The sequence below is a fragment of the Hippopotamus amphibius genome, chromosome 1, assembly GCF_030028045.1.
Source record: "Hippopotamus amphibius kiboko isolate mHipAmp2 chromosome 1, mHipAmp2.hap2, whole genome shotgun sequence".
NCBI classification, from domain to species: domain Eukaryota; kingdom Metazoa; phylum Chordata; class Mammalia; order Artiodactyla; family Hippopotamidae; genus Hippopotamus; species Hippopotamus amphibius.
Window position 1 is genome coordinate 82,814,793 of NC_080186.1, and position 118,062 is coordinate 82,932,854.

Here is a 118,062-nt window from a genome sequence, read left to right on the forward strand (position 1 = left end):
ACATATTGACATGCACAACATATCAATACAAACATAAGGTTAAAAGTTTAGTATTCCTTCTTGACAAGCTTCCCACATAATTCTGCATATAAAATAGTATTGATTAGTTTAACATTTTAATGGGTGAGAGACAAGTTCTTTAAGATTTTTGGCCCTCTGGATGAACCCAAAGTTAGTTCAAGGTCAAGAAGATTTCGTTTAGAACCGAACTTTGGGAAATTTGTCAAAAATATCAAAAAGTTTTGAACACTTGACCAAACAGGACCACAGATCACTATGAAATGGTACTTAATATACCAATTTGACCAAAGTAACAATAAAAGATTTCAAAGGCAAACACAAGTAGATTACACAGTTATAGTGAAACTTAACTCTTTCAATATTGACAAGATTCTGTTTTCTTTAGTAATTAAAGACTTGATTCAGACCACATGAAGGGTGGGAATTCCCTGGTGGTCCAGTGGTTAGGACTCTGTGTTTTCACTACTGAGGGCCAGGGTTCCATCCCTGATTGGGGAACTAAGATCCCACAAGCCGCGAAGTACAGCAGGGAAAAAAAAGCATGAAGGGCAAGAAATTATTTTCATAAAACACAAATCCTTGTTTTCTAAACAGATCACTTAATAGCTAAAGAAAAATCCTTCACAATCTCTCATCATGAGCAGACCAATATAAAGGTGTACTTCCCTTATAACAAATTTTCCAATGTGGCACAAAAAATGTTTACCAATAAACCCAAATATCTTTAGTTCCTTTGTAAAGAAAGCCAAAAGCTGATGAATCTATTTTTAGTAATGTTTTGGTATTTTATTTTATTTGAAAATGATCTAGATACTTCTATACATATAGATTTAGACTACTCATCATTTAATTTAATCTTAGCAAAACTCCAAAATTTCAGGTTACCAAAAAGTTTTCAGGAATTTACTTTTCAAGCTTATATACATCAAAACATAATTATTACACCAAAAACTCTTATTCCATTTTCCTCTACCTAAATCATTTGTTTCCAGCAATTATGTTTAGATTATTCACAAAAACTTCCATATGACATTGAAATAGCCATCTTAAGTTATTTTTCTTGCTGAAAAATTTTGTAAAAAAGATAACAAACTTCTCTGGTCAATACATCCAGGTAGAATTAAAATTGTATGCCTGCATTACTTTCAGAGTTGATAACGCCAAAGACATACTTATTTTAAGTCAACCAACAAGCTTAATGTAGCTTTTATTTACTATAATTTAATTCTAGATCATGTGAACTTGAAAAGCATTTGGGATTAGTTTCTATAACATTTCTTTAATTCATATAAGTGATTGTTTTTAAGTCAATTAGAGTTCTTTAAAAATTTTTTTTAGAAGTACCATCCAGAGATAAAGAATACCACACATCTACAATACACACGTGTGTGTATACAGACACGCATGAGCATACAGACAGATGCAAGCAGGGACCTTATAGTTTCATTTTAAATTTTAGCCATATCTCAGATACAAACTCAAAAGACTAGATGGATCCAAGTTTCTGGTAGATGGACAAAGTTAAGTTTACTTGCCCAGGTGGTAAAAGTTATTTGTTTGTTTATTTTTTGTTTTTATTTTTGCATGCTGTAAGGATCTTTCTGGAGCTGTTTTTGGAGTCAATTTGTCTTTCAGAAGCTTCTGCATAAAAATTTAAAAATGGATTCCATTGTCTCCTCTCTTTTAAGGGTGTCCCTCAAGGGGACTTATTTAAAACATAGTTTCCCCCTTTTGAACAGAATGGGTGACATACCAAAAGCCTTCAACAGACAAATTGACAGAAACAGAAAGCAAGTTTTCTCCTAGGAATTTTGGAATATATTCATCTATTATGAAAAACCAAGGGTAATTCCTATTTTAATCTTTCCTTCTAATTGCTTATTTGCTCCAGTTAACTTAGAAACAGAACTAGGGGTTTTGCATTTGGATTCTCAGAGGATCCAATTTTAAGGCATCAAGCTTTCACAGAGGAGGAGAGAGGAAGCTGGCACAGGGGACAGAGTTTGAGCAGAAGATGCCTTCTAGGGAAGACACACAAACGTCACCTGAGGTTGGGGAAGGGGACCACAAGGAACATGAGGCTTTGAATGCCATTTTGTTCTTCTCTAATTTCTTTAGTTGTTTTAGCCAGTTTAGAAACAGTATCTTGCCAGCAGGTGTGAAAGCAGCAAACCTCTTCCAGATACCACTCTGTCATGGTGAAAGAGTTCCCAGTCACTATCCAATCAGCTTCGACTCTGCCAAGTTCAAGGCCTTCACAGGATGGAGCCAGATGGACGATTAGCCCTGGAAAAAGAGAAAAACTGCTTCTGTGGGTGTGTGTGGTTACATTTAGTGGCTCCAATTCCATTTCCTCTGTGAGGCTAAGATTTGTATGTGTGTGTGTGGCTGGGGTGGGCTTGGGGGGTGCAGAGTGGAGAGAGAGAAAGCAAGCACTTCTACGTCTCTAGGTCCACTGCCATCACCTTGTTTGTGCCAATGTTGGGTCTTAAACCTGGAAAATCCAGCAGCCATCAGTAGTGAATCTCAGGTATTTGAGGCAAATGCTAAACTCTCGCATTATTCCCTCCTGGCCTTTCTTTCTGTTCTTGGTTCCTGGGTCTGCTTAGCTATTGACTCTTTTGTGTTGTGGTTAAGAGCTCAAACCCTGAGGGCACATAAACCTCGGTTCCAATTCTGGCTTCCTCAGTTACTGCGTGACCTTGGGCAAGTTCCTTAATGTCCCTAAGCTTTAGTTTCCCTAAAAATAAAATGAGATATGCTCCTATAAGTGGAGGCTCTAGTAATTACTTAGTCGTTCCCTTTTCACCCCTTAGACCTGACAACAAAATCTTGATAGTGAAATTATTTTTTTCAGTAAATTTATTTATTTTATTTTTGGCTGTGTTGGGTTTTCGTTGCTGCGTGTGGGCTTCATCTGGTTGTGGCAAGTGGGGGCTACTCTTTGTTGCAGTGTGCAGGCTTCTCACTGCGGTGGCTTCTCTAGTTGCAGAGCACAGGCTTTAGGTGCGCAGGCTTCAGTAGTTGTGGCACACGGGCTCTAGAGTGCAGGCTCAGTAGTTGTGGTGCACAGTCTTAGCTGCTCCATGGCTTGTGGGATCTTCCCAGACCAGGGCTCGAACCCACGTCCCCTGCATTGGCAGGCGGATTCTTAACCGCTGCACCACCAGGGAAGCCCTTGATAGTGAACTTTAACACTCTTCCTTTACCAGTTCACCAACTGCAGTTACTCTCGGGCTGCTCAACATACACACCTCATCCAACCTCATTCTCTAGGGCAGAGGTCCCCACTCCCCACCCCCCCGGGCTGCAGACTGATAACAATGCATGGCTTATTAGGAACCAGGCTGCGCAGCAGGAGGTGATTTGTGGGCGAGTGAGCAAAGCTTCATCTGCTGCTCCCCATTGCTCCCCACTGCTCTCATTATGGCCTGAACCATACCCACCCCACCCCCCGCCCCATGGAAAAATGGTCTTCCATGAAATGGTCCCTGGTGCCGAAAAAGGCTGAGGACCACTGCTCTAGGTCACCATGAGTTTAGCCATGAAGTCAGCGCCCACCTTGGGGTAGCAGGCAGCTCCTACTCATCTCCCTTCCTCTCTCCTTTCCTTCTCACTCCATACAAAGTTCCTAGTTTGGATAAAAGTTTGTTTGTTTTGTCTTTTTTTCTACATTTATGAAATAATTTTATGTAAACTCTTCTTAATTTTAGATGCATATGAATATAATGTTACACATTTCTATCTTTGGGAAAAAGAAAAAACAACAACTAACAACTGAAATGATATTAAATTGCTTTGTGCTAATGCTTATATTCTTCTGTGGGTCTATGGGCCTGGATAGGAATGAACGATTCCCCAGTCTGGGACTTCATGATCTCCTGAAGTTCTTTTAGAGATATGAAAAGCAAGCTAATGACAAAACAATGAGTTCTAGCCTTATATGATATGCAAGGTATGTGCCCAGGCTTTGTTGATAAGTGCAAGATATTGCTGGCTGGTATTCCGAGAAAAAAGCGTGTAGTGGTCTATATTTCTTTACATTTAACATTTTTTAGGAGTTTTTTTATGCTAGTTTCTTTCTTGATTTCTAATTCAACAATAAGATTCTGATTAGACACATATATTTTGTATATCAACATTTTTTAATTAATTAATTAATTGGTTGCATTGGGTCTTCGTTGTTACACACGGGCTTTCTCTAGTTGCAGAGAGTGGGGGCTACTCTTCATTGTGGTGTGTGGGCTCCTCATTGCAGTGTGGCTTCTCTTGTTGCAGAGCACGGGCTCTAGGTGCATGGGCTTCAGTAGTTGCGGCACATGGGCTCAATAGTTGTGGCTCACGGGGTCTAGAGAGCAGGCTCAAAAGTTGTGGCACACGGGCTTAGTTGCTACGAGACATGTGGGATCCTCCTGGAGCAGGGATTGAACCTGTGTCCCCTGCATTGGCAAGTGGATTCTTAACCATTGCGCCACCTAGGAAGTCCCTGAATGCATTTTATCATGACATTTTTCTGAACTTTTAATTTTGAAACAGTTTAGATTTACAAATGTTACAAAGATAGTACAAAGATAAGTTACATAGTGCAGAGATAAGTTACAAATATAGTACAGAGAATTCTTGCATGTTTCCCCCAGCTTCCCCTAATGTTATTACGTTGTGTATTCTATTTATCGAAGCCTAATAAATCAACTTGGATACAGCATTATTGACAAAATCACAGACTTCAGTTGAATTTCACCAGTTTCCCCACTTATGGTTTTTCTGCTCCAGGATTCAGTGGGATCCCACACTGCATTTAGTCACCATATCGCGTTAGTCTCCTCTAATCGGTGACGGGTTCTCAGTCTTGCCTTGTGTTTCATGAACTTGACACTTTTGAAGAGCACTGACCAGATATTTTGTAGAATGTCCCTCAATTTGAGTTTGTCTAATGTTTTCTCATGATTAGACTGGGGTTATGGATTTTTTAGAATCCCACAGAGATGAAGTTCCCTTCTCATTGTATCATATCAAAGATACATGATTTCAACATGTACTAATCAACTTATTACTGGTGATCACTTGGTTACAGTGGTGTCTGCCAGGTTTCTACACTGTAAAGTTACTATTTTTTTTTCCCATTTCCATACTGTATTCATTAGAAGTGACTTTCTAAGTCCAGTTAACACTCAAGATCTGGGGAAATAAATGACACCTTCTGGAGGGAGAAGTATTAAAGAATTCACAGACATATGTTAAAACCACTAAAGCATTTAATAAATGTCTGGGGGGAGAGGCTATGCAACTATTCTGTTTCTCCTTCAAGTTTCAGCCACTAGTTTTAGCATACATCCTTGAATGTTGCCCACAGTAATTATTACTGTGGTGTTCAAATAGTGATTTTTTCTGTCACCCTCATTCCTTCTACATTTATTATTTGGAATTTTGGAATTTTTCTGTAAGGAAAACTTTTCCCTTCTCCATTTATTTATTCAATTATTTATTTATATCAATATAGACTAACAGATACTTATTTTATTCTTTGCGCTATAACCCAATACTATTGTTATTAACTTTATTGCTCAAATTTTTCCCAGTTTGGTCAATGAAGCTCTTTTTATTTCTGTATCATTTCTATGTATCTATGTATCTATCTGTCTCTCTCTCTATCTAACTATGTGAGTTTATGCTGATATCTTTGACTCATCCAACTCCACAGGGTTCATTCTAGACTTCCCGCCTTTGCTTATTTATAATTTACTTTCTCTGACAATGAGAAACATGATTTCTATTATTTACAATTTACTCACTTTTGTTCAACCCTAGTATACGTGTAATGCAGTATCAGAATTGCTAAACTGTACTCTTGTGTGATGCACATTTACCAAGTAAAATACATCAGTGTTTTCATCAGTTCCTTTTGTCTTTAGTCTTACAGTTTCCAGGAAAAACACTCTTTTCCCAAATTACTTAGGTCAGCTCTTCTCCCCATCCCCATGCAGTTGTGCCATATATTTTTCGTACATTCTTTCCCCTGCTCTAACATCTTCTGGTAAAATAATAAACATTTTTAAGCAATAGAGAATATTAGGAATCAACCTGTCCAAAACTTTTCTATTTTATAATTTTTTTGTATTTTTAAAATTTATAAAATACACACACATTTTTCTTCAGTGGTAGAGAAAGGTATAATGTGAAAACAATTCTCCCTCAGTTGTTTACATGTGTGAACATGTAAGGGCTTATCTACTTCTGTAGCTCATTTTATCTCTATTGGTATGTCCTTATCTGGCCCAGTAGCTAATGGTTCCAAGCCCCATTCTCAGAGTTAACCTATATTGACTCTTTTATTTCATGTATCAGAGATTAAGGTCACACAAGTTTTGTTATGATAAAACTTGAGGTGGAACTCAGACTGAAGACTCCCAGATCATTTTTCTTTCTACTTACTGGTGTTTTTGTTCCAAGGCATGTACTCAGATCAATCTGCAACCCAAATATAGGTGAGTGTGAAATGGACAACTGGTAAAACACCCATGAGGTGGTAAGTAGACCATTTTGATCTCAGCTGCTCTAGCTGTAGGTAAAGGGGCAGTCATATGTTTGGGGGAGAGTGATTTTTATTTTCTGTGTTATGCCATGGAAGACTATAAAAAAATCTTTCTACTCTGGCTGCAGCAGGGGTTTAGTAGGGATTCACAGAGAAGCTCACATACAGAAGGCACCAGCAAGGATTTTCTCATGGAAGTCTCTGTTTTGCAAAGATTGGAGCAGTAGTAATTAGAAAAACAATATTCTAGAAAAACAAAAGAACCATTGATAAAATCTGTGCCTTTGAAACTGAACTTTGATAAACTGAAGAGACTGAGAAACTTCAGAATTTGTATCCTAGCTGTAATAACAGGAAATGACCCCCCAACTGGACCAATGTGGCACTCTGGAACAAAAGAGGTCGAGGAGGGAACTCTCAGAGCCAGCCTGACCAAAGATGCAGAGTGCCACAGGACTGGAATAGAGCATCACCCTAGTGCCTCTTGGATGAAGCCCTCACCAGCATCTAGAGGAGAGCAGCTGCTGCAACTCTAAAACTATGCTGTGGTTATAGCTGTAAGTACTTGGAATATGGCACAGATATTGAAACTAACATTATTTCTATTGTGCAATTTAGTTTTTGTGAACTAATCCTTTTGTCATTTGAATAAAATGAACTCCTTCATGTACTGCTAAAGAATGATGCCTGAACTGGGTGGAACTCAGGTAACATATGCAGTTGCAGCCCTGGTTCGTACCAACAAGGAGAACACATCCAGTACAGAATGTTGCCCAAACAGGTCCCAATTCTGTGAAGATATGCCACTCCTTATACGTATGAAAAAAAAAAAAAAAGAACCCAAGCAGCAAAATCTGGACATCCTCCCAAGTGTAGCAATATATGCATCTTTTGGGGTTAACAAACCAGTTAGCTGTGTTTTGAAATTAACCATACATCCCACAGGGCATTCTTAATTATTCTAAACAAATATTTAATAGTTTGAGGGAAGGTTAAGATAAATTATTTCCCTTTCATGTTTTCAGATACCCTAGGCCTACTTAATATAAATTATTTCCCTTTCCTATTTTTAGAAACTCCAAGTCTTTCTCAGGACATAATGGTCTTAACACTGGAACAAATTCCAGGGATGTTTAACTTCTCTTTCAACCTGAATTTACCTTATCTCCCTTAAAAACAAATTAGCGGTTCTAGAAAATCAAGATGGCAGAGTAGGACGACGTGCGCTCACTCCCTCTAGCAAGAGCACCAGAATTACAACTAACTGCTGAACAACCATCAACAGAAAGACCCTGGAACTCACCAAAAAAAACCACCCCACATCCAGAGACTAAGGAGAAGCCGCAATGAGATGGTAGGAGGGGCGCGATCACGTTAAAATCAAATCCCATAAATTCTGGGTGGGTGACTCACAACTTGGAGAACCCGCAAAAGTCCTGAGGGTTCTGAGTCCCATGTCAGGCTTCCTAACCTGGGGGTCCAGCAACAGGGGGAGGAATCCCCAGAGAATCAGACTTTGAAAGCCAGTGGGATTGATTGCAGGACCTCCACAGGACTGGGGGAAATGGAGACTCCACTCTTGGAGGGCACACACAAAAAAATGTGCTTGCCAGGACCCAGGGGGAAGGAGCAGTGACCTCATAGGAGACTGAACCAGACCTGCCTGCTGGTGTTGGAGGGTTGCCTGCAGAGGTGGGGGGCAGCTGTGGCTCACCAAGGAGACAGGGACACTGGCAGCAGGGGTTCTGAGAAGTGCTCATTGGCGTGAGCCCTTCCAGAGTCCACCATTAGCTCCATCAAAGAGCCTGGAAGCTCCAGTGCTGGGTTGCCTCAGGCCAAAGGACCACCAGGGTGGGAACACAGCCCCATCCATTGGCAGACAAGCAGATTAAAGTGTCACTGAGCTCCACCCACCAAATCAGATTAAAGTTTTACTGAGCTCCACCCACCCAGCCCAACCCACCATCAGTCCCTCCCATCAGGAAGCACCCACGAGCCTCCTAGACAGCTTCCTCCACAAGAGGGCAGACAGCAGAATCAAGCAGTATCAGCACTATTTCAACTTGTGGAACTGAAAATCACAGCCACAGAAAGACAGAGAAAATGAAAAGGCAAAAGACTTTGTACCAGATGAAGGAACAAGATAAAACCCCAGAAAAACAACTAAATGAAGAGGAGATAGGCACTCTTCCGGAAAAAGAATTCAGAATAATGATGGTGAAGATGATCCAGGACTTTGAAAAAAGGTTGGAGGCAAAGATCGAAAAGTTGCAAGAAAAGTTTACCAAAGACCTAGAAGAATTAAAGAACAAACAAACAGAGATATGCAACACAATAACTGAAATAAAAAATACACTAGAAGGAACCCATAGCAGATTAACTGAGGTAGAAGGGCAAATAAGTGACCTGGAAGACAGAATGGTGATAGTCACTGATGCAGAAAAGAATAAAGAAAAAAGAATGGAAAGAACTGAAGACAGCCTAAGATACCTCTGGGACAACGTCAAACACACCAACATTCACATTATAGGGGTCCCAGAAGGAGAAGAGAGAGAGAAAGGACCTGAGAAAATACTGGAAGAGATTATAGTTGAAAACTTCCCTAACATGGGAAAGGAAATAGCTACCCAAGTGCAGGAAGCACAGAGAGTCCCAGGCAGGATCAACCCAAGGAGGAAGCACGCTAAGACATATAGTAGTCAAACTGACAAAAATTAAAGACAGAGAAAAGTTATTAAAAGCAACAAGGGAAAAATGAAAAATAACATACAAGAGAGCTCCCATCAGGTTAACAGCTGATTTCTCAGCAGAAACTCTACAAGCCAGAAGGGAGTGGCACAATATATTTAAAGTGATGACAGGGAATAATCTACAACCTAGAATACTCTACCCAGCAAGGATCTCGTTCAGATTCGATGGAGAAATCAAAAGCTTTACAAACAAGCAACAGCTAAGAGAATTCAGCACCACCAAACCAGCCTTACAACAAATGCTAAAAGAACTTCTTGAGTGGGAAACATAAGAGAAGAAAAGGACCTACAGAAAAAAACACAAAACAATTAAGAAAATGGTAATAGGAACATACATATCAATAATAACCTTGAATGTAAATGGACTAAATGCCCCAACCAAAAGACACAAACTGGCTGACTGGATACAAAAACAAGACCCATATACATGCTGTCTCCAAGAGACTCACTTCAGACCTAGGGACACAAACAGACTGAAAGTGAGGGGATGGAAAAAGATATTCCATGCAAATGGAAATCCAAAGAAAGCTGGAGTAGCGATACTCATATCAGATAAAATAGACTTTAAAATAAAAAATGTTACAAGAGACAAGAAAGGACACTACATAAAGATTGAGGGATCAATCCAAGAAGAAGAGATAACAATTATAAATCTATGTGCACCCAGTATAGGAGCACCTCCATACATAAGGCAAATGCTAACAACTATGAAAGAGGAAATCGACAGTAACACAATCATAGTGGGGGACTTTAATGCCCCATTGACACCAATGGACAGATTATCCACACAGAAAATGAATAAGGAAACACAAGCTTTAAATGACGCAATAAATCAGCTTGATTTAATAGATATCTACAGGACATTACATCCAAAAACAGCAGATTACACATTCTTCTCAAGTGCACATGGAACATTCTCCAGGATAGATCACATTTTGGGTCATAAATCAAGCCTTGGTAAATTCAAGAAAATTGAAATCATATCAAGCATCTTTTCTGACCACAATGCTATGAGATTGGAAATCAATTACAGGAAAAAAACTGTAAAAAACACAAACATATGGAGGCTAAACAATATGCTACTGAATAACCAAGAGATCACTGAAGAAATCAAAGAGAAAATCAAAAAATACCTAGAGACAAATGACAATGAAAACACAACCATCCAAAACCTATGGGATGCAGTAAAGGCAGTTCTAAGAGGGAAGTTTATGGCAATACAATCCTACCTCAAGAAACAAGAAAAATCCCAAATCAACAATCTAACCTTACACCTAAAGAAACCAGAGAAAGAAGAGCAAACAAAACCCCAAGTTAGTAGACAGAGAGAAATCATAAAGATCAGAGCAGAAATAAATGAAATAGAGACAAAGAAAACAATAGCAGAAATCAATAAAACTAAAAGCTGGTTCTTTGAGAAGATAAATAAAAACGATAAACCTCTAGCAAGATGCATCAAGGAAAAGAGGGAGAAGACTCAAATCAATAAAATTAGAAAGGAAACAGGAGAAGTTACAACAGACACCGCAGAAATAAAAAGCACCATAAGAGATTACTACAAGCAACTATATGCCAATAAAATGGACAACCTGGATGAAATGGACAGATCCTTACAAAGGTATACCCTTCCAAGACTGAATCAGGAAGAAATAGAAAATATGAACAGATCAATCACAAGGAATGAAATTGAAACTGTGATTAAAAATCTCCCAACAAACAAAAGTCCAGGACCAGATGGATTCACAGGTGAATTTTATCAAACATTTAGAGAAGAGCTAACACCCATCCTTCTCAAACTCTTCCAAAACATTGCAGAGGAAGGAACACTCCCAAACTCATTTTCTGAAGCCACCATCACCCTGATACCAAAACCAGACAAAGATACTACAAAAAAAGAAAACTACAGACCAATATCACTGATGAATTTAGATGCAAAAATCCTCAACAAAATACTAGCCAACAGAATCCAACAACACATTAAAAGGATCATACACCATGATCAAGTGGGGTTTATCCCTGGAATGCAAGGATTCTTCAATACACGCAAATCAATCAATGTGATACACCATATTAACAAAATGAAGGATAAAAACCATATGATCATCTCAATAGATGCAGGAAAAGCTTTTTACAAAATTCAACACCCATTCATGATAAAAACTCTCCAGAAGGTGGGCATAGAGGGAACCTACCTCAACATAAAAAGGCCATATATGACAAACCCACAGCAAACATCATTCTCAATGGTGAAAAACTGGAAGCATTCCCTCTAAGATCAGGAACAAGACAAGGATGTCCACTCTCACCACTCCTATTCAACAAAGTTTTGGAAGTCCTTGCCACAGCAATCAGAGAAGAAAAAGAAAGAAAAGGAATCCAAATTGGAAAAGAAGAGGTAAAACTGTCACTGTTTGCAGATGACATGATACTATACATAGAAAATCCTAAAGATGCCACCAGAAAACTACTTGAGCTAATCAATGAATTTGGTAAAGTTGCAGGATACAAAATTAACACACAGAAATCTCTTGCATTTCTATACACTAACAATGAAAGATCAGAAAGAGAAATTAAGGAAACAATCCCTTTCACCATTGCAACAAAGAGAATAAAATACCTAGGAATAAACCTAACCAAAGAGGTAAAAGACCTGTACTCAGAAAACTATGAAACACTAATGAAAGAAATCAAAGATGATAGAAACAGATGGAGGGACATACCATGTTCCTGGATTGGAAGAATCAACATTGTGAAAATGACTATATTACTGAAAGCAATTTACAGATTCAATGCAATCCCCATCAAATTACCAATGGCATTTTTCACAGAACTAGAACAAGAAATTTTACAATTTGTATGGAAACACAAAAGACCCTGAATAGCCAAAGCAATCTTGAGAAGGAATGATGGAGTTGGTGGAATCAGGCTTCCCGACTTCAGGCTATACTACAAGGCTACAGTGATCAAGACAGTACGGTACTGGCACAAAAACAGAAATATAGATCAATGGAACAGGAGAGAAAGCCCAAAGATAAACTATGGTCAATTAATCTATGACAAAGGAGGCAAGGATAAACAATGGAGAAAAGGCAGCCTCTTCAATAAGTGGTGCTGGGAAAACTGGACAGCTACATGTAAAAGAATGAAAGTAGAACACTCCCTAAAACCATACACAAAAATAAACTCCAAATGGATAAAAGACCTAAATGTAAGTCCAGACACTATAAAACTCCTGGAGGAAAACATAGGAAGAACACTCTTTTACATAAATAGCAGCAAGATCTTTTTTGATCCACCCCCTAGAATAATGGAAATAAAAACAAAAATAAATAAGTGGGACCTAGTGAAACTTCAAAGCTTCTGCACAGCAAAGGAAACTATAAGCAAGACGAAAAGACAACCCTCAGAATGGGAGAAAATATTTGCAAACAAATCAACAGACAAAGGATTAATCTCCAAAATGTGTAAACAGTTTATTCAGCTCAATATCAAAAAAACAAACAACCCCATCAAAATATGGGCAGAAGACCTAAACAGGTATTTCTCCAAAGAAGACATACGGATGGCCAAGAGGCACATGAAAAGCTGCTCAACATCACTAATTATTAGAGAAATGCAAGTCAAAACAACAATGAGGTATCCCCTCACACCGGTTAGAATGGGCATCATCAGAAAATCTACAAACAGTAAATGCTGGAGAGGGTGTGGAGAAAAAGGAACGCTCTTGCACTGCTGGTGGGAATGTAAACTGATACAGCCACTATGGAGAACAGTATGGAGGGTCCTTGCAAAACTAAAAATAGAACTACCATATGACCCAGCAATCCCACTACTGGGCGTATACCCAGAGAACACCATAATTCAAAAAGACGCATGCACTCTAATGTTCATTGCAACACTATTTACAATAGCCAGGCCATGGAAGCAACCTAAATGTCCATCAACAGATGAATGGATAAAGAAGATGTGGTACATACATACAATGGAATATTACTCAGCTGTAAAAGACAATGAAACTGGGACATTTTTAGAGACATGAATGGACCTAGAGACTGTCATACAGAGTGAAGTGAGTCAGAAAGAGAAAAAGAAATATTGTATATTAACACATATATGTGGACTATAGAAAAATGGTACAAATCAACCGGTTTGCAAGGCAGAAATAGAGACACAGATGTAGAGAACAAACACATGGACACCAAGTGGGGAAAGTGGGGAGGGTTGGGGGGGAATGAATTGGGAGATTGGGATACCAAATTGTATACTCTAAATATATGCAGTTTATTGTAAAAAATAAAAAAACAAAAAAGTTTAAAAAAAATTAGCTTGTTTGTTTGCTTATTCATTCATTCATTCAGTTTGAGTTATAATTTACAGACCATAAAAGACACATCTTAAGTGTTCAGTTTGATGTTTTGACATTTGTAAACACCCATGAAAACATGACCCCAAACAAAATATAGAACACTTTCATCACCTGGGAAAGTTCTAGTTGATTTTACCCCACTTCCAAATGCAACCATTTTCTGACTTCTGTGACACATTTACAGTATTATGCCTGTTCTTGCACTTCTTAGTCATTGAATCAAGTAGTGTGTGTGTGTGTGTGTATGCATGCGTGCGTGCATGTACCTTCTTTCACCCAATGTTTCTGAGATTTATCCATGTTGCTGCACTCATCGGGAGTTCTTCTTTTTTGTTGCTGAATAGTATTCCATTGTATGGATCTATCACAGTCTGTTTACTCATTCTCTTGTTGATGGACACTGGGGATTTCCAGTTTTAGGCTGTTATGAATAAGGCTGCTATGAATAAGGCTGCCTTGGACGTTCTCAAATTAGTCTTTAGATTTTCTCTTTTTAAATAACATCATTTTTAAAAAATAATTTCATACTTACCAAAAGTAGCAAAAAATGAAAGTTTCACAAAACAGTCATATACCTTTTATCCAGATTTATCTATTGTAACTATTTAAACTTTGCTTTATCGTGTGTGTGTGTGTGTGTGTGTGTGTGTGTGTGTGTGTGTGTGTGTGTGTGTGTGTGTGTTTCCCTGAACCACTTGAAGGTCCTTTGCTCCAAAATTATGGCCTTTTAGTCCTAAAAAGTTGTGTATACTTCCTTAGAATGTGGATATTCTCTTATAGTCACAGTATAGTTACCAATTTCAGTGACTTTAACATCAATGTAATACTCTAATGTATCAATTGTATTCCAACTTTGTCAATTATTGACCCAGTAATGTCCTTAACAAAGTCCCCTATTCCGCCAATAAAAAATCCGGTTTAGGGTCAGTTCTGACTTTTAATTGTCACCTCTCTTTAGCCTCCTTTAATCTAGAATATTTCTAAAGCCTTTTTTTGTCTTTATGACATTACATTTTTGACAAATTTGTACCCCCTCTCTTTTAAAATAAAGTGTTCCTTATTTCAGGTTGTTCTGAATTTCTTCACAATTAGATTCATATTATGCAGTTTAGACTAGAATTCTGCATGGGAGATGATATACCTTTCTCAGAGGTATGAACTGTCCATCTGTCCCACCTTAGTGATGCTAATTTGGATTGCCCAGTCAAGACGCTGTCTAATTTATTTACTGTAAAATTACTATTTTTCTTTGTTGTAACTAATAGGTGGTCTGTGGGGAGATAATTTGGAACTGAGAAAATGTCCTATTCCTTATGAAAATTTCCTCCTAGATTTAGCATCATTGGTAATTCTTACCTGATACAATCTTTACTGTGATTATTGCAAAATGATCATTTTCCAACTTGCTTACTCCTCCACATTTACCAGTTGGCTCTCAACATTCAACTGTAATCAAGAGCTCTTTGCTCTGCACTATTATTTATTTATTTATTATAGGTACAAACTCATTCATTTCATTTTTTCAGTGGCTTATAATTCATTACTCTACTTATTTTGACACACAAATTATCCCACATTTAGCCAAGAGGAGTCTCTTCAAGAGACTGTTGTGACATTTTTGACATTCTTTCCCCCATGATTTTTTTTTATCATTTCCTTATTTTCTGGAATAGCTTGATCTTTCAGGTTCATCTAATACCTACTTTGCTCCATCCCTGGTATTAGCCATTTCTTTGAGGAGCCTGGTTTGTCTTAGTGAAGAATGGTATTAAAGACCAAGGTCTAGGTACTAGGTATGATCATTGCTACCAGTATCTTTACTTCTTGGCCCTTTCAGTGGACAGAATTAAATACATATACATACATACTTATACACATGCACTTACATATGCACACACACCCCATATGCATATTTTAGAAATCATAAATTCATACCTGAGATGTCTCGTTCCAATCCATCCCCCCAGGGTTCTTTCTTGTGAGATCTCTAGCTCCCAAGAATATCGATACATTTGTTCAATCTTATAATATATTCTAAAATAGCTTCAGTATTTTCCCATACTACTACAATAAACAAATCTCTAAAATGAGCTCAGGATTCACTTGTAATACTTTCCTCATCCCCACCCTGTCTAAGACTCAGAGTATGTAGTCAAATATTTGTTCATAAGTTTCTAGGCTTTCTTCTTCCCTTGGCTCTTTCCTTCTTTTTCTTTCCCCCAGTGTGGTTATGGTATTTATTCGAAGTACAATTAGATTCATTTGTTTTGTTTTGCTTTAAGTTTTTCACCACACCCCCTCCATTCTTAGTGGTTGAATTGAATTTTTGAATATGTAGGACATAAATATGCTTTCAAGAATCAAAATTATGCAAAAGATATCCTCAGAGAATAGAAACTCTCTTCCCATTTCTTGCACCCTATTTCCCTCCCATCCTTGTATGCCACCACTTTCACTGTTATCTAGTTTCTCCTTCAGTGTTTCTTTTTGTAAAGATAAGCGAAAATATGTATGTGTCCTTATTTTCTTTGCTTTTGTGCATAAAAGGTAATATCCTACATAAGCCCTTCTGCTTTTTTAAAACTTAGTCTTACCTGTTAAAATTATTGCATTTCAATTCACAGAGATCTTCTCTATTATCTTTTTTACAGCTGCATAGAATTCATTGAGTGCCTGTACCAAAGATTTTTCAATGTCCTGTGCTTGAATCTTTGGTAGGTTTCTATTATTTTGCAATTTCAAATAATGCTGAAAGAATTTTGTGCATATGCATTTTTGTATTTCTGGAAGTGGATCTACTTCCTTGGGCATTTAAATTCCTAAAAGTAGGATTTCTGGGCAAGGGGTGAATGCATGTGTAATTTTGTATTTCTGTTTGTATTTGTATTGCCAAACTTCCTTCATTTTTTTCCCCATTCACACGGTGATGTATGAGGGTGTCTATTTTCTCCATGTCATTGTCACAGGGTAACATTGCTAAGCTTTTGAATTCTTACCAAAGTTATTTGGTAAGAAATGTACTTCAGTTAGGTTAATTTCTCTTTTTAAACATCTTGCAATATGTTTAAAGGCTATTTTCTATATCTCTTTTTGTAAATTACCTGGTTTTTGTCATTTGTCCATTTTTTCTATAGGCTTTTTTCTTTCAAGTTTTACATGTTATTTATAAATTAGGGATATTATCCTATTTACTGGAATGTAGGTTGCAAATATTTTCTTCTAGTTTATTATTTGTCATTTGACTTTGCTTATGTTGTTTTTCAGACATATCAAAGTTTTCAAATTTTTATTCCTTATATTTATCAATCTTTTTTTCTTTTACTGAATCTGGATTTTTAGTTACTGTTAGAAAGACTTTTCTGATATTTAGATTATGGAGGAATTCACCCATGTTTTCTTGCAGTACTTGTGTAATTTATTTTTTACATTTAGACACCTGATCCATTTGGAGTTTATTCTGGTGTATGGTGGAAGAAATGGATTTAAATTTATCTTTTTTCAAATGGTTATCCAGTTGTCTCAACACCACTTATTTAAAAAAATTATATTTGCCCAGTGATGAGAGATACTACTTTTATCATATGCTAGATTGTTAAATATAGTTGGCTCCATTTCTGGATTTTCTATTCTGTTCCATTGGTCTATCTATTCATGTGTCAGTACCACACTTCTAATTATAGAGGCATTATAGTATGTTTTAATATCTAAAAAGGTTAAACCCTTTCTTGTTAGCTATTATTTCATGTTTATTTTCCCATATGAATTTTAGGATTAACTTATCTACTACCATACAAAGCTCATTGGAATTTTTCTTGAAACTGGACTGTTTACTAAGGGAGAAATGACATTTTGATGATGATGAAACATCCTAACGAAGACCTGGGATGTCTTTCTGTTTGTTCAAGACTACTTTTGTGTCTTTTGGGAATGTTATATAATTTTCTTCATATAGGTTTTGAACATTTATTACTAAGTTTATTCTTAAAAATTTTTTATTTTTTTGCTATTGTAAATGAGCTTTTCTCATCCATTTTATCTTCTAACTGGTTGTTATTTGTGTATATGAATGTTATTGATTTGTGCATGATAAGTTTATATCTTGCTACCTTTTATAATTCTATTATTATTTGAGATAATTTTATCACTGATTCTCTAGGGCAGAAGTCAGCAAACATTTTATGTAAAGGACCAGAGAGTAAATATGTTAGACCTGAAGGTCTAAAGCTCTCTTATGCAACTACTCAACCCTGCCATTATAGTGCAAAAACAGCCCTAGACAAGTCACAAATGAGTAGACACAGCTGTGTTAGACTAAAACTTTATTTAACAAACAGATGAAGGGCTGATCCGTATTCTAGGGTTTTCGCAATATATCATCATCTTATCTGCAAATAGATAGATATACTTCTTATTTTCGGATTCTTCTGCCTCTGATTGTTTCCAGTAGTCTAATTACACTGGGTAGTACCTCCAGAGAATGTTAAATAATAGTGGAGACAGCAGGCATCTATTGTTCCTGACTTTAGTGAGCATGCTGCTAGACTTTCCTCGTCAAGAAGCTGACTTAAGGGGACTTCCCTGGCGGCGCAGTGGTTAAGAATCTGCCTGCCAATGCAGGGCACACGGGTTCGATCCCTGGTATGGGAAGATCCAACGTGCCGTGGAGCCACTAAGCCCATGCGCCACAATACTGAGCCTGTGCTCTAGAGTCCATGAGCCACAACCACTGAGCTCATGAGCCACAACTACTGAAGCCCGTGTGCCTAGAGCCCGTGCTCCACAACAAGAGAAGCCACTGCAATGAGAAGCCCATGCACCACAACAAAGGGTAGCCCTCACTCACCACAACTAGAGAAAGCAAAGCCTGCATGCAGCAATGAAGACACAACGCGGCCAATAAATTAATTACCTAATATTAAAAAAAAAGAAGCTGAGTTTAGGAGTAAGATTCATATATTCCGTCATGTTGAAAAAATATTCATCATTCTTGTAGCACAAATGAAGCTCTGAACAAAGCTGCTCCAAGATGCTATCAGGGATATTAGGAAAAAATTAAAGACCAAGAAAATAGAATAAATATACCAAAAGATGACTGCAACCCTCCAAGCAGAAAATAAACAAAAATTTTAAACAAAACGATCAAAACCTTCTTAATGATCAGGGATTGGTAATCAAGTAAATTTTCCTATGTATAGCTTTCCTTAAAAAGATATATTTAATTAACAATTTCTTAACTTGTTTAATGAATCTATTTTCTAATAATCCTACTTTGATTATTAAAACCTCAAGTTAATAACTTTAAACAGAAATACCTGAATTCAAGTGGGTACCAACGTCAATACGTTACTCTGAATGGGTCTGTCTTCCTGTAACTATATTACAGAGGAAGGAAGTGGGAAGAGTACAGAAACAAAAAATAGAATAGGGAAGATTATACTCATTCTGTCACTAATTAGTCACAGATCATTGGCCAAGTCACTTCACCTCTCCTTAACTCAGTTTCTTCATTTGTAAATAAGGCCACGGGTCTAGACATTTAGTTTGCTTGCATGTCTTGCTATTGTAAATAGCAATGCAGTGAACATTGGGGTGCTTTTTGAATTATGGTTGTTCTCCAGATATATGCCCAGGAGTGGTATTGCAGGATCATATGGTAGCTCTACTTTTAGTTTTTTTGAAAACTAAATGCCCATTAACAGATGAACAGATAAAGAAGATGTGGTATATATATATATATATATATATATATATATATATATATATATAATAGAATATTATTCGGCCATAAAAAAGAATGAAATTATACCATTTGCAGCAAAATGGGTGGATCTAGAGATTATCATACTAGGTGAAGTAAGCTAGACAGAGAAAGATAAATATCATATGATATCACATATGTGGAGTCTTAAAAAAAAAGATACAAATGAACTTACATACAAAAGAAATAGACCCACAGACATGGAAAACAAACTATGGTTACCAAAGGTGAAAGAAGGGGAAGAGATAAATTAGGAGTTTGGGATTAACATATATATACTACTATATATAAAATAGATAATCAACAAGGACCTACTGTATAGCACAGGGAACTCTAATCAATATTCTGTAATAACCTATAAGGGAAATGAATCTGAAAAAAAATAGAGATATACGTATAACTGAATCACTTGCTATACATCTGAAAATAACACAACATTGTAAATCAACTATCCTTCAATTTAAAAAAAGCATCAGCATCAAAAAAAGAAAATGTTTATTGTAGCTTTAGAATCTTCTGCTCATGCTTACCTTTTTATAGCTTTCCCCTTCACAGTTTTCATTATAATTTAAATAATCACCTACTTATTTTACAAAGTAGGACCAAGTAAATATAAGAATAGATACTAATGCGTAAAGTAAATAAACTAAGTCAGCTGAGTAAAGTAAAATACCTACTTGTTGGTGGCTTTTTTCTTTTTAATCAGTGCTAATTTTTAAGCTTCAAAATTATTCCACACAATTAAGGATCATGAACACACAATCAAGGATTATCAGACATCCAAGGAAAACCCTTTATGTAGAAGATAAAGTCATGATAGAAATAACAACTTGGAGAAAAAAGAGCGTGCAGAGAGAAGACAACTTAAAAATAAAGAACTGTCACTCACAGTCTCAGAGAGATGAGATGATACTACAACTATCATGTAAGAATAAGAGTCTATAAAAAGAACATTCAGAGAACAGAGAATTTTTCACCATACTAATTCCATTCATATTATTCTGCTCCTTTTTGTAACTTCTAAGGCACTTTTGCCTATGCTTATTTTTACGTTAAATCGTAAGCCACCTTATAGCTTTAAATGTTTTATGTTTCAGTCCTTTTCCCCTAAAGATCACTGATAGATCTTTGAAACTTTATGAATAGGCAATTGAGACAATATAGGATGAATTAATTTAGATCTGCAATTTTATTATAAGCCAATTTACATTTTTCTTATCTCACAATTTATCACTACAATATACAGCTACACAGTTGACACTTGAACAACGTGGGGGTGAGGGGCACTGACCCCCTCACCCAATTGAAAATCTGAGTACTGCTTTCTCTGCCTCAAAACAAAGGAATTGATAAATGACTCACCCAAGATGAAAGGTGAGACAGTTTGGATATGATCAGGACTCAAATACTAGTTCTTTTGATTCCACATACTGTGATCCCTTATCAAAGACAAATTTTCCCACACACTTGTTAATTTAAAGACCTGTAAAATGAAAATACAGGTACTACATTTACTGAGAAAAATTTGCATGAAAGTGGACCCATTCAGTTCAAACCCATGCTGCTCAAGGGTCAACTGTATTGGTAAAGCAGTATGCATTTTCAGTTTTTAAAAAATTATATAAATGAAAATAATAAAGACTTCATTGGCCTTTTTATGTTTTTTTTATTTCAAAACTTTCTGACTTTATTAAGATTTTTTTTTTTTGGCTGCATCAGGTCTTAGTTGCAGCAAGTAGGATCTTTGTTGAGGCATGTGGGATCTTCCGTTGCGGTGCGTAGGATTCTCTCTAGTTGCGATGTGTGGGTTTTTTCTTCTCTAGTCGTGGCACGCAGGTTCCAGGGTGCGTGGGCTCTGTAGTTTGGGGCAGGTGGGCTCTCTAGTTGAGGCATGCGGGCTTAGTTGCCCCGCAGCATGTGGGATCTTAGTTCCCCAACCAGGGATCGAACCTGAATCTCCTTCATTGGAAGGTGGATTCTTTACCACTGGACCACCAAGGAAGTCCCTATTACGGTTTCTCTTACACACCAAATATTAGCAGCCTTTTAAGTTTCCATTCTGGTGAGTAGCACACAGTAGTAGAGAATCCAGAAATCAGACAATGGCCGATAGTCATACAACGGGACTGGGGAGCAGGATCCTAGGCAGGCCAAGTAATTGTGCAAAGTTCTGTTTCTGCAAAGGAGGCCTGAGAAAGCTCAGCCCAGTGTCCAGTCCCAGCCAGGGTCAGGGCAGCACATTTGTCCTGAAAGAGAGATGGTGGTATTCAGCTGAATAATGAGTCAAAGTTTGCTTTACTGAGTCTCAGGGGCTGTATCTGGTTCACTGGATCCCATGTGCAAGTGGATGACAGAATTTAGATTGTCAGATAGGGCATCAATACCGTAACTACTATTTGAGTCAGGATTTGCTTAAAAATGGTTGGAACTGGGAATGCAAGTGTGGAGCCCAGTGGACCAGACGGAGACCTGAAGTGAGTGTAAATGTAAAAGTAAATGTAGAAATAATTATTGTGAGAAACTTGGCTCCTTATAATTCCCTAGCCTGTATCTGTCCTTACATTGTTAATTTCAAGAGGGTGGGGACTGTCTTATTGACTTCTGAATTTCTTGTAAGTAGGTTTCTAATATCTGTATAGCAGGATAATTTCTTAAGATATCAGTTTATGTTTTCTTGCTATCATTTCCCCTTTCCCTTTCCCATTCACGGAGCAAGCTCTATGCTTCATTACTTCAGCTGGGCTCGGTAGGATGGCTTTATGACTTTTGATTGTCAAAGCTTAAACTGAGCCTCGGGTTTGAAGAGAACAAAAAGATCCTGCCCGAGATTGGAGCAGAGAGGGGTTCTTTAGTGTACCAGGTCAGCTAAGTGCTCGGTCAGAAGACCCCGGCCTCATCCAATATCCCCTGCTATAGAAGGAACTATGCAGACTGAGACAATGACGCTTCAGTCACAGCTAGTGCAGACAGAGGACTGAAAACTGAAGGGGCCCTTACAATTCCTTAGTGATGTATGAGGCCTCAAAACTTTTACACCCCCAAAAGGAGGAAAGACTGAAAAGACTAAGTTTATCTATTTGTTCCATACTTAAATTTCATTTAAAAAATATAATGGGTTTGAAAAAAAGAAAAAAAAATACAATGGGTTCAAAAGTAGTTCTGGGGTTACTGGTTATCCACACACAATAGAACAAAATTAGACAACTTCACACCATATGCAAAAACTAGCTCAAAATGGATCAAAGGTCTAAATATAAGAGCTAAAACTACAAAACACTTAGAAGAAGTTACAACAGAAAAATCTTTATGACCTTGAATTTGGCAATAGATTCTTAGATATGTCACCAAAAGCATAAGCAACAAAAGATAGATAAACAGGAGTTGATCAAAATTAAAAACTAATGTGCCTTAAGGGACATTATCAAGAAAGAGAGAAACTATTTGCAAATTATATATCTGATAAAGATCTAGTATCCAGAATATATAAAGAACTCTTACAACTCAACAACAAAAAGACAACCCAATTTTAAAAACAACAAAGGACTCGAACAGACATTTCTCCAAAGAAGATACACAAGGGGCCAACAAGAACATGAAAAGGTATTCACTATCATCAGCCACTAGGAAAATGCAAATCATTACCACAATGAGTATTCTCACTCACTAGGATGGCTATAATCAAAAAAACAAAAAATAGCAGGTGTTAGTGAGAATGTCCAGGAATTGGAACCCTCATTCATTGCTGGTGGAAACATAAAATGGCTTAGTTGCTATGAAAAACAGTTTGATGGCTCCTCAAAAAATTTAAACATAGAATTACTATATGTCTAGCAATTCTACTCCTAGGTATACACCCAAAGGAGCTGAAAACAGGTACTCAAGCAAATACTTGAACATGCATGTTTATGGCAGCACTATTCACAATAGCTCAAAGGTGGAAACAAACCAAATGCCCCTTAGCTGATGATTGAAGAAATAAAATGTGGTCTATCCATACAATGTAACATTATTCAGTCATAAAAAGGAATGCTACAATGTGGACCAACCTGAAAAACAATACAAAGAAGCCAGACACAAAATGTCACAAACTGTATGATTTCATTTACATGAAATATCCAGAATAGATAAGTCCATAGAGACAGAAGATTGGTGGTTGCTAGGGGCTGAGAGGAGGGGATGGTGGAGAGTAACTGCTTAATGGGTACGGAGTTTTCTTTTGAGGTGACGAAAATGTTTTAGATCTAGATAGAGGTGGCAGTTGTATAACATTGTAAATGTACTAAATGCCACTGAATTGTTGACTTTAAAATAGTTAATTTTATGTTATGTGAATTTCACTTCATTAAATTTTTTTTCTGAAATGTAATAGATGATATATTCACATGGTTAAAAATATAAAAGGTACAAATTTATTCAGTGCAAGTATTTCTTCCTGCCTCTCACACCTATTCTACCCTTCCTGCAACTAGTCAATACGATCAATTTCATGAGTATCCTTCCAAAGATATTCATCTATAAGCAAGTAAGTATATATTACTCACCTCTCCACTCCTTTTGTGAATGGTAACACATTTCACATATTATTCTGCTCCTGACTTTTTTTTCTGCATAACATTATATTTTGACATCATTCCATAGTAGTACATACAGAATTGCTTCATTATTTTAATGGGTGTGTGATATTCCATTACATTTATTTAACCAGTCTTTCACTGGTAGGAATTAAAGAATATCCCCAATTCCTTTCTTTTACAAACAAAGATGCATTATATCTATGACATTTCATTTATATAAGAATACATTTGCAGAATCAATTCCCTGAAGTGAATTACTAGGTCATAGGGTATGTGCATTCGTGACTATTTTAAAACTTTTGATCAATTATTTTACAGTTTGCTCTAATTTACCTGCCCCTCAGAAACATTAATTAAAAAATTTCACAGTGTGTTTTAAAAATTTGGGATCTTTGCCAATCTGGTAGGTGAAAATTGTATTTTAGTGTAGTTTTATTTTGTATCACTTATGTGTGATGAATGCATCTTTTCATATTTTAATATTTTATTCTATGAACTATGTTTTATATTACTTATCCAGTTTTCTATTTAGCTATGGTCTTTTTCTTACTGATTTGATATACTTTTAGGAAAATGAACCACTAGTCTATGAAATAAAGTGCAATTTTTTCCTACAGTTTTCTTTCTGCTCAGTTAATGGTATTTTTTGTCATGAAGAAATTATTTTTAGTAGCCAAGCATCAAATATTTTCTTCTACAGTTTGAGGATTTTAATACTTGTAAAAGTCTTTCTTAAGCAAAGATGATAATTATTTCATGAAGAATTATTTTATGTTTTCTTCCAATAGTTTTATAGTTTCTTTAAATTTCTTTTTTTCTTTCCATTCATTCTGTGAGCAATTTAGAAATTATTCTTTTTATTTTGTTTGGAGTATGAGGTATGGATCCAATTCTTTTTATTGAGATGATGCAGGGTTAAAGAAAAATAAGACTTGGTTTCTTCCCTTGAAATGGTTACTGCCATTTAAGTAAATAGCATTACAGGAGCTGTGAGAGAAATCAGAGCAGTGTGCATTGGGGACACCAAAGAGAGGAAAAGAGAGTCCAGAAAAGGCTTCACGAAAGAATATATCTCCAATACTTACTGATAATCTGAATTAACACTCCTATACCCTTCTGGAACTCCTTTTTTATCTTGACTTCTGTAATCCTCATGCCTCTGCATTCACATACTACCTTTTAAATTATTCTCACTGTTCTGGCTCCTTTTCCTTCCTTTATCCCTAAAATGTAGGTGTTTCATAGGATTACACTCCACCTCTCAACTACCCATTCTTATTCATTCTTATTCAGTTCCAAGCATTCATCTGTTTCATACCTGGAAGACCTCTAAATCCATATATATTCTTTCTAAACATACATTTGAAACTCATTACATTTGGAATTTTATATTTATTTGATTATTTGCTTAATATCTGTTCACCTACTAGACTGTTCTGGGTGAGGACTCTTCTGTTTTTCTCACCACTGTCCTCAGTTCCTGGCATGTAATAAGTCATTAATAAATATTTTCATATGAATAGATGTTTAGTACTGATCTTTTTTTCTTATGAATTAGATCTTAATTTTCTGATTACCCACTGGGCATTTCCACTGGGTATTCCTCTTAACACCCCAACATAAATATGTTCAGGTTAAACATTTGCTGTGTGCCTGCTATGCGCCAACAGTATACAGAGCACCTAAGGATATCCCTATTCTAGAGAAACAAAAAGCACAATTTTGTGTGTATGTGCTTTTAATCAGTATGACCTGCTGCATCAGTTTGCGGTAATAGTCACATATCACTTCATATCATTTATTTTTCCAATTAATTGCCCAATTAAGGTCCTTCTTAGGAAAACAAGTGTCTTACCCTTGAGGCTGCCTTTCTCACCTAATTCACCAAAAACCACAGGCACTAATTCAGCCCAGAAAAGTTATCTGTCTGCAGGTAAGAGAGGGAACTACTACTAAAAATCTTTGGCTACTAGCTGGTATTGCCAGTGAGAGTTGGCTCTCCTCAGCATCCTTGCTCCCCTGTCATGATGTCCCAGGTGCACAGCTTGTAGAGTGGCTGAAGCATGGACCCCACCCCCCTCAAATTTTTTCTATGCTTGGATACTGTTCCCAATGGGGCTCTGTTTTTGAACTAGTTCACCAGCCCAGACTTCCCATTTCCCCTGGGTGTTTCTCTTTAAGATCCTGAGCTTGTGAGACAGGACTATCTCTGTCTATCAGAAGGTTCTAAGAATGTTGAACCTCAAAAGGAAAGAGGTTGACATCTCCGTCTTTCCTCTGAGGAGGCAATCCTAGGCAACCTGTCCCATTACCAATTTGGGCTAAATAGGGTTATTTGGAGGAATGGTTTTGTCCAGATGTCCTGTTACATACTTTCCCCAATCCAATGGTTACCAAACTCTCCTATAAATGTGTCAGTAAGAAGGGCTTTTCAAGTGTTTTCTTCTAAGCAAAGATGAACTGTTCCTTGTGACTTGAGGTGTTTACCTTGTCAGAGAAATGACTGGCAGTTTCTTTTAAAAAAAGTTCTAAGATCTGCCTCTCTGACACCCTACTATACATTAATAGAATTATATAATATGAAACATAAATAGTAAAAAGGAGGGAGTGATTAACTTTGCAGGGAGTGGGGGTAGGGGTGGGGATGGTGGTCAGAAAACAGTTTGGGGTAGGAGACCATCAAAGCTTCATTGTAAAGGATGTTAGGACAGAAAGGAATTGGTAGTTCAGGTAGAAGGAATAGCATACTCAAGGAAAAACCACAGAGGGGAATAGAAGTGTGCATTTGCCTCCTGAGGCAAGGGTAGAATATACCTGCTGGAGGGGAAAAGTGCCAAATTAGGAATTCAGAGACATAGGCAGAGCTTATATCATAACTGCCTCTGTGAAGATGCTAAGGATCTTGGGGTTTATCTTGGTGATGATGAACTAGTGAGGAATTTATTCACCTGCATCTCATTATCTTTCCTGAGAGCATGTGCCATTTCCACGCCCCTGCCCTCTGGTAAATATTATTATCCTCTCAGGCAACCAGGAAATTTCAGAGTTAATAAATTTTCTTCCTACTAAATAATGATCTCACCCATCTCCATCCAATCTGAATCCACAAAGTCCTTTCCTTCTTGTTTGCTCTGTGCTGCTCTCACTCAGATGCCCACAACCTTTTACTTAGATTATTTCAAGAGTGTTCAAACTGGTTTCTCTACTTGATGTTTCCCTTCTTCAATCTGTCGGACACACTGCCGCTAGTATGGTCTTCCTTATATGATAGCTGAGGTCACTACCCTTCCCCCAAACCTGCAATACTCCCTCTTACCTGCAGAATAAAAGCCCACCTGGTTAGCTTAGTGTTTTAGATCTTGCATTTAAGCATTTCATTCTTTTCTCTCATTTCACGCCCCTTCTTGAACCTCCATCCACACCAGATTTAATCACCTTCCTGAATCTGCTTTGTACCTTCTTGTCTCTGTATCTTTGCTCCTATTATATTGTCTCCTAAAGCCCTTTCTTCCATCAGTTTTTCAAGGCTTGGTCCAAATCACATCAGCTGCATATTACTCTAAAATTTAGTAGTTTAAAGCAACAATCAGCATTTATTATCTCCCACAGTTTGTGTGAGTCAGGAATTTAGGAGCATTGCAGTTGAATGTTCTGGCTTGGGATGACTCATGAGGCTTCAGGCATTTGAGGTTTGACTGGGGATGGCAGATCTGCTTCCAAGGCTTGCAACCTGCTGCTGACTCTTGGTAGGAGTTCTCAATTTTTCCCTAAGGCTGTTTGTTCTCTATGGCAGCTGGCTTCCCCAGCAGCAGCAATCTGAGAGACCAAGGCGGGAACCATAATACCTTGTATGATCTGGTCTCAGAAGTCACATACCATCACTTTTGCCATACTCTTTCGTTCACACAGACCAGCCCTAGTGTAAGGGAGATTACATGAAGGCATGAATACCAGGAAATAAGGATCACCTGGGGACAGTGTTGGAGGCTGGCTGTCACAACATCTCTTCAAGAGGCTTTCTAGATTCCCTAGCTCCTTATGTCCCTCTCCTCTTTGTTCTCAATAGTTTAAATTCTTTAAAAATCAGAGCTCCTGGAGATCTCCCAATAAAATCACATTTAAAAAAATTTAGTATTATAAAGTATGAATCTGAAAAACTGCTTTGGTTAATTATCAAAGGACACAGTGCTAAGGAACCTTCTCTAAAAGCCTAGGTTGACAGAAACTTCATTGTTTGGAACTCATATTAGTGAGAACAGAACATCCTTTCTTACCTGGGGGATGTATAGCATGCAAGTCTCTTTGAGGATTAGCCTCGATTTTCAGTGCAGGGGTTAAGATAAGGGCAGTTTGGACACAATATTCTACACTTAAATTTATTGTTCAAGAAAATAGGACCCTTAGTCTGCTTCTCAATCCAGGTCTGATATTAATCCCTTTACATACAGATCTGATTTGCTCTGAGCCTATTAAGTACAATTTCATTTAGAGTCTACCTAAACTCTTCCCTTCCCCTAATACCATAATGATCCTCATTTCTTCCCTTTTTTTTGAGCCATACCCACAATTCCTCTGCTTCCTCTGCTGTGTGGTTTCCTTTGCTGCAGCAAGTTAATAAACCTAACTTTACTGAGTTACAGGTTTGTCCCTGATGGTCTTTTTATGATGGGCTTTATGAACAGCTAAAATTATTTGAGCTCATATTAACTAATTTCATTTTTTAAGAATCACTCATGCTTCTTTTTAAAATAATATTTATTTAGTTATTTAATGATTTATTTATTTCTTGGCTACATTGGGTCTTCATTGCTGCGTGGGCTTTTCTCTAATTGTGGCAAGTGGGAGCTACTCTTCGTTGTGGAGCTCAGGCTTCTCATTGTGGTGGCTTCTCTTGTTCCAAAGCACCGGCTCTAGCCTCGCGGGCTTCAGTAGTCGTGGCTTGAGGGCTCTAGAGCGCAGGCTCAGTAGTTGTGGTGCATAGGTTTAGTTGCTCCTTGGCATGTGGGATCTTCCCTGCCCAGGGATGGAAACTGTGTCCCCTGCATTGGCAGGCGGATTCTTAACCACTGTGCCACCAGGGAAGTCCCCACTCGTGCTTCTTGAACAAGGGTACCTTTTAGAATATCTTGCCCAATGAATCATTCTTATATTTCCTCTGAACTACAGTCTACTTCCTAAGTGTATCTTTTCTTTGAAATATAATCTATTTACTAATTAGACATATTTTGGACTAATCTTGCATGCCCTTCCTTCACTGCTACAAACTCCAAGATGATAGTCACTTTCTCCCAAGATCCCTAACACTTTCACAATACTATACAATTTATTAGTGAATTAGTAATTTTCCCTCTTGTCTTGCTGAGTGACTCTTGTACTCTGTGTTAGGCGGCTACCAATTTATATTGAGAAAACACGTAGGAAACCACTGTTTTGTGGGCTACTTTAATATGTGTATTATGCAAGGTTTTATGTACTTACTTTCTGACTGACACACTTGTTTTTTTCTCGTTTCCTGAACTAAAGACAGGGACTCACCAGTCACTGTACATACCCCAGTCTAAATGCTAAGGATAAGAAATCTTTATCATAGGGCCTGACAGAAGAATGTTGTAATCTGTAATGCCCTTCTGATTCTGGGAGTAAGGCCAGCATTAACACAATGCACTCTTGTTAGCCTGAATGTCCCTCGGCAAAGAACAGTGTTTCTCAAACTTTTTGTTTGATGAGAGCCACAGTAAGAAATACATTTTGTATCACTCCTCAGGACACAGATACAAAAGACTGGTGTAAAAATTTCTCAAAACAACTCCTTTACACGTAATGCACGTTGAAATTGTTCTATTGTGTTCTATTCTTCTAGGTTTTTCAAAAAAAAAAAAAAAAAGTGGTCTCCATCTACCAAACCGATATCACAATCCCCTAGCGATCATAAACTATGATTTAGAAACCACTGGCTTGGAGAAAGCTTTTTGATTCGTAGTCATTCTTTCCACATTTCCATACACCACTGAGAGTCCCCGACGGTCGTTTTCTCTAAAGGATTACTGTGCCCTCAGTTTTGTGTAAATGCTCTGGGACGGGGCCGTTCCCCCTCCTCCTGGCTCCTTTAAGAGGGTGGTAACGGCCTATCACGGGAGGTGGAGGGGCAGGTCCCACCAAGCCCCCGGCACAGGCCCGGCCTGCTTTTCCAGTTCTTGTGAAAGCCCGCGTGTGTGTGAGCGCGGAGGTGGGATAGGGGCGAGGCAGGGGCGACCCGGAGGCCTCGCGGCAACGGAGGGAGGGTCAGCGGCTCCCCTGGGCCCGCGTTCCCCTGGGCCCGCGTTCCCCGCGACCCCGCGAGGGCCCGCGCGTGCGCAGAGCGCGTCCCGGGAATCTTTCCGGCCTCCGTGGTGCCCGCGCGCGCTCCCGCCGAGCCAAAGTCAGGGGTGGGCTCCTGCGCGAGGCAGGCGCGGCGGCGCGCGCCGGGGGGCGGTCCCGCGCGGCCGGCCCCGCCCTCCCTCCGCGCGCTCTTCTCCTCCCAGTCTCCCCCGCGCTTCCTGCGCTACGGTAGTCGCCGCCGCGTCCCCGTCCCGGTCTCGCTAGCGCTGGCTGTACCATGGCGGCCTTCAGCAAGTACCTGACCGTGCGAAACTCCTCACTGGCCGGGGCCGCGTTCCTGCTGCTTTGCCTGCTCCACAGACGTCGCCGCGCCCTCGGCCTGCACGGGTAAGAAGGCCCGTGGCCGCGCCGCCGCCCCGGGCCCGAGCGGGAGCTCCCGGCGCGCTCTCCTTCGCCCGGCGGACCAGTCCCTTGGCCCCGCGGGGTCAGGCGGAGAGGGGGCCGGCCGCAGCCGCTGCCAGGCTCCAATGTCAGGATGTCAGGGTGTCTCTGCGGCACGGGCGCTGCCTGCGCTCTGCCCGCCTGTCCGGCTGCCTACTCTGCCCCAGGGGTGCGAATCTTTTTCCTGCGCCCGCTGGCAAACCTGTGCCTCTGCCCCGAGGCCATCGCCCCTCGTGTCCTCCCCTTTATTGCATCCACTCCACTACCTCCTTTTTGCATCAACTTTCTGGGTGTGTTCTTGTTTTGCCATCTCATCTCCTGACAGACCGTGGATTTGCTTTGTGGACGTGTATATGTGATTTGAGGATGGGGATTGGACTCACCAGGTTGGAGGCTGTTGTTTAAGTCATTGGAAGAGGTTTGGCACGATCCTTAGTAGTTGCTGTTGAAAGTCGCGAGGATGGTTCGTGTGAGTTATCCTGGGTCCACTTGGCAAAGTTGCTTTCTAAAGCGGTGTCCCCTTGGGGTTGGTCAGTGAACGCCCTAGCATTTCATCCAGAAAGGCTGAATCGGTTCCGAGGTATTTGGAGGGCAAGTTTCGCTTTCCTGACTCGCAGGTGGACCGTGAAAGTGTTTTAGGTAAGGGTTAAAATCCCTTTTGATTATATTCCGCTGCTTCTCCCTCAAGGATTTTAATGTTTAAATTTAACTTTGGGAGAGTGTAAGATTAGAGATGGAAGAGAGAATTGAGTTACTGTTGTGGGGTTACAGACATAATTTTTTATTTGCTGGGAGTCACTTTTCCTTCAGCAAATGAATGCGAAAAGGCTACTTCTTGCCATTATTGGATATTTCATATTAAATCTTGGCGTAGTGCTTTCATGCATTTTATTTCATTTCTTTGGGCAAGGTGTTGCCTTCTGTTTTTATTTACCTAATATATCTGATTAGTAGTAGACTTTGGACTAAAACACAGATGAGTGGCCTTCCTTCCCATGAAGTTCTTACAAACCTTCCCCTGGCTTCTTTATCTTATTAAAGTTTGAAGCAGTGGTCTTTCTTTTCCTTCCTAAATCTGCTTAACAAAGTTGAAAATGATTTTCATCTTTGTCAGGACAGTACAGTACCTAGTCGCTTTTCTTCTATTCTCTTTGCTTTTAAAATGATTTATTCTGGAAAATATAAACGAAATTTTCTATTAGCTTGTATGCTTTCTGATCTCCCAGTTGCAAATGGAAGTTATTTGTTATCAGGGAATATGCCAGTAGGAAATGTTGAATGCTCTAAAATAACTTTGAATTACATTTTTGCAGAGAAGTGTTTCAGTGCACAGAATGGGTGTTTTAGTATGGTGGAGGGGGATTTGAGGAGAGCCCTAACAGCCCTGGCTTGCTTTCATGATTATTTTAAATAAAAACTTTGTTTTATTGGAGTATTACATACTTGTACACAGAAGTATAGAGCTTGAAGAATTTTCACAGATGGAACTTGCTCAAGTAATCATCACCCTGATCTGCACCCAGATAAGAACATTATCAGCATCCCAGAAATTCTCAAGTCCCCTCCAATCACAGCTAAAGTAGTTACTGATTAATAAGGCCATAGATTATTGAGTGAGGGAAATTTTAAACATAATCTGATGGGAAATAGTAGCAGTAATAGCAAAACTATAATATAATATGTTTTATTAAATAATTTTAGGTGTTTATTCATTATCCTATAAAATGGTTTACAAATCTCTTTTTGAGATTTTTGTGAACTTTTTGGGGGATTAAATTATGCACACTGAACAAAAGATTGTTGTTAATCTGCATTGGCAGTAGTAAGGAAAATCTGTCTTTGTAGATAATATACTTCCAGAATCATTTGGCTGTGTTTCAGTTGCTATCTTTGGCATCATAGTTTGAAGATTAGAAAATTCTAACTTTATATTTTACTGGCTTTTTGGGTATCTTTGATAACATAATTTTACTTTCTAGTGCCTAATTAAGGAATCTGTGACTGCGTGACCTTTTTTTGTCAATGCTATTGACAGTAGATTTGTCTTAGAAGATATTCCTTAGAACCAGATAGGTAATAAAGATAATAAAATCACTTTAAAAGTTACAGTGTCCAGACATTGGGATTATAAGTAATTTAATGTTCTGAGTAGTTTTTTAGTTATATGTGATTTGACTGGGTGAAATATACTTTTTATTGTGGAAAATTTCACACATATTACAAAGTAAGCAGAATAATGGACCCCCTTACTCTTTACACAAGAGGTACCATCAACATTCTACCATTCTTGTTTCATCTATAGCTCCTTCCTCCCCACTCCTAATTTTTACTGATTTTTAGGTAAAATTTATATATATTGAACTGTATACACATTGTACAGTTTTTAGATAACACATCCCTTTCATAAATTAGAACATTTTCATCTCCCCAGAAAGTTCCCTTGTATTCATTCTACAGGACCATTGTACTAACCTTTTTCACCCTAGTTTTTGCTTAATCATACATCTTATTTTATTATTTATATGGGGAATAATGGAATCTTTTTACTCATGGATAAAGGAGACCATGTATTCAGTTCAAAAGAAGTATCTGTTTCAGAATGTTGTATTACTGTGCTAGGTGCTATGGGATGGAGAGGGTTGTGTGTGTGTGTGTGTGTGTGTGTGTGTGTGTGTGTTATACATACATTCAAAAAATAATGACATCTTTAAGTGTGAATTAGTTAAAAATGTAAGATGATAACAATACAGTGTATAGACAGTAATGCCTTAAAAATTCTGAGAAAGAAGAGATTAATGTGTTTGGGAAGAATTAGGGAAGGCTTTATGAGGGATGTGAGCTAAGCCTAGAAAGAGGGTAGGAATGAATAACTGGAGATAAATTGAATGTTAAAAGCAGCCTTTATCAGATTTTTGTTGCATTTTATGAGAGGAAGAAACTTGGTGGTACTCTTTCAGTCCATCTTCCACTGCCACCAGAGTTCTTTTTAAGAAACACAAATATGATCATGTTATTTCCTCATTAAAATCTTTCAGCTCTTCTAAAATACAAAATTCTTAGCATGAGAGAATGGTGTTCGTGGTCTTTTCCTTTACTACTTCTACTCAGCCAGCCTTGTGGAGTTCGCACACTTTGAGGAGGACAGGCTCTGCCCAGCCGTTGCAGTCGAATTGTAAGCACTGTCATCCCCACCACTTCTCCCCACCCTTTGATGTTTATTTTCCTTCAAGACTCCGTTCAGTCAGCACTTTCTCTTAAATATTGTCTCTTTTCCTCATCTCCAAACTGATACTGTTGTCCTTTGCTCTCATGCTGCTCTAAGCATTCCTCTACTCTAGTTACCACTCTGTGTTTTACTAGTTTATTTTCTTGGCTTCTGCCTGCATCAGACTTTGATTTCTGGAGGGCATGGACTGAGTCATCTTTAAATTTCTAGTTTGCACATATCATGGGATAGACATTCATTAAGTATTTATAGGATGCATAGACAAGAATTTTTAAGGGTAATTGTCTGACAGGCAGTTGGAGATGGGGTACTGGTACAAACAGAGAAGTGATAGTTGTGTACCTGAGATTATATAATAGGAACTGAGGGTAGGGAAGGGTAGTACATCAGTGGGCCAATTTTAGAAGGCAGGGAAGGGACCAATCTACGTCGCCAAACTATTTTATAATCTTAAAACACACAAAGAACAAAAACAGAACAAAGCAGTTTTCTTTCTCTTCCTATGAATGCTTGTCAAAGTTCAGATTTCTCATCCTGGATTTCAGAACCTTCCTTTATCTGGTCTCACCTTACCTGGCTAATCTTTTATTCCATTGCCTGCCAGTGACTACTCTCTGTTCCAAATAGGGCAGTTTCTGCACTGCTTTCTGAACAGGCCACACTCATTCCTGACTTTGGAGCCTTATTCATGATATTAGGCATACCTGGAATATCTCTTCCTGTATCCTCTGTTCTTCAACTCTTATCCTTTAAGGGTTAGGTCAAGGTCACCTTTCCCATGCAATATTTTTTAAACAACTCTTTATCTAAATGATGAGCATCCCCTTTTTACTCTTATGAGCTGTGTATTTAGGTACTTTTCTTGTTCATCTATTAATTGCTTGACTGGGTGTGATCTAGTTGTTAGCCATCAGAGTATAACCATGTCCACCAGCTTATGGGTGGTCCTCCGTCCTTTTCAAAGCCCCAATGTATAGATGGTAGGAATAACCAAATATTTCTGAAGAGTTTCAGGGAGCTTGTGTTTCTCTTAGTGATGCCTTCACGTCTGTGCTTCTACTTTATTTTAGATCCCACTTGTATCTTGTCTCTTGATCCTGTCATTTTGGTGTCTGCCTTGACTCCTCTAAAGCATCAGTCACAAAGCAGGTATTTGTAGTAGAAGTTTATTGAAAATTTGGGAGTAGTGGCGGGGATTACATCGCAACATAGGGAACAGCTTAAAATGGAGAAGTTCTTTTATTTACAAGTTTCTTGGACATTCCCTCTGTTGGAAATTTGTTGACTATTTTTCCCTAAGCCTCAGCCCTGTGGCCTGTTGCTGGGTCTTTTCTGTACTCCTTAGATGTTTTCATACCTCTAGCTTCTACTCCCTGTTCTCTCTCCCCACTAACCTCTCTACAGTTTTCCTGCATACTGAATTCAGCTTTCCTTCCTGAGATCTGTTCCTTTCAAATCAAGCTTTAGAAGGGGCTGGCTTCACTTTTCTCAATTTCATAGGCTCAGTGAATGTTCTGCAAAGTACAGTCATGTGTCAGGGGCTGAAGTTGCATGAGACCCTTAGGATGAACCATGAGTGGATGTTGTAGGGGCTGGCGCCATATGGATCCTCAGAATAAAAAGGAGATGTTTAAGCAGCTATAGGTAAAGAAGGCCTTAAAGGATTTGCCAGGAAAAGCAGGTCTGTACGGAAACCAGCTGATGCAAATCATGTACTCAGAACTGTGTAGCTGTCTGTGGTATGCTGGGGTAACTGGGTACAGACTGAGAAGTCATACACTTCTCAGTTTTGGACACCATTAACCAGGCATTCTGGTTTAGGGCTTCTGCAGTTGCTCTTCCCCTGCCTGGAATTCTCTTTCCCTATATATCCCCACTGTTTTCCCTCCCATTTTTCAATCTTTTAGCAGATAGATGTCTTCTTAGTGAGACCCTCCACTGCCACTCAGTGTAAAATCACATGTCCCACATGTATACACACTGCCCTCTTTCTTGGCTTTACTTTTCTCCTTAGCACTTATCACCATCAATTGCACGATTTAATTTACATATTAATTTGTTTATTGTATGTCTCTGCTGCTAGGTGTAAGTTCCATGAGGGCAGGAATTTTTTGCCTATTTTGTTTATTGTTGTAACTCCAGTGGCTAGAGCTTTTGCTGGCATATAGCAGGCACTCAAAAAATGTTTGTTGAATGACTGACTCTGAGATGCTCATTTCTTAGAGCTGTGGTTACTGTTGTTTTAAATAACTATATATATATATTTTGCTACAAATGTAAATGTTGTCTGCTTAAGTATATTATGAACTCTTTAGGAGCTGGGCCCTTTCTATATGCATTGGTAAAGCAAGTCTTAGAAATTTATAACAATAGTATCATTATTTTATAATCTGCTTTTGATAGTTAACAATAGAGTGGAAACATTAAAGACAATTTAAAAAAATTAAAAATCATGCATAATATCATCACCATAGCACACATATTCTTTTATTTGTGTTACCTTTAATTATTTATATGCATATATTTTACATAGTTATACATGTTTTGCTACTTTCATTTAAAGCATAGATATCATTCCTGTGTTTCTGTGTGAACCTCATTACTGTATTTTAAAAGAGATATATAAATCCTCCTTTGTGTGACTGGATCATAATTTATTTTACCCTTAAATATTGGGTATCTAGGTTGCTTCTGTAATTTTTATAGATAATATTATATGTATTTGTGAGTGAACATTTCTGTCTCTGCTGAATTATTTCCTTGGAATAAATTGCTAGAAATAGGATTAATGAAGGAAGGTTATAAGCTTTCTTTAGTGTTTGTGGGAAAGGTATAAACATTCTGGAGCTACACAAATTCCACATATTACTTTTTAAGAATTGTGCCACAGAATAGTATAAGAATTTAAATAGTATGAGAATTTAAATATGTAATCATTATTAAGGGATGTTTGAATTTTTTTGGAGGGGGGACTACTGTAGAGGTGTAAAGTAATGTTGCAGGATTATTTTAATTTGCAAGAATGCATATTTTATATGCAGAAACTTGTCTATTATCGAGGCACTTGGCATGGTATAAAACATGGTCTTTGGTGTTAAATATGGGTTCAGGTTTTTATTCAGCTGTCTGCTAAACCTGTGATCTTGGTCAGTGTACTCAACCTCTTTGAGCCTCTGTTTTTTCATGCGTAGAATAGGGATAATAGTATTTACTCAGTAGTTGTGAGGATTAAATTTATCAACTCAGTAGCTGGAACAAAGCTCAGTAAATAAAAGGTAGCTTTAGCTTTCCCTTTGCTTGCTAAAGGACAGCAAAGCATCCCGTTGTTAGGTTCTTAGTAACTGTTGAGACTTTCTAAAAATTTCCTCAAATATGCCCATGAAAATCTCCCTAAAGAAACCTTTTGAATTGATAGAATTATTCAGAGTTGGAAAGTATTTAAGTTACTTTTATGTGACATGGTTTCAGTCCTCTGTATACTTTCATGCGACATGGTTTCAGTCCTCTGTATACTTTCATGCGACGTGGCTTCAGTCCTCTGTATACTTTCATGCGACGTGGCTTCAGTCCTCTGTATACTTGCATGCAACGTGGCTTCAGTCCTCTGTATACTTTCATGCGATGTGTTTCAGTCCTCTGTATACTTTTATGTGACGTGGTTTCAGTCCTCTGTATTTTTTCAGTTGTTGCTTCCCGAATATGATACTCTATTTCTCCACCCCTTAAAGAGAAGGTCTGAAACTGAATTCATTATTCTAAGTGTGTTTTGACCGACAGAGTGGAGTGGGCTGTTAACTGCTTGTAAATCCAAAGCTTTTGTTAAAATAGGTGAGGTTACAGTCATTTTTATGACAGTCAGTATTCTTAACTCATATTTTAGCTTGCACAGTGGTTTTCCCTTCCTTTCCCCTTCTCAACTTGCTGCGATTGATTGATTGATTGATTGATTGATTGATTGATTTTAAACTGGGTGTGGATATTTACAACTTATTTTTGCTTTGGCACATCACTTCCTCCTCAATTTTTTTCCATCCTGTACATTTAAAAAAAAAATTTTATTGGAGTATAGTCGCTTTACAAATGTTGTGCTAGTTTCTACTGTACAGCAAAGTGAATCAGCTATACGTATACATATATCCCCTCTTTTTTGGATTTCCTTCCCATTTAGGTCACTGCAGAGCATTGAGTAGAGTTCCCTGTGGTATACAGTAGATCCTGCACATTTAATTAGTATTCCTTCTGTATGTTTTGTCAATAAATTAAGTTATTGGACAGGACGAAGTATAGAACAATATATTTATATTACTATAACCTTTCTTTTAAATGATACCCTTTGGGTGTTGGATTGGTTCTCATCTTTAACTTACCTGGTACCTTTTCACATCTTTGCTTCTGATAACGATTTGGCGCTCTGACAATAGGGCTAGGCATCTGATCCATGCTGGGCCAGTCAGAGTCCTTCCTCCTCTGTGCTGTTTCTACTGGAGTCAGTGCAGAAGGGTCTTTCTTTTTCCGCCATGGATGATGAATATCACCACCTTCTAATCTGTTGCAATAAAATGTAAACTGAAATTATTATTATTATTATTGGCCACACTGTGGAGCTTGCAGGATCTTAGTTCCCTGACCAGGGATGGAACCTGTGCCCCTTGCAGGGGAAGCGCAGAATCCTAACCACTGGACCGCCAGGGAATTCCCTAAACTGGAATTATAAAGAAGAAAGATAAGCACTCTTTGTGATTTTCTTTAGAGTTATATATGGCAAATTAAATTTTATGCAAAATGGGTACTGTATTTCCCTAGTGTTAATTTTTGGAATGATTTTGTACAGAATGTTAGAGTTGTATATAAATGACACTTGTAGTCATTACTACAAAAAAATTAGATATAGGGCCCTTGCTTAAGAATATGGTTTTATCATAACATCCTTTTTATGAGGAAATGACTTTTGTTTTAGGCCTCTCTGTCGAGAATATAGCCTTCCATAAGCATTAGGGTAAAGTGCTCTGGGTAACTGATGGCTGTGTTCTTCAGTGGGACTGTTAATGCGTATTAAGATAGTTTAAAGCCTTGTTAGATAAAACTAGTGAGTGTGCCAAAGGTGTTTCTTTTTTAAAAAACATGCATTTGTTGTCTTTTGGCTAATTAGCAGTCCTGCATGAATGCAGTTAAATTAATAAAGTGTAAAATTGAAAATAAAGCTCGTCAAAGCATTCAGCTAATTTGATATCTGTGAATAGATGTAACATTCTCACATACCACTATAATGGTGCCATAATAATAGACATAAATGTGGGTTATATGACCTACTCTTTATTTAAGAAGTTATCTGTTGGCATTAAAAATAAATGTACAATGTGGAAAGAGGCAGCTTCTCTAGGTAAATAATAATTTAGTCATTTGATCAGCTTACTGTGTCTGTATGTCACTGCATGTCGCTATTTAAAACATTTGTACACTTTCATGAATGTGTGAAGTAAGCAACATGAGACATGGTGTCTCCTCAGAAGGAAAAATTATGGTCCTATGAATTTATCATACTTTAGTGAGTAGTACTTTTCCATATTTCAACTTACCTGAAATTAGGATGCAATTTACAGTAGGTGCATCTCAGCTTTGATTACTGTGGTATTGGCATATTTTTGCGTTTCCTTTTTGCTGTGCATGTTTTTAACTTGGATGTAAAAATGCTTCATGGTAATTTGCATCAGATCACCCTCTGACTCCAAATTCAGTGTTACTGTCATTCTTCATTATATTTTAGAAGTGAAGTTATAGCAAAATAAGAAATTCAGGTAGAATCAAATCTTTTCCTCATTCCAGAACAAAGACTGGAGTAAGTAGGTTGGCGTGGGACTCAATGAACCACTCAAAGAAAGGAACCCAAAGATCATGCCCTAACTCAGAAAACGTTGCATGCCTGCTACGTGTCAGATGCTGGATTTATAGAGAAGAAAAAAAGGTCCTATTGTCAAGAGTTGGGGGGTATGATACAAGTCTGTACCTTCATTCAACATTTAGTGCTAGGTGCTGAGGACACACAATAGTGAAAGAGATAGGTCTGTTTCCTAGATGGATCCTGTAGTGAGAGAAGACAGAACCTATTTCATTTTAGTTTTGTATTGGGCACTTGGGAAGATTAAAAATTAAGTTAGACAAGATTTTTGCTGTTAAGAAACTCACAGACTGTTGAGAGAATCCTGTGTCTTAACATTTCACATCAAATTTCTAGTTAAAAAAAAATCTCCTGGTATATTTTATTTAAAATATTGATCCCCATTTACCTGTGGTACAATTTTGTTGCATCAGGAAATTAGGCTTAAGGTGTTTTCAACTATAGTATTCATTTGCTTTGCCCTACAGTAATGCCCAAGATGTGGTGTTTAGTAAAGTAGTGGGGGGGGGGGGGGAGGGAGGGGGGAAGCAAGTATGGGACAGAATCAATGAAATGATCCCACTTTTAATGTAAATATCAGATAATTTAGATAATTTCCAATTTAACTATTGATGGGTGAATACATTTCTTTCTGTATTTTATCACTGGCTCAAGAAAATAGCTACTTCCCCTTATTACTTCACTGAAGAAAATTTCAGTGTGGGAGGAAATACAACATTTATCCAGTACATTCTGTTGAATGCTTGTTGTATGTCACTAGGCTAGGCATTGAGATACCAAATTGAGAAACGTTATTTCTAACCCCAGTCTTGTGGAAATAGAAATACATAGAAAAGTTGTACAAGTCGGTATGACTAGACCCTGTGGTCTAATAATAATTCTGTGGGAGGGAGCCCTGAGTTGGGAACGTTTGATTGTTTTGGTTGTTACCTGGGGAGGTTTCACTTTTGTGCCTGATGTTAAGAGATAAGGGGTAAAAGGCATTCTAGGTAGAGAAAATAGCATGAACAAAGGCATGGTGTTAGTGGAGCTGATTTGAGACAAAGGGACTGCAGAGACATGAAACTGGTAACATTACTATTAAATAGTTACTGAGCACTTGCCATATTATAGGTTCTAAGTAATTTGCATTTATTCCTCACAACAGTCTTTTGAGATAGTTGTTTTATTATCTTTATTTTATTGGTGAGTAATCAGAAAGGTAAAAATGGTACCTCTTTATAAGAGTTCTTATGTTTGAATTAGCCATGTGGAGGGTAAAAGACAGAATAAAACATTTTTATCCGATCCTTTAGATGGACTTACTAGATTTGTAACCAAGCAAACCGTCACGTGCCCATGGCACAGAAAGCCAAACTCTTGACAAGCCGGTGTTTTCAGCAAAGTAAGGGTTTACTGCTGGGCGCCAAGCAAGGAAGTGGGAGACAAGCCTCAGATCCACTCCATCTTGGTCTTTGAGTTAGGGATATTTTAAAGGGGAAGAACAAAGGCTGGTACTAATCACCATCTTGTGATGTTTCTTAATCATAGCTTCGGGAGTCAGGATGTTCTGGTTTATGAGGCTCAGGCCAGGTGGTCCGTGATTCAGGGGTCTGTTAGGTCATCTTGCCCTGGAGAAACAACCTGGGTTTGTATGTTAATGATGATGTCTGTAATAGCAATTTTAGTACATTAATGATGTTATCGACAGCAGCAGTTTTAGTCATCTGACTCTGGTTGATTAGTGTTCAGTTAGCACAGGATTGAGGTCAGAGGGGACAGAAAAGGGAATAAAGAATTGGATAGCGAGAGTAATCATAAACTCAGTAAGGGAACTCAGTTTCAGATTCAAAAGAACAGTCAAGAATCATTCAGGGGTTAAAAAAAAGCCTTATGTTAAATTCTGTGATGTTAATCATTAAATTAACAATTTTATTGTAGTATATTAATATTAAAATATTATAGTCATGGTGAAATACTCAAGATTTTTAAAAACTTTTTATTGTATATTCTACAACAAATATGGAAAAGTGCATAAAACACGTGTATAAATTAATGACTTTTTTTGTAACTACCATCCAGGTTAGGAAATATCTTTGCTATCTGCCCAGAAGCCACATGCCCCTTCCTAGTTGCAGCCCCTTCCCTGTACTATCCTGACTTCTACAGAAACTGCACTTTTGCATTTCTTTATAATTTTATCACCCAAAGGGGCACTTCTGAGCACTATAATTCAGTGGTGTTTGTGGGGTTTTTTGTTCAGGTCTCTCTCAGTCTACATGTCCCCATGCCGTTTCTCTTTCCCCTTTCTATGTATAGTTTATTTGTTGAAGCAACCAGGTATTTTCACCTAGACATATTCTGTAATCTGGATTATGCCAGTTGTATGATTTTTCTTCATTCTCTGTATTTCCTGTAAATTGGTAGTTGGATCTGAAAGCTTGATCAAGTTTAGATTTTATTTTTTATTTTTTGGACAAGAATGCTTCCTAGGTGTTGATGTGGTATACTCTCTGTCACGAGATACATAATGTCTGGTTGTTTCTGTTTTTGTGATTTGAGCAGCCCCTGATATTTGATGCCTAGAACAGTGAGTTTATTAGGGCTTACAAAGTGGTGATATTTGAATTCTGTTATTACTTCATTTATAAGGTGGAATGCTTCCATAAAAAGAAATTTTTCTTCATCTGTTTGGTTCCCCAGTGGTACAGTTCAGTTTGGAAAGGCAGGATAGATATTTGCTTTATTAGTTTTTAAAATAATACATTAGTTTCTTGTTATTATCTGAAGGTTACCAATGAGTTCTTCTTAAGTGTCATTGTGAACCTATTGATTCACTACTTGTAAATAAGTATTGAATGCTCTCTTATAGATGCTTCAGAGGAACCTTTATGAATGCAGTGAATCTTATAAAAATATGAAATGTGCCTCAGTTCTCAACTCTTGCATTGGTATTATTTCTGTTTAAATTTTAGAATCAGTTTGTTGGGATTTTGATGCAGATTTCATCTAATTTATAGATTAATTTCTAATATTGGGTATATTGCCCCCTCCTTTTTTTTTTGATCAATCTTGCCATGAGTTTGTAAAATGTGTCAATTTTTTCAACAGTCTGACTTTTGGTTTTGCCTTACCTCTATTGAGTGTTTTTTATTTCATTTTTTTCCTTTTATCTGAATTCTTTTATTCTTTATACTTTCTTCAGTTAGTTTTGGTCTTTTTCTAACGTTCACATAGATAATGAATTTTCAGTCTTCTTTTCTAATGTATTCATTTAAGGTTATAAAGTTCTCTAAGCAATGTTTAGTTGCATCCCACAGTTTTTTGGATATGTAAACTATTATTTTGTAAACATATCATTTGATATGTTTATCATTCATTTCAAATATTTTAAAAATTTCTTTGACCCCTGACTTTTCATGAGGGAAAGCGAATCTATTTATGTCAGTTACCTATTGTTGTATAACAAACCACCCCAACTGTTATTTCTTCCCCCTTATTTCCATGGGCAGCTGGGTAGTTCCTTTGCTTGTTTTGTCTGGGTTCCCTTATGAGGAACCCAGTAGAGGATTGGCTGCGTTGGAAGGTTTATATCTGATAGTTGGTGCTGGCTGGTGGCTGGGATGCCTTGGTTTTTCATCTAAGTGACTTTATATCATTCAGTAGTCTATACCAGTTCCTCACATGGTAGTCGCAGGTCAGCATTCCAGGAAACCAAGGTGAAAGCAGAAAAAAGGCTTCTACCCATTCTGTTGGCTAGGGCAAGTCACAAGCTTGGCCCAGATTCAAGGATCGGAAAAGAAGATTCCTCCTTTTTTGGAATTTGTCTCAGTACTTAATATACCACAATTTCCAAACATTTGGGAATTTTTCTTGTATTTTTCTTTTTGCTGTTAATTTCCAGCATAATTGCTTTGTGGTTAAGATAGTGATTTCTTTTTTTCATCATTTTGTTTTTACTTCTTTTAGTCTTTTGGAAGTTATTCTCTATCTTAATTTTCTTTTTTTTTCAGTTTTACTGGTTACCCTAGAAATTTTGACATCCGTTTACTTTTTCAAGTCTAAATATTGGTCAATAAGAAATACTTCGTCATTCTCCCAGGCAGTAAAAGGACTTCAGAACAGTGACCCCATTAACTTTACTCCTGATTTAAGTGCATTGTGTAAGATGTTCTTATTATTGTTTTATATAATATTCACTTAGAGTTAATTATATATTTACCACATTCTTTGCTTTCCATTCCTTCTTGCAATCTAACCTTCCAATTAAGATCAGCTTCCTTTCCCCCATAATATGTCCTTTAGAAATTTCTTTAGTACAAGTCTGTTGATGATGAACCCTCTCTATGTTGTAAGGTAATGTCTTTATTTGCCTTCATTCATGTAAGTGCCTTTTTTTCCTGAATATTTACTTCTACATTGGCAGTAATTTTCTTTCCATACTTTGAAGATTTGATTCCACTATATTCTGGTTTCCATTATTAATGTTGAGAAATCAACTGTCAGTCTGTAACTGTTGCTCCTTTGAAGGTAATCATTCTTTTTTTCTCCTGTAGCTGCTTTTAGGGATTATGTTTGTCAATGATTTTCTGAAGCTCACTGTGATTTGGTTAGGTGTGGATTTATTTTTTCATCTATCTTGCTTAGAATTCACTGGGCCTTTTGGTTTTTGTGGATTGGTGCCTTCTTCCATTTTGGAATATTCTCAGCCGTTACCTATGCCATGTTTTCTTTCTTTATTCTTCCTGGACACCAGCTAAGATAGTTTTGTTGTAACCACTGTCTCTTATTTCTTTGTTGCTATCTTTTTGTTTTCTCTTTGCTACATTCTGTATAGTCAGTTGTGAGTTAGTTGCTAGATTATTAATTTTCTCATCAGCTTTGTGAAATCTATTAAACCTAATGATCAAATATTTAATTTTAATTGTATTTTTTATTTTTAAGAATTCCATTTGGTTTTCTTAAATCTGTGTAGCTTTTTATTATTTCCTTGTCTTGGTAGATATCTTTGTTTTATTTTATCTATTTATTTCTTTAAATACTGTCTGCATGGTTTTTATAGGGTATGTTTGGGAAGTCCGACATCTGAAATCTTTCTGGGTCTGCTTCTGTTTTCTGTAATTTCTGCTGGTTCTTGGTCATGGAGTCTAGTTTCCTGTGCTTCGTTATTTTTTGTTATGGTCTAGACATTTTATTTGAAATTACTTGTAGGAATAATTTTGAGGCTTATAGTAAACATACTTTCATTTTAAGAGGTAAGTTTGCTTCTTAAAGTGCCTGGGAGCAGTATCAGTCAGGGAACAACTTATACCAAATTTCTTAAGAGCACATACTAAAACTTTAGTACAGTATCTTAATTAAGAGATGCAAGACTCACATTTCAGATTTCATATTTTTGTTTCCCAAAGGAGTTATATCACTGTATATTTACATTATTGTCATGTTAATTCCTTTCAAATCAACATCTCTAACCTTGAACCTCAAACTAAACTTAAAAAAAATTATTTTCTGAACAATTTCATATAGTTATCTTATTGGAACCTGAAATTTAACACATTTACAATGAGTCCAATTATTATTTCCCTGAATGCTTCTACATTATTTTTTATTATGATAGATGAAATCACTGTCCTTGGGTTGCTCAGGGTACAAACCGTTTGTGAAACCTGAGGAAAAATGATCTTTGCCTTTTAGGGCATAAGTTTGGAGCCGAAGGTTTCTAATACCTCCTGTATCCTTACATAGTTCTTTAAGACTTTGCTGTCTTCTCTTCCATTTGCATATTCAGTTAGGGCTTAGCTCTTATCTGTTCCCTCACCCTGTTATTTCTAGCAGTTTTCTTGCGTCTTTCTTTCCATTTCCATAGCCACCACTTTTGTTCAGGCCTTCATCATTTCTGGGCCCTGATTGACCTTGGTTGTGTGCATGTGCACATATGTTCCCCCCCCCCCCCACTACATTTTACATGGCTATGGAAGTGACTTGGGAATATAAATGCTAAGGAAACTACCTAGAAAGCCGGTGAGAAATTTTGTTAGTTGAGGAAGTTCTCAAAATTTTGAGTTTTGATAGCCTGAATTGAAGTCATGGCAATAGAGGAAAAGGAGAGCATGGATAGGAAGAATATGAGAAAGGGCTTGGGCGATTGGATAGAAGAAGGTACATTCACTGAGTTAGGCCCCAGTTCAGTATGAGAAGGTGGAAGGGTAGATTTGGAGTAGAAAGATAAGTTCGAACATAGAAATGCATGTTGAGTTTAAAATGGTTTCATAGATCCAGGTACAGATACTTTATTTTAAAAAAATGGATATTCAAGTCAGGAGCTCAGGAAAGATGAGGGAGCTAGAGATTTGGGGAGTCATTAGAGAACAAGTGATAGTTGATATGGTTTTGACCCAGGTGTTCTAGAGCAGTATCTCTAGGGCTTAGAGATAATGGATCTAGTGATTTATTTTTCAGGGTCCAAAAGTTCTATGAGAATTTTCTAACTTTGTGTTGTCAGTTTGGTGATAAATTAGAAATAAATTAGTATAAGCACATTCTGGGTCATCTGAATCACTACCATACTGTTGTAGATTTTTGTGCCTGTGTTTGTTTGAATTGTTGCTTAAGTGGTCACCCGAAGAGACCACATGTATGATAAACAAATCTGCTGCATTAGAACCTACATTAAGTTCAAGCATAGTAATATAAAACTAAGAAAATCATGTTCAACTTTTATATTCATACTGAATTATTTTGCTATTAAAATTTTCTTTTGTAGTGATAATTACAGGTGAAAGGTGTTTTCATAGAATTTCTAAGTAACTGAAATCTTATACTGAAGCTTTGGTTTGAAACCATGAAAAAGACATAGAGCAGTTGAGTAGTGTATTACTTTAACTGTCACAAACTGATAAAAGAACATAGAGCTGACATGTAGATTATGTATTTAGGCCAAGTGAAGGTCTCATAAGATGTCATGGTACACTGTGAATAAGGTATTTCATGGTAGCTTGAAGAGAGAAAAGTGATGGGAGAGCTAACTGATCATGTGGCCCATTGTGGGTGTGTGTATGTATTGTGTGTGTATATATGTTTTTTATATATGCAAAATTGTATTTTTGTGAGCAGTTACATTGCATGGATCTCCATTTGTCTCTATAAATACCAATTTGTAACATTTATTAGCAGTAACTCCTATGACATTTTCACTGAGTAATTTTTATTTTTTTAATTTTTATTTTATTTTTAAATATATTTATTTATTTATGTACTTATTTATTTATTGCCTGCATTGGGTCTTCGTTGCTGCACATGGGCTTTCTCTAGTTGAGGTGAGCTGGGGCTACTCTTCATTGTGGTGTGCAGGCTCCTCACCATGGCGGCTTCTCTTGTGGAGCATGGGCTCTAGGCAGGTGGGCTTCAGTAGTTGCAGCACACGGGCTGCAATAGTTGTGGCTTACGGGCTTAGTTGCTCTTCAGCATGTGGTATCTTCCTGGGGCAGAGATGGAACTCGTGTCCCCTGCATTGGCAGGCAGATTCTTAACCATTGTACTACCTAGAAAGTCCAGCACTGAGTAATTTTTAGAATTTTGTTTTGGGATATACTAATACATGGATTATTCCATCAACATCAATGAAGCAGTGATTTAAGGCCAGTTCATTGTTTACAAAAGAAAAATAATGAAGATTATTAAAAAATCTTGGCTATTAACTGGGACATATAACACATAAATAATTTCTTCTACTCTTTTACCCCAGCACTGGAGATTAGTTGTAGCAGTGTTATCTCACTTACCATTTTAAATGAATGTTGATTTCTTTTTTTTTTGGCTTTAAAATTCTTGCTTGTTTTTAAGTGATGGATTTTATTTTGTGGTTGTAGAAGAGCTGTAAACAAAAGGAATGTATACAGTTGACCCTTGAACAACATGTTTTTGAACTGTGAGAGTCCACTTATGTGTGGATTTTTTTCGCTAAATACATACTCTGTACTACTCGATCCATGGGTGGTTGAATCCAAGGATCTGGAACCTCAGATACTGAGGGCCTGCTGTATAGTTATAGGTGAATTTTCAACTGCATGGAGGGTCAGCACTCCTGACCCTCATGTTAAGGGTCAGTTACACTTAATTTTGTGCTTATATATATTTAAGAAAGCACCAATTTAAGTCAACACTGGGGTCTGTTACAATTTTTTTTTCCTTTGGGAGAGGTTCATACATTATCCAAAGTCTAGGAAACACTGGCCTAGAAAAATGAACTAAGCGAGAAATTTTAGGGTCAGAATTACTGTTCTGGATAACTAAACTCATTAAAGTTTTCAGAACTGTTTCCTTTTTTTTTTTTTTTTTTTACACTTAATCTGAAAGTTATCTGAAAACTTCTCTTTTGATTTTTGTCACTTTCTTTTCCCTAGTCTCATAGTTTGTTGGCGAAGTTCCTGCTTATTAATTTTACATATTTTGTTGGCATTATTAAGGAACACTTAGCTCCATCTCGTTCTGCCTCACCCCTCCAACAATAAAGAACAAAATGTACTTTTCTATTGTGTTCTTAGGAAAAAGTCTCCCATAGGTTTTGGTCATCTTTTTCTTTTATAGTTTTATTGAAGCTTTATTGATGTACAATAAACTGCTTTTATTTAAAATATACAACTTGAGTTTTGACACGTAAGCACCTGTGAAACCATCACTAGAATCAAGATAACAAACATTTCTGTCACCCCAACGATCCCTCATGCCCCTTCGTAGTCAGTCCTCTCCCCTCCACCAGCCTGAAACGACCACTGACCTGCTGTCTGTAACTGTAGATTAGATTTGGCTGCTTTAGAATTTCATATAAGTGGGGTCTATACTGTACGTGTTTTTGTCTAGGTACTTTCAGTCAGCATAATGATTTTGAGATTCATCCATGTTGCATGCATCAATAGTTTTTTTTTTTAATTGTTGAGCATGTTTTATGGAAATACTACAATTTTTAAAATCCATTCACTTGTTGATGAACATTTGGATGTTTCCAGGTTTTAGCTGTTAAAAATAAAGCTGCTGGGGCTTCCCTGGTGGCACAGTGGTTAAGAATCCACCTGCCAGTGCAGGGGACACGAGTTCGATCCCTGGGCCCGGAAGATCCCACATGCCGTGGAGCAACTAAGCCCGTGCGCCAGAAGTACTGAGCCTGTGCTCTAGACCCCGAGAGCCACAACTACTATGCCTCTGTGTCGCAACTGCTGAAGCCTGTACACCTAGAGCCCGTGGTCCACAACAAGAGAAGCCAGCACACTGCAACGAAGGGTAGCCCCTACTCGCGCAACTAGAGAAAGCCCTCACACAGAAACGAAGACCCAGTGCAGCCAAAATATAAAAAAAATAAAAAATAAAAAAATAAAAAAAGTTATTTTCCTTGAGCAGATACTTAGTGGTGGAATGGCTGGGTTGTATGGTGGGTGTTTGTTTAACTTTTTAAGAAACTGTTATGATTGTACCATTTTATATTCCCATCACCAGTATAAGAAAACTCCAGTTGCTCCACATCCTTGATAATACTTGCTATGATCACTCTTTTTAATCCTTGGGATTCTAGTGGATGTGTGTAGTGGTTTCTCATTGTGATTTTAATTTGAATTTCCATAAGAACTAACGATTTGGAGCATATTTCCTGAGTTTATTTTCCATCCATACATTTTCTTTGTCAAAGTGCCTGTTTAAATCTTTAAATGAATTGTCTTCTTATTTGATTGTAAGAGTCTTACGTATTCTGAATACAAGTTTTTTTCTTGGGTATGTATTTTGCATATATGCATATTTTCTCCCAGTTGGTGGCTTGTCTTTTAATTTTCTTAGTAGTATCTTTTGAGAAACAAACATTAGAATTTTGATGAGTTCTAATTTATTGATTTTTTTTTTTCCTGTGTGTAGTTTGTACTTTGCCCTATTTAACAAGTTTTTAACTCAAGATTACTCAGATCTTCTGCTTTCTTATAGAAATTTTATAGTTTTAACTTTTACATTTAGGTCTCTGTTTCACTGCAGGTTAATTTTTGTATATGGCATGCAATAATGTCAGGTTCTTCTTTTGTTTGTTTTTTTTTTTTGCATATGTCTGTCCAGTTGATCCAGTACCATTTGTTAAAAGATTATCTTTTCCTCATTGAGTTGCCTTGGCACCTTTGTCCTAAATCAATTGACCATGTATATATAGGTCTACTTTGGTCTTTTCTGTTTCTATGATCTCTGTTTATACTCCAATATCAAACTCTTGATTAGTATAGCTTTATGATAAGCCTTGAAATCAGGTGCAAGTCCTCTGACTTTGTTCTTCTATGTCAAAATTTATTGATTGTTTTAGGTACTTTGCATTTACATGTGGATTTTAGATTTAACCTGTTACTCTCTACAGAAAAGTCTAGTAGGGTGTTTTGTTTTGTTTTGTTTTGTTTGCTCCGTGGCACGTGGGATCCTCCTGGAGCAGGGATCGAACCCATGTCCCTTGCATTGGCAGGTGGATTCACAACCACTGTGCCACCTAGGAAGTCCCTGGTAGGATTTTGATTGGGATTTCATTAAATTTCTAAATCAATTTGGGAAGAACTGACACTATTAATATTGAGTCTTCTGACCCATGAGCATAATATATCTCTCTATCTGGTCTTTGCACATTTCTTTGCAGTGTGTTGTAGTTTTCAGTATGCAAGTCTTGCGTGCCTTTTTTTTTTTTTTTTTTACCCTAAATATTTAATATTTTTGATGCTTTTGTAAATGGTGTATTTAAAATTTCAATTTCCAGTTGTTCTTCACTCATATGTAGAAATACAGTTGGTATTGATATATAGATTTGTATCCTGGAAACTAGTTGAACTCACTTAGCTCTTTTGTAGATTCCTTAGGCTTTAGAGTCTGCAATAAAGATAGTTTTACTTCTTTGTTTTCATTTTGTGTGCCTTTTGTTTCTTCTCCATACCTTGTTGTACTGTGTCCTTCAGGAATAACAATATTGAATAAAAGTGGTGAGTGTTGGCATCTTTGCCATGTTCCAGATCTTACAGAGACTCAGCCTTTTGTTAATTGGTATGATGATAGTTTTAGGTGTTTGGTGATGACCTTTATCAGATTGAGAAAGTTCCTTTTATTTCTAGTTTGATGAGAGCTTTCAGGATGGGTAGGCATTGGGTTTTGTCACAGGCCTTTTCTGTATCTGTTGATATGATCGTGTGTTTATTCTTTTTTAGACTGTTAATATGATGAATTGCATTGATTTTTCAAATGTTAACCTGACTTTACATTTCTTGGATAAAACTCTCCTATACTTTTTATAAATAGTTGGTTACTGATCTTAACTTTTCTTTTTTGTAATGTCTTTGCCAAAGAAAAACGAGAACTTTGCAAAAGCACTTCTTGTAGCATACGAAGTACAGCGATTGTCTTGAGGGAAGGCACTGAGCAATTGTTTGAGTTGTGAACTGAACTAGCCACTTTTTTTTTTTGGTGGAACATCATTTTTACTTGAAAGAAAGACTGAATAACTGCTTATTCAGCCTTGAATATTGCAGACATTTTCTTGTAATGCCTTCAAGGAAAAACAGCTGGCAGTGTTTGTTGCTAATGTTACAATTTAAGCTTTCAAGTGAGCATTAAAATTTGGAAAACTTATCTGCTGCCATGAGCTTGCTAGCTTCCCAATGCTTAAGACCTTTCTAATGAGATTGGCAGCAATATTAACAAATATAATTTTTAAAAATATTGTATAATAGAATGTATTACATGTGGAAGGCCTACTATATAACTCAGTGAACCAGCATTTTCCAAATGACTAATGCATGATTCTAGAAAATTTTGAATGGGTAAAAAGAGCCATTGAAACTGTATTATATAAACCAGTGCATTTTATTGTATCAGAGTACAAGTTCATTGATATAATTTTCAGACTGCATTGCAGCATCATAGTATCACAGAATATCCACAATTATTAGAATACACCTGTTTTAAGCTTCCTATCTGTTTTGCAGTAGATAGAACTAATACAGACTCAGATATGAGAATCCATTTGTCTTCTATTAAGCCAGACATTAAGGAGATTTGCCAAAATATAAAACAATGTTACTAAATTGTTTTGTTTGGGAAAATATAGCTATTTTTATAAAAATTTTATTTAACGTGTAATGTGTTTATTATCTTTAAATGAGTAAATAAGTATTTTTAAAATTTCTGAGGTTGAAATTCTATATGATAATTATCCATGTAACATAAATATATAAAAGTTCTTGGGGATCCTGAGACCACAAGGTTTGAGAAATGCTGATCTAGAATAGTGCCTAGCACGTAGTAAGCAATTAGTAGATGTTTGAATGATTCTTGACTGTGTCACTTTTATAATTTACTTGTCTTATCAGTGACACATGCATTTGATAATATATCTTTTCTACATGCTTTTGTTTCATACCCTAGCAACCAAGTTTTCTCTTTTCCTTGCCTCTGCCCAGGCTTTGCTGTTGGGGAAGGCAATGAAAAGGACAGATGCAGGACTGCCATCATGTTTTGGAAAGTGTGCTGATTTGTTGAGCAAGAAGAAAATAGATGAGCAGCTCCTGACTGGATATGACATTGATATTGGTATAATAGACTGGTTTAAGGTCATCATTCACATAGTCACAAAATTAGATTTAAAAATAACTTCATTTGGTTATATCCTGAAATGTAACAACTGATATTTAGTGATTGTTTTAGATATTACAGATACCTCTCCATTTTGTGTGCATATTGGTAATATATTTTAAACATGTTGAATACCTTTATTTTAATGGATTTAGCTGGAAAATTGATTTTTTCAGTAGTCAAAAGGAACAAACGAGTAAAAGACATGTCTGTTGTAGAGCCTTTTTAGTTTCATAGGATAAAAATCAAGAAAATGAAATACTGAATTTTTGTTAAGACCTGAATCTGCCTACTAGTAGATGTTGTTTTTGGAAGTAAATTAACTTCTCCCCAGTCTTTAGCGTGATGTTTCAAGTGAAAAAAATGTAACCCATTAAATAGGATTCTAGTGTACTGCTCTAATTTATCCTAAGCAATTTATATGTATTTATGTAGCTGATATCTTCAAAATTGAGGAAACATTAAAGAATTCTTTAAAAAGAGGAATTTAGAAAGCCTTATAAAAGGGTCTCATGATTAACCCTGCATGCTCGAACATATATATAAAAGGCATTTTCTGAAACAGTTTTGCCATCTCATGAAAATTTAAAAACAGATGAACAGTCCTGCAGTATAATTGAAATTAGAAACAGTTATAAACCTAAGCACTTTAAAAATGATAGCATCTACTGAATTGTATCAATAGTTGTTTGCCTTTCTAGCCTTATTCAGTGACATGGTATCCTATTACTGAAAATGTTCACCCTATAGATTGTTGGGGCTCAACTGCGTACTGAACATAGAGGGTTGGGTAATATATGACCCTGTAGTAGACAAGGAGATATGCTACCCAGATTCCCCTTCAAAGAAGGGCTTATTGTCTAGCTATGTGGAGTGCGGATCACCAGGTAACCCCTTCTGCACCATCTTAGGGTCTGCCTTACCTGCAGAGCTACCTTCCTCAGTGTCATGATCTCCCTGAAGCAGCATACATTTGTATTCTGAGTTAGAAAGAGGTTTAAAGACCTGACCATTTCATCCCATCACAGAGAACTATGATGGACAGTACTTGCTTCAGGGCTTCCCACTTGGTTGGCTGAAATTTTGTTGGCAGTATCACAGTTTGAGTTCTGCCCAAACTTTCTTCACCTTCCTTTCACAGATACTGATCTCTAATAAACATTTTGTACTTCAAACACCACCTCACTTCTACTTGGGGGAAGCCAGCCTGCAGTAGCTCCTGATCTCATGGAACTAATTTACTGGGAGGAAATATGTATTAAACAAGAGATTTAAAATGTGACAAATGCTATGTAGAAGCAAAGGGTGCTATGGTAGTGTGTATAAAAATAAGCCAAGCCTGGTTATTATATTGTTTAGGGAGGAAGCCTGGGTTAGTAGTCAGACCTGGGTTTAAGTGCTAGATAACTACTTTGAGTAGCTTGAACCTTGGGCTACTGACTTTTCCAAGCCGGTTTTTTCATTTGTAATGTGGAAATGACACATGGTCTCCCATCCTTTATGCAGCGAACCTGGGATTGCATACATGGCTGGGAAAAGATTCCCAGCAGCAAGAAAGTGAGCCCAGTGCACAAACGTTTTCAAGCCCTTGCTTGTGTCAGTTTGTGATTGTCATGGCCAAGCCCTGATTCGAGGGTGGAAAAACAGACTCTGCATCTCCATGAGAGAATTTGTAAAATAAGAGTATTTGTGTATGAAAAAATTACAACATATCACCTGATACTGATAGTAGTAGTTAACACTTACTGAGCACTTTCTGTGAATTATATTTAGTAAGATGCAGTTGGACTATTGCATTTAATATATTCTATCTCAGTATGACGTGTAAAAAAAAGAAACTCGTTTGGACAATTTGTTATATTCTTTTGATATCTTAAAATAATTTTTTATGATGGGAACAGTTTGCAAATAAAGCTCTCTTGCTCTTTTTTCTTTGTCTCTGCAGTAAGAAAAATGGAAAACCACCATTACAGAACAATGAGGTAACATTTATATCATCTACTCTTTGGGATTTCATGTATTTATTTCATTTGTTTCATTTTATATATATATATACACTTTAAAAATTATTATTTATTTATTTAATATATTTATTGGCTGTGTCGGGTCTTCATTGCTGCGCACAGGCTTTCTTTAGTTGCGGTGAGTGGGGGCTACTCTTCGTTTTGGTGCACGGGCTCCTAATTGCCGTGGCTTCTCTTGTTGCGGAACACGGGCTCTAGGCGCGTGGGCTTCAGTAGTTGCAGCACATGGGCTCAGTAGTTGTGGCTCACAGGCTCTAGAGCACAGGCTCAGTAGTTGTGGCACACGGGCTTAGTTGCTCCCTGGCATGTGGGACCAGGGCTGGAACCTGTGTCCCCTGCATTGGCAGGCGGATTCTTAACCACTGTGCCACCAGGCAAGTCCCTGTTTCATTATATATTTTTGAATTAGAAGGGAACTTATTCATGTTGGCGTACCTCAAAAGCTGGTACAAGAGTGTAAAGCAATTATATTCCAATAAAGAGCTTTAAAAAAAAAAGAGGGGAACTTAAATATCATCTCCAATCCACTACATATTATAGGAATTTTTCCTAAAATAGGAATCCTTGATAGGTCACTTCTAGTATTTACTTGAATCTATTCATTTAATGGAAAGTACTACCTAGGAGACAGCAATAACTATATTTGTTCAAGTCCATGATGCAATTAATCTTCCCTCTCTAAGCCTCTATTATTGTCTTTTGTAGAAACACAGCGCAAGTTTACTCTGTTTTCTCTAATATACTCTCATATTGTTTCAAGATAGTTGTATTTTCTGAATTTTTTTTCCCACTCTAAGCAATCCTTATTCCTTGAAGTGTTTCTCAGGGGACATGGTTTCTAATAGTTCTTCAAATATGTGTACATTCCTCTGGATCTATACTAGTTAGTTCCTCTAGACATTATGTTTGGAATAGAATGTAGTTATCCAGACGTGGTCTGACTAGCATGGACTGTATCAGCACTATTACATCTCCTGATATGAACACTATATTGTTAAAATTCAGCCTAAAGTTGCTTTTACTTCTTTAGCCATTACTTCTGTTTACATTAAGTGGAGTTTGTGGTAAATTGTAACATTCAGGTATCTTTCTGATGAACAGCTCTTTTGACAGACATCTGTGTTCATCAGTTGATTTATTTCCTTTTTTTAATAATTTTATTGAGATGTAATTCATATACTATAAAATCCACCCATTTAAGTGTACAATTCAGTGGTTTTAATATGTTTACAGAGTTGTACAGCCATCAGCACTATCTAATTTTATAAAATTTTCAGTTCCCCAGAAAGAAATTCCATACCCATTAGCAGTCATTCCTCATTACCCTCTCTTCCTGATTGGTAACCACTGATCTACTTTCTGTCTCTATTGATTTGCCTATTTTGGACGTTTCATATAAATAGAATCATGTAATATGTGGCCTTTTGTGACTGGCTTCTTTCAGTTAACATGATGTTCATATGTGTTGTTGAATGTATCAGTATTTCATTCTTTTTTATTGCCGAATAGTATTTCATTGTTTAGATATACCACATTTATTTATCCATCAGTTGAGGGAAATTTAAGTGGTTCCCCCCTTTTTGGTCATTGTGAATAATGCTGCTATGAACATTCATATACAAGTTTTTGTGTGGACATATGTTTTCATTCCTCTTGGATATATACCTAGGAGTAGAATTGCTAGGTCATGTGGTAACTCAGTTGTTTCTTTTAAATAAACATTAATTTATCCCTGTAAATGTCAGCCTATAGGGTCTATACTATTAGTCTATTCTATAATATGTCTATCCTATTACTGTAGTTTTTTTTTTCTTTCTTTGGCCACACAGTGCGACTTGTGGAATCTCAGTTCTGTGATCAGGGATTGAACCTGGGCCACGGCAGTGAAAGCCTGAATCCTAACCACTAGGCAACCAGGGAACTCCCTAGTGTAATTTTGAATGTAATTCTAACATCTAGTGTGTTAGGTGGAAGGTATTATCTACAAATTTAATTTGTCTTCTCTATCTTCCTCACAATTACTGATATTATTGACTAGGTTAAGACAAGAAAATTCCTGTGGCATCTTTTAATCTTTGTTTTTTTGGTTATGGTTTATTCAGCTGTGACTATATCCAACTGTAGCAAAATCTGGTCTTTATTTCTCCATTAAGGCCACGATAGTTTTATAAGAAACATCAAATACCTTGATTAATTTATTAATGCATTTATTAAGTCAGCCTGTCAACAAATATTGATTGAGCCCCTCATATATGCCTGGCATTGTTCTTGGTTCTGCACGTATAACAGTTACAAAAGTTCCTGCCCTCATGGAGCTTACGTTGTACATGTCAGCTAATATACTAGAACAGTATCCTTGGCGAAGAAGATTAGAAGGGTTTGACATGACTTATTCCTGGTAAACTTCTGCTGGCTTCTGGTGATTAGTGTCTCATAAGTCTTCCTGCACCCTCAATATTAACATCTATTCTCTGAATATCCTAGAGATTGACATCAAAATTGCTGTTCTTTGGTTTCCATATTCTTTGAAAAATGGAACAAAATATACTTATCTCCAGTTGTTTGGCAAATTTCCATCTTCATAATCTCTCATATCTAAATTATACCTGAGTAATCAAACCTTAGTTATCTTAGTTATATCTACTCTCTGTATACCCCCGTATCTGAAAGTTCTAGGACATCATTGAAACTATTCAGTACAGCAATATTCATTCACTCATTTTTTAATTCTTTTTATTTTTTGTACATTTAAAAATATATACACTTGTTTGCTAGTTAGTGTAAGCAAGATAAATTTAGTTTAGATCAAATGGTTGGCAAAAAAAGGTTTAAGACACTGTACATACTGATACCATATTTGTAAAATGTATAGGAAGTGCACACACAGACATATGTTAAAATGAAATCTGGTAAGATACATACTAAATATTAATAGTCGATATCTCTATATGGTAGGTTAGGCTCCTTATTTTTGCTCATCAGAATTTTCTAATTTTTCTACAGTGAATGTGTCACTTGCAGAGGGGAAGCAATTAAAAAGAATTTTTTTCATTGAAATTTTTTATAATCTTTGATGGATTGAGTGGGTTGAGGTGAGATAATTTTCATAAGACTTGAGATTTAAGAAGAAAAAAATTTAGATACAGAATAGTATAAAGAGATAGTTGACTTGATTTTAAAATATTCTTTTAATTTTGATGTAATACACAGGGTATAAAACTCAAAATATATAAAGGTAACACTGTGCTGGGTTTGGTATTCAGCATTCCAATGCCTATTTTTATTCTTTTGGGGGGGTGTGTATAATTCCGTAAACAATATAGGTAGAATTATTTTGCTTACTGAAAAATTTTATAAATCGAATCATTGTATGTATTGTTCTACTTTTTTTCAGCATGTTTTTTTAAGATCCATCTATGTTGATAGCTATAGAGCTAGTTTAACCACTCTGTAGTATTCTCTTGTATGAATATGAGCTGCTTCCTTTTATAGAATTGTGTAGAATCTTCACTGCATAAATTTACCATGGTTTATGTAATGTCTCATAATTGATGTACATTTAGATTTTTAGTTTTATAGTATTATAAAATAATGTGTGAGTTTTTTCATTTATATGTTTAAGCATATGTGCAGGAATACCTCTAGGATAAGTTTCTAAAAGTAAATTTGCTGGGTTGTTTTACATTTTACAGTGAGTATATACATTTTACATTTCGATAGATGCAACATAATAGTTATATTGATTTACACTTTCTCTAACAGCATACAGAAATGCTTACACTTTTGTCAGCATAATATGACCTTTCTAAGTTGATTGACACATCAGTAGGAACTTCTCATTGCCCTTCGACCTTGTTGCCTCCTGAATGTTAGGTACATTTTTTTTTTCTGATTGCATTATTACTTCAGCTTCTCAAATGGTCTTTATCTAATGATTGATTTTTTCTTTTATGATTTGCATGTTAGATTTATATCATCAAAGTGTTTTTTATAGTTTTAAAAAGTTACTGGGAAGTTTAAAGGTGGGGAAAGTCAATTGTGAATTTAAAATGAATTCTTCGGAGAGGCTCATAGTGTTTATGAGATATACTCTCTCTGTAGGTATTTGCATTTAGATTGGTTTCAGGTATGACTTTTATTAAGTATCAAGAATGGTAAAGCATCTTGATATTTCTTCACTAATATTTCTTTCTGTATCAGCCCTCCAGTCCAGGTGTTTGGTGTTTCCTGGCTTTAGGACGTATATAGTTCCCTTTATGGATTCAAATGTCACAAAAATAATAGTCAGCTTTCAGACAGCTTAAGAAATAGGAGCAGTGACAACAGGAACAAAAGAAAAAGAGGAGGAGGAATTATATACCAGGTAAACTGCTAGTTATATACCAGGTGCTTCATTGTTACTTTCTTATAACTTTTTTTTTAAACCTTCCTCATTGTTTGCTCTAGATCATTTCTTGAGAGCAGCTAGAAATAGTAGTCCTCTGTTTTAAGTCAGAAGGTGGTCATTTCACCTTGGAATTATTCTATCTAAGGTTCAGGCTAGGAATGGAGAAGGTATTGACTACAGGTGGGATGAAATGAGGTAGGGGGGCAGTGACAGGAGGAAAAACTTGAGAGTAGAAGTTTAACTTTTTTTTTTAAAGGTAGTTGATGTATATTGCTTTCTCTTTATTCTTTTCTTCCTATACTTTCTAATTTTGGGGAGGTGAAAGGGGAGATTTAAGTTGAAGTTGTAAGGTTTGGCTTGAGGAGAATAGGCTAGCTAGAGTAAATAGACTGTGAGTAGGGTGTTTTGTGTTTTGCTCACTGGTGTGTCTCCATGATTTAGAACAGTGCCTTGGGCCAAGTAAATATTGAATGAATGAATACATACATGTGTGAATGGAGTAGACAGGGCCTGTGACTCAGTGGGATGAGGTTTACAGCCTTAATGAGGTTTGAAAGACCTGAACTCTGTTCCAGCAGTTACATGGTAGGTTGCTTCTTACCCTGTTCTTTCTTAGTCTTTCTGATCTAACTCTACACACTCAATGCTTTCATTTCTTAGTCTACAATTCTGTGCCATATGCAGTGTCTGTTTATTAGGATTACATATATAAAGCATTTAGCACAGTGTCTGACATGGATGGTAGCTTATTATTCTAATTCAGTACACAAACTACTCACTTAAGGTTTATCAAGTTAGATATTAATTTAATTAAAGCATATTTACAGCAAAGTTTGTCTAACTAAAAGAATTTACTGTACCTTGGGTATTTGTTTATCAACAGCGTAGTAGTTAATAAATAAGTGAGCTGTGATTATTGGAGTTGGGGAAGGGAGCTCAACTAGGAATGGGGTCCTTCTGGAGAGTCTTGCCTATTCAGAGAAGTTTCTTCTGCCTGTTCTTCCAAACAGCCCAAGGGTAATAAAGTAGATAACATCCCTATACCCAATTCATGTCACTTTTTCCTTATCCTTGCAAGTGGCTCTGTTTTCATGGACCAGTGAAATGAAGAAATGTGTGAGTGTAGTAAGATGATTTATTGCTCTTAATTATCATCAGTGGTTTCCCTCTGCACTGGCAGTAAACTCTAAATCCTTCTCTGGCTTCAGGGCTCTGTTCTTTATAGGCCCTGCCCACCTCTTTAGCGTCTCTGCTTTTGTCCCCTCTGCTCTAGCAGCGCTGGCATCTTGCTCTGCAGTGTGCACACCAGCTTCGTTCCTGAACTGGGTTCTGTGCTTTGTGCTCCCTGTGCTTTACTGCTCTTCCCCAAAGAGACCTTTTCTCTCATACTTTTCTGAATCATTCTTTTTCTCTTGACCCTGCCTAGTCTGTCTGTAACAATTTATTTATTGGTTTATTTTTATTTGTGCTTCCCTGCTAGAATGTGAACTATGTGAGTGAGGGAACCTTGTCTGTCTTTGAATTTGTAAGGAAGAGAATGCATATTAGAAATGATAAATGATAAATCTAGGAATCTAAAAGTTTCCTGTAATTGATAGCAGGAAAATTGCTGTTCACAATTTTTTTTTAATTCTGTTGTTAATCAGAAAGTGGATAATGAACAAACAGTAAGTACTTGACCATTTCTTAGCTGTCCTCTGACCTCATCTTCTACTACTATCTCTTGCTCACAGCTCCAGCCAGATGGGCCATTTTGTTGCTAAACGGGCTCTCATGTTGGTATTTGGCCCTTGCTTTTCTTCTGTTTGCAGTGTTCTTTTTCCAGATATTTCTGCAGCTTCAGAGCTTCTCAATTTCTTATTTAGTTTCTGGTAACATCTTATTTTCTTGAAAGCATGTTTGAATAGGAAGAGCAGTACAGGACTATGTTCTTCGAATGCAGTATCCATCTTGATAGTTGTTTATGTTGACTTAGATGAAACATGGTTCTTTAATATTATTTGTTATAACTATTTTAAAAAGCTTTCTTTTTCTTTCTTTCTTTTCTTTCTTTCTTTCTTTCTTCCCTTCTTTCTTTCTTTCTTTCTTTCTTTCTTTCTTTCTTTCTTTCTTTCTTTCTTTCTTTCTTTCTTTCTTTCTTTCTTTCTTTCCCTTCCTTCCTTCCTTCCTTCCTTCCTTCCTTCCTTCCTTCCTTCCTTCCTTCCTTCCTTCCTTTCTTTCATGTAGAAAGAGGGGAAAAAAGAGCGAGCTGTGGTGGACAAGGTGTTTTTTTCAAGGCTCATACGAATTCTGAGAATCGTGGTCCCGAGAACATTTTGTAAAGAGGTAAGTCTTATACAGTTATAATGTTAAGTGTTCAAGTTTAAAGATTACATGAGGTCAGAACAATAGAATTATAAAGCTTTTGTTCTACTACAGGTCAGATGTCTCCTTTATAGGTAATGAAGACTAAATTTTTGTCTAAATCATTGCCTGTCATGCAAGTACCCTCGTTGTTCAGTGCCAGTTTTTAAATGATTTTTCTCTTGTGTATGAAATATTATTTTATTGTATTTCATGTGAAATACTAGAGTACTTCAGTACAGCTATCCTGAATAGTGTTGCTTTATTATAATATAATGAAAACAAGATTTACATTTAGAAAGACCTTTTTATTACATGAAGATGTAAACAAGTAGCATTGATGTGAAGTATATTTGAGGATTGCTTCTTCATATTTGATTAAATATATTTTTAAGATACCTGAATTCTTCAGGTATTTTTAGGAAGTGAACTGGTTGTAAGAATAAAGTTTTATTATTCTTTCCTTTGCCCTTTTATCAAGATTATCTGTCATGATTACTATTTTTAATGATTAAAAAAATGATGCTGTGTTCTCTATCTTTAATTATCTCAGTATTCTTTTGTACAACTACAAATATTATCACCTTTGACTCTTCTCCTCCCCATACCTACCTCTCATCCTTTCAGTCACTGGTATCTGCTAATTTTTCTTTCTAAATATTCTTACCTAGATATTACAGTGTTCTTTAATTAGTCTCATTTCAAAGAATCTCGCCTTTTTAAAATCTTTTCTGCCAAATTTATCTTCTTCAAACATAATTGTTTCCTTCCCACTGTTCAAATTTTAAAAAGCATTAACCTTATAATCTATTGGTAGCAAGAAAAGGATAAGACGTTCCAAAAGCACTGCACTTCTCAGAGAAAAGACACATTCCTTCATCACACTGGACTTGTTCTCCTTCCCCTCACTTCAGCATCATGTCTTGTTGACTCTGCCCTTAAGAAACTCTAAAAGATAATTTAATAACATTTGTTTTTTTCCTAATTATATAGAGATACTATGTGTTTCTTGAAGAAAACTTGGAAAATGCACTTTTAAAATCTGCTTCGTCCCTTATATGTTAAATGTTTTTTTCCCAGCAATCCTTGAATTTCTCTTAGATTAGTCCCTTACTTACCATTTTTACTGTTCTCACTTACTTCGATTATTCTGATCTCTTAATTGGTCTGTCTTCTTTTTTAACTAGTCTTCTTTTCTAAAATCCTAATAAGAACATTTGGCTTCTTTTTTCATATAGGGTAAATCACAACATGACTTTGCCCTTCCTTTCAGTATCATCTACTTAGAAGGTTCTTTGCTGTTTTTTAGCCAGGCACTGTGCTCATACTTTCATGACCCCATGTTTGTGACAACACCCCCAACAGAAACAAATATGTTTAAAAAACAGCTTAATGCTCATTATCTTCTTTGTGAAGGTGTCCCATGACTCTTCTGGCATAATTAACTGTTTTCTCATTCTACAACCTACCTGACTATGAAGAATCTTTATTTAAAATACAGGCTTCTCTGGAAAGATTTGTGTATTACCCCTCTTATCAGTTAACAGCTTGATGTTCACTTAACCTTTTAGCAGAGCTTTGCTGGGTATGAAATGAATGTGCGACATTGGTTAGATCTCTGGGAGTTAGTAAGGAGGTGGACGGGCATAACTTGGCCAGCCTCCCAGTTCTGTCAGCATGTATCCATGCCACAGAGCCATTTTACAAACCATCTTTGAGGGATATAGAAATCCAGGCTTGATCCCAGTTCAGGAAAGTGAAGTAAACTCCAGTAGAAATCACAGATTAGAGGTAGAGATAGAGAGATTAATCAATTTATGAAATAAAAATACTGCGTATGAATATATGAAAGTTCGTCTGTATCCTAAGGTGAGGGACTGCCTAAATCAGGCCTGTCTTTAGTTTCTGACATAGTCTACGAACCCAATAGTGGAATTATGGTGATTCTAAGGGCATTTTTGCATAAGAAGGCACTTCAGGACTGTCAGTAATCAAAGGTTGGCAGATTTTGCTAAAGTAAGACAAGTAAACTTGGTACTTATTTTAAGAAAAAATTAAGCAAAATATATAAAATGAAGGAAAAAATAAACTGTCTAATGTTACCTTTATTCCTCAAATGATTAATTTAGAATTGAGACTGTATTTAAGGTCTGAATTAAAAGTTAGCGTTACAGTTAAAGTGTCATCAACAGATAGCATTTATTAAAATCAGTAGATTCTTAGTTGTGGACAAGGGAGGAAGATGCTATCTTCCTTGCTGGCCAACTCTGGCAGACATTGGGGGAGCAGCTATCACAGCTCAGTCGTGTAGACTTTCTTTGACATTGTCTTTTCTTTCTTACAGATTCATTTATTACTTCTGTGTTTATAATTCCTTGCCTTGTCTTTCACTCTTAAAGGGCTATATTTTCAGTATCTTCACCTTTTTTAAAAAACAAGATTTGTTTTGCAAAAATTATAAAAGTCATAGGTGCATTTGTCCCTCAGTTCCGTAACTTTGAAATCAAACACTTTATCCAGAAAACATTCCCTCTGCCACATACCCTGTTCTCTGACTTTAGCTTCTCTGCTGCTGCCAATTTCTTCCAATTAAGAAAGTTTAAGGTCAGCTTTGAATGGGTGTGTGTTGGACGTGGAGTCTGGAGAGTAGATTCTCATCTCACAAAAAGACAGCTGACTCCTAGGTAGCCACTCAGCCTCTCATCTCTCCCCCTTGATGATCCGTTTTGCTCAGCATTACTTAAGTAATGCTCTCTAAACATTTTAATATTTTGTTTTACCTAGAAGCTTGCAATAGTTTTATAAGCTCTGCTGGATATGCAAAACCATAATTCAAATAGTTTTAATCTATTTTTTATTTTCCATTAAATCTTTCCTTTTTTTTTTTAACACTTGTAATCCTCATTCTCTCCTTTGTTTCACTTGGTCTATTTGATATCTTTCTAATGTCATAGCCCTCTTTTGCTACTTCAGACCTTCCCATCCTGCCACTTATCGCATCAAGTGATGCAAATATACTTACCTACATTGGTCTGTTTTCTTACTTCTTATGTGTAAATCTTGCCTTAATAACTAAATTGAAAGCCCTGCAATGACAGGGCCACTGTTAAGAGATTTTTCTAACAAACCGAACCAAATTTATTCTACTTAAGCAAAATTTTAGGCTTCAGTATTTGTTGTTAACTATATATTGGTAGTTATTGTCATTTTTCTCTTTTAGAGTTGTATATTAAAAATATGGGACAGTCAATACACTGTGATTTAGGTAGTCAAAGTTATATTGCTGGTTTCTGTCATTGACTAATTATATGAAGGCAAGTCATTTGAGCTGCCTGGAATTCACTTTTGAACTCTGGATGAAAAAGTTAGATTAAATGATCTATAAGGCTTTTTCCATTTACATTATGTTTTAAACTTCTTTTAAAATTATATTTAAAAATTACCTATAGGTAAAATGTCAGCCAACTACATTAAAGCTAGAATGAAGCTTTGAATTTAGAAACCAAAAATCTTTACCAAAGTAATGTTTCTTTTAACTTTCTAAAATGCATTTAATTAATTTACTATGTCTGGTTTATTTTATTTTTTATTTTTATTTTTTAATTTTTTGGTTTATTTTAGACAGGTTACTTGATACTTATTGCTGTTATGCTGGTGTCTCGAACATATTGTGATGTTTGGATGATTCAAAATGGGACACTCATTGAAAGGTACTTTTCATCTTCCTCCTGTATGTATGAAATACTAATTTGTGTCATAGTTAAGCATCATTTTAAGCAAGAAATAGATTCTAAATTAGGTATAAAATACTTAAGTCAAATTATGTCTTTGTTCATTTACTTAATAGATATTTGTTGTCTCCCTTGTGCCACAGGCAGTAATAGGGATGTACCCATGAGTGAGCGGGAAACACCCTATACCAAGCCCTGCTGAGCTGGCAGTTTATAGAGGATCAGAGACAAGTAAACAGAAAATTAACATGCAGTATTATAAGTGCTGTAGTGGAAACTTAAAAAAGTCACCAAGTTGGATATCTGAAATTAATGAGATAATTTGAGGAAAATAACAGAGCATTTCAGGGAATCACATTGAGAATGTTTATTAAAAGGAAAAAAAAATTCTTAGACATTTTCTTCAGTTTCTGAAGTTAGTGCCTTATGTATTTTTTCATTGTAGTCTTTGTACATATTAATCACTGCAATTGATATTTTGAATTTAAAAACAAAAATAACAGTTGTGATATTAACATTTATCTGTTAATAAAGAATTTATTCCTCATGGTACCAATTTGAATGTCAGTAAAAAAATTTTTTTCTTGTAACTTTGTTTCCTGGCATGCAGTATTTTATCAGAAAATTTCTTAAAATACTTAATTTAAGATAACTTTTTGAATGACAGTACTTAAAATTTTTAAATGCTCCCAAATTTTCAAAGTTTTTTTCTGATATTCTTGATTTGCGGCTTTGAGGATATGTAGGAGAGGAAGAATGCTTTATGCAGATGTTTTCTGACTCATCTCTTTAGGAGAATAAAGAAGGTTGTCTTCATAGGATTAAAGCCCCAACTGCGTGCCTCTAAATATGTAAATTCCACATGCTTCTGAATATGTGTGAATTATATAGACTCCAGTATTCAACTTGGGTCTTCCTGAATCCTTTGGTCAGTCCCTTGCCTTTGTAATTTAATCAAAGTAATATATGAATAGCTTAAAAAGTAAAACATGAGCATAGTTTAATGTCAAATAGCCTTGTAGCACTTAATCACAAAAATATTTATCCTGTGCCCCATTCCTCCCACTGGTAACTGTCATTCCTGGAGCCAGTTGTCTTTTATTCTTTTTCTTGTTTCATCTCTTATTTTGTCTGTGCATTTCTTGGTAACATACTTATGTTACTGTCTCTAGATTTTTCAGTCTTAGAGACTATGCATGTATTTGTTTCTCTTTTGGAAGATGGGAATTAGCTCTTTCACACTCCTACCATGTCCGTGCTCATTCTCTCAATGTTATATCACAGTTTTTTGTTAAATCAGAATTTATTGTTTACATGATTTTGACTATTTACAGCTGAGCTACATCTCTTCTTTGGTAGTTTCTTTTATATACAACTCTGTTTTTTGTGGCATTTATAAATTGCAAGTTTTTGTGTACATTAATTTTTTGCATGCTTGTTACTAATTCAGCTCAAGCTTATTGACAACACTATAAAATCTCAGTATTGTAATATGTCAAACACACCAGGTAACTTATTTCTCTCTCTATTACCACTCCACTGTATACCTCTGTAGTTTTCTGTCCTCCTGCTCTCAGCAGGATTGATTATGCTTTAGCTCCACTAAATAGCAGTCATGTTTGAATTTACTTTTATCATGATCTTAGGAATTGTTTTCATCCTTCTCTCCTGCATTAAGTAACTCCTGTTTTCTGGATCTTTTGTTTTCCTCTTCCTCAATTTACTTTCTCATTTTGGCAGATGCAGTCTTTTTCTGAGTTAAGGTTACAAGGGAAGTAAAATTTTGAGACCTTGTGGGTCTGATAAAGTCTTATACTCACACTTGATTGATAATTTAGCTGTATTCATGCATTATAAGTTGGAAATCACTTTTTGTCAAAATTTGGAAAGCATCATCCTGTTGTCTTTTATAGAAGTGGTCCCCAACCTTTTTGGCACCAGGAACTGTTTTTGTGGAAGACAATTTTTCCAGGGACTGGGGGTGGGGATGGGGGTGAGGGGATGGTTTTGGGATGATTCAAGCACATTACATTTATTGTGCACTTTATTTCTATTATTATTACATCAGCTCCATCTCAGATCATCAAGCATTAGGTCCCCGGGGGTTGGGGACCCGGGTTCTGTAGGGCTCTGTGATTCTCAACCTTGGCTGCAGGATAACCAGAATCATCTGGGGAATTTTTAGTCCTTCTAATGCCTGGGCTTACACCTAGAGATTCTGATTCAATTAGTCATTACTTTTTGAAGCATCTCAAGTGATCCTGATGTGCAGCCAAGGCTAAAAACTACTGATCTAGCTTCCCCTTTGGGTGTTGAGGCCCATTCCTGTGCTGATTGCCTGCCCTTAGCAGTGGATCTTTAACGCCCTTTGGAAGCTTTTATTATTTCCTTATTGTTGATGTTGTACTGCTGGTGTGTGGGGATTTCACTGAATGTTGGTGTGAATTTTTTTTCATTCCTGTGGTTGTGCTAGGCACTAGGTGGGCTTTTTTCAATCTAGAAACTAATTCTTCATTCTGAAGAATGAAATTTTCTTGCATTTTTAAAAAAGTTCTTCCTCTCCAGTTTTTTCTGTACTTTTTCTGGAATCCTTACTAGTTGAGTGTTGGAGTTCCTGGATTGATCATCTGACTATAATTTCTCTACTGTTTACATCTCTGACATTTTATTGTATATTTTAGGAGATTTCTTTTAACTATATCATCCAGGGAATGTTTTTTTAAATTTTATTTCCAAGAGCTATCTTTTTGTATGAATATTCATTTTGTAGCAGTCATTCTTGCAAATCCTTTGTTGTTCTGATTTTTGTCATTCAGGTTAGAGCTTTCCTCAAGCAGTCACTCTTGGCTGTGTATTCATATTTAACTTGTTAGAAGCCAAGTTTGGGGATTGCTGATTGTCTGGTTTCCCTGAAGAGGATTTGTAGGGTAGTCTGGTCAGTTTTGTGTGTGTGCGCCCCAGTGAGGAATCCTCTAACGAATTCTAAGAAATTGAGCATGAGTAGAATTGAAGTGTTTGTTCATTGCTGCTAGCACGTCAGCTTTAGTAGGATCAGTTTTATTAAGTTCTCTTTCTATGAGCTTTGTGCACAAATAATCTGAGTCATTTGTAAATTAATATAGAGAAGACATTTATGTCCTTTTACATGATTATAGAATTTTATATTTTTTTCCTTTGATGGCTTTACTTATTATTTAAATGCCATATCTGTTAATAAAAATACAGGCTCCCCAACTACAGCATTACTAATTACCCAAAAGACGTAATTTAAAAATTAATTGTTGAGAACTTCCCTGGCAGTCCAGTGGTTAAGACTCTGCTTCCACTGCAGGGGGCATGGGTTCCATCCCTGGTAGGGGAAGATCCAACATGCTGCGCAGTGCGGCCAAAATAAATAAATAAATTAAATTAAATTAAATTAAAATTAATTGTTGAGTAAGGGGTTTTTTTGAGCATGAGCCACCTGTTCTCCTTGCTTGGCCCTGCAATAAACTCTTCTCTGCTCCCCTCCCCCCCCAAAGTTAATTGTTAATTTTCTCCTGAATAAAGATTTTTGAGCTCCTGCTATGCATGAGATCTTTGATATTTGGTCAGATTACAAGTTCTAAAGTATTATTAATGTGTAATATAGGACAGTTTCATTTGAAAAATTAACATATTTCTCTAACTTGCTACTAAAGCTACATTGTAAATTTTATTTATCTTTTCCATTTTGCCTCTTCCAAAGTATGTGTAGATTCATGTTCTTGTACTAAAATAGTCTCAAAGAGACTGTTATGGTCCTTAATGAACTTAATGTTAATATCCTTTACATCTTTTCGGTTTACTTGTTAGCAGTGACTAATGACTTTGGAATGGGGCAGATTTTAATAGGGCAGACCCCTTCTTTAAGGTATAAACTGGCAGTTCTGTGATATGGAAGCAGTCATATCCTGTTGTTGCTGCTGAGGAGGAAGACATTTTCCTCTGCCCTTCTAGGTTCTTCTGGCTGGTCTAAGAATTAAATTGACATGAGACAGATTAACAGGAGAAAATCAAACAAAATTTTAAAAACATGTATACATGGGAGAGACCCAGGAGAACGTAGTAACTTGTCAAAATGGCTGAAGTCCTCATCTTAAATACCATCTTCAGCTAAAGACAGAAGATGATGTTGGGGGTAGTGGTTTGGGACTTCACAGGCAAGGAAGGGAATTCACATGAAGATGGAAAAGCAGATGTTTGGTAAACAAATGTGTGCTGGGCCATGTGGAGATTCTGGGACACAGAGTGGACTCTGATCTCTAGGTCCTACCTAGTTTCTCCCACCACACTTAGCCCATGTGCTTTGCAGGTATCTCTGCTCATAGCTCTATTCAGGGAGTAGGCCCTTTTGTCTAAATTCTTTAGGGAAATAAGGGGGAGGCAAAAACAAAGACTTCCTGAGACTTCTGTTTGTTAAAAATAATCAGCCTAAAATAGTCCTTATGCCAAAGAGACACATATTGGGGTGGCAAATTTTGTTCCCCTCTACTGCCATATGTAATCGTAAATATATATTTTATTTTTAACCACTTGGCTATAAGTAGCATTTTAAAATTACCAAACTATTTTAAGATTCCTGTATGTTTTGGAAGTAATTATGACTGGGATTACTGTAAAATTACTTTATTGATTATTATTTTTCTTTTGCAGCGGAATAATAAGCAGAAATAAAGCTTTATTCAAGAAACCATTTTTTAAGTTTATAGCTGCTACTCCAGTGGTAAACCATTGCTGAATGATGGCATGTGTTTTACCAAAGTTTGATAATCTTGTGCATTTCACAGCTTGGGCAGCACTAAAGCACTTTGGTTTTATATAAAGTTTGGTTCAAATAATTTTAATTTAATTTGAACCTCTAAACTTTTGTACTGTCTTAATTGCTTCTCATCTCTAATATTCTTACTGCTGTAAACATTTTTGTGTGGTTCTATTTTAGCTTTTTTCTAGTTTAGCTGAAAAAAAACTTTTTTTTATACTTTTTAGCAGCTATGTCAAAATTAGACTATTAACTTTTCTATTAGTCTAGAGTAATATTTCCCAAAGTATGTTCTTTGGAATCTTAGCTATGATGGAGAAAATGCTAGTGCTACCAAGCCCTCCCAGAGAGTTTTACAATGCATATTATACATGAGAGCTTTGAGAGGGCCTTTGGTAAAAGACACTTGTTCCTGTTAACTCAGGTTTTCCCAAATTTATTTGACCATGGAACTTTTTTTGCTCTAAAAGATCAGTTCATATTACTTGGCATTATTCACCTACTACCTCGTAAAAAACAGATTATTTATCTATCAATATGTATACCAGTCATTTTTTTTGTGTGGAGCTAGGTTTGAATCATTTAGCACATTGTTTTTCAAAATATGTTTAATTTACTCCTGGGAATATTAACATTATTTGAAAAAAGAGTATGCGATCAAATAAATTATATCTTTGTACTAGATCACAGACATTTGGTAGTCAAAGATCCTTTACTTATAATGATATAATGGCTTTCTAGCTTTTTAAAAAAGTAGTGGAACCCTTTTAAATAAGTTCTTAAGGATATTTTAAGAACAGATAAATATTTAAAATAGATTAAAAACAGATAAAAGATTTGTTTTCGTTGAAATCCCACTACCACCTTTTTTGGTAAAATTTTCTTAGGACCACAGTCAGTCTCATTCTTAGCTGTTTTTGCTCTACAATAGCAGAATTGAGTAATTGCAACAGAGACCATATGGCCCACAAAGCTTAAAATGGTTGCTCTTGGCCCTTTATAATAAAATAAGAATTTGCTGATCTCTCATTAGTCTGTCTCCCTTCCATTAGTTCATAGAAATGACAATCAGGATGTTAAAATATGTAAAAGCAGACAAAGAAGTACTACTTTGTTTTATCCATAGTAATTCATTCCTGGGTCTATAAAGTTGTCAATTGTTTCACCATATAAAACCCCTTTTGTGACTGCTTAATTAAGGCTGCTGTTTAATTACCATTTTTACGAAGGAAAGAACTAGCTATCATTCTTATTTAATTTTGCCATTTATAGAGTGATTTCCAAGCAAGCTGTTTAAAATAATAAAATTTCAAAAGTTCATGTTTTTGTAAGAAAATGTTTTTAGCGTCTTTTTTCTTATTGATTCATTTGATTCAATAAAAACTTCCAAAAATAATTTTAGAGATTTAGAGAGGTTTTAGTGTTAAATATTGCTTCTTTTGCAACTAATGCATTGCATGTGGTGGTTTGCAGTGGTATCATTGGTCGTAGCAGTAAAGATTTCAAGAAATACTTATTCAACTTCATCGCTGTCATGCCTCTCGTAAGTGATAATTCTTTAAAAATTTTTACATAGGGGAAAAAATTGCATCTTACTAAAATCTTTTAAGGATTTTTACTTATCAGGTTCTTTAAAGATTTATATACTAAGTTTTTTCAAGCTTAGTTTTATAACTTACAGTGGAATTTTTCCATGCAAACCTTTATACTAGATAGAAAAATTTTAAGGAATTATGTTTGGATCAGTTTCTTTGCATATATATTTGGATGTATACAAGTATAGATGATTGTTTTTGACCATTAGGCCAGGGTTTCTCAAATATTTAGTAACATCCCACTAGATGGAAGTAGTACCCCTCCTCCAGTTGTAACCACAAAAAAATGTCTTCAGTGTCTCCACATTGCCACATGTCCTTTGGGGGCTAAGGTGAAGTTGTGGGGGTAGTGAGCTAAGGGCAAAAATCCTGGTTGAGAATCATTGCTGTGGGCCATAAACTGTTACAGTAACTTGAACCACTAATGCAACTTAATTTAATGTAATTTAATTGGAATTTATTGTCTGAATTTACTAAAATAAAGGTAAATGGTCCAAATCATAAGTAATTTCCTTAGCTTGAGTCTCTATTCTATTTTATTGGTACTATAAGAATTTTAGTATGGTATATGTGGGAGTAGGAGGGAGGAGCTTGATTTTAAAATCTAATTAATTAGAAAATATGTCAGATTTAATAAAGCTTGAGGATAGACATACGTGGAAGACCTTTTAAAATAGAAAATTGGGAAAAGTGGCATTGATGTCAATCCAAGATTGAGATTTAACAGAAGACCAGTGTTTTGAGAAAAATTTTATTTAAATGTGACTTTACAACTGTGGAAGAATTAATTTTAATATTATGGTGGAAAGGAGTAGTAAAGGTGACTCCAGAAATAATCTAGAAAATGGCATTAGTTGGGTATAAAACTTGTAGTTTTTTTTTTTTTTTTTTAACGAATGCAACTACAGTATGTATAGAATTCCATTGTCTAGGGTTGTAGTACTGGAAGCAGGAAAGAGAAGCTAGCCTAAGCATAAATGTCATTACTCCTAAAACAAGTTCTTTACATTGGACAGAAAGGTGATAGATTTGGCCTTTTATTTGTTTATATACCGCCCCCCACCCCCCAAAAAAAGTAGCAAGGTGCTTCTCATAATTAATAATATTAATATATTCTAAAATTGATTGCCAAGTAAAGGGTAGTATAGTAATTGCATTTGATTTAGCATGTTCTCTTTGTGTCTTTCGAAATATTAATTAGAACAACTGAATTATAACAATTTGGACTATCGGTTATAAAAAAAATTACAGGATTTGGAGACAAAGCCAGTCATATGGAAATAAATTATAATTTAGTAAGTGGAAATGAAGCAAAACCAATAATATGTGTTTGTTTGTTTTAGATTTCTCTGGTTAATAACTTCTTGAAGTTTGGGTTAAATGAGCTCAAACTGTGCTTCCGAGTAAGACTAACTAAGTACCTCTATGAGGAGTATCTCCAGTAAGTGATAACCTGTTTTTATATTAAAAATACTTAAACAGTAATGCTATGATATTGAGATGTAGAAGTTTTTCTTTTTTATTTGATATGTTTTTCAAGAAAATTGCTCTTAGACCCAGAAGCATATAGAGAAAGACCTCAGCTATTTGGAATCTAATCCTGGCTCTTCCATTAACTGGCAAGTCATCCTTCTCTGGACTTGCATCTCTAAAATAAATTAGGACAATCTTTAAAGTCTCTTACAACTCCATATTTTTCTGTTTCTATGAATTTGCTGTACGTAGTATAATGTGAATTTCTTTGTTTTTAAAATCATTTGTTTTAAAGTCATCTTCTTCTTATTTTAGAGCTTTCACATATTATAAAATGGGAAATCTGGACAACAGAATAGCTAATCCAGACCAGCTGCTTACACAAGATGTAGAAAAGTTTTGTAACAGTGTAGTTGATCTGTATTCAAATCTTAGTAAGGTAAGTTTGTCTATTTTTGTTGTTAATTTGCTGAATTTTGAGTCTAAGCAGATTTATATGAAATTGATTTGATGGACATAACAGCATATAAGTATTTAACATAGAGTTGTTATAATAGTTTTAACTACAGTTACTTAATGTTTTACATTATTGTTGTGAGGTGCTTTGGCTAAGAACTGAGATTTAGTATCTCATAAAGATTTTATAAGAATTTTGCAGGCTGATTTCAGTAAAACAACAGAAACTTGGCTTTTTATCTCTTGACCTGTGTACTTCTGGCAATTGTTAGAGATTGATGGTCAATTTATTTTTAATTCCATATTCATAACCCTAGGCTAGGATGTCTTCCTGCCCAATTCTCTGCTTCAGTATCTCTAATTCTAATAGATCATTGAAGTAATAGTAAAAAAATTTTCACAAGATATTAGTACATTTCAGTTTTTTCTAATTATACTGTATTTCCTCCCTTTCCAGAATATTGCCGAAGCTTTTGACTCTGACCTTAACCAGTTTTCTTCATGCTAATTGTGTCAGCTCTTACTCTTATCTCACCACCCTTACAGTTTTTGCTCTGGCCTTCTCATTAAGCCAGCTTCTTTGCCATTGTGTCCTGCATTGGCTAGCACATGTAGCAGGCATCTATCAGATTGTCGGTGCGGCATTCCCCCCCACCCCATCTTAGATACTACATTTCCCGTCCAATCCACATGACTGCTCTTGGTCTGTGGTCAGAGCTTGTCTCAAACTGGACCATTTATAGTATCTTGCCTCTGTCCGCAATTGATCCAAATATCGTCTTGGGACAAAAAAATATATACAAGGGGCTGAGTCACATTGTAAGAATAGGAATGCTCCCACTTCAACCATGTGAATGGAAGGAGGATAGGCAGTTCCTAGAAAAGCGATATGTATCTGTAAGAACTTCACCCCTCTTGATAGGCCCACTACTAGGATACCTTTTGACTTCATGCCAAACGTTGTTCTTTATTTAGCTTTCTTTAAGTCTGTACTGATCCAAACTCTAGAAACTCAGACAGCTACAAATTATTCAGTAATGCAGCTGCTTTTTTTCCTCTACCTGTTAGCACATTTTAAAATTTGTTCTCTCTATTTGTGTGTGTGGCGAAGGTATGTATAATATTTTTCATGTAATTCTGTACACATTGTTGTGTATTCTTTATTACATCTTGGCACTTGAGTAAGTCCATAGCTCAGGACTTGTCACATCCTGACAATAAAGAAAATATTATCAAATTACCTAATTGTAGTGGTGCTATATACTACAGTATATTTACTTTATAAAATATCTAATTGTTTGAACTCTGACTTAAATTGAGTCATTATTTTTGTCAATAACTTACACGTACTTGAATTTTATATGTATAGGTATATCTAACTTCTTGATAATTCGTAAGACAAGAAAGAAAATGTTCATCTTAGTACAAGCCAATTAATAAACCAAGCCACCTATCCTGACATTAGAAAGGGGTGGCTATGGACTTAAAGTAAATAAACACAATTAGATTTCTTGAAAAACACTTCAAAGCATGTACAACTTTTGGTATGTCAGTTGAGTTGTCTCTGTGCAAGAAATGGTACATTCATGTGTTATTTTAGTTCTAGGACCTTGAGTTTTAAATCAGAAAATTAGATTCATAAGCTCACGCAGCATATTTCAACATATAGATGTTGTGATAAAATCAAACAACATTAAGAGCAGAAAGAGTCTCATTTTTCAAGTAAAGATATATAGAAACCAGAGAGCTGGTAGCAGATTTGGGTTACAGCGCAGGTCATTTTATTCACTGTCTGTGTGCTGCATTGAGAAATTGCTGAGTCATTGTTAATTATCACAGTAGAGCTACCTTAGTTGATGGAAAGTGGTAAATATTTTTCCCAGTTGATGGTCAATAGACATTGGTCAGGCTGTCTCCATTTTGAGTTTCTTGAGAATAAGAACTATGTCTTTTATATATTTATTGAGCTGCAGACTGTTATAGTACACTATACATAGTGGGAACTCTACATGTTGACAATTATGTATTAAATGTGGAATAGCATTTTGTATTTAACATGTTTATTAGCTATCAGTCTAAGCAATCTAGTTCTTTTTAATTCTGTACCTTCTGATGTTTATTTTGCAGCCATTTTTGGACATAGTTTTGTATATCTTCAGGTTAACGAGTGCAATAGGAGCTCAGGTGAGTTTACTTTTATTCTGTTTTTTAAATTGCTACAATACTGTGTTGTGAATAGCTGGATGGTTTGTAAGAATTTTTATGTATCCCAAAGAATATATTTTTACAAAGTGTACCTAATAAAGTCTGGTTATAAAATAATACTGTACTAGAAATTTTTAAAGTTTTCTACTTTAGCTTTTTAATTTTCCTTAAGCCAAACACCTGGAAAACTTTTGTGGCTTTAATAACCAGAAGTGCTTAAACATTGAACATACCTGTATTTATTATTGCAAAGTAATGTCTAAAAAGAGGTTTAGAGACAGCTATTTCAATATGAAATTTCAGTGTTTAAATACTTTTAGAGTGACCATAACAGTTTCAAGAGTATTTTATAATAATATAAATGGTTGATTATCCCATGAGCCTTATTAGGTGTCTCTCTGACATTTGCATTGCTAAGAATGACCTTTAAATGTTCTGAGTATTCTCTTTGAAGTCTAACTTTTTTTAGTCATTTAATATGTAATATTATTGTTATATATTTATAACACAATCATATAATAGTGTGGTGGTTTTATGTATATATGTGCATGTGTATGTATATACTTTTTGTAGTTTAATAAATAATTTATATTGTGATTTTTGTTCTGTTCCAACATTGGGTAAAGCAGTTTTTTAATTATTTTTGTCTATCTTCCTAACCTTTTGATATCCCATAAGTCAGGTTTAATCATTCTTATAACTTGTTTTTACTATAAACAAGTGAATAGGCTTAATGCCTCTTATTAGTATGTTGTAAAAAATTTATGGTACTTATTACATGTTTATAATACTTAAGTATTACATTTAAATATATCTCCATGTATTCTTATTTTCTGATTTTGTATTTCTTAGAGGTAGAAACTATGTTTTAGTTATCTCTTTTGCCCACACTTCTAGTAATTGTTGAAATGCGTTGAATCAGTCATATTGAATTTAAAAATAAGACACACTATATTCTGTAGACACTATCTGAATAAAAAGATAAGTAAGACACAGTTCCTACTAAAGAGGGATTATGATCTGGTGAAAGGGTGAATATTCAGACACTTGTAATGCAGAGTGATGAGTCCAGTAAGGGGAGTGTTAATAATGTATTCAGTGTCCAGAAGAGTTGGAGGTAATAGTTGAGCTGCTTTGAGAATGATGAGTAGGCTTCCATTAGATATGTCAGCCTTGCCAGGCGTAGGAACAACTTCACTGAATGGCATGTTCAGGAAACAATTATTTCAGTATGGCAGAACATAGGATATACTTGGGAATGAGGGAAGTACCCTCGATGAGCTTGGAAAGGCAAGCTGGAAGCTTCTCTCCTGGAAGGGTCAATTCGTGACAAGGTGCATTACCACGTTAGAAAGTACAGCAGCTAGAAGCAAGATGCGGGAGAAGGGAAAGGCAGATGGAGCTCATCCGGGGGCACTGAGATTGGGGTTCTACAGGATAGTAAGCTGCAGATGTACAGTAAGTATTGGGAAATAATATCTTGGATTCTTAAGAGTGATGGGATTAGAGGTGTAAATTTGGGAGGAGAAGGGAGTGAAAGAAGAAACCTCAGGGAGCATTAACATTCAAAGCGAAGGCGACGAAGAGGTCTGCATGTTCTTGCAGAATTCAGAGACTATTAAGAAGAGTTCCATCAGAAGAGTTTTCGTTGCTGTACAAAGAGTGAGGACTGCAATTAGGAGTTTTTAAGTGAGCAAATTTGGGAGAGCTGGGGGATGAGTGGTGGGAGGAGGAGTAGGTGAGTAGTAAAAACAAAGGCCCACTGTATATTTTCTCAGAAAAGAAACAATTAAGGGAAAAAATTAATCAAAAGTGTAATTTCTTTCAAAGTAACGAGTTAATTATAGTAAATTGTGTGTTGCATGCAGTGAATTTATTATATCCTTGACATTTGTACATCTTTCTCTCCCAATAAAAACAGGGCCCAGCAAGCATGATGGCCTACTTGCTTGTTTCTGGGCTGTTCCTGACTCGAATTAGAAGACCCATTGGTAAGATGACAATAACTGAGCAGAAGCTTGAAGGAGAGTATCGATACGTTAATTCCCGGCTCATCACGAACAGGTCAGGACAGATGTATTCAGTGTATCTGGTGTACTGAAAACTCCTTGTGTGAATATGAAGTCATGTAAGCTGACTCCAAAAAGTCTGGTAACACTGTTACTGAAATTATGTCTGTGTTTATTTACTTCTTTTGAAAATGTGCATTATGAAGTATAGCGGTTTTAAAAAGTAGGTTTTAAAAAGTAGTAATCGTCTACATTTCTAATCCTTTTTCTTGTTAACTGTGTAGTATCCCTGATTTACGTCTTCATGTCTTGTACTGACTACTTTTCTGTTAATTTCACTTTAAGCAAAGTCAGAAAACAATTTAAATTCAAATTTATTTACTTCTTCAAAGAAAATTTTGTCTCAGTTTATCTACAAATTTTTTTGTTCGAGACTGTGTTTAGAATACTCAAAGTTAATTCAGTCTCATTGCATGTGTCTCTACCTATTTTCCGGACAGTTTAAAAATCCAAAATAGGAAGAAGTATTGGGCTTTGGAGCCAGCCTAACTAGTTTCAAAATCTATCTTCTCCATTTATCAATTATATAATATATGACTTTTGGCAAGTTATTTATAGCCTCACTTTTCTTGTTCATACTAGATAGATAATACAGGGTTGTCGTGAGGATTAAATATGAAATATATATAAAGCTTCCAGCACTGTTTTTAATATGTAGAAAGTACTCAATAAATTTGCTCTTATATTGATGATCTGTCAACCTTAAGTCATTTTGAGGGTCCTAATATTTATTTACTACCCTGTTGGCATTACGAAATTATTTAGAAAATTATTCTTTTAACAGCTCCCTCTTCCTTTATTTCCTTGGATTGCTAAAATAGAGCCATTTTAAATAGGGTTTTTGTGCTATAGGGAGAGAGAAGAATAGAAGGTTGAGTAGAGACGTGATTTGCCAAGTGAATGAAAGATGGTATCAGCTAGGATGCTTTCCATTGCAAGAAATAGAAAACCCTGACTGAGATGCCTCCAACAATAAGGACATTTACTACTTCACATAAAAACTCTTAAGATGGAGCAGTTCCAGGCACAGCATGATTGGGGCATCTGGCTCTTCTCGTGGCTCTGTCTTCCTCTGTATGTTACCCTTTTCCTCTGGCTAATTCTTTTTGTGATCACAAGATGACAGAAGCAGTTCTAGATCTCACCAGCTCTCCTCCCCTGCAAAAAGTCCAGAAACAAAAACAGGCCACGCCTGCTGTTTCTTTAAGAGAGCAAGGAAACTTTGCCAGAAGCCTCACAGCAGACATTTTTTCACATCTCATTCGCCAGAATTATCACTAAAGCAATTACAGCAAAGTGATTGGCTTAGACCAGTTGGAATTCTTCCCCTGTGAACGGGGTTGAGGCCATTCCTTAACCATTTGGGTGCATAGAAAAAGATAGAGAACTTTAAGAAAATTGGGGTTCTCTTAGGAAGAGGACATGGAAGAGAATAGATGTTGGATAGGCAGTTGTCAGTATTCTGGGATGTTATCTTCTTTCAGGTTTTAGGTTTAGGCCAAAATGGTCAGGAGAAGTAAAATTCTCACATCATCTTTCTCCGCTGACTTAAACGTGCAGACGAGGTAGAAGGAAGTAAGAAAACAAATTATAGGTATAAAATTTTGTTAACTTGGGATTCTGATACCCTGGGGCTCTGTATTATTGTGTAAAGGAAACTGTGAAAGGCAGGTCAAACATGATGCAACTTTATGGAAAGTCAATTTTACTTGAAGGGGGTTGAGGTAAGGGCTACCTTGTTTTTATGATGAAAAAAAATATATAGGTACATTTTGGACTAGAATATAGAATTCACATAAATTTTTAAGGGTAAAAAAGAGACTAAAGAAATATTGGGTGTTTACTAAGGGCAGTTTAACTGTGCCTTCTAGACTCCTATGTAAATCTTTACTTTCCTCTGCTGTAAGAGGTACTTTGCTGGGACAATTTACATCATATTGAATAGAGTGGAAAACTAGACTTTAAGATCAGATATGAGTTATAATTTCAGCTATTTGACTTGCCAGCTGCATGACTTTTGCAAATTTACTTAACTATACTTAACCTTTCTTCATCCATAAAATGCCCCTTTTTTCCTAGTTAAGATCCTTGTGGCTCCTGTGTACCCACCCATTCACATCAGCTCAGTGAAAGAATTGTTGTAAGGATATAGTGGGGTTCCAACAATAAGAACAGCTGTGTAGCTAGGCCTCCTGAGATCTGGCATTGTGAGGCGGGCAGGACTTAGTTTGCTTTCCTGTCTTTTAAAATGTCATGGCATCGCTACCTATTTTTTTTTCTAACTGTTCTCTGCTCTCCCTCCTGGCTGGATCTGTACTCAGTTTGTAGTCTGTAATGGCTTGTCCCAGTCCTGCCTTCCAATATGTCATGGCAATTTCCTAATTACTTCTTATTTCTTATTATATTTCTTCTTTCTTTATTCACATTTATGAGAATTAGCCCAGCACATCTTTTCCAGCCAGGCTATATATGGCATATGCAATACATATCGGTAGTGCAGTCTGTGATCCAGTCAGGTGTGTATTCCTGTGCTAGATCAGTTGAGCGAGGCACACACCATGACTTGAGATGTACCCAATAAGCTCTTAGTCACAAAATGTCCATTTATATACACAGATTCAGGCATTAAATACAGTATTTCAGTTATTTTTCAGGCTTAGGTAACATTAAAATTGATTGCTAAATTATTTTCTTTAATAGTGAAGAAGTTGCCTTTTACAATGGAAATAAAAGAGAAAAGCAGACAATCCACTCAGTCTTCCGAAAACTGGTAAGATAACATGTTGGAGGCCCATGTATTTATGGAAAAAAATTTTGGGGCCTATGCCAAGATACACATATATACGTTTAATCTTTAAAAGTATATATATTTTTTATTTTTTTTTTTATTTTTCATAAATTTATTTATTTATTTATTTATTGGCTGCATTGGGTCTTCATTGCTGCACACGGGCTTTCTCTAGTTGCTGCGAGCGGGGGCTACTCTTCATTGTGGTGCGCAGGCTCCTCAATGTAGCGGCTTCTCTTGTTGTGGAGCACGGGCCCTAGGCACGTGGGCTTCAATAGTTGTGGCACATGGGCGCAGCAGTTGTGGCTCATGGCCTCTAGAGCACAGGCTCAATAGTTGTGGTGCACGGGCTTAGTTGCTCCGTGACATGTGGAATCCTCCCAGGGCAGGGCTCGAACCCATGTCCCCTGCATTGGCAGGTGGATTCTTTACCACTGCACCACCTAGGAAGTCCAAAAAGTATATATTTTTAAATAGCTATAAAGAATTTTTATACTGTATTTTCCTAAAAGCTATCAAATCAGTATATTAAGCTGCCTAATTATAAAATGGGTAGATTTATTAAAGTAATTATCAGTGTATTTTTAAACCAGTTACTTAGCAGTCTTATTTAGTGATAACTAGTGATTATTACAGAAAGAATTTGTTCCTGTAGCATTTGTGGAAATCCTGTGAGCACAGCTCAGCAAACATTTTCTCTAATGGGCAAGATAGTATGTGTGTAGTTTAGGCTTTTCAGGCCATATGGTCTCTTTTGCAGCTCTTCAACTCTGCCACTCAGAAGTAGTCATATTCTATATGTAAATGAGTGGATTTGGCTATGTTCCAATAACACTTTATTTACAAAAATAAGTGACAGGCTGGAATTTGAACTGTGGGTCATGGTTTGCTGACCCTTGATTTAGAATATAAATGTTGCTTCTTATGAAAACTACACTTTGGTTATGTACTTGCCACTTGGAAAATCTGAATTTAATTAATTTTATTGACTATTCATTCAGAAGATATGGAACACCATGTAGGTGCCTGTGCTTGTCCAGGTGATTAGTGTGATAATAGCGGTGAGTGTGATGGACCAAATCCCGCCTTTAAGGAGCTTATGTTTTAGTGGAAGTTTTTGAAATTAAATACATATTTGAGGTGATTTTTAAAGGTTAAAGAAATTGTTATTTTAAATTATTTCAGAAATTGAATTTTTGCCATTTTTATATTTAACTTGACTGACCTTTGATAGTGTTCACTGATAAAATGCATTTAAGGTAATTTTCTAGGGCACTGCTGTTAACCATTTTGCTCTTCTCATGGCTTCCCCAAGCTTATCCTTTAGATTTCAGACAAAAATTAACACCTTTTTGAGGCCTTGTCTTCTCTGATTGATCCATCTAAAATGGCCTCCACCAGTTACTTCCCATTTTAATGATCTGTTTCCTTGAAAGCATACATTGCAATTTAAGTATCTTGTTTGTTTACTAGTTTGTCTCTTTCATAAGAATGTAAATTCTGTGAGCTCAGGGACCTTGTCTGTTTTATTCATTGTTATATGTCCAGCACTGAGCTCAGTATGTAACATCTGGCATTCGTTGAATAAATGTTCCAGCCATTGCTCTTTTGCGGAAGATATTAAGAGCAAGCTACCCTGTACTCAGGAAATCCACATTTTAATGGGGGATACAATAAAGAAGTAAACAACTGGATATTTTACAATATACGATTTCAGATCGTAGTGAATTTTGTGATCAAAAATAAAATGGGATAAAGTGGTAGAGTATGTTGGGGGCTGTTTCCTAGCCTTTTTAGGTAGGGGATGGCAAGAAGGTCTGTCTTGAAGAGGTGGCATTTTATTGGAAACTATATGAAGTAAGGGAGTTAGTCACAGAATATAAATATCTAGGAAGACAGTAATCCTGGCAGAGGGAACAGCAGGAGGAAAGCCTTAAGGCAGAAGCATGTTTGAGGAACCAAGATTTCTGGAGCTCAGTGAGAAAGAGCAAAGTAGAAGCAGATGAGGTTTAAGACAGAGACCAGTGCCAGATCACGCAGGGCCTTGAGTAATCTGATAGGTGGAAGAGTCAAGAACGTTAAAAATGCAGCATAAAATACATTTTTGTAATTTTCAGATAATACATGCTGAGATTAAAGCTACAGACCTGGGCTGTGTGGCTTCATTAGCACTTGGTTCAAATTGAGTGTAATATAATTCTTAGACAAAGCACAGACCAGATGTTTCCCACTAAAGCAAAGCCTTGAGTGCTATTTCAAGACAGCTAGCATTTCACCTAAATTAGCTCATCTTCCTGTTCTTTTTGTTTTGGTTACTGATCAGGTTTAACACCTATGTATCTGACAATACTATGAATACAGTATCATTGTAGTGTTACATGCAAGGGACACCACATTAATATTCTTTGTGTAGTTTCCATTCTGTTTGCATAAAAATGGTTTCATGAAGCATTTGTTTGGCACCTGTTCTGTGATCTGCATTGTGCTCAATGAAATGTGATGTACAATGTAATCAGAGATCATAGGCACTCAGGAAATATTTGTTGAATACATAAATTATACAGTTTCTTTTGTTCTCATGGTAAATTCCTTTCTTTCAATACATAGAAAATATATTTTTTTTGTTTTTGTTTTCTGCCAGGTGGAGCACCTACATAATTTCATTTTGTTTCGGTTTTCTATGGGCTTCGTTGATAGCATAATTGCAAAATGTAAGTATGCTTTAAAAGAGATAGCGGAATGGAATTTGTGGAAAGAGTGAAGCATTGTTGATGTTTTTAAATCTTAACTGTTCTGTTTCAGATCTTGCCACTGTGGTTGGTTACGTAGTTGTCAGTCGTCCTTTCCTAGATTTGTCTCATCCTCGCCATCTCAAGAGCTCACACTCAGAACTTCTGGAGGTAAAGTAGTAGGAGCAGTTGTGCTCAACTGAAATTTTAAATATAGAAGTAAAGAAAAGCTAGTTTTAATGTTAGAAATGTAAGTGAAAACTAGTGTTTATTTCTATTTCAGGATTACTACCAAAGTGGAAGAATGCTTTTGCGAATGTCTCAAGCTCTGGGTCGAATAGTTTTGGCTGGCCGTGAAATGACAAGATTGGCTGGGTAAGTAAGATTAGGAATAATGAGAAATTGCAGAGAATAATTTTTTTTTCTTTTCTTTTCTTTTCTTTTCTTCTTTTTTTAAAAGCTCTTTATTGAAATATAATTGCTTTACACTCTTGTGCCAGTTTTTGAGGTACAGCAAAGTGAATCAGCTGTATTTATACATATATCCTCATATCCCCTCCCTCCCTCGACACCTTCCCACCCTCCTTGTCCCAGCCCTCTAAGGCATCACCCATTATCGAGTGGATCTCCCTATGTTATGCAGCAGCTTTTCACTAGCCATCTATTTTACATTTGGTAGTGCATGTATGTCACTACTACTCTGTCACTTCGTCCCAGCTTACCCTTCGCCGCCACTCCCCTGCCATGTTCTCAGGTCCATTCTCTACATCTACATCCTTACTCTTGCCCTGTCACTGGGTTCATCAGTACCATTTTTTTACATTCCACATATATGAGTTAGCATACAGTATTTGTTTTTCTCTTTCTGGCTTACTTCACTCTGTATGACAGTCTCTAGGCCCATCCACCTCACTACAAATAACTCAATTTCATTCCTTTTTGTGGCTGAGTAATACTCCATTTATATATGTGCCACATCTTCTTTATCCATTCATCTGTTGATGGGCATTTAGGTTGCTTCCATGACCTGGCCATTGTAAATAGTGCTGCACTGAACATTGTGGTACATGTCTCTTTTTGGATTATAGTTTTCTCAGGGTATATGTGCAGTGGTGGGATTGCTGGGTCATATGGTAGATCTAGTTTTAGTTTTTTAAGGAACCTCCATACTGTTTTCGTAGTGGCTGTACCAATTTACATTCCCACCAACAGTACAGGAAGGTTCCCTTTTACAGAGAATAATTTTTTAAAAATATGTTATTCTTAATGATTGTGCCCAGTTGAAGTTGAGATAAGGAGCAACTGAAGCCCCATATTTCCTACTCTTGGAAGCTGGTTTTGATAGAAAATTAGGAAGATTTTTCTTTGATAGTGAACTTTTCATGTTTCCTTAAGATAGCTATTTTGAGCCTTAAACTAGGTTAGTTGTTGTCTGCTCTGTGGACACTAGTATTCAGTAAGCTGGGAAATGTTGAATCATGGCAGTCTTTCCTTAATTCACAGAAAATTAAGTTAGTGAATAGAGTTTTCTCATTTGAACTTTTATGTCCCCTACCATACTGTTTTTTTCCCTTAGGTCTTTGATAACTGGCAACTCAACAAAAGATAAACAAGGTTGAAGTTGATTTTAAAGGAAATAAATGAAAAGTTAGTTTCTGGTAGCTGTAGGTCCAATTGTAAATATGGTCAGGGTGTCTAGTAAAATTTCTCTTAGACCATCAAATGGAATTAAATATTTCAAAATTTCAAGGTCTAATATAAAGGGTTTGGTATGCTGTCAAAACCACTATAATGTAAAAAAGCACCGTAAGTTTCAGGTCATCTGAAGAAATTGGATGACTTTGGATCTTTCCCAGGCCTGTGATTAATCTGCCTTATTTTTCTGTTCCTTCTTCTCCACTCCTTTGGCAGTTAAGGACTTCACGGCAAGATAGAAGAAGTTGTAAACTTCTATGAGGAGTCTCTCTCTTGAGAATGCTGACATTCTTCCTACTTGTTAATAGCTTTCCCATGCCTTTACAGGTCCTGGCATGTGGGATGCTTCTGTTCCTTTAGGAAATTTCTGCTTGTTATTCACAGAACAATCCTATTTGCTTCTCTGGTTAGAGTGCTTTCTCTTTGATCATCATGTCATTCTTCTACTCCTCAACTTCTTGTCATTAGTTTTGATTTCTATCACCACAGTGATTTCTTTCTAATATTAAGAAACTTCATCTTTTCCCCTCTTAAGAGGAGGAAGGAGAGGATTCTTCCAAATTCTTCCACGTTTGCAGGGAAGTAGTGTGTCTTTGGCATACCTAAAATAAATGACGTCCTCAGAGAGAAAAGCCAACTTTATTCAAGGCTTTATAGCTCACTCCAGCAGTAACTCAGGGTCCATGCTTCGTGGGCCCAAAGAATGCACTAACATTAGTCCTTTTGTAGTATTTACTAGAAAATTCCTTAAAATTCTAGTGGCACACAACCTTCTTGACTTGCCTAGTCAGTATCTGTTGAGGTGGGATCCTATGAGACCTCTTTTCTTAAGCCTCATGTTCCTGCTCCCCTACTGAAGCATAATAATAAAACATGTATACCATCACTAATACTTTGTTGATGAGATTTCTTTCAAGTTATCTCATTTAAATAATAAGTTTAGAAACTTCAGTTACGTTAGTATAAAATAACAGATATGAATTTAATGTTATATGTCAATTGTATTCAAATAAGTAAATAATAAAAGATATGATAGCCTTTGAAGTTTTGATTATGGCTTTCTTCTTCTCTTTTTTAAAATTTCAGCTTTACTGCTCGGATTACAGAATTAATGCAAGTACTGACGGATTTAAATCAGGGCAAATATGAACGTACTATGGTCTCACAACAGGAAAAGGGTAAATATGAATGCACTAGTTCACGTAGTATAAGTCTTTGCTGACATGACACAATGCTTTAATACTGATTTTTCCATTTAACATATTGAAGGAGCACAAGACCTTCCCTTGATACCTGGTACTGGAGAAGTCATCAATGCAGATAACATTATAAAGTACGTACAGAAAAGGGTTCTTTAGCACCATAAACATTTGTTAAAGTACACAGTAGCCTTTCTCTTTCAGCTATATCTGCTTAGTGTTTAATATACAATTATTGTCTTTTTATTAATTTCCTCTATAGATTTGATCATGTTCCTTTAGCAACGCCAAATGGAGATATCTTGATTCGAGACCTTAACTTTGAAGTAAGTTTTTACATGGTTGTATAAAAACTTAAATCATCTTCAAAACATGAAATGAAAAACTGTTGTCAAATATTTAACATAATTTTAAGGCTTCACTTAATCTCTAAACCCACAAAATTGTTTTAAAAAGTAAGCCTTTATAAAGGAGGGCTGCCTTGGATTAAGATAGTCATAAAGTACTATAAATTTCTAGTTATAAGATAAATAAGTACTAGGGATGTAATGCACAATGTGATAAATATAAAAACACTGCTGTATGTTATATATGAAAGTTAAGAGAGTAAACCCTAAGAGTTCTTGTCACACACACAAACTTTTTTTTCTGTTTCTTTAATTTGGTATCTACATGAAATGGTGGATGTTCACTAAACTTATCGTGATAATCATTTCATGGTGTATGGAAGTCAAATCATTATGCTGTACACCGTAAACTTATACAGTGTGGCATGTCAATGATGTCTCAATAAAACTGGAAGAAAAAATAAAAAGTAAGTCTTGGAAACAGATATCTATTTTTCTTATTTGATAGGACTTTAAAGTTTCAAATACTACTATCAAAAAGTCTTTTGCAAATAAAGCCCATCTCAAGAAAGCCATAGAAGATATAGATAATTGGAATCTCCGATGTAAGATGAGTATTTAAACGTGCAAATATAACATTAGTCTCTTTAAATTAAAATAATTTATGATTTGGTATCATTTTGGTGGTACAGGAGGGTCTGTACCTATAAAAACAAAATATAGACTTTCATGTTCTGATGAAAACAGTGGAAGAGCAGCATAATAGCACTCAGGACGCCCCTCACCCAAGACATGTAACATCTCGAGCCGAGTGAATTGTGGTGCTGATGAGTGTGGTCTGTTAACAGATGGGCATGTGGCAGGCCAGATTAGAAAGGAAAAGCAAAAGATGAGAATTATTATCTGATTTTATAAGATGCTCGCAGACCTGAGGGGTGCTATGTAGGTTATGTGTCTATTGTGACTTTATGGATAGTTCACATCTGAAAATCTTGAAGATTAGCAACAAGTGTCTGTCATGTGGGCTGTTTCTCCAGTTCCAGATACCATTACTCTAGAACAACACTGTCCAGTAGAACTGTGTGCAGTGATGGAAATGTTCTACATCTGCATTGTCCAATATAATAGCCACACGTGGCTATTGTACTCTTGAAATGTGGCTAAGTACAGTTGAGGAACTGAATTTTGGATTTTACTTAATTTTAATAACTTTGACCTTAAATAGCCACCTGTGACTAGTGGCTATTGTATTGGACAGCACAACTCTAGAATTCTTCTCTACATGCCTATGTATATGGTCCTCTGTAATTTGTGTTGTATGTGGAGATTCTTTTCAACTGCTTTCACTGAAGGAATGTTGTCTGATAGTTTTTAAAATAAGGAGTATAATTATTGGATTTGTTTTTAAAGTGTTATAATTATAGGTAAGTTCAGTTTTTCTACTCTTAGTCGTACATTTATGTGTGTCTTCACTTTCTTTTTAAGGAACTGTAAAAATGAAAAGTGTTAGCTATGCAAAGTACTTTGGACTTATTCAGCAATGAGTGTTATATTTTGTCATTTATTTTAAAGCCAGGAAACACAAAGGGAAGTACAGAAAATGTGAATATAGTTGGAAAATATTTAATGGCACAAGTATTACAGAAGTGTTTTCTCATTTAGCTCTAGATGCTACAGTCATATGGGGCTCCCTTGGCAAAGTAGGTGGCCACCTACAGGGCTTGATTTCAAGAATAAAACAGAGCTCAAAACTCCATCTTTGATAGACTTCCAGTGGCCCCTTTATTGTCACTACCCATGAGATTTCTCCATTGAAGAATCCTCTTGGCCCTTTCTCCTACTTTCCCTCACTTCTGTCTTTATGCAAACATAGAATACACCAACAGTATAGATGCACACATGGCTTGAGCCTAGTTGAGGAGAGATTTGGAATCTGTATGTACAACTACATGGAGTAAATAGATCATGATTACAGTCTATGATATGCTCACTTTGTCATTAGGTTACCACACTAATGCTGTCCCTTTCATTTCAGTCCAAAGCCCTGCCCTTTAAAGCCTTTATGTTTGAATTTTAGTATACTTCTGGCCAGTCCTGATAACTTCACTTTTTTAGTCTCAGAAAGGCCCTGACTTTTTTACTCTTATTTTGATTTCATTTTGGAAAGTCTTATTTTGTTACCGGTTACACCCCTGCTTGTTCAAGTTTTTTTACTCTGTGACCATATTCTGTACCAATGTTGTCTATTCTGTGATTCTTGTATTGTTTTCTCCTCCACTGGGAGCTGTTTCTTTGACTTCTGTCCTTTTGGTCCACTATTGTAAATTCCTCTTCTGTCTCTTTCTGACTTAAGATACTCTAAGATAGACTTGGCTTTTTCTCATTTATTTTGTCTTTCTGTCAATTATTAAACATAGATTATTTATTTATTTATTTATTTATTTATTTATTTATTTATTTAATTCAACAAGCATCCATCACTTCTTTGTAACATCTGATTGTTTTCTGTCCATCTGGTTTACTTGAAAATAAAGACTCCTTTCTCCTACAAAGAGGCATGATAAAACTGAGACTTGACCATCACAAGTAAATGTTTCCTACTTTATGATCAGTTTGCCTTTTGGGTTACCTAATAACCAAATAATATAAGCTTCTTTGAGATAGAAGATTTTATATCTTATTCCTTTATAAACTCCCTCAGCAATGGCATATTTATGTAGACTGAAGAGACCCTAAGAAATAACTACTTGTAGGTTATAATGTGGGCATTAAAATAGTACTTCGTAACTTACTAAAATTTTTACCTTTTCAGTAAGCATATTTTAATGTTTAAAGAAGCCTATATAAATCTTCATAAACAGCATACTGTCTTGTAATCTCTTTTATTTAAATCGTATTTACATGTAGAATATTTTGATGTTTTATTATAGTAAATTCATCAAGAAGTGATATTTCTGGGGGAATATTTTTATTGGTAAAAGATATGGTGGTTCAAAGCATTCATTGCCCCAGTAAAGCAGTCCAGGATCCTCAGTAATAGAGTGTTACTAAGAACTTGGTTTTCAGTGAAAGATACCCTTGGCTTTTAGTCTTAATTCAACCCAGAAAAAAATATGTTTTTCCAAATCTTTAATTTGGAAAAATTGTCACTGGCTTACCATGGCTGATGTCATAATTGGAAGTTTTGTCCAACATTATCAAAAGCCACGGAGTAAAGAAAAGTTAATGCCACGTCAATGACATTTGAACATAGAAGAGTACCTAAGGATTTCAGTAACTAGTCATTATTTATACACATCATTACAAACTTGGTTTTTAGATTTCTTGGCATGTTGCGCCAAATAATGTGGGAGGGGTACTGGATACCAATGAAAACCACAATAATCATTAGGTGCAGAAAACAGTACAGATGGCTAACATTACCTGAATAAAGTAGTGGTAGGCAACCATTTAATTAATCATTCTCTGAACTTTAGGCACTCCTGAGGGCATCACTGCTATAGTAGAATGCAATTATTATATATAATGTATTATTAGGAATATTCACTATATTCAATTTTATAGGAAAAAAAAATACGTATTTAGAAGAAGTCCATCAAAATCACTCTTTAAAATAATTTGTCAGAAAAAGAGATCACTCATCTGGAAAAGTCATTCAGAATAGCTCATTCTCTAATATTGATGTGCATAAGTTGTGGTATTTTGTTATAGATCAACTGTGGTAAAATACACGCAAACATAAAATTGACCATTTTAACCATTTTTAGTATACAGTTCAGTGGCATTAAGTGTATTTAGTGTGTTGTGCAACCATCACCACTGTCTTGAGAACTTTTTCATCACAGCATACGGAAACTCTGTACCCACTGAACAATAACTCCTTTCTCCCCACCCCTCAGTCCCTGGTAACCTCTATTCTACTTTCTGTCTCAGTGAATTTGCCAGTTCTGGGTGCCTCGTGTGAATGGAATAATCATATTTGTCCTTTTGTGTCTGGCGTATCTCACTTAGCATCATGTCTTCAGGTTCATTCATGTTGTGGCATGTACCAGAATTTCATTTTTTTTAAGGCTGAATAATAATATTCCATTGTATGTATATGCCACATTTTGTGTATTCATTTCTCCACTTGGGTTGCTCCCACTTTTTGATTATTGTGAATAATGCAGATGGCTCTGCATTTCATCAGAAAAAGTTCTTTCAGTGGTTTACAGTACCCTAAGGGACTTGCCTGCTGTTACCCCACCACCACCTCTTGCCTCTCGGAGCTCATCTCCTACTACTCTTGCCTCCTGCTCATCCTTCTTCAGCAGAATCCTTTCTGTGTTTTGAATAGTACATTCCTGCCTCAACCTTTGTAGCTACTTTTCGTGGGTAGGCTTGGGACTGGAACAGTCTTCCTCCAGATAAACGCCTAATTGACTCTATTTCAAAGTTTTGCCCAGTTGTCATTTTCAGTGAGGCCTGGGCTGACCACCTTAAAAATGTAGCCTCCCTCCCCTCCACCCTGCCCCAGTTTTTTTTACCTTGATCTATTTTTTCCCCCATGGTGCTTATTTTCTAACATACTGTTTACTTATTTATTATGCATGTTCCTTATTGTATGTTTCTCCCACTTGAATGTATACTGGTAAGGGTGTGGATTTTGGTGTGTTTTTTGTTGTTCTTTGGGGTTTTTTTGGTTTCTTTTACTCACTAATGTAGCTGCATTGGCTCAAACAGAGCCTGACACTGAGTATTCAGTGCATATTCATTGAATTAAATAATAGGAACCTAAGGCTCAACAGTCTTAAAGAGTCAGGTTCCACAGCTAGGGTAACTCATATCTCTCTGTTGTCTTTTTTCTGCTGTGATACATTGCTGTGTAAGCTAGAGTTATGACCTGGGTTTTTTGATTTATCACCTGGTTAATTCATATTACATAAGACCATAAGCTTAGAACTCAACCATTGTTGACATTTTTCATTTAACTTTATCTTTACATTGTTGCAGAGCAATTTAGTGGCACTTATAAATATTTATAATATATACTTTGATACAACACATAATTTCTAAGAATTTGATCTATAGAAATATTTCTCACTGTTGCATCAATTTGCTCACTGACTCGGAGCTTCATGGCGATATTATTAAAAGGGCTAACAAAATGCAGATGACCTAAATTTTTAACAAGAAGAGAGTATTTAAATAATTTACAATACATCCTTATTATGGAATATACTGCAGGCATTAAGAAAAGAATGAGCAGAATCTGGATATACTGACCTGGAAGAACATCTGTGATATATTGTTAAATAATAACAAGCTGTAGAGTGGTATATATAGTACAACTCCATTTTTTTAAAAAAAACAGGACTGTGTGTACATACATAATTACTGTTTTCAAGAATTCAGGCTTTAGCTCTTTGTATTCTGATTGAGATTAAGTTGATATCAATCAGTAGTGTTTTTTTTTCAATACATACATATTTATTTGTCATTGCATTTTTTTGTTTTGTTTTAATTTTTTTTTTTTTACAATAAACTGCATATATTTAGAGTGTACAATTTGGTATCCCAAAGTGTAAGTGGAAAAAAAAGTGACTGAGTGAAAATTGAAAGTAGACAAAAATAAAAGGTATCTACATCCATAACCTCCACTGCTTCTACCTAATATCACATTTATAGACAAAATAGAAAGCTGATCATTAGCAAAGAACTATTTGACTCTAAGGAAATATTCATTGAGTATATATTCTGTTTAATTAATTCATAGACTCATTTTCCCTCAGGTTCGATCTGGGGCCAACGTTCTAATTTGTGGTCCAAATGGCTGTGGAAAGAGTTCACTTTTCCGTGTTCTTGGTGAAGTAAGTAAAAATTGGCCTCAAGGTTTTGCAGTCTCATTTTGCCATATAATCTACCACATTGTGAAATTTACAACTGTTCTTCCCCCTCCTTCTTTGCTTTTATAGTTATGGCCTCTTTTTGGAGGGTGTCTAACTAAACCCGAGAGAGGAAAGTTATTTTATGTTCCCCAGGTAGGACCTTGTTTGAGTTATTTTATAATCTTTGATTTAAAGATCTTTTGACTTATTTTTTAAAAATTCACTTCTAATGACTTTTGCTCTATTACTGTCAGAGACCTTATATGACTCTTGGAACACTTCGAGACCAAGTGATATATCCAGATGGAAGAGAAGATCAGAAAAAGAAGGGGATTTCTGACCTTGTAAGGAAATATTTATATCCTAGACTTACTGAAAACACTCCACTTCAGAGTCTTTATCAGTTAAGTATTTTCGATGCCAAGTAGTTTATCCTAACTTTTTGTAAAGGCTTCTAAAGCCTTATCATTAATTATAACTTTCCAGGTTGAGGTGAGATGTTGACCATTTTGCTTGAACATGACTTGTTGAATGTTTAACCTTGTCTTTACACTATTGTTTATTTTCTCATTGCACTTGTCCTTTAATTATGTACAGTAGTGTTACTCTCTTTAAGCTGCTAGATATATTTTGTCAAAATTAGTATAAACAGGAAGTAAAGAGTTTAGGTTTACCTATGTGCCACAGTCTTTTGTGAAGTGTGCCTTTTTTAGTGATATTGGCAATAGAATTATAGTGATTCTAGTTTAAAAAATCAAGATAGAGAATGTTGGTTTATATTAAGCGTGATTTCATCCTTAATCATTTTGCTGAAAGGTACTGAAGGAATACTTAGACAATGTCCAGTTGGGTCATATCCTTGAACGTGAAGGAGGCTGGGACAGTGTTCAGGATTGGATGGATGTACTCAGTGGTGGAGAGAAGCAAAGGATGGCGGTAAGTGTGCTCTGAAGACACTGCATAGCAATGCAGCTGGTTGCATGAAGTCACTCTTAGAATCCAGCATTTTGATAATTAAGGCACACAGTTTTATTTTAATCTTTTTATTTAGCAATTATTATAGTGTGGCTCAGTTTATATGATAATAAAAGTATAACTTGCATGTAAATTTGGAATTCTGAAAAATTCATAAATATTCCCATGAAAGGAAAAGATACAGATCCAATTATATACCATTAATCCATTTTTCTAAAAGTTGGGAGAACTTTGTAGCACATTGGTCCTGGTTGGGTTATGAGATCCCTTTTAGTATTTTTTCCCGATAGACATCTCTCTGTCTTACTCAGCCTATTCTCTCTAAAGTATCTGAAGGTGTTAGAGATGTTAATTTTATTATCATTTTATTCTTTATTCTGTTCTTGCCCTTTCCCTCCATCATTGTATGTATCCCTGTTTCAGGGCTCAGTATCTACTAAAGTTATTTAGAATTTTTAAATTTTCCTCATACAGAGAAACATTTGAAAGGAATTATTTTAATTTTATAATTGACTAAACTTATCCCAATCAAACATGACTACAAAACGTGACCTATTGAGTGATTCTTTGAGTACTCTGTAAAGTGGGATAACTTTTAAAGAGTCATTTTCTAACTAGACATACCATAGTTTGAGCAGATCCAGAGGAATTTGGGGGGGAGGGAGTGTTAATCTTGTGGAAATTAAAGAAAACTGTAGCCAAGGGAAGATAGCAAAAGAATTGACTTATTGCAGAATTGTTTACTGTTTATCTTCAGGTTATAGTCTACCTTTTGGTTACCTCCTGTTTCCTGGTTGTTTTGCGTGTTGTTTTTCTCCAGATCATACCCATTCTGTATGAACTTAGTGTCAACCTAATATTGTGATTTGTCTGGCTATAACATGAGATTAATCTAGAGTGACGAATGAATCATAAACAAAAGAAAAGAGAGGTATCTGCCATACTCAAGGTGGAAATTTGGCTGAAGGAGTGAGAATTTGAAGTGATTGAGTATTTCTGGAATCAGTTTAGAAGATGCCTATAGAAATAAATGCAAATCAAGAAAACTAATTTAAATTCCTATACTATGACTTCAGAGAAAATGGAAGGATAAGGCAAGATTCACAAGTGGACACAATGGAAACTCAGAGAAAGAAAAATAAATCTGCTTAAACTAAGGACTTCTATATATGTGGTATAAATGTTACACGGGGGTAGTTTTTATTAGAAGATAAGAAATTTAAGGTATGCCTAGAGGAGTGAGAGGATATTTTGGAAGAATAGGGAGTGAGGGAAGGAATCCTGTAAAGCCAGGTGAACCATGATCGAGCTGGGAGATTGGGAGAGCTCACCTATAACACTGTTGCATGACCAAGCCCTTGGCAGAATGTGTTCTGTATAGGCTAGTATTTGGAGAATTGAATATGAAGTTTAAAAGAGAGCATATTGTTTTGCTACTTTAAAAGAGTTTGGAGGGAGAGAGAAAAGATTAATGCAATAAATATTAACATTGTTGAAGTTGGGTGGAGAATGTATATGTATTCATTTTATTGTTCTTTCAGTTTTTTGGTAGGATTAAAATTTTTCAAAGTAAAAAGTTGATGGGGTGGACTTCCCTGGTTGTGCAGTGGTTAAGAATCCAGCTGCCAATTCAGGGGACACAGGTTTGATCCCTGCTCTGGGACCATCCTACATGCCGCAGAGCAGCTAAGCCCATGCACCACAACTGCTGAGCCTGCGCTCAAGGGCCTGTGTGCCACAATTACTGAGCCCACGTGCTGCAACTGCCGAAGCCTGTGCACCTAGAGCCTGTGCTCCACAATAAGAGAAGCCACCACGGAGAAGCCTGCACACCGCAACGAAGAGTAGCTCCCACTTACCACAACTAGAGAAAGCCGGTGTGCCGCAATGAAGACCCAACACAGCCAAAATAAATGATAAATAAAATTTTTTAAAAAGTTGATGGGAAGAAAAGACAATTTTTATAAATTATAAAAATTATAATTTATAAATTATAAAAATTATAATTTTTAGGAAGAACAGACTTGAAAGGTTTAACCAGAACAGTGAATCTGTAAGAGTGAAGGTTGGTGTAAAACAAATGAACCAGAGGAACTCTTGGGTAAGGAGTGTCAGGATTTGACTTTGAGAGAATGGAATAAAACTATTGAATAAAGGGAGATCTGGTGAATACATTTCTAGAAGTTCCTTGAAAAAAATCAACATAAACATAGGGGAAAATACTATTATTCCATTATTTTAGCAGCAAAAAACTTAATTGTGGTATGCTTTCCACAGAGTTCAGGATTAGCTAAGAATCTATTCTGTGTGAGGCACTTAGCTAGGTGCCTGCCTTAATAATCTAGTTAGGAGAGCCAGATATTCTCATTTGACTATGACACCAGGCAGACAGTCTTCAGTGATAGCTGCAAAGAAAATGCACTGGAATATTGATGAGGGAAAGATTGGTTTGGAATGGCAGGCCCTGTTTAATTCTCCCAATAGCCCTGTGAAGTAAGGTACAGATGAGGGAAAGACTTAGAGAACTTAAGCAGTTTACTGATACCAAATAGCTGCTGCATGGCCGAACTGAGATCCACATGCAGGTGGGTCTGACCCCAGAACTCTTGCTCTTAGCTAATGTATTACAGTATACGGCCTGTTCAATGTGCAGGTGAACTGTCTGACCAATTCTCTTCTCTCACTGTACCTTGAAGTCTCAAGTGACATGTCTTTTTCCCTCATTGCACCCATTTGGGTCCAGCCACCATCATCCAGGGTTGCTCCACCTAATATCCTAAATTGGGCTGTCTTATTTCTCTGACCCATAGTTATCTTTTCTACTCCACTGTTCTTGCTCTCTTTAGTAATGGGTTTTTTTTTTTATATATTATGAAAAAGTATATATGATGGAAAAGTTGGAATATTTATAAAAGTATAAAGAAAGGCCCAAACCACCTTACCAGAGGTACCACTGTCATAAGATTTTTAGTGTTGTTTTAAATCCATTTTTGTAATCAATTCTTTTTCTTTTACCTGATTAGCAACTGTCCCTGTTCTTCAAACTCACGGACATCTCTCTAATATTGACCCGTTCCTTTTCTGCAGTTGATCAGTTGCCTTCTGACTGCCATCTTTCCTATCCAGCACAGACTTAATAATTCAGGGCCTGGCACGTAGGAGGTACACAGGCGATATTTATTAAAGGAATGAACAAATGATCCCTTCCCCTTAACTTCCTTTCCCACTTTTTGTTCTCTCATGTTATTTAAACATCCGTCCAAGAGCAATTGTTTGCCTTGGCATTTCTGTACATTGGCTTCTGAGCACTGCTGGAAAAAATCAGGGAATGAGATGGATTGGTGCCACTGCACTTCCATGGTTTCCAGTCTTACAGGGACTCATAGCATGGCTTGGCGAACATATTACTGGTTTTTGTCCCTTTGTGTCATTTTCATGATAATCATTTGAAAACTACCAGTCTCAGGCTTTCTACCCCATTGCTTACTCCACCACTCTCAGCAGAATAAGTCTCCCCCTTCTTCTAAGAAAAAAGAGGAGCTGTTATTTCAGTTAAATGACAGCTAATTTTTATTGAGTGCTTAATAGGCGATAGGCAATATGCCAAGCACTTTACACAGGTTATCTCATTTCATTCTTGCAACAGTCCTGTGAGATGAGAGCTATGAGTGTCCCATTTCACAGAAGAAATAGAACTATAGAACAGTTAAGTGGCTTGCCAGGCAGAGATACCCAGCAAATGTTAAAGCTGTGGGGGGTGGGGATGGCTTGTCAAGTCAGCAGCATGACTGCAGTGTTCATATACTTTACAAGCTCCTTGTATTGAGGATACCAAGTAGCTGACCACATAGTGGGAAAGAGAAAGACACATGATGAGAAAATTTCCATATAATGTGGTAAGTGTGGTAATGAAGGCATGCAAAGCAGTCCATGGGAACACAGAGGAGGGGCATTTGTGGAAAGCCTTCAAACAACCACTCCTTTTAATAACTTTGCACTAGACTGGACTGCCCTGACCTTACTGCTTCCACTGTTTGTGGGGTATATGTCATCCTTCCTCTTGAGAATGACTAAATATCTCCATCTGTTTTTGGACCCTCCCTCTTTCAACTTTATCACATCCCTTTCCTTCAGTTATGCACCCTCACACACACACACCCCTCCCCTGACACACCCTTCCCCCATATTTAATCTCGTCTAGTCCTCTTTTAGAAAGATATTTTCAAGTCTCTGTGATCTAAAAAGCAAAGGTCCCGTGATCCCAAAGGTCACACCTCTTATAAATAAGATATAAACCCCAAGAAAGCTGTTTTTATGTTTTAGTCATTCATTTATCAAATATTTGAATATTTCCTATACTGTACAGGTGTTGGGTGTACAGTAGTGATTAAAATGGAATCTTGGCTTTAGTGACTATTATAATCTCAGGGGTAGACAAAGAAACAGCATACAATTTATACTATGTGAAGAACTGCAGAGATGTTACAGAAGGGACCCGCTTGGATTGGGGAAAGGGATCAGGGTAGGTTTGCCTGAGAAGGGGACATTAAGAAGAAATTTGAAGGATGCAAGGAGCAGAGTAAGGTGTTTGAGACATTAGGAAAGTGACATATGCTAAGCCTGTAAGGCCTATGGCACCTCGTGTCCTAGGAGTTGAAAGGAGGCGATGGTGGCTGGAATGTTGAGGTTAGAGAGTGAGTAGGAATGAGTTTGTGTGGGGCCATGTAGACCATGGTACGGAGTTAGAATTTTATTCTAAGTGAAATGGGGAAGTTACTGAATGATTTTAAGTAGAAGAATGAAATTCTCTGACTTATATTTCTGGAAGATCCTCTCTGGTTACATGGAGAATGGGTTAAAGAGGTACGAAAGAGGAAGCAGTAGGCTATTTGTGGTCATCCAAGCAGGAGAGGATAATGCTCTGGGCTAAGGACAGGACTGTGAGCTGGGGAAAGTGAGTAGATGCCGCAGGACTGACTTGAATGGACTAAAAATGAGGGGGAGTAAGGAGGAGAAGGGAAAAATCAAGGAGGACTCACAGCTTTCTAGCTTGAGCAGCTGTTTGATAGTGTCATTTTCTGAAATGTTCAAGATGGGGTGCAGGAAATGGATGAGTGGATTTAAGGGAAAAATCTAGAAAATTATTGAGTTTTAGATTTTTAAAGTTTGCGAGTCCTGTAAGATATCCAAATAGAAAGATCAAATAGGAATTTTTATATATCAATCTGGAAATTAGAAGAGAAGTATGGATGAGAGAGAGATATTGGGAGTTTACAAACGTAAATAATATTTGAAATCATGAGATTTGATGAGATCACTCAGAGAGAAACAACATAGGAAAAAGAGAAGAGAACCTAAGAATTAACCCTCAGGGACCCCAGTATTTAATGGTCAAGTGAAGGAGAAAATGTTGGAACAGAAACTGAGAAAACAGCCTAAGAAATGGAAAGAAACTTAAAACCATGATTTCACTCTCACCTTCTCAAGAAGGAGGGAATGGCCACCTGAGTCGAGTGTTGCAGAGATGATAAACTGGGCAAGGATAGAAAATGTCCATTGGTCCTGCAACATGGAGGTCGGTGTTAGGAGCAGGGGACAATTTGGAATATCTGTTAGACAAAGGACCAGAATGAGTAATTCCCAGAAAGTAAAATGCATATGGAAAATAAACAGCAAAGTGTTCAGCATTCCTGCTAATCAAAGAAATGTAAGCTATAATAATCTTGATGTTAATTTTAACTTATAAAATTAGCCCAAACTCTTAAAAATGAGCATGCCCAGTACTGATCACAGGGATATATACAACAGGTGCACTCAGACATTGCTGATGGGAATATTAATTGGCAATGTAATATTACTTGACATTACTTAAACAAAAAATGTTTTAAAATAGTCAGTTTTTGCATCTGAGTCATCTATAGTCTGAATTCTAAGATTTCATTAAAATGTGTACCCTCTAATCTTGTTTAGACAACTTTCTTTAATATTAGTTTAAAACTAAACTTCATCTCATATCAGTCTTAAAAGTTCTTAATTTACTCTTAACAGTATTTGCCATGTGTTACATTTTTCCTGTTGTTCAGGAGGACAATAAAAACAGATTTCTTTTTATTGTTTTTGTTTCTGAGAAGTAGACTTTTTGAGCTAGAATAATTTTTATCTGTACTTTAGTGCACTGTAAATGAGTATCTAATTTAAAGTAAATCTATTTTAGCTTATTAATTTTAGCTCTATGTGATTATACAGAATATTTCTTTTCATGCTTCAGATGGCAAGATTATTTTATCATAAGCCCCAGTTTGCCATTTTGGATGAATGCACAAGTGCAGTTAGTGTAGATGTGGAAGACTACATTTACAGTCATTGTCGAAAGGTAAGTATGGTAAATTCTCTGTCCCCTCTTCCAGTTTACTCTTGTCCAACCAAATATCTACCCAAAGAGAAGATTCCAAGTTATGAAGTGACAAAATTACTATCAAAGGATGATATTTTGCTTCAGTAAAGATTTTAAGCTGATAATTGATACGAGTTTAAAAAAAATTATCAATGAATTCTGTATATAATTCTTTTTAGCCATGTATCAGATATAAAATAAATGTTTAAAATTTATTTTCCTTTTATCTCATTCCCTATACTCAGAGTTAATAAACTGATATTTTCTTAATGTGTTGCGTTAACTTTACCTAAATATCATTTGTTTTTTTATAAAGAAAATTTGAAAAATAAAAAAAAATTTTTTAATTAAAAAAATTCAACAGTAATTATTTGGCAACTTTTAATTGACCCATTTTTTTCTCTGGCCTGGCCAATATTTTACCAAGGCTTCTTTTAGTAGCCTTTCCTCAGGCTGTCTCATTGGTTCCATTCTTTAAGTAATTATTCAGTAGTCTCAGTTCTTTTGTTTGTTTTTTTTCCCCTGAGGAATTGTCACCATCATCTATACTCTTGTTGTATTTTGAGAACAAGAGCAGTATATCCTAACTGTTTTAGAGCTTCTGTGTAAGCAAATGAAGTACAGGAGTCTTTTAACATTTTGTAACTGTCCTTTGGGAGTTCACAATAAATATAAAAAGCCATGTGCATATATACAGCATGAAGTTCCTGCTGCTCAGTGTGGCGATAGCTCAGCAGCAGCAGCATCGCCCAGGAGCTCCAGCCCTGCTGCGAAATCAGAGCCTGCCTTTTAACAAAACCCCCAGATGATTCAGATGCACATTAAAGTTTGAGAAGAATTGCATAATGAAGAAAGAATAAATTTGCTACATTCATCTTTAAGGAAGATTTTAGCTACTGATTTTATTTCTTTAATGGTTTTCTCTTCTGAATCAGTTTTAGTCATAATTTTTTATCCATTTGTTTATACAGATTTTCAGATTTATAGGTATTAGAGATGTTTGTGGAATTCTCTTACACGTAAAACCATGTAGTCTCTATTTGATGAGTGATTTAGAGGCTCTTTGCTGGTAATTTTGTCCATAAAATTTCCTCTTATATCTAGCTGTAGGCTGCCGGTCCCCACAAAAGATGCAATTCTCCTACGTATAGATTCCATTTAAAAGAAAAAAATTCTTATGGGGCCCCCAGTTGATAAATTGTATTACTATAATGGCACTTGAATATGGATAAGCGTGAAATGAGGTATGAACTTAAAACTCATTTACAAAAGCTACAAAACCAGTATAAACTTATAAATTAAGTACAGACAAGACTTTAAAACACAATTTCAAAATTGCAGCAATAGAGAGACCTATGATACTGTTTTGCTGAAACTAAACCACTGGTTTGGGTTTAATCTGAGGTCCAAAAATAATATGAGGTCCGGATCTTAAATTTTAAATTTTGCTTACGTATTTGACTTAAGTAATTCTATTATAAAGAATGCCTTCATTAAGTCGAGACCTAATCCAGTTATTTTAGAATTGTAAGAGAAATGATACCTGAAGTGAGCTTTCAAAAATCAGATGTGTTGCGCCATCGAAATATATGTTTTATTAATAACTGACAGTATATTTGTCATGAAGTTCCTAACCTGTTTGAGAACCTTTCCCATGGCAGCCAAACTTAGGATACATTAAAAGTTTTAAATGATACCACTTCAAGTCATCACTTGGTACCAGCAGAAGTGTAAACACAAACTTAGGCACTTTAATCTCATGATAGAAGTGATAAGAAGAATATACTTACCCAAACTTCTTTTTAATTATCAAAATGAAAATAAAAATTGGAACTCATGGTGGAGATTTCCTGGCTACCCTAGCATGTATCTCTGCCTCGAGAGACCCATTTTGAGAAACAGTGATCTAGAGCAGGGTTTCTCCGTCTTAGCACTATTGACATTTGGGTTGGATGATTCTTAGTTGTGGGAGGCTGTCCTCTGCTTTATAGGATGTTTGGCAGCATTTCTGACCATTACTCATTAGATGTCTGTAGCACTCTCAGTTGTGACAATCAAAAAAGACCTGGCCAAACATCCCCTATGGGACAAAATCCCCTGCCTCCCCTCCCTGGTTGAGAATCACTGATCCAGAGCAACAAGCTGTATCTCTTAGTGTTGTTTAAAAATCTGAAGAACGATCCATAAACCCTAATTCACAGTCTAAAATCCAGTAAGCTTATTAACCAAAAGAGTTTTCATTATTTTGTAGCAGGCTCACTGGGTAGCCAGACCTAGCCTGAACTAACAAAAGATTTTTAAGCTGTTTTATTTTTCTCACTGAATGTTCCTGTCCATATGTGTTGTTGCAGAAACACTGATGTGTTTAATTTCAGAATTCTGCCTCAGAACCCTCTGGGGGTGGTAAATACTACTTTTCCTAAATCTCAATTCTAAGACACATTCTGAAATAAGGGTTTCCAGTAAAAGATTATGACCCTGTATTTGAAAAACAAATTTACTGTAGACCGTGCTATATTGATTTAATTTTCATGATTTTGACCTTTTGCTATTTTTACCATCTTTATACTCTTCGTATATTTTTCACAATAAAATAAAAAATGTGCTAGGATATGTATTTTCTGCCCAAAACAAAATAATGTACTTAAGCTAGTACCTGCTAGTTTAGTTTTATTTGTTTTTCCTTAAAGACTGTTGATACTTGTTAGTTTTTATTGTGTGGTCGATGGCCTGTACTTTTCATTACCTCAAACATTTGGGTTGTAGTTTTTTCTCTTTGGCATTGATTTTAAACTATAGCTACTGAAGACAGTCATCTTAACAGCTTAAATTATATAGACTAGTTTAATTTGTGACTCTGTTATTGATATAAACCTTAATCATTTTCCTTGTATCAGGTTGGCATTACCCTCTTCACTGTGTCACATCGAAAGTCTCTTTGGAAACACCATGAGGTTTGTATTTCTTATATTGAATGGTATAGTGAGAGTTTATTTCCATATACGAATTCAGGTGATTATGGTTTTAGATTTCTTGGATTTCCCTTATAAATTTGTAACTTAAAGGGAAAAGGTGATTCGAGTTCATTTTTATAAAATAGGATTTTCATAAATATTATTGTAGTTCTCAATTTTGAAAGCTGCAATATATATAAACAGTCCCTAGTTATATATGAGAGATATTAGAGAACCAGTTAGTGGTTCTCCAGTTTTATAAATGACTGTTGTATAATAACTGACTAAAATGTGCATAATCTTATCACAGCTACGGTCAAATATACTTTTTCTTACCATTCTGTATTGACAGAAGGAGAAAGAGTCTTAAGGAGCAGATAGCAAAAAGTTTATGGACAGTTTTAGTAGAGATCAGGACTACCAGGAGGAAACGGTCTAATGTCAGCCATGATTGTCATCACACTGTAATAAAATAGAATTCAGTAGGTGGTCACTATAATTTAGAAGGATATTACAGTGAGGTTTACACGGGTACAGGTGCTCCAGCAGTGCCATTGTGCCGCTCCTAATGGAAAATGATCAAACCCTACAAATAAACCCAGCTAAGTTCATTTTCTTTTCTTCTCTTCCTTCCTGCTCCCTCCCTCCCTTCCCTTTTTCCTTCCTTCTTCTCGTCCTCCCTTTTTTTCCTTCCTAAAGGATACAGAAAGGGTTTGAGAAAAATTAGAACATGGTAAGGGTGTCTTGTCCCTTTATGGGACATAGCTCAATCGTACATACTTGATTGAGCACCTTTTTTACCAAATACCTGGGCTAAGTGTCGTGAGGGATACAGAGTACTGTCTTTACTCTCAAGAACCTTATGGTTTAGATCAGCGGTCCCCAGCCTTTTTGGCACCAGGGACCAGTTTCGTGGAAGTCAGTTTTTCCATGGACTGGCGGTGGGGTGGGGGGTATGGTTTCAGGATGATTCAGGTGCATTACATTTATTCTGTTATTATTACATCAGCTCCACCTCACATCATCAGGCATTAGATCCCAGGGGTTGGGGACCCCTGGTTTAGATGATAGTGTACAGATGGTTAAATGAAGAGCATGGGATTTGAAGTCAGAAAACCTGGGTTCAGGCATCACTGTTTCTGGCATTAATTGCTTCCTTTGTATAATAACGTTATTGATCCTTGCCTAGCAGTCTCATAGATTACCGCAAGGATCAAAGAGGTAGCCTGTATGAAAGTTCTTAATAAACTGTAATGAAGTTCTATAAAGCTGTTGACTTTTAAAGGTATGGTATATTATAATCTGCTCATTTTCATGAATTGAATGAAAAACTAAATAACTAGCAATCAGGGAGTTTAAAATATATCCTTTGTGTTTTCTCAGAAGTTCATCAACATTGCAGCCATAGGACAGTGAAAGGACTTGGGTTTCCCCTCTCCTCTTCTCCTGGAGGTGTAGACAAGTAGCAAAATAACCATCAGGCCAGTGATCATGTGAAGGAGGGGGTGACACAAAGAACTGCAATGTTAAGAGTTCAGAATAGCTTAAAAATAACAATATAGAAAATAGAAAAACAAAGGTCTTTTCTGTAAACAAAAAAACACTAAATAAAACAGAAGGCTTTGTAACTGCTGTCCTGAGCATCTTCATAGGATGGAATCACTGTAGCTCTCATCCTCCTCTGCTAAATCAAAGAACAAACTAACAAAAAGCCTTAAATTAGATGTTCTGAGCTGATCTGGGAAACCAGCTAAATAAAGTAAGTATTTTAGAGGCTGTCCTATCTGACAGGCTTGCATTTAGTGCAGTTGCACCTCTGTAGATCAGTGGTTGTGGAGTGATAGAAGCATTCTAATTTGTGAGATGCTTACAGATTTTGGTTCCTTTAAAATAATAAGGAAGTCTGGTATTTTAGTTCTTATAATGGAAACTACTATATCCACTACAAGCAGAGGTATATTGTGGCTGCTTTAAAAAAGAGCAGACGTCTTCATTTAGTCTTTCCTTGGAAAATGGTATGCATTTCTGAGTATAAACTTTTGAAGATTTTACTGGCTTAAAATAATTATTTTCAATTGTTTTCTTGTATCATAACCTCTACATAAATTCCTGACAAAAAGAAGGTTCTCAATTACTGATTTTTCCCCCCTTCTTTCCCATAGTACTACCTGCATATGGATGGCAGAGGCAATTATGAATTCAAACAGATAACAGAAGATACAGTTGAGTTTGGCTCTTAGAATCCGGAGAACTGTATTGTACCAGCTTCAATGAAATAATTACACAATACCATTAGAAATGCAAAGAACATTGTAAAATAAAGTTGAGCTTTTTTTTTTAAACAAAGCAACAAATTAACTAGATATAAAATAATTGAGAACAAGTTGTTAAAACATTTAATATTATATAGGATATTGCTAATTGTGTATATGTTGGTTTAATTATTAATATGTACTAAGAATGTCCTTATTCTTGTGGTTAAAAACCTGCCTAAATTAAATTGGGCTTAAATCAGTATAACCTGATTCATCCTGGGATGTAAACCATTTGAAGTCAACTACTTTGACTTTTATGGCTCTATCTTTTCCTTCAGTGAAGAACCCTATTTAAAACTGGGGTCATCGCTTGTCCTGTTCTAACAAGATAGTCTTGAGTTTCATTTTCTTGTGCCCCATGATAGTGGGAAACAAACAAATCATAGTGTGTTATCAAAACATACATCTTGGCATAATGGCATTTATTACACTGTGGCAGATTTCTTTAGCAGCCACAGTTGTACTCATTCCTTGCTTATGTCTTGGGGTACATTTAACTCCGGGAAAGCCATTTGAATTTTCTTTGGCTAAATAATAAATGTGCCCCTCACAATCTTCAGTATTGAGTTGTATAGGGGTTCTTTGTGGTGATGCAGCAAAAGTATATGTGCAGTCTTGCTTATAAAGGGTGGTTACTATGTTTCACACCTAATCTTCTCAGTGATTGGGATTTAAAACACAAAGTCCTTACATGTCAAGCTCAAGGTCTTATAAAATTTTTAGAAATTTTAAAGAATTGGATGGATTTGTGTATGTTAGAAGCTCATTCATTAGAAGTGTGGTGGTTACATGGTGTTAAACTCCAGATGAGCCATAGGAATGCACTACATGAAGTAAAGCACTGAGTATGCGATGCTGTCACTGTCTTTGACCGTGATTTTATGTGTAAAAAATATGTTATAAAATTATGCACATGGGTGAATTGTTTCTTAAGGCACTGGTTTATCTCTGAATCTTTAATAACTTTTTTAATATTTGGATTATTATGTCAAACTGTATCCTAAGGGAAATCAATTTCATCTTACCAAACCATCATTAATGACTGTGTATTATTTGCACAGGGAGAACTGAAATTGAGTATTATCAATAAGCTAGATATGAAATCAGTTTTATCAAACTGGGATTCAGAAAGGGGCTTTTTATATTCTCGTTTCTGCATAACTGGTTTTGGTTTTTTTGCAGAATTAACTATAAGAATCACTGACTACAGAAGTAAAACTTGATATACTGATTGCATAATACATAACATTCAATTTTTACCACTTCTCTTTAGCAAACTTGTATTCTTACTTATTTTCTGTTCAGATTAAAAACGAATCAGATATCTTATACAAACTTTGCTTGTTCTTTTTATTCTGGTATGTAAATCCTAGGTAGTTCATACAGAGTTCATACAGCCTGGACTTGAAAAAATAACAAAAATAAACATTCAGAAAGCCCTTTTAGCAACCAGTGTCTCTTTTTTTAAAAATTTTGTCAAATGTGGTTTTATTAGAATGAATTTCTTCTTTAGAAAAGCCAGGAAAAAACCTTCAGTGTACTTCACAAATGCTACCAGATAGACAGGAGACCTTAAAAGATAGTATCAGTTCTGGGAAACATTTTATGGCATGGGGGAAGTTTCAGATTTTCAGATTTGTAGATTACCCTAAACCTACTAAAAGAAGTATTCTCCTAGCTGCCTCCTTATTCCTCTGTAACGAATTCTTGCAATCAAAAAAATTTCTTTTTCTTTATTTTTTCTTCCCTTTTTAATTTAACAAATTAAAAAGAGCCTCACCATTTGGAGGTATAAAGGAAGATCCCTTTCCTGGAGAATCACAGTATACATTAACTTGATAGTTCTAGGACAGCTTACAATAAAGGAATCCAGTGTTTCCAGAGCATGATTGACCATGGAATATCTTTTTGCCACATAATTCCTGTTAGCATCATCCACAGACTGCACTGGGAAATGGCAGTTCAATCTGAAGAATAAGCCATAGATAAGGACTTTCATCCATGAACAACACACTGCATAACAAGTGTATCACTTTGTTCTCATACCAAGCTTCTACTTTTTATATGAGAAAATAGGGATGTAAACAGCTAGGGTTGTATGCCCTGTACTAATAGAATAAAATGGGTCTGGGGTTTGCCTCTGTAGGGGAGGCAAAATTTTACCTCTACCCTGTTAGGGTTTTTGACTGGGCCTAAGAATTAAGTTGACATGAAACAGATTAACAGGAGAAAAGCATACAGATTTATTTAATATAAGTTTTATGTGACACGGAGCCCTTATAAGGAAATGAAGCCCCAAAGAAGTGGCAAAACCTGAGGCTATGAGGCTGAACAAAGAGAGGCAATTGTGGAAAAGTATGTAGAGAGGCTAAAGGAAGGTAAGGACTATTTTAATAAGGTTTGTATAGAGTTCTCTCAGTCTCAACATCCTGTCCTTGATAAGAGTGTTGTTTTCCTTCTGGTGTAGGGAGGACATCTTCTGTATGGGGTTTTAGCTTCCGTGTTTAGGAAGAAAAAGGGGGGAGTGAGGGTTCCCTTCCTGCACCTGCTGTTTAAGTGTCTCATGTCAACTAGTCCTTGTGCCAGAGTGACACATTTTGGGATGACAGATCCCACCACCCTTCACCCCTGGTCCCTTCATGATTACCATTTGGCTTAAAACTGTGGTGATTGTATAGCATCTATCATTTCCTTTATATAATGTTTTAAATTTTAAATTTGATGTTTAAAACCATAACTTGCCTAAAAGCAGAGTGAATTTTCTTCTTCTATCAGATGGACTTTAGCATTTTTAATTGTAGGAAACTGTTTACATTTTTACCCACATCAGTAATTTTTCCCTTGTGAAGAATTGAAATGTTCTGAGCTATAAACATGGGTGTCACGTAAAAAAAATCTAGTACCAGAAATTAATAAATAACAGTTCCTACCCATGCCCTAGGGGCAACCATGTTTAACTTCTAATTGTTTTGTGGTGGTTTTTATTTTTTATTAATTTTTTTTTATTTTTATTTTTTTTAATTTTTTTTTTGGCACACAGGCTTAGTTGCTCCATGGCATGTGGGATCTTCCTGGAGCAGGGATCGAACCCATGTCCTCTGCATTGGCCAGTGGATTCTTCACCACTGTGCCACCTAGGAAGCCCCAGGTTTTTATTTTTTAAACAGTGTGCTATATAGCTATTTCTTAATTTATCAGTTTTAGACATTCTCTACTGCCCATATTCCTGCCACATCCAACACATACAGTTAATTCATTAAAAGGAATTGTAAACACTTTATTGCAATATAATACACAAGCAGACAAGCCCATAAATCTTAGGCTCATTGAATTTTTAGAAAGTGTTCATGCTCATTACCACCCCCCAGATCAAGAAATAGGACATTGTCACACCTCAGGGCTTCCTTCATATCTTCTTCCAATCATTAGCCTGTAAAAGGCATTTTATTCTTGAGTTATAAATTAGGTTGCCTGTTTTTGAACTTAATATATAATTAAATACCCTTTGTGTACTCCCTTTGGAGTACAGGTCCTTTGCCTCCTTAGGTGGGTTTATTCTTAGGTATTTATTCTTAGGTATTTTATTTTATTTTATTTTTATTTATTATTTTGGGGGGGGGTACACCAAGTTCAATCATCTGTTTTTATACACATATCCCCGTATTCCCTCCCTCCCCTGACTCCCCCCCCACCCTCCCCCTATTTTATTCTTTTTAATGTGATGGTAAATGGGATTGTTTCCTTCATTTCTTTCTGATCTTTCATTGTTAGTGTGTAGAAATGCAACAGATTTCTGTGTATTAATTTTGTATCCTGCAACTTTACCATTATTCACTGATGAGCTCTAGTAGTTTTCTGGTAGCATCTTTAGGATTTTCCATGTATAGTGTCATGTTATCTGCAAGCAGTGATAGTCTTCCTTTCCAATTTGGATTCCTTTTATTTCCTTTTCTTCTCTGATTGCCATGGCTAGGACTTCCAAAACTATGTTGAATAAAAGTGTCTTGTTCCTGGTCTTAGAGGAAATGCTTTCAGCTTTTTACTGTTAAGTATGATGTTAGCTCTGAGTTTGTCATAGATGGGCTTTATTATGTTGAGGTATGTTCCCTCTATGCCTACTTTCTGGGGAGTTTTTTTATCATAAGTGGGTGTTGAATTTTGAAAAAGCTTTTTCTGGGACTTACCTGGTTGTGCAGTGGTTAAGAATCTGGCTGCCAATGCAGGGGACACGGGTTTGATCCTGCCCTGGGAAGATCCCACATGCTGTGGAGCAACTAAGCCTGTGCGCCACAACTACTGAAGCCCGAGCACCCAGAGCCTGTTCTTCACAACCTGAGAAGCCACCACAATGAGAAGCCTGCACACTGCAATGAAGAGTAGCCCCGCCCCCTGCTCACCACAACTAGAGAAAGCCCGCGCACAGCAACAAAGACCTAATGCAGCCAAAAATTAAAAATAAATAAATAAATTTAAGAAAAAAGCTTTTCCTGCATCTATTGAGATGATCATATGTTTTTTTATCTTCAATTTGTTAGCGTGGTTTCTCACACTGTTTGATTTGCAGATATTGAAAAGTCCTTGCATCCCTGGGATAAATCCCACTTGATCATGGTGTATGATCTCTTTAATGTATTGCTGGATTCAGTTTGCTAGTATTTTGCTGAGTATTTTTGTGTGTGTTCATCAGTGATATTGGCTGTAATTCCCCTCCCCCCCTTTTGTTGTTGTTTCTTTGCCTGGTTTTGTTATCAAGATGATGATGGCCTCATAGAATGAGTTTGGGAGTGTTCCTTCCTCAGCAATTTTTTGGAATAGTTTCAGAAAGGTAGGTGTTAACATTCTCTAAATGTTTGGTAGTATTTGCCTGTGAACCTGTCTGGTCCTGGACTTTTGTTTGTTGGGTGTTTTTAAATCACAGTTTCAGTTTCAGTACTCTGTGATTGAAAATGTGATTGGTCTGTTCACATTTTCCATTTCTTTCTGGCTTAGTCTTGGGATACTACCTTTCTAAGAATTTGTCCATTTTATTGGGACATAGTTGCTTATAGTAGTCTCTTATGATCCTTTGTATTTCTGTGGTGTTGGTTGTAACTTCCATTTCATTTCTAATTTTATTTATTTGGGCCCTCTCCCTTTTCTTCTTGATGAGTCTAGCTAAAAGTTTATTAATTTTGTCTCCTCAAAGAACCAGCTTTTAGTTTCATTGATCTTTTCTGTTGTTTTCGTTGTCTCTATTTCATTTATTTTGGTTCTGAGCTTTATAATTTCTTTCCTTCTACTAACTTTGGGTTTTATTTTTTCTTCTTTCCCTAGTTGTTGTAGGTGTAAGACTAGGTTGTTTACTTGAGATTTTTCTTGTTTCCTGAGATACACTTGTATTGCTATAAACTTCCCTCTTAGAACTGTTTTTGCTGCATCCCATAGGTTTTGGATCGTAGTGTTTTCATTTTCATTTGTCTCTAGGTATTTTTTTTTTATTTCTTCTTTGATTTCTTCAGTGATCCGTTGGTTATTTAGTAGCACATTATTTGGCCTCCATGTGTTTTGTGTTTTTTACAGTTATTTTCTTGTAGTTGATTTCTAATCTCATAGTGTTGTGGTTGGAAAAGATGCTTGATATGATTTCAGTTTTCTTAAATTTACCTCTGGTGGGCAGCGCCATGTCAAGTGGTGTGTTTAGAGGTGGCTGTAGCTCAGGAAGACTTTAGGCAGCCTGTCTGCTGATAGGTGGGGCTGTGTTCCCGCCCTGTTGGTGGTTTGGCTTGAGGTGTCCCAGCACTGGAACCTACAGGCTGTTGGGTGGGGCCAGGTCTTGGTGTCAGAATGATAGCCTCCAGGAGAGCTCACGCCAATGAGTATCCCTGGTACCTCTGCCACCAGTGTCTTTGTTCCCACAGTGAGCCACAGCCACCTGCCCCTCACCAGGAGACTCTCCAAGATCAACAGGTAGGTCTGGCCCAGCCTCCTATGAAGTCACTTTTTTCCCTGGGTCCCAGTGCACATGAGACCTTGTGTTCACCCTCCAAAAATGGAGTTTCTATTTCCCCCAGTCCTGTGGAGTTCCTGCAGTCAAGCCCCACTGGCCTTCAAAGCCAAATGCTCTGGGGGCTCCTCCTCCTGATGCCAGATCCCCAGGGTGGGGAGCCTGATGTGGGGCTCAGAACTCCCACTCCTGTGGGAGAACCTCTGTGATGTAATTATTTTTCAGTTTGTGGGTCACCCACCTGGCAGGTACGGGATTTGATTATATCACAGATGTGTCCCTCCCGCTGTCTTGTTATGGCTGCTTCTTTGTCTTTGGATGTAGAATATCTTTTTTGGTAGGTTCCAGTCTTTTTTGCTGATGGTTGTTCAGCAGGTAGTTGTGATTTTGGTGTTTTCATGAGAGGAAATGAATTCAAGCCCTTCTGCTCCATCATCTTGTCCCAGAACCCAAAGTAGAGTTTTAAGACAATGAGCATTTCTAAAAATTAAAAAGGATATTTCATAATCATAAAGGGTTGATCCACCAATAGTGGGAAAAATACCCCACATAAACATTGAACACATTTAACGAACTTGACCTAATTAACATGTGTTGTACCCAGGAACTGCAGAATTCACCGAACATGATAGATCCCTGTATTTAAGACTTCTTCAATTTCTGTCAGTAATGTTTTGTTGTTTTCTGTGTGGAGGTCTTACGTATCTTCATTTGCTTTATTGCTAGGCATTTGATGTTTGTTGATTCTAGCATAGTATCTATTTTATTTTCTACTTGTTAATTTTTGTAAATTGATCTTTGTGACGGATTCTATTTTCCAAGGATGGTCCCATCCCACGTGCTCTTTGCGGTGTGGTATCAACATCCTCCATGGGGAAGTGAGGTTTCTATTCCCTCCCCCTGAATTTGCGACCATTTGTAACTTCTTGTGGTAGGTTTGGGGACTTGGGAGTTGATCAAGAAGAAGACAGGAGCATGAGAGGCAGTAACACATAAACTTTATTTGGGCGGCACTTGGACAGGAATGCATAAGAGAGGAAGTCCTTCAACACGTGAAAACTGACAACTAAGAAAAAATTACTTCCAGAGATGGTGTAGGACCACCGCCCATAAGCAGAATAGGACAAGGGGACTCCCAGGGGGAACGGAAATCGGAGAGGGGCTCGTGTGTCTAGGTGATATCTGTCAGCAGCAGCTGCTCTGAAGGACAAGCAGTGGTTTGGGGTCTTACAGCTACAGGACTGTCCTCTCTGGCCAGCAGACGTTCAACACAATTTCCCGGGGTGTGTGAAGCAGGCAGGCTCTAACTGCCTACAGTTACGGTTTGGGACTGTATTTAAAGCAGTGGATGAGTGAGGATTTAAGTTTGTCACAGGTGGGCTTTTAGCTAGGGATCCTAGCCTGCTGTGGAGAAGTAAGCAACATGGGGGCTGTTATAGGCGATTACAGAGGGGCTGTCTCTGGCCCATTTATGGAATACTTCTGCAACCAATAGAATGCAGCAGACGTTCCAGTTAAACCATTTTGAGTTAACAATCATTGTTTCTTTCTAATGAATCTAATATTGTTCACTGCAGAGCCAAGTAGAAAACTGCGTTCCTTTCTTACTGTCTTTTCCCTCTAGTTTCTGATTGCCTTCCTTAAAAATAAAAAAAAATTAAAAAACCCCAAAAAACCAACCTTGCCCTATCTGCCATAGTTGTCATAACAGATAATAACCCTTAATTATTCCCAGCTGTGCCACCATATCAGCGTTCTGTTACTTGCCAGAGATGTTCTTCCTGGGGTCCTCTGTCCCCCTTCACTCTGCTGCTGCAAGCCCACGGAGCTGTCAGCCTGACACTGAGCTCTCTTGCATTGCATCCTGTGTCTTCCTCTGTTTGAGATTTACTCCCTTCTTTAGTGGAATATGTCCTACAGCAGTGTCCTGGGAAAGGAAGCATGGGAGGAAAATTCTGTGAAGTCTCCCTTGTCTGAAAATGCCCTTGTTCGGTTACACTTGGTGGGAAGTTCAGCTGGAATACTGAAGATCATTTTCCCTTAAACATTTTTTATAGTTATTGTCCTCTTATATTTGTTTTCTTATATCCAGTTTGCTGTTGAGAAGTTCAATATTCTGATTCTTGTTCCTGTGCGCATGGCTACTAATACTGTTTCTCCTATCTCCCTCTCTCTCTGCCTCTCTGTCTCTTTCTCGAGAATATCCTCTGCTGTATCTGGCACGTCGGAGAGTCTCAACCTCTTGAGAGCTCCATGAAAGCAATTTAATTTTCCTCTCCCCCTTTCCTTTTCTGCACACAGTAGGGTATGGCTCCCCTTTCTGTATACAAATGTTTTCTATTCCTCAGTGCATTATTAACTGAGTCCATTAATTTCCTCTCTTTTTTTTTTTTTTCTGTGTCCCTATAGATTTTAACCTTTTAAGATTACTTAGTATCATATCGGTGGGGTCTTGGGAAGGAAAGGAGAAACGTGGTTCATGTTAGACTGGAAGTCCATAAAGACTTTTTAAAGTCATTATGTTTATATTTTTTTTCACAAAAGATTGCTTATTTTAGCAATAAAGAGGATGATATATTTAAGAAAACTCAAAATGAATAATTGGGCCATGATTCTGAGATGTTCTTTAGAGTATCATATTTCCAATAATTATGTAGAGCAGACTCATTATGTTTAATTTTTTTAGAATGTTCTGTTCACTCAGGTAAAGCTCTTGTTTTGCTAGTTCTTACAATGGAAGAGCAAGCTCTGTGGTCTGGTCATTCTGGTTCTCTGAAAATGCTTTTTAAAGTATTAATGATCATCCTAACTAAAAAAAAAATGGTTAGAGCCAATAATTTAAGGCCGTCTTTTAAAAAGAAAGATAAATTTTATTTATTATTTTTTTGAATTGATAAAGTTCTCTTTTTATTGCTTCTAGCCTAGATAATCGTCTTCTAATTTGAGATTGTGTAGGGAAATAGCAAGCTCTGTTGCAGCTGATTAAGAATTGGCCACAACATTTAACGATGATTTTCTAAAGGGGATGAAATCCTAATCAGTGCTTCTGTACCTGCTCAGCTGGAGTTTATCTCTTCTGTGTACTGTATGACAGTTATTTACCATCACATCTGTCTTTCACGCCAGACGGAACTCAATGACAGAGACTGTCTTTTCTTTCTTTCTTTTTTTAAAATTAATTTTTATTGGAGTATAGTTGCTTTACAATGTTGTGTTAGTTTCTGCTGTACACCAAAGTGAATCAGTTATATCCACGAGAAATTTAAATTTTAAACATAAAATAATTGGTCCAACTATTTAGCCAAAGATATTTTGCCAAATGGCTTTGACTTTGGGATGCTTGAGGCAATGTAAAACTCCAAATTTTGTCAGACACATTTATTTTTGGCATTATCCTGTGTCCCAAGATATTGTTTTGTGATCAAGCCTTCCCTCTTCCTGGAACACTTTTCACACTTTCTCCCCTCCCTTTCCTGTATCTGCCTGGTTCACTGTGTCCTTCAGCTGAGATTTTAGGTAGCCCTTCCAAGTCCAAGTTAGATGGCCCCGCATGAGTTCCCCAAAGCACCCTTTACTTCCCTTCTCATGATGTTTATGTTCTATTATCATTACTTGTTTGACATTTTACCCTGCAAATACATGAGCTCCACAAGAGCTGAGATTATACCTGTTGTATTTTATCAAATCCAAAATGCCTGGCATATAGTAGGTGCTTAATATTAGAATAAATGAATGAATTCAAATGCATAAGCACAGTTCTTGCCAGAAAAATTACCATCTAGAAAGGGGGCCATGACGGGTAAAGATCTATTCTGTACAACATTCAGGGTGGTAAGAAATAATTGTGAGAGTGCAGTAAGGCAGTAGGAAGAGTCCACTGGGAATCTGGGAGAGGAAAGCTCCTGGGTGAGATCCAGCTATTATTATCCACAGTCTTGAAGGATGGGTAGGTAGAAGCAGGGCACATGAATCAGTGAAATCGAGGCAGGAAAGCTTTTGGTCTTTAGAACAAAGCAGAGGTTCCTCAAAGTACTGTCCTAGTGGAATGTGTAGTATTTGCAATATGATCATGGCTCTGCTTGGCAAAGATTAATAATCTGCTGAAATTTAAGTTTAATAAATGGCATCTACTCAAGGCTATGTGGTTCTATCCATTGGTGAAGTGTCTCTTTTCCCTTCACCACCTTACTTCCCCTACCCTGCCTTTGTGAAATCAGAAGAGTGGGCTAAATGATTGGGGAAAGCACGGAGCACAGAGCTTCTCAGACTTCAGTGTGCATACAAATCACCTGGAAAATGCAGATTCTGGTTCAGTAGGTCAGGGGAGGGGTCGGAGAATTTCCATCTCTAACTACCTCTCAAATGATGCTCAAACACTGTCTGTCCTGAGACCACACTTTAAGTAGCAGGATCTGGGGTGGAGCTCTAGCTGTGGACTAAAGAGACCATCACAGGTAGAGTTACAGCAACTTGGAGAAGGTTCTCTGGTTCAGTGATTCTGGCCACCCCAACCCCCACGTTCATTCATTCTTCACATTTACAGGTGTTTTCAGTTTCACTTACTATTCCTTTACTTTTTAGAATGCAGTTCATGAATTCTTGTTAAGTTGCAATCCTCCTTGGGAACTGAAGATGGCACCACAATCTCAGTCATTAAAGGACACTTCCGTCCCAAATGCGGTTATGCAAAGGAAAAAACATTTTCCTGCCCCTCTGAATGCTTCTTATTTTCTGACCTGATATATGCTTAGAGAAGACAAGTTTCTTTGCAGATGGAGCATGGTGTTTTTGAAAACCATGGTGATTTTTGAAAAACCAGGCTGGATTAAGGTTGTTACGTTAAAAACCTTTTTCTTAAAGCTTTTTTAGAACCCTGTTTTAACTGTTCATTTAATTTTGTATATTCAAGATGAATTGCAACTTCTGTTACAAAATTCCTGGATTGTTTTAAAGTCTTCATTTCTCCCAGAGAAAGTGTTTTCAGTTGTTAATTATTCATGTTCTAATAAGCACATAATCATGGAATTTAGGCTAAAAGAGATTGAAGATCTTTCGACCAATTAGCTCACTTGACAAAAGAGAAAACAGGCTTCCCGATCTTGTTTAAGTTCTCTTGAAAGAGTTTCGGTACCTTGCTGCAGAAAAAACCCTAACAGACCCATATGTGGCAGACCTTCCAGTGCAGCTACAGACAGAGGATCTTGTCTATGCTTTATGTATTCTTAATTTGATTTTGGCTTCACAGCAAGCTGCTTTCTGACCTCTCCCAAGGAGGCTAGGAATGCCTCATTTGTGTCTAGGGCTACTGCCAGTCTCTCAGTTGCAGTAAATTATAGATGAAGCCAATGGTTCTGAAACTTTACTGACCATTAGAATCACTTGAAGGGCTTCTTGTTAAAATACAGATTTCTAATTCAGTAAGTCTGAGGTCAGGGTTATGAATTTGCATTTCTAACAAGCTCTCAGATGATGCTAATTATCCCATCACTTGAGATGTGGGACCACACTTTGAGAACCACTGGATTAAGCTAACGTTGGGGCTACAATATTTCTTCACTACCTGCATCCAGAAAGAGAGCATCCCAACATGCCCAGAAAGAGCCCTGAGAGTCACCCTTCCTAGACTTGGTTGGGGCATATACCTACCCCTAAACCAGTTTCTGCAGCCATGAGGAAGGAGTGTGCTGAATGACAAAGCCAGAATCACCTCTGTCTGCAATTGAAAAGCAGCACTGTGGGAAAGAACTAGAATCCACTGTAAGCCTGTGGTATGAATGAAAGTCACATTGTAACCTTCACAAAGCTTCTTAGGCAACCTCTGGAGAAAAATAGCACTTACTAAATACACGTCTTAGAATGAGTTTATTTACTATTTGGTCTCTAGAGAGAATTGTCCCTTTGTTTATTTGAGACCGGTCCTTACAAATATTAGTCTCTTATATGTAGGTGAAACTTGGTTAATAGCTTAAGATGGTAAAACTCTCTTCAAAGCATGAACGTTTAGTTGACTAACAGCTTTACGGGATATTTTAAGGGGCCGGGTAAATAATGAAGTATAATTTGACCCACTGGGGCAATAGTTTCTGGATACCAGCCAGCAATAGAGTATGGTTTTCTGCTGCAGCGCTAACCACGATGATGGTCTGAGCAGCAGCCCTCTCGTCTCAGCGACAAGGACGGGTGTGGAAACCTGAGTCGTGGTTAAAATGTGCAGAATTGAAGCTTCGCAATCATTGCAGTGTAGCCTCATTTGGATCTGCAATGAATTCCTTCCCTGTGAACAGCCAGACACCTCATTACTACCCAGACCTGCTTTCACTCTGCCAGTATTTTCTTTAGTGGGACCAAATTCCTTAGATTAGAAGGCCATGGAATGGCATAATGCTGTACTTATTCTTGGCAGGGAGAGAGCAGCCTGATGGAACCACCCAGTCAGATGTCCTCTCTGGGACCTTGCTCTACCCCGCATGCACTAACCTTTTTGTCCCAGATAGCCCCATGTGAGCAGGAATTCAAGATAGCAGCCAAAGCACACTTTTTTCGGGGCATGCCCCATGCCAACCTCCCTTTTGTTGACTCTGCTGCAAATGCACACCCTCTTCTTCTGGTGTGAATGCCACTCCAGCGTTGGCACAGATTGACTGTGGCAAACAACCCAACGAAACCAGCCCAACAAACCAACTGCTGGTCTGTTTTCCTGAATTTCTCCAATTTTTTTTTTCCCTTCAGGCTGCCATCTTTATGAGGATGTGAAAAGTTTGGCCCCGTTCTTTCTTAGAATATAGTGTTATATCTAAGATTTCTTGTTTAGATTTTTAATGACAATGCTTTGTGTTCTTTGGAGCAAAGGTACAAAATACACTTAAGTTCATGAACAGCTGGACAATGAACTGAGTTGTCACTTTCAGTGCTTGCTCAGTGTCTCCTTGGTGGGACCACGTCCAGTGGGGGTGTCCTCTGGAAGCTTTCCCTAGGCTGCACTGGCCAGCCTTCCACAGCAGGAAGCAAATGCATCTGTGGCTCAATTGGGTACCAGGAGCCTCATTTTCATTACTACTTAGAATCCTCTTTTCATGCAGTTGTGAGATCAAGCTGCTCTGCTAGATTTTATTTGCATTTGAATAGAGGACTCACTATTTCTACATTCTAGATGGAGGTAGTGAAGTCATTTTGACTCAGCCATGTCTAAGAGCCCCCCCCCCCCCTAAGGTCACCCTCAAGGAGCAGCAGACCTCATCCTGCCCACAAAGAGCTCTCAA

General features: G+C 36.6%; 1 protein-coding gene across 3 annotated transcripts; it reads left to right on the forward strand.

Annotated features, from left to right (window-relative positions):
- Nucleotides 1-30,233: 30,233 nt before the first annotated feature.
- Nucleotides 30,234-106,149, forward strand: ABCD3 (ATP binding cassette subfamily D member 3). Of its 3 annotated transcripts, XM_057718048.1 has the most exons (24): nt 30,236-30,706; nt 52,323-52,452; nt 54,440-54,476; nt 61,132-61,230; nt 64,870-64,958; nt 71,233-71,302; nt 72,698-72,795; nt 73,143-73,266; nt 75,411-75,467; nt 77,410-77,552; nt 80,258-80,327; nt 82,987-83,056; nt 83,148-83,245; nt 83,358-83,449; nt 85,856-85,947; nt 86,039-86,102; nt 86,231-86,294; nt 92,087-92,164; nt 92,270-92,335; nt 92,437-92,526; nt 92,999-93,118; nt 99,426-99,530; nt 102,449-102,505; nt 104,668-106,149. In XM_057718048.1, the coding sequence occupies exons 5-24, from the start codon at nt 64,897-64,899 to the stop codon at nt 104,743-104,745; spliced, it is 1,698 nt and encodes a 565-aa protein (XP_057574031.1). In that variant the 5' UTR covers nt 30,236-30,706; nt 52,323-52,452; nt 54,440-54,476; nt 61,132-61,230; nt 64,870-64,896; the 3' UTR covers nt 104,746-106,149. The 3 variants fall into 3 exon arrangements, with proteins under 3 accessions (XP_057574021.1, XP_057574011.1, XP_057574031.1); XM_057718028.1 differs by lacking the exon at nt 52,323-52,452 and having other exon boundaries at nt 30,235-30,706; XM_057718038.1 differs by lacking the exons at nt 52,323-52,452; nt 99,426-99,530 and having other exon boundaries at nt 30,234-30,706.
- Nucleotides 106,150-118,062: the final 11,913 nt, after the last annotated feature.

What these genes read in the sequence shown, in the direction of transcription:
- ABCD3 (XM_057718028.1), top strand. Translation starts at nt 30,597, where the DNA reads ATGGCGGCCTTCAGCAAGTACCTGACCGTGCGAAACTCCTCACTGGCC. An exon ending in AATGGGACACTCATTGAAAG is followed by an intron (nt 64,959 to 71,232) that starts GTACTTTTCATC and finishes GGTGGTTTGCAG; the next exon opens with TGGTATCATTGGTCGTAGCA. An exon ending in TGATAGCATAATTGCAAAAT is followed by an intron (nt 83,057 to 83,147) that starts GTAAGTATGCTT and finishes GTTCTGTTTCAG; the next exon opens with ATCTTGCCACTGTGGTTGGT.